The sequence below is a fragment of the Impatiens glandulifera genome, chromosome 9 (genome assembly GCF_907164915.1).
Source record: "Impatiens glandulifera chromosome 9, dImpGla2.1, whole genome shotgun sequence".
Lineage (NCBI taxonomy): Eukaryota > Viridiplantae > Streptophyta > Magnoliopsida > Ericales > Balsaminaceae > Impatiens > Impatiens glandulifera.
The window spans coordinates 31208667-31323041 of NC_061870.1; the positions used below are offsets into that span (position 1 = coordinate 31208667).

The 114375-nt window shown below is 33.1% G+C and overlaps 16 protein-coding genes, 1 non-coding gene and 1 pseudogene across 20 annotated transcripts; 16 read left to right on the top strand and 2 right to left on the bottom strand.

Moving 5' to 3' along the window:
• The first annotated feature begins 1200 nt into the window (after positions 1-1200).
• On the top strand, positions 1201-4863 carry LOC124916580 (cytokinin dehydrogenase 1-like). The gene is made up of 3 exons (XM_047457309.1): positions 1201-2068; positions 2242-2369; positions 4333-4863. Exons 1-3 carry the CDS (start codon positions 1300-1302, stop codon positions 4861-4863), a joined length of 1428 nt encoding a protein of 475 aa, XP_047313265.1. The 5' UTR covers positions 1201-1299.
• Positions 4864-8213: 3350 nt separating this feature from the next.
• On the top strand, positions 8214-11302 carry LOC124915008 (probable CDP-diacylglycerol--inositol 3-phosphatidyltransferase 2). The gene is made up of 9 exons (XM_047455647.1): positions 8214-8365; positions 8912-8996; positions 9078-9127; positions 9287-9500; positions 9587-9652; positions 9782-9896; positions 9983-10039; positions 10138-10236; positions 10985-11302. The coding sequence occupies exons 5-9, from the start codon at positions 9603-9605 to the stop codon at positions 11042-11044; spliced, it is 381 nt and encodes a 126-aa protein (XP_047311603.1). The 5' UTR covers positions 8214-8365; positions 8912-8996; positions 9078-9127; positions 9287-9500; positions 9587-9602; the 3' UTR covers positions 11045-11302.
• Positions 11303-12874: 1572 nt separating this feature from the next.
• On the top strand, positions 12875-19403 carry LOC124913690 (dnaJ homolog subfamily C member 7-like). 2 transcript variants are annotated; one of them, XM_047454103.1, is made up of 11 exons: positions 12875-13919; positions 13988-14227; positions 14863-14992; positions 16009-16161; positions 16601-16818; positions 16885-16954; positions 17792-17998; positions 18152-18390; positions 18650-18728; positions 18811-18951; positions 19094-19403. In XM_047454103.1, the coding sequence occupies exons 1-11, from the start codon at positions 13252-13254 to the stop codon at positions 19121-19123; spliced, it is 2175 nt and encodes a 724-aa protein (XP_047310059.1). In that variant the 5' UTR covers positions 12875-13251; the 3' UTR covers positions 19124-19403. The 2 variants fall into 2 exon arrangements, with proteins under 2 accessions (XP_047310059.1, XP_047310060.1); XM_047454104.1 differs by having other exon boundaries at positions 19097-19403.
• Positions 19404-22020: 2617 nt separating this feature from the next.
• LOC124914605 (calcium-binding protein CBP-like) lies at positions 22021-23487 on the bottom strand. The gene is made up of 4 exons (XM_047455193.1): positions 22943-23487; positions 22692-22738; positions 22392-22586; positions 22021-22307 (listed from the first exon to the last, which is right to left on the bottom strand). Exons 1-4 carry the CDS (start codon positions 23436-23438, stop codon positions 22203-22205), a joined length of 843 nt encoding a protein of 280 aa, XP_047311149.1. The 5' UTR covers positions 23439-23487; the 3' UTR covers positions 22021-22202.
• Positions 23488-27613: 4126 nt separating this feature from the next.
• On the top strand, positions 27614-39969 carry LOC124915450 (annotated as a pseudogene).
• LOC124916888 lies at positions 35972-36061 on the bottom strand. Its single transcript, XR_007096963.1, has one exon. It is a non-coding gene; the product is annotated as a small nucleolar RNA snoR109 (small nucleolar RNA).
• A 676-nt stretch (positions 39970-40645) lies between the features above and the next one.
• LOC124916232 (MADS-box transcription factor 23-like) lies at positions 40646-42037 on the top strand. The gene is made up of 8 exons (XM_047456962.1): positions 40646-40827; positions 40904-41009; positions 41080-41156; positions 41271-41370; positions 41455-41496; positions 41584-41625; positions 41699-41847; positions 41906-42037. The coding sequence occupies exons 1-8, from the start codon at positions 40646-40648 to the stop codon at positions 41946-41948; spliced, it is 741 nt and encodes a 246-aa protein (XP_047312918.1). The 3' UTR covers positions 41949-42037.
• A 5482-nt stretch (positions 42038-47519) lies between these two features.
• LOC124915438 (zeatin O-glucosyltransferase-like) lies at positions 47520-49094 on the top strand. Its single transcript, XM_047456150.1, has one exon. The coding sequence runs from the start codon at positions 47586-47588 to the stop codon at positions 49056-49058; it is 1473 nt and encodes a 490-aa protein (XP_047312106.1). The 5' UTR covers positions 47520-47585; the 3' UTR covers positions 49059-49094.
• Positions 49095-55972: 6878 nt separating this feature from the next.
• On the top strand, positions 55973-57440 carry LOC124916233 (zeatin O-xylosyltransferase-like). Its single transcript, XM_047456963.1, has one exon. It carries the CDS (start codon positions 55985-55987, stop codon positions 57413-57415), a length of 1431 nt encoding a protein of 476 aa, XP_047312919.1. The 5' UTR covers positions 55973-55984; the 3' UTR covers positions 57416-57440.
• Positions 57441-60629: 3189 nt separating this feature from the next.
• LOC124914857 (zeatin O-glucosyltransferase-like) lies at positions 60630-62291 on the top strand. Its single transcript, XM_047455474.1, has one exon. It carries the CDS (start codon positions 60733-60735, stop codon positions 62176-62178), a length of 1446 nt encoding a protein of 481 aa, XP_047311430.1. The 5' UTR covers positions 60630-60732; the 3' UTR covers positions 62179-62291.
• Positions 62292-81688: 19397 nt separating this feature from the next.
• On the top strand, positions 81689-83201 carry LOC124915284 (zeatin O-xylosyltransferase-like). The gene has a single exon (XM_047455975.1). It carries the CDS (start codon positions 81711-81713, stop codon positions 83157-83159), a length of 1449 nt encoding a protein of 482 aa, XP_047311931.1. The 5' UTR covers positions 81689-81710; the 3' UTR covers positions 83160-83201.
• A 4705-nt stretch (positions 83202-87906) lies between these two features.
• Positions 87907-89313, top strand: LOC124916234 (zeatin O-glucosyltransferase-like). Its single transcript, XM_047456964.1, has one exon. The coding sequence runs from the start codon at positions 87907-87909 to the stop codon at positions 89311-89313; it is 1407 nt and encodes a 468-aa protein (XP_047312920.1).
• An 851-nt stretch (positions 89314-90164) lies between these two features.
• LOC124914669 lies at positions 90165-91842 on the top strand. 2 transcript variants are annotated; one of them, XM_047455259.1, is made up of 2 exons: positions 90165-90622; positions 91562-91842. In XM_047455259.1, the coding sequence occupies exon 1, from the start codon at positions 90241-90243 to the stop codon at positions 90619-90621; it is 381 nt and encodes a 126-aa protein (XP_047311215.1). In that variant the 5' UTR covers positions 90165-90240; the 3' UTR covers position 90622; positions 91562-91842. The 2 variants fall into 2 exon arrangements, with proteins under 2 accessions (XP_047311215.1, XP_047311214.1); XM_047455258.1 differs by having other exon boundaries at positions 90166-90622; positions 91588-91842.
• Positions 91843-92674: 832 nt separating this feature from the next.
• On the top strand, positions 92675-94692 carry LOC124916616 (transcription initiation factor TFIID subunit 8). 2 transcript variants are annotated; one of them, XM_047457355.1, is made up of 2 exons: positions 92675-94188; positions 94418-94692. In XM_047457355.1, exon 1 carries the CDS (start codon positions 93066-93068, stop codon positions 94140-94142), a length of 1077 nt encoding a protein of 358 aa, XP_047313311.1. In that variant the 5' UTR covers positions 92675-93065; the 3' UTR covers positions 94143-94188; positions 94418-94692. The 2 variants fall into 2 exon arrangements, with proteins under 2 accessions (XP_047313311.1, XP_047313310.1); XM_047457354.1 differs by lacking the exon at positions 94418-94692 and having other exon boundaries at positions 92675-92880; positions 92961-94389.
• Positions 94693-96044: 1352 nt separating this feature from the next.
• Positions 96045-98866, top strand: LOC124915593 (eukaryotic translation initiation factor 3 subunit M-like). The gene is made up of 10 exons (XM_047456349.1): positions 96045-96244; positions 96363-96492; positions 96613-96751; positions 96834-97046; positions 97219-97363; positions 97747-97897; positions 97978-98087; positions 98169-98266; positions 98353-98422; positions 98515-98866. Exons 1-10 carry the CDS (start codon positions 96152-96154, stop codon positions 98608-98610), a joined length of 1245 nt encoding a protein of 414 aa, XP_047312305.1. The 5' UTR covers positions 96045-96151; the 3' UTR covers positions 98611-98866.
• Positions 98867-100093: 1227 nt separating this feature from the next.
• Positions 100094-101764, top strand: LOC124915240 (zeatin O-xylosyltransferase-like). The gene has a single exon (XM_047455921.1). The coding sequence runs from the start codon at positions 100190-100192 to the stop codon at positions 101621-101623; it is 1434 nt and encodes a 477-aa protein (XP_047311877.1). The 5' UTR covers positions 100094-100189; the 3' UTR covers positions 101624-101764.
• A 7132-nt stretch (positions 101765-108896) lies between these two features.
• LOC124914931 (zeatin O-xylosyltransferase-like) lies at positions 108897-110421 on the top strand. The gene has a single exon (XM_047455565.1). The coding sequence runs from the start codon at positions 108934-108936 to the stop codon at positions 110359-110361; it is 1428 nt and encodes a 475-aa protein (XP_047311521.1). The 5' UTR covers positions 108897-108933; the 3' UTR covers positions 110362-110421.
• A 2098-nt stretch (positions 110422-112519) lies between these two features.
• LOC124915456 (zeatin O-glucosyltransferase-like) lies at positions 112520-114075 on the top strand. The gene has a single exon (XM_047456170.1). It carries the CDS (start codon positions 112522-112524, stop codon positions 113965-113967), a length of 1446 nt encoding a protein of 481 aa, XP_047312126.1. The 5' UTR covers positions 112520-112521; the 3' UTR covers positions 113968-114075.
• Positions 114076-114375: the final 300 nt, after the last annotated feature.

Here is a 114375-nt window from a genome sequence, read left to right on the forward strand (position 1 = left end):
AGCTCTCGACCCGGAAATCTGGACACTTTAAAAATTAAACATCATTATATATATATAGATTAGTTAGTTAAAAAGTTGAACTTATATTGTTAAAATATCACGCATTTATCAAATTTTGGGTTGAATTTAAAATATAAAATGTTATTAGCCTAGTTGGTTAAAAAGTTGTACTTGTTTTGTTAAGTTGCAAGTTCGAACCATACCTATAGCATTTTTAATTTTATTTTTAACCGTTTTAAGTTTATGGGCGGGTCAACCCACAATCCGACCCAAGTATCCATTTACTCTCATATATATCTAAATTAACCACAGCTCTCGACCTGGCCATCCGGACACTTTAAAAATTAAGCATCATTATATATATAGATACGAAAGACATTCTAATTAATTGTTTATATATATATTTTTATTTTAAAAGATCACAATCTATAGAGACGTAATTAATTATGGGAAATATATTTTTTATCTTCATTAAGCTGGTTCGGTAATGAGTTTTTTTTTAAATAATCCTTATTTTATTTTTAAAAAACTTATTAGTAGTATGATTTTGAGTATGTGATTTTTTTTTAAATTTAAAATGTATTATTATATAAGAATGTTTTATAAAAATAAATGATGAATATTTGTTATGTTGGAATTATTTAATAATTTAAGCGTAATCAAATATTATTTCACTCTATATCACTTAACTAATTAATTAAAATATTTTTTATTTTATTATTATATATTATTACTTTTTAAATAATTTTATTAAAAAAATTATAATTTCTTAAAATCATCCCAAAACATTATTTTTAAATAATTGATTATTTTAAAAAACTCGAATTAAAACAAACAAAAATTTGGACTTAAATGATGTGATTGATGAAAAAGTGTATGAAATAATGTTTGGTTAAATTTAAAAAAACAATCAAAAGAAAATTTTAGTCAATATTTTAGTATAGTGATAATAAGAGGATATCTCCTAGCCTCTCTAAGGTTTTGGGTTTGAGTTGTCAAGCGATAAGTTATGCGTATGCACTTTACGGTGATTAGCCGCACTCTAGACTCTATAGGAGGAGTGGAACTCACCGTTCTTAAAAAAAAAAAAAAAAAAAAAAAAAAAAATTAACATTTTAAGTATTCCACTATAAATTAAGAATATTTTATTTATTTATTTGTTTATAATATATAATTATTTAAATTCGACCTCTCCTTTAATTCCCACTTTAAATTCTCCACAATCACCATCACTTTCCAACACTCCACATCCATAAAAAAAACATCTCTCTTTCAAGTTTCATCTATCTAGCTAGCTATATGATGTGTTTCTCTCATGAGTGTCGCTATTTCATCAAGAAAATAGTATCAGTACCAAATCATCATACCATGCTCAAACTCAACAACTTAACCCTTCTCAAGCTTCTCATACTCTTACTCTTAACCTGCGTCACTGATAAGAATCATCGCATGTGTTCTAATCATTATAATAATTTCCATCTTTCACATTATTATTATACAAGCACCACCACCACCACCACAAGATCAAGCTCTTCTTCGATTCTAAAACTAGGCTTAAACGGGTATATTAAAACCCAAAACATCGACTACGCAGCCAAAGATTTTGGCCACATAAAACATTTTCCTCCCTCAGCCGTTTTGCATCCAAGTTCGGTTTCGGATATTTCTTCGATTATAAAACATGTCTATGAAATGGGTACTAATTCAGAGCTAACGGTTGCAGTTAGAGGCCATGGACATTCACTTCATGGTCAGGCTCAAGCTTATAGAGGGATAGTTATATTTATGGAATCACTTGGGGGGAGGGAAAGAAAAGAGGAAATGCATTTCAACATTAGTTCTGATCATGATAAGATGATGATGATGATGTCTTACGTTGATGTTTCATCAGGAGAATTATGGATAGATGTACTACGTGAGAGTCTGAAACGTGGGTTTGCACCCAAATCTTGGACTGACTATCTTCATCTTACTGTCGGAGGAACCTTGTCTAATGCCGGAATAAGCGGTCAAGCGTTTCGTCATGGCCCGCAAATAAGTAATGTCTACCAGCTTGAGGTTGTCACAGGTACTTATACTATATAAAAATGTATATAATGGGCTAGCTAGCTAGCTATAATAATTATCTTGGTTACTTTTTTTATGAGTGAGAATTTTGGTGGCCCAATTGTTTGTTGTTACATTCTCTCTCATGATTTTGGCATAAAAAAGCATAATCATAATCTCAAATATTGTTTGAAGGAAAAGGAGAAGTGGTTATCTGTTCGGAAAACGAAAAGGCAGATCTCTTCTTTGGTGTACTTGGAGGACTTGGTCAATTTGGCATCATAACCCGAGCAAGAATCTCACTTGAACCAGCCCCAAACATGGTATTGATCAATTTCCTTATCATACTTACACTTCATTGTGGTAATATAATTCAAATACAACTTTTATTACATGTGTTTCGTAACCATTGAACTAGTTTAAGGGATAAAATCAAAGATTATGAATTTGATTCTCACTTAAAACACTTTAAGTTAAGTTAAAAATGAATGTTATAAGAAAAAAAATTATTTATAAGTTAATAATAAGCCCTCTCACTAATTAAGTACTTCAAGTGTTAAGCTAAAAAAAAAATAAAGTCTTATTAATTTAGATGGTTAAAGAATTGTATTTAACGATTCTCCATTTTAACTTAACGGCAAAAAAAAAACGGATATTAACCCTAAGTTCTTAGATTCGAGCCTACTTGCCGTCTGGTTAAATGGTTAAATATGTTAATGTTCTATATACTTAAAATCTGTTATCCCATTTTTTTTTTTTTTAAGTTTGGTTCAAATATAAACCTTATAAACCATGGGATTGGCTCCACCTCTTGCTGTCATACAATTTTTTTTTATCATTGACTTTCTATTTCCCTCATTCCAAATTATAGATGCTCGTGAATATATTTTGGATCAAGTTAATATGGTATATATATAAATTATATAGTATAAGCTCTCAACGTGTATAAATTGTTTGTTTGATTTGAAGAATAAGAAATATTATAAATTATATATGTTTTAGAGTTTTTGTATTTGATATAAAAGTATAGTAATCTTTTTAATTAAATATATATATATATAGATTTATTGTAAATCAAACAATCAAAATATTATTATTTTTGGATGAAAATTAATTAAAAATAATATATATATATATAACATTGTGATTGACATAGTTTAAATAATAAAAAAACATTATAAAATTTATGATAGCATTACAATATTTAATTTAAATATCATCAATAAAATATTAATTTATTGTTATTATTCACTACCACTCATTTTGTCCATGACTAACTTATCATTATCTTCAAATATATATTAATGTCTAGTATAAAACAAAACATAGATATTTAGTGTAGATTATAAAATGTTTAACTATTTGATCAGATAAGATGATTTGTTAAAATTGCAGTTAATATCCATATTTTAATTATCAATTACTCATACTCATTTAACACTCACATCATGATCATAATTAATAATTAAACATTATATATTATATATAATAGATAAAAATAAAAATATAAGTTTGAAAATTTTATATTATTAATTATATTTATTTTAAAATTTTGTTTATTATTATAAATTATTATTTAATAGTTTAATTATTGTATTTAATAATTAATATATAAAAATTGATTATAATAAAAACAATGATGTGAGTTATATTTATTTAGCTTAAATATTATTAATTAATTGTAATAAAATAAATAATATTATTTACAATTAAATTAAATTTTAGATCAATTTGATAATTACTAGTCATTTTTTTAAAATATATATTTTTAATAATTATAATATTATATTTAATTATAATATATATATATACATAATAATATTAATAAATAATATAATATGGTTTTCCTACCTTAAGTAGTTAATGTGTGATAGTTACAATTTTATATTGAAAATTACTTATATAATATAAAAGTATAAGTTAGTATTAACTATTAGGAGTATATATATAACTGTATGTAGATTTGTCTACATATATTTTAGAATAAGAAAGTCTAATGATTCTTAATTTTTTGATTTTTTTTCAATTTAATTTATTTAAAAAAATCTTATAATTATTCATTGGTTTCATTCATAATTTTTCTTTTATTTTTTAAAAGTCTACTTCAAATCTTTTTCAATTTCACTCTCAATTATAATTCTTTGATCATTTTCTTGCTCCAAGACATTATATATTGTTACATAGCTTGTAGACTTGGTATTATATCCTATATTGCAAACAGTCTCTTTTGTTATCAAGCAAAAAAAAATATAGTATTTATGATATTTATTAATTGGTTTTCAACAGGTAAAATGGATTAGAATTCTATATGAGGATTTTTCCATGTTTACAAATGACCAAGAACATCTGATATCTTCTGCAAAGACATTCGATTACATAGAAGGATTTGTAATTATCAACCGAACGGGTGTTCTTAATAGCTGGAAATCTTCCTCATTTAATCCTCATCATCCTCAAGAAGCAAGTGAATTCGTTTCAGAAGGAAAAACCCTTTTCTGCATAGAAGTAGCTAAATACATCTTCTTGAATGATGAAGAAGATCATGATTTGGTAATCAGATTGCTGTTGAAAGAACTGAATTACATTAAATCAACCCTTTTCTCATCACAAGTCTCATACATAGAGTTTCTAGATAGAGTTCATGTCTCAGAATTAAAGCTACAAGAGAAAGGTTTGTGGGAAATTCCACATCCATGGTTGAATCTTTTAATTCCAAAGAGAAGTATTCATGTCTTTGCAAAAGGTGTTTTTGGAAACACTGTCAAAAAGATGAACAATGGTCCAATACTCATCTACCCTGTCAACAGATCCAAGTAAGTAATCATAATTTTAATATTATTAATCAATGAAATGAACACACATTAATACAATCTGTGTATTTCGAATTCACAGGTGGATTAATATTAACAGGACATCTTTGGTGATACCAGAAGGAGATATTTTCTACTTAGTGGGATTCCTATCATCAGTAATACCATCTTCTAATGAAAAAGAAGAATTGGATTATATCCTAAAGCAGAACAGGAAGATTCTAGAGTTTTGTGAAAATGAAAACCTTGGTGTGAAACAATATCTATCCCATTACAGTACACAGAAGGAATGGAAGAATCATTTTGGGGATAAATGGGAACTTTTTTCCAAGAGGAAATCTACTTATGACCCTTTGGCAATACTTGCTCCTGGTCAAGGAATCTTCCAAAAAACAACAACTAGTCATGTGGTTTCATTATAACATTAATGTATGTATATATGTTGCTGTGTTAATTAGAGAGGTTGGGCCAAGAGGGCAGCTCAAACCCACTTAATTTGTAGATCCAACATGGTCTGATCGATCTTTATGATCTTACCTCTTGTGGGTCTTCCACAATCTTGATCATAACCACCAATTAAGATCGATCAAAAGAAAAAAGAAGCTTTTGGTTCTTCAAGATCACCTTTCTACTTCATTTTTTATGGGTTTGAACTTGAATCACCAATTCACCATTCATATCTATTGATCTCCTTGGTTATCCGGCCTTCCTTTTTGATTTCAGTCTAGCTAGTTTTGAAAAATTCATGTTTTAATTTTGATTCTTCTTTCAAATGTCTCTGTCTTGTCAATTAATTATATGAAAGTAAGTAATTCTAATATTCTCCCTTTGATCATGTTATATGTGCATTCTAATGTTTTTAAATCCTAAGGCTTTGTTGATATTCATTATATATATTACTAATCAAGATCATTACCATCCCACTAAAGAAAACTCAAATTCAAGTTATAATTTACAAATAAGGAGAGCACAATAATTTAAGTAAATGGCCATAGAGAAAAGTGGTATTTTATGAATCCTATCTCAGTTCTTGCATAATATATATTTCATAGTTGAAGGGTTTAAACAAAATTGAAAAAATTGAATCCGACAAAAAAATCGACCTAACCAATTTCTGTTTGGTTCATAATTTTCTATACCGACTTGTCCAGTTTGGTTGACGATTTAGATAATAAAAAACCAAAAATTTAATCGATTGACCATATATATATATATATATATTAATAATTGCCTTACTAGTTTAGTGGACAATGATTAAACCGATAAACTTACCCAACTGAATCGACGTTTAACTGTCAACCGACGAACAAAATTTTTGAAAAACCAACACAGTTGAGATTAAATTTTTTTAGTAAAAAATTGATCGAATTGAACCGTTTACCCTCCTAGTTAAAAGTCGTTTCTAAGTGACAAAAAATCATTAATTTGATCAATGTCAGTCATTTAAGTTGAAATTGGAGTTATCACTTTAATAGTTCATACTAATATTATAAATTTCAAAAAAACAAAATAAATATTTGTTTTAATGGTAGAATAAACTCATACTAGGTAATTTAATATGTATACATGTAGTTGTTTACTAATAAAATTTTAAATCAAATAACTCAAACTACAGTAAAATGAAATCCTTAGTTATGAAGCTAAATTGAAATTCCTAATTAACAACATTAAAATGACATAAGCACATATTTAATGGTTGATTTTTGTTATAAAATAACAAAATAAATTAGCAAATTGCATTGAAAAAAAAGTCAAATGTAATTGGTGATGACGATGGATAGAAGAAAAATTAGAGGAAAAATTATATAAATGTAAAAAGTAGTAGTTTAAATCAGATTAGTGAGTCAGCAAAAAAAAAAATCAGATTAGTGAGTCAGCAAAAAAAAAAGATTATACCACGTGAATTATGAAATAGTAGTTAGACATGAACATGAATATGATGTATCTCCAACTCATTTATAAAATATATATTTTAAATAAATTTATAATTATAGTTATTTAAGTGTATATATATATAATTTAATAATAAAATAATATTAGCTAACATCATAATTCATATGATAAATAAATTGGTAAGCTTAATTTTATTTTAGTCGTGGTTGATCACGTTCATATAACTTCCTAATAAATTAAATAAATAAATAAATAAAATTAGCGAAAAAGGGTACTGGGTCTAGTTGGACTAATCCTTGATGGCGACCCGATCCGGTGGCTCTCTGTAGTCTGAAGGGTCCCATGTCGGTCCGATGTTGAGCTTATTCCAAAATCCAAACCGAACGGGTGGGGACTGGAGCTAGTTAGCTAGCAACTAGAGAGAGGACAGAAGGTTTCTTTCGATCGATCTACATCTTCCAACGCGATCATTCATAGGCCATGCGAAGAACAAGGAACTAGAGATAGATTTCAGGTTTCACTCACTCGATCTCATTCTTGATTCTCTATCTGTTTTATGTTTTTTTTTATTAGGAACATGAAATGTTTCCCTCTGATTCTTAAACTTATCGATTATAACTTGTTTTTCACGACACTATATCTGGCTGGTTTATTGCTTTCCTTGGATGTGAGTGAGTTCTTAAAGGAGAACTTATATAATTTCATGCCAACTGAGGTCAGACAATAATAATATTAGACCCCTTTTCATCACATCTCATTGAAATAGGAATGCAAACTGAGGAAGAATCACAAGGAAATATTTTCCTGTGAATTTGGTTAGCAGTTCAAACGGAGCCTACAAGGAAATCAATACTGACATACTGTTTGTTTCATTTGAGAATTTGACATTGATTTCTTTAGGATTTGACAATCACTTCGAAAATGCTTAGAACTCTTTCAACCTTAGGCTTTCCAATTGACACATAGTGTATGCTCATACCTTGACCTTGCAAAGAACAAAAATTCCCCTAACTTTTGTAAATACATGATAGATATGATGCATGGAATTTAAATTATGTAGGCATGTAGGTTCGATATTCTGTGCACGAGGACGAAGAAACAAAGAAATCACAGTATATTTATTCTACGAGCTGAAAAATTGTTTAGGGTTAAGAGATGTAGGGAGATAAGAAATCAAAGAAACAGAAAAAGAAATGAACGAAACAGAGGAGTCCTGTTCATTAATATTCTATTGATACAAATATGATTATATGTATTATATATTTCACTGATCAATTTATTACATGTTTATAATTCACTATTATTGACCAATAAAACTTCTAACCTTCTCTATGCTTTGTAATTGCATATGTATACAAGTGATTGGCAAACATGTAATCACATTTGTATCAACATGCTGTTATTCTCTCGCTCATCTCCCTCTTATCCATCTATTCTCGCTTCTTAACCCTACAGATTTTCCTGTTTTGTAACAGAATGAGACTAAAGATTTGGAGACCTACTGTTTTGTTTTGATGCAGGTTTTGATTTGGGCCTTGAACCAAAGAATTAATTAATGGCAAAGAAATCTAAACCAGGATCTCTCTCTGTCTACCTTTACGTCCCCAACATAATTGGTATGTTCTATAGTATGTTAGTGACAACATTTTTTTTCTTCATATTGAGGCCATTATGAACTATCTTGTTATCTCATGAATACTGTTTGAGTGCAAGCTTTTCGTTTTTGCTAAATGCTCCTTAAAAGTGATTAGTTGATTGTATATGGATGAGATTGTGCAATAAATCTCAGCTATTGGATCTATCATGATGTTCCATTGGTTCATTGTATCCATAGTTTATAAATTCAGTAAATGGCACCTTTCATAAGCAGAAATCAATTTTATCAGTGTTCGAAGGTGGAATCATTTTGATGTTAATTCATTTAAACAAATGTAATGAAAGAGAAATGAATGGTATGAATGTTTGCAGCTTGTTAATTCTTCAGTTGCAGATCAAGAAGCAACATAGTTTATATTGATGGCTGCAAAGTTATATATGTTATATAGTTATTCAATGTTATCTTGTCATGCAGGCTATAAGTTCATACAAATTGCTACACCTTCTACATATCCCATTCAAGCAAAGTTATGTATGTTATTCAATATTTTGTTGTTGTTGTGCAGGGTATATCAGAGTTCTTATGAATTGCTATGCCTTCTACATATCCCATTCAAACAAAGAGCTTTTCTCAATTTTATATTTTGTTAGGTAAAGCTTTCTTTGTACGAACATCACTAACTCAAGATTTGATGATCCTATTGTAATTAAGCAAATCCGTTTCTTTTTCAGCTTCGTATGTGATGCATTGGATGGTTGGTTTGCCCGGAGACTCAATCAAGGTACAAATGCATCTAATATTGTCAGATGGCTAACTTACAATTTCCCAATTACGTGTTGTCCTATTTACAACTAAATACATTTTTAGAATCATAATAACCACATTTTGATTATGGGATCTTATTGGATGTGTTATTTTTGTTCTTTTCTACTGTATCCAGTTTCAACATTTGGAGCAGTTTTGGACATGGTGACTGATAGGTGATCTTACTATCCATATAATTAATCACCAATGATCAGCTGTTTGGCTTGTGGCTTTCAATGTTAAGCAGTGTCATTTTATTCCGTTCCAGCTAGCTAGCTATTCTGATTGTAGATTTTTTGCTTCAGGATTAGCACGGCTTGCTTGCTTGTAGTTCTCTCTCAAGTGTACAGGTAAGCTAGAAGCTTCAGCTTGGGTTTATTAATCCATCTTCTTCTTCAACTAATACATAACTGACATTTCATTTGTCATCTTACAGGCCTGGCTTGTTTTTCATGTCCTTGCTTGCATTAGATATTGCCAGCCACTGGTTACAGATGTACAGGTGCTTTTTACTTATGTTCATAGTTCTATTTTGAATGCCAAGGTTATGTATTCACACAAGTTTTTCATGATCTGAATTGTTACTCAGTCAAATAGGAGCTTTAATATTTAATTTAGATCTCTGTTGCAGTACTTTTCTTGCAGGTAAGGCCAGCCATAAAGATGTAAAAGACAGTAGCAGTTGGTTATTCAGATTATACTATGGTAATCGGATGTTTATGGGTTATTGTTGTGTTGCATGCGAGGTAAATGTTTCTTTGGATGTACCTTAAAGGTTAAATTTGTATTTACACATTCAGTTTTTGTTACATTAAGTAGCTTGTCTTTGCAGGTTATTTACATAACTCTGTTTCTTCTTGCAAAGAGTCAGAATGAGAATATGATTGATGTAAGCATTCCCCTTAAACTAAGGGATGTCCGTGTGTGAAATTTCTATCTGAATTTGGATAGGACTCATGTTGTTTGTTTCTCATGACCTTCATCCAGGTTTTGTTAAACGCTGCCAGAAAGAACACAATCCTTGCTTTTTTACTCGCTGTACTTTCTGTTGGATGGGGAATCAAGCAAATTGTGAACATTATACAGGTAAATAACTGGCGCTTCACTGGATCTACCTAAAAACAAATTATTTTATTGCTTAAGGGTTAAATATGATAGTTCAGGAATAAGACCAATTATGTTGGGTTGATTCATATTATTCCTTTCACTAGAAAAAAAAGATTATTCCTCTTGTTCCTCAAATTTAGTTTGTTATGCCAGCCTAACATCCAGCTTGTGATCCAACCAAAAATGTAGCTTGTCATCCAGCCTAAACTCTAACTACATTCTTATACCAAATTTCTAAATTTCTAATACAAATTTGTGGATCAAAATCCAACCAAGGGTTCATTTTCCAAATGAGTTGTGATGTGATAATGTGATCGAGCCACACTTCTTTTATGAAACAAATAATAATCTGTTTCTGAAAATGAATTGGTGAATTCTAAATCGGATATAAAAAACTCAGTCATCCAAGTATTGGAATATTAATGGTATTTGAATAATATCTCATATATAAGATAATATGTGATGATATATTATTAGGATACTATTATTACCTTTGATATCTTATATATAAGATATAATCTCTATCTCCCTTGAAAGGTGTATGGTTGAATATTAAAATCAAGTTGTCTCCCTTTCTTCTTCTATATGAAAAAACTTTGTTCTTCCATATTCAGTAAGAAAACAAATTTCCATATTCGCATGAAAAACGAAACATGATCATGTGGCTATTTCCTTTGACAGCATATTGCTTTTTGTGGTAATTTTGAGCTTTATTTCATGTTGACAGCTGAAGACAGCTGCAGATGCATGTGTGGAGTATGACATTAACAGAAAACAGAAGCGATGATGATGTTCATGGAAATCTTGACTGCTCGTAATTGACATCACGTTTAGTTAGATACTGAATTTCATTGAATTTCTTTTGTCGATTGAAAAAATAGACGGTATACTATACTACTGGTTTCGCAACACTTTTAAGGTTTATGCCTCCCTATATTTATTTTTCTTTCCTCCCTCTGATATCATTTTTTATTCCACACAGTTTGCAGGTATAGAACAAAGATAGATAATCTTGCTGTGAGTTTTATGTTTGGGTTTTGTACCATGTTGTCTTTTTCTTTGGTTGCATTTTAAAACAGTTACTTATTACTTATTTGGATAGTTTATAATATAGTAGTCAAATACTGTGACAATTTTCTAATGGGCTGCATAAGTCTGTTCTTTTTAATCTTTAGGCCTTTCCCTGAAATATAATTTTTCATATTATTTTATGTATCCATAAAATTAAATTAAATTATTATATTATTATGAAGAAAAATGAAAATTAATAGTTATAACTTATAAGAGAAGTATGGAATTATAATGATGACATTATAAATATATTTTATTACTGTTCAAGCTGGCTTGTAAATATGATTTTTGTTCATCTACTATATATATTTCATTTGAATGACATATTTGAAGAATACAAAAATGTATTTCTTTAAGAAATTTATAATCTTTTTTATCTTAAACAAGTTCAATTAAAAAATTATTTGAAAATGAGCTTCTGAGAAAGAAATTTGAGAAATAATTTACAAATGAGCCATGAGAGATAAAATAAACAATATTTTTTTTTAAAAACTAAAATTTGGACAACATAAGGTCATTGTCTATACTCTAATTTAAGTTCGTTTTTGTTTTATAGTATGACATTTGATTTTGGATTTTATTGAACTTTTTTTTTTAAATTATTTTTAATTGGAAAATGAGCTATTTAATATTCATTTAAGATAAATTATTAAAATATATTTTTATATTTTAAATTTAATAAAAATGAAATACAATTATTTTAATTAATAAATAAAATAATTTAATAATTAAAATAATAGTTATATGAAAAAAAATTAAAATAAAATTCAAACTAACTCTAGAAGTATTTAATTGTGATTTGTTGTAAGAATATATTTTTTTTTAGAGAAAGGTGATATGATGAGAGAAAATTTGAAAGAAGAAATACAAGTGACACAATTTGATGATGTAATATGATTGACTAAAAATATATAAAATTTATATTTTCTCTATTTTTTACTTTTTCCATGCTTATTTATTAATATTCATAATAATTTAAATTTGTCGTATCATTCAATTTATTAACGAAAATACTAAAATACACTATATTTTAAATTATTATTTCTTATTTATCATATTTATCAATATTTTTTTAAATTATTTTATCAAAAAAAAAAATTATATACTCAAAATCATAATCTATCATTATTTTTTTCAAATCCAAATTTAGTCAAAATCCAATTTAATTTTTTTTTTATAATTTTATATAAAATTTAAAATAAATTAAACCACTAAAATAGTTCAACTAACGACAATATCTACTTATAACCCCTTTAGTTGAAGTATATGTCATAACCGTGTGGGTCACGTTACCTCTAAAAAAATAATTAAAAATATATAAAATAAATAATAAAAATAATAATAAATGGATTACACTATTGAAAATAGGGTTTTGTTTTATAATGATTAATTTTAATAATATAAAAATTAATAAAAAAAATTAAATAGTTTTCTTGAAGAACAATTTAAAATCCATTTACACCAAAAAAAATAGATTTGAATAATGTTGACGTTTAAAATACCCAAGGCAAGAAAGAATTAAATTTTAGACAGAGCGTAGTAAATAAAGTCTCTCACCAGTCTCCTCTTCTCTGCGCCTTTGCCTTCCCAAAAAAGCCAAGCTTGTCTCTGTAGAATCATACTCCCGATAATCCGACTACTTTTCTTACTATCAATTTACGATCATCATCATCATCATCCGATATCCTTCCAGAGTAATCTCATTTCTGATTATAATCTTTCATATTCGATCATACAGATTGATAGATTGATAGATTGATAGATAGATACTCTCTATGCGTCAAATGAGAAAGCGAAAGCTCATCTGCTAGCTAACCTAGATTGTCAACTCAACGCATTTGCGGTCTGCTTGCTTGCCATCGGAAACCATCGGAGATCGCGATGTCGGTGGTGAGATAAGTGTTTATTTCCTTTATCGTTATAATGAATGGGAGAGCAAGTTATGTGCCGGCTTCTTCAGGTCGGTATGGACAGAAGATCACCAAGGTGTGGAGACCTGTTGTTTCGCAGCAGCAGCAGCAGCAGACGAAGTCGGAGGAAACAACACCTGCTCCAGAAGATACAAGCACGAAGACTTCTCCATCTCCCTCTCCCTCTCCCTCTCCCTCTCGTCAATTTAATGGTGAAGATTATTCCAGGAGAAGATATCCGAGACGGGGAAAACGATATGAAACGAAACCACAGAATAACGTTTCGGATACCAAAGGACAAACTGGCACTGGCACTGGCACTAGCAAGCAGCAATGGATAAGGAAGGGTTCGAAAAGCGAAGAGTCGGTATCCGGTAAAGAAGCTAACACCAATAGTGGTAATAACGACAGACGTTTCAGAAATCATTATGATCATAAATATACTGGTGTGAGTTCAAGCGAGAAGAAAGAAGAGAGCGGGTTTAAGGAGCGGGCTTCTTCTGCTTATAGTGCACAAGGTGTTGGAGAGAGGACTTTCATTTCTGCACGGTGTTGCATTTCGAAACCAGAACTTGAAACCCCTCAACAGGATAGTATAAACTGTACTATGAGAAAGGATGATCCTGTGCAGCAGAGAAAAAGTGATGTGATTTTAGAAGCTTGTGCTAAATGGAGAATCTGGTATTACATAATTAACATTTCTAGTTAGTTCTTTACGCCTGCATTTAACTTTTAAATGATGGTGACAGGGGTAACCAAGCTTATGCAGATAAAAAACTTTGTAAAGCTGAGGAATTCTATACAGAGGGTATTAACTCTATTCCTATTGATGAGAGGACAGGATGCTACCTGAAGCCTCTTGTTCTCTGCTACAGCAATCGTGCTGCAGTGAGGATGGCTAGTAACAGAATAAGGGAAGCTTTAGAAGACTGTAAGACTGCTGCTTCATTGGATCCTAGCTTTCTTAAAGTTCAAATTAGAGCTGCAAAGTAAGGTTCTTGCTGTAAATTATTTATCTAGAACTGACTGCCTTTGTTATTGTTTAGTGAAGAATTTATCTCTGCTACAATGTCTTTATTAATGTATTTACTACAAGATCGGGAGTACTCTTTTTCTTGTGGATAAAGCAACCCACCATGTATCTATTTTATGCATGTATGTATATTGAAAATTTTCAGGCAGTTTAATCAAGTAAATTTTAGTCTCAGTAGTATGATGTTAATTGTTTAACTTTTTAGTGATGAATCAGTTACATATTATCTAATATGATATTTTCACTACTAGTTTTTTATTTTTTAAATGGCCCAGGTTTGAAGACTCGAACCCATGACCTTATGAACATGAGTTATTGCGCTCTCCCACTAAGCTAAATTATATTCACTACTAGTTTAAAAGATGATAACAATTCTAAGAAGTATTTTTTTCTGACTGTCTTACTTTTTCTGCTGCACTAAACCTGTAATGCTATGTAACTAATTGAATATCTTGATTTTGTACATGTATATTATTAGTCTTGGCTAGATGACACACGTAAAACTTTGATATTTTGACATTCTTTGTTTTTCATCCTGTACTAATTTATTGTTAATGTTGCCATGATTTTATGTCCTTTCTCCTTGGACAGATGCCATCTTTCACTGGGTGAAGTTGAAGATGCTCTTTCAACATTCAGGACTTGTATGGAATCAGGTAATGCTGTGTACTTGGATCAAAAACTTTCAATGGAAGCTGCTAATGGTATAAAGAAGGCGGAGGTACGAGCATATTTTTTTCTTTACTGTGTGTTTACACTTTGATCATTTATTACATTAAAATGATTACCTAGTGGTATTTTCCTTGCAAAATCTAAAAGATACATGACCTGCTAATGCCTTCCAAATTATTTTCCTGTTGAGAATTTTGTGCAAAATGTAGTAACTTTGCATGAAAAATTCTGTACAATTTGAATTGGATGATTTTTCTGCCTCCATGGTGTCTTATAGAATGAAACATCACAAACTATAAACCTTTGAGTTGTTTAGCTAATTCAGTTGGCAACTTCCATATTTATGGTGCTAAGAGAAGAACTGTTAAAATCTATTGCCAGAAATATTGATTGGGCACACATTTAAAATTTGTCCACGAGGGAGGGTGCATGACTTGTTGAGATTTTAAACTACAATTTAATGTTTTCTGGGAACATCTTTCTGTATTATATGTTGCGGAGTGGTGGACAGTTCTGGGTACAAATACTAGTTCTTTATTTTTTGCAAAAATAAGTTTGAACCCTAGATCACTGTTTAAAGGTCACTGTAACCAACTTTTTTTAAATGGTCCGAGTATGAAGACTCGAACCCATGGCTTACGGACATGAGTTTTTGCACTCTACATTGAGGTAAACGAGTCTTCTTACTTTAACCAACTAGGTTGCAACAACTTCATAATTAAGATTGGGTGGTTTTCGAGTGTGCCCGAATTATCCTCTCCCATAGAGCTGAGGATGCTTTATTAATTAACTGTAGGTACTATTTGGCATAACTATGCTAGCTTGAGACCATGATTAATTATTTTATTAGCCTATATAGTATTTTAGTATGCTGTGTATATTTATTTTAACAAAATGACTAGTATTTGAAATAAAACTCACATAACCATTTAGAATCCACCTTTGTACATGAATTCAGATTTTGCATTGTTCATCCAACTTATTAAATTATCTATTCATAATCTTTATCTATTGGTATTTCAGTATGATACTTATATTCTTAACAGAATGAGGTTTTGACTGCAGAAAGTTGCCGAATATCTGGATTCATGTAATGGACTTTTTCAACAGATGTCTCCTAGTGCTGCAACAAGTGCTTTGTCAATAATTTCGGAGGCCTTATCAATTTGTTTTCATTCTGAGAGGTTGCTTGAAATGAAAGGGGAGGCTTTATTTATGGTGGGTGCTTTGTTAACTGATTTTATATACTCCCATTTTATGTGGCTTTTATGTTCTGCACTTAAGTAGGGAAGATGCTTTATGTATCAAATTGCTCTTCAGTATGATTCAAAAAATACATAAGTGGCACATCTTTCTTTTGGTGAAGGAAGAAAAGGTGCTTGGAGTTCATGGAAGTTATTTTTTTGTTTTATAAGGGATTTTGGTAAATTCTAAAATGGGTTGTAAAGTAACTACACGGTTAAAAATTGATGATGTTCACCTCAGTGCTTAGTCAAAACTGGGACAGCCTTTAAGATTGAAGTGCGAACATAATTGGGATGAAGAGTGTAGCATAACAAGCTTGAATTTTACAAAACACCGTACACGATTAAATATGATGTATATGATTGAAATGATGTCCTTCCAATTGCCTTTAATATTTGGTAACATGTACTAGCTGCGGAGGTATGAAGATGTGATCCAACTATGCGAGCAGACTCTTGATTTTGCTGTGGTGAATTTCCCCCTAAAAGGCAGCCAAGATGTGTCCAGAAACTTGTCCGTGGAATTTTGGAGGTCACTTCTAACTTTCAAGTGCCATTTCCATATGGGGAGGCTTGAATTGGCTATAGATGTGTTGGAGCAGCTGGAGAAAATGAGATCTGCAGGAGACATGTAATGCATGAAACACTCTTTTTTATATCAGTTTCACTCATTATTCTAAACTATGCTGTTTATCAGGTATAGAAGCAACAATATGAAGTTTTCAATTCCTTCAGTTCTCACTCTGCGAGGTGTCCTGGATAGTAAGGTACTGATGCAAGTTTACATTTTTAAATGTTATGCTAAGTTTACATTTTTCTTACTTGGAGGTTGGGACCAATTTTAGATATCTGTATTTGAAAATTTCCTCATGTATATGAATGATGGAAACTTAAAACAGCTTCTGAAGACTAGATAACTTGGTTGTTTGCATTACTATTGAGTATCATTATAGCTATTGACTTCAGGGTAAAAGTTTATTATCTCATTACTGATACCCATAGGATACAACATGGGCTAAAAAATCCAACCCTAATAATACAATCAATAATAATTAATACCAACAATAGCATCTATGAATATAACCAGTTGTATTGTGTCTGTTTGTTATCAAATTTTTAGCCAAAGGTTGAGATGATAATTAAAAATAAAAAATGTATATTCTTTTGGACGAGAAAAACTAGAAGTGTTGAATAAACTGGTAGGGAGAAATCATTTCCACAGAGTTTATTGAACATGTTTGTTTACTCACTGGATTAGCAAATCCAGTGTTTTAGTTTACAATATGGATCAGAAAGAGTAAATTTGGATATATATGTATGGATTTATTTTTTTGTTCAATACTGCTGTATTATTAAAACAACATCAATCGGTATAGATTACCAGCTAAAAAACAAAATAAACCAAATCAGACCTAGGATTAAAGGTATAACCTTATTTCTCGCTCAGTAAGATATATGAATTAAAAAGAGTTAATTATGTTCTCTCATTTTTCATGCTAATGAACATGAGAACTAGCTCATTGCATTTCTCTTGCCTTTAGATAGATGGTTTTGGTTGTATTGATGATGTTAATGCAGAATATATCCTAACTCGTCTTTTGCAGGAAGCTGGGAATGAAGCATTTAATTCAGGGAGATATGAAGATGCAGTAGAGCATTATACCAATTCCATAGTGAACGGCATACAGTCTCGTCCATTTGCAGCTATCTGTTTCTGCAACCGGTCTGCTGCATATAATGCGCTAAACCAAATTGCAGATGCTATTGCTGACTGCAGCTTAGCAATTGCCCTTGATGAAAATTACATAAAGGTTTTTATCTTTAAACCTAACTATTGAAACTCCATTAGGCTAGACAGATATATTGTCTTGGTATAGCTTACCAACATCACTGTAACATTTATTATGTGGAGGTTGGCCCTGTCTGTAATCTTTATATTTTTCCCTTTCGGTGATGTTACACAGCCACTTTCTAGAAGGGCCGCCTTGCATGAGAGGATTGGAGATTATGGTCAAGCCACTACTGACTTGCAGACACTTGTATCCATTCTGGAAAAGAAATTAAATGGCAATGTCCAAATATATAGTCTATTTGATCGGGCCATGGACCACGATCTAGGAGCACTAAGTGAAGTTCGTGGACGACTTTTTGTAGTGCAAGAAAAGGCTAAAAGAACACCCTCCTTGAAGCACCACCTCATTTTGTAAGTGTTTTTTTAATACTTGCAATTTCCGTATGGTCCCAAATTTTCAAGCTGAACTTGATTTTTGTATCTTTTTTTTTGTTAGACAATTGTTTATACCCTTTTTCTTCCGAAATGTTAAGGTTTGTATTAAAATGTTAAGAAAAGAAGCTCTTTAATTGATCAGGAATAAAATAAATAGTTATGATCTTTGTTCGACTTTCTAAATTATAGCAATTTATGTTTTTGAGGCTCGGGAGTTTGACTAAGTTCTTTGCAGGGGGCTTATGAATTCAACTGATAAAAGTGAAATAAGAAAAGCATACAGGAAATTGGCATTGAGACATCACCCAGACAAGGTTTTCGCTCTTGCATATATAACTTGTGAAGGAAGTACATTTAAATATCATTGGTGAATCATCCTTATATAAGTTCTTGCAGGCTGGTCAAATCTTAGCAAGAAATGAAAATGGAGAAGACATGCAAGATTGGAAGGAAATTGCTGATAAAGTATACAAAGATGCTGACAGACTTTTTAAGTTGATTGGAGAGGCAAATACAGTACTTACAGATCGATCTAAGGTTTTTCTTCTTCTTCTTCTTCATCATCTTACTCAATCTTTATTTAGTTCATGCCTAGATTGGATTAAAAGTGAATCTTTTTTAATTACTCGTTGCCAAACAGAGTAGCTAATGGCTGTCTATTTTGTTGATGTATTTGCAGCAGCATTCATTTTTTGAATTCTGGGATTGAGTGATTACAAATTGAGCTCACTCCAGCAGTTAAGGAATAGTAATAATAATATGTGAAGAATGTGACCGTGGATGTTTTGCCCAGAAGGTAAAGTGGTCTAATTCACAACACATTTCCAACTACCTTTCTATACTGTTGAATATATAATGTTTCTTACTGGATTTGAAAAAGAAGCTCTTAGGACTTATTAGTCTTTTTTTTTTCTTCTTCTTTTTGGCTCATAATGTTTTCTCTTGTATATATCCATGTTTTGTGAGCCGGAATGAGGAATGACTAATATAATGTCGACTTTTTGCGTTACCTTGAAACTGAAGAAATGTTAGCCTTTACCCGGTCTAGGTTTAATCTTTTTTTTTTCTATCCATTTCAATATAATGGAGTAGAATATATTGAAATCTTGAATTTGTAAAACATGTTAATAAATAAAAGTTGAATACAATACTTGACAAATGTGTTAGAACTTGTGAGTTCTTCCAATTTAGGATCTAGTATTAGTCTGAAATCCAAACAGAACCAAGTCCGATCCGAATTAGTTATTTGAGTAACCTATTTTGCTTGGATTAGGGTTATGATTAATTAAACAAATATATATTTTAGCTCTCAAATTTTTTAATTAAAATAATCTTTAAATTATTATAGGGGCCAATTATTATATGTAAGATTCATTTGAATGATAATGTATTAAAAAAGAAAAAAAAATACTTTATTAATTGTATTAACATATTGAAGTTGTTGCTTAACTTATAATAAGCAAAAAAAAAAAAAAAAAACTATGTTATTGACTATTTTATGTTGCATTAATTATCTTCATATATATTTTTTTTTAAAATAAAATGTTTTAGCATATAAAAAAGTCAGGTACAAAGGATTACTTGAATTACTAAATAAAACTGAATAATAAAAAGTAAACTTGCAGGTAAAAAAAAGTACATTTGAATATATTTCGTCAAGATAAAATGACTTTACTGGATATTAAGAATAAAGATAGGTATTGACTTTTGATTACTAATTATCAACATAGCTAAGAATAGTGTTAAAAAAATTATAATTAAAAATTTAGTTTATATTATTCAAATTAATGGATTGACTCGGTTTGCTCACAGTTCAATTAGGTCAAATAATTGTAAATTATTAATTGTCGTTTTAATGTAGACAAATCTTACTTATTAAGATTTGGAATTTGGCTACATTAATGTTTCTAACATGGAACTCCAAATCAGCAAATATTTTTTATTTTTCTTTATTTAATAATATGTTGTGATTTCGAGGCATTTGATTAGTTCTTACTTCTAATATTCCACTCCAATAGTTCAACTATTAAATTCTTATTCACACTCAATAAAATATAAATAAGTTCATACAATGTACAGTCCCCAATAATCAAAATATAATAAAACGACAAAAGAAATTGAAAGCGATGGAAATGCAATAATAATGCAGAATAATAATAACACTATAGCACCACCAATAATGCATATGTTTAATTTAATTGATTACCATTTTTTACATTTATTATATGCTTGATGAGCCGAATTAGGCCACGGGTTTCCCCCTTCCAAGAGCTAGCTACCCACAACACCTTAGAATTCTTTTTCTTTTTTTAATTTACTTATATGTTTTTTACTTTTTTTTATATATATTTTTAATGTTACAACATTATATATCTCAAAATTTTCTAAAAACACAATATTATATTAGAAGAAGATCTATTACATTTAATTAAGTTTGAAATATATCTTTATAATTTTGTTTTAAATTATTCCTTATATATTTTTTTTTGTTTAAAATTATTCATTATATATTTATTTTTACTTAAATTAATTTTTTTATACATTTAGTTTTGATTGAATTTACACCCTAAATATCTAAAATTATTTAAAATATTATAAAATCGTTAATTTGTATTGAAAACCGACACAAATTATTTGAATATGTGATATATTAATTTTTTATATTTTTTTAATTCCTATTACGGGCAAAACTTTCATATTCTTTTTTAGATGATTTTTTAAATCAATTCTTAAACGACGACGCATTTACTCTGTTTCATTTCCAGATAACGACGTCACAGACTAAAGTGGCGACGAGTTAGTTACTCATTTGTCTCCTCTATATTTATATACTATGTATTTGTATTGTGCCCTCAAAATCAACTATAAGCAATAAAGAATATTGACGTTGAATGAGAGGAAAATGTCTGATAGTCATGACTTCATGTAGTTAAAATATAAATAATATTATAAAATTTACGAAATATAAAATATGACATCGTAATACAAAGCTCATAATATACTTGAATCTTGAATCGACCGACTAGACCAGACTTATACGAAAATGGTGGTCATTCTCTTAGTGATATTCTCTTAGTGATAGTGAATTGTGAGTAAGAATGAATGTAATTTAACTTAAAACGAAATGAGTTTATTAGTCATAATTAAGTTCTAATCCAAATCTAATAAACACAACTTAGTTGAAATTTTAGGCGATAAATAATTTTAAATTAATTATCAAAAGGTTCAAATACTTGAAGTAAGATTATTAATTTTGCATTCCTTAAAAAGTAACTATTTTAAACAAAAATAAATAGAAAGACGCATTTAAAACTTAATTAAATGTATTGGACCCTAATACCCAAAATCAAAATATTTTTTCTCTAATACAATTATACCCAGGCCTATTAAGTTATAAATGGAAGACAAAATCCCATTTATTTGTTAAGATAAAAAATGTCAGTTTGATTCTTGTATCCTATCACATTCTTTAGAATATTTAACTTGTAAGTTATACGCAATATAAGAATATTCAACTAGCCTCAAAATAATGGATTCTTTGGAAAACCCAGATAGATGCCTTAGCCAACAATTAGCAATACTGGGTGGCAAATTGAATGCTCAAAATGGTGTTTTATCTCAACTTCATTAAGAAAACTAATAATACAACATATTGTAGTTATGAAACAATTCCACAGAATCAAAAAGAAAATACAACCAGTAAACCAAAAAAAAAACATACATAATGCAAATGCACCAAAGTTCAAAGTATTTTAACTGCTAATTCAAAGTTTCAAGGTTTCTTTCTTCTATGCAATGAGGAAGGGAAGAACAGTCAACATGAAGGCTTCATATGTGAAAGTAGCTGATCCTGAGTATGAAGTGTCCCTCTCCTTGAATTTCTCAGTCAATCCCTGTAATATAACATATTAATCAATCAATATGTTCAACAGATTATCAAGTTATCATCATATTCAACAAATCCAAAACAACAATACCTTAACAGTGAGGCAGCACTCGATGAAGTTATCATATTCAACAGCCTTGCTTTTCCCACCAGTCTTATCGAATTTTGAAACAAGCAAATCCAACACTGTTGGTGATACTGAGAATCCAAGGCTAAGTAGAGCATCTCTCAATTCTCTTGAGTCGATCTTCCCACTGCGATCAGCATCAAACCTCTCGAATATTGCCTAAACAAATCAATCATCACAAATGCAAACAAACAAACCAATCAATTAAATTACCCAAGAAAACCAATAATATGTGATTCTTGCTTGATACAACATAGTACATACCCTCCAATTCTGAAGGCTGTAGAACAATGATGTGAATTCCTTTGGCCCTGTTCAAAGAATCAACAAAATATTAGAACATCTATCCCAATTCCCACCCAAGGGTTTGTACACAAAAATATCAAGCCTTTACCCAACCCCAAATCAAACTAAAGAAATATATTAAAGGATGTAAATTTTCACTAAATTACTGTTTTTTTCACATAACCCTATTGATCATCTTCAAACAGAAGAAGAATTCACAAATAACTCACCAATCTTTCTGGTATTGGTATTAGTGAAATGATACATAAGAAGATGAACGGTGCGCAAGCTGAAGCTCTGATTATAAGAAGATAAAGCCCTCTGCAATTCATGATCGTCAATCAATCCACTTCCGTCCTGATCGGCGGCCTGAAAACACATGATTACGTTCGGATCCGTTCCTGGAGGGAAAGTGGACGGAACTAAGGAAGCGAAGGCGCTTCCGTATCCCTGCGGCTGAGGAGGATAGGTAGAAGATGGTGGTGGGGCGCCGTAGCCGTATGAATTGTCTTTTTGGGGCTTATTATAACCGGATTGGGGAGCGTAAGGTGCAGATGCTTGCTGATGAGCGCCATAAGAGGATTGAGGAGCGGCGCCATATTGAGCGTATGATTGTTGACCGCCGGAAGGAGGAGGATGACCGCCGTATGGAGATGAACCGTAAGGCTGAGCCGCCGGGGACTGTCCGTAACCGTAGCCCGGTTGATTGTGTGGGTATCCAGCCATTGTTGTTTTTTTAGAGAGAGAAATTAAATTGTTCAAATCCGTAGACAAATGACGACTGTCAACATTATTTCATCTATTATTATATATACAATGATGGATCAAACTTGGGGCTTCATCTTTACTTATATTACTAAAAAGCCATTCATTCATACTTTTACTTTTTTAATTAATATATATTAAAAAAATCATATTTTTAATACTTTGTTTGAAATCATTTTTAACATTATGTTTATTTAAAAATATTACATTTTTTTTAATTAACAAGAACTAGCACAGCACGACACACAATAAAATATATGTTTTATTTTCTTTATCATTTATCATATTACTTAATTTATTAATTAAATATTAAAATATTCTCTATGTAAAAAATAAATTTTATTTTTATTATTATATATTTTTTTTTATAAAAAATAATCTATTTCTTTAAAATTATCATCAATTATTAACTTTAAATAATAATCTGAATTCAAACTAGCTCTAAATGAATATTTCAAAAGAAAAAAAAGACATGATTACTCCACATTTTTAAATAATTACATTATCTACATTTCAACTGAATAAAATAATAAGATAATAATAATAAATACTATTTTTTTAATGCAAATGGAGCGGTGGCTTTTTCAACAAAATAGTTTTTGGTTCAATTTCTTTTTTTTTAATACTTGAATAATAAAAAATAAAAAAGTATTATATTTTGGTTTGTGATAAACATCCGCCAGCTGTACTCGAGAAGACGAGTCTGATAATGTAATCAAACAGATCGCGTTGAATTTGCGTACGCGTAGGGGGCGCACATATTTCCCACGTGCCCACCATCTGTCTCATCATGCTGACGTGTAATAAGTCATTTTATTTAGTCAAATTCCATGGATTTAAATATCATAATCAAAACTTTATTCACTTTTTCTTAAGTTTAATTTAAAAAATATATATATTATTAATACCTATAAGTTTTTTTACTTAAAAAAAAAAATCTACATCCTCAAAATCATTCGATTCATTAACATTTTTTAAATTTTACCCAAAACAATTATAAAAAAAAAAACTAAACTTAGGGCTGAAGACCATGGACTTGGATATGCACACAATATTATTAAATGTGAATGGGTACTACCTATTTGTTATAAATATTGACGAAAGATTAAATAATAAGTATCATAATACATAGAAGGGAGGAATGATATAAATAATGAAAGTCAAACATTTGAAGCATTTTTTTAATTTAGATGTTATTTTAAAAATAAGAGGAATATTAAGTGTTTCGTTCTTTATTTTATTATTATTAAATTGTTTATTATTTTAATTAAAAAATACATATTATAAACTGTTATTCTCTTTTTAACTTTTTTTTTAATTATTAAAAGATTTTAATTATATATATAATTAGATTAAAAAACATATTTAACTTTTTTAAATTCTTAAGATATTATATATTCAACAAATATATATATATATATATAAATATACTTAAATATAAATTTTTAGTTTTAAAAATATTTTAAAATTATATATATTAATATATTTTAAAATTATATATATATTTGTTATTGATATATAAAAAAAGAGAGATAAAAAATTAAATATAAAAATTATTAATTATTTTTTACTTTCACTCTTCGTTAATTTAATTAAAAAATAAATTCAGATTAAAATAAGGGAAGTTAATTATGTTGTTTTTGAATAAAAAAATTCACACATTAATTTATTAGGATTAGGTCAATAGATTATACAATATAATTAAAAAATAATAGAATTTCACACATCAATTTATTATGGTTAGGTGAACAGATTATACAATATAATTAAAAAATAAAACAAATTCAAAACCTTAGTAAATATAAAAGTGAATTATTTGTGATTCAATTACAAAGACAATATTTTATTCTTAGTATTTAAATTTAATAAAAATGAAACTGAAACAATTTTATAATTTTAATATGATTTAAATAGTTTTATTAATAAGAGAATTGATGGTTAAACAAAGAATTCTTGAATTTAATCCTATATATATTATTATCCTATACCCACAACCAAATAATATTGGATCAAACAAGTTATCATATTTTATTACAACTATCATAACAAATTCACAATCACAATCTTTAAAAAGAAATACTAAAAAAAAAAATTAATATAGTCTTAATTGGGCATAAGATTTCAAATTCACTAATTTAATTTTTACTAAAAATATCAATTAACTTGTTAAATTAAAAAAAACATATATAAATACTAGCATTTAGTCTGTGCATTTGCACGATTAATAATATAAAAAATCGTGAAAAAAAATTACGGATAATATTTTTAATTTATTTTTAACCGTTTTAAGTTTATGGGTGGGTCAACCCAAAATTCGACCCAAGTATCCATTTACTCAACATCATTATATATATATATATATTAGTTAGTTAAAAAGTTGAACTTATATTAATATTAAAATGTCCCACGTTTATCAAATTTGGTGTTGAATTTAAAATATAAAGTCTTTGTAGCCTAGTTGGTTAAAGAGTTGTACTTGTTTTTGTTAGGTTGCAAGTTCGAAACATACCTCTAGCATTTTTAATTTTATTTTTAACCGTTTTAGATTTAAAGGCGGGTCAACCCACAATCCGACCCAAGTATCCAAATTAACCACAAGTCTCGACCCGGCAATCCGGACACTTTAAAAATTAAGCATCATTATATATATATAGAGTTTAAAATATAAAGTCTTTGTAGCCTAGTTGGTTAAAGAGTTGTACTTGTTTTTGTTAAGTTGCAAGTTCGAAACATACCTCTAACATTTTTAATTTTATTTTTAACCGTTTTAGATTTAAAGGCGGGTCAACCCACAATCCGACCCAAGTATCCAAATTAACCACAACTCTCGACCCGGCAATCCGGACACTTTAAAAATTAAGCATCATTATATATATATAGATTAGTTAGTTAAAAAGTTGAACTTGTATTAATATTAAAACGTCCCGCGTTTATCAAATTTTGTGTTGAATTTAAAATATAAAGTCTTTGTAACCTAGTTGGTTAAAGAGTTATATTTGTTTTGTTAGGTTGCAAGTTCGAAACATACCTCTAACATTTTTAATTTTATTTTTAACCGTTTTAAATTTAAAGGCGGGTCAACCCATAATCCGACCCAAGTATCCAAATTAACCACAACTCTCGACCCGACAATCCAGACACTTTAAAAATTATGCATCATTATATTTATATAGATATGAGAATCTCCTTTCAAATTGTATAGCTATTACCATATAATCAAATAAATGCAATTCAACTGAAAATTGAAAAATAAAGACAGCAGTCAGTCACAGAAAAAAAAGAAACTGAAATCCATTTGCTGAATTTTGAAGGAGCATAATAAAATTCTATACGATCCGTGAAAATAATAAATCGCAAAATTTCAGATGAAGATTGAAAGAGTAGCTTTTGATGGAATAAATTTTTTTTTTTTTTTTGGTATGTTGCAGCTAAGATGGATCAATCCAATAGAATGTATCCAGGACGAACCTACGTAAAGTCTCGGGTAGTTCCAATTTTTTTTTTTTTTTTTACACTAAAAATATGACATTACTTTTAATTTCTTATAAAAAAATTAATATAATTCATTGTTTTTTTAATTTAATTATTAAAAAAATAATAAAATTTTACTTTTGTATACTTGTTTTTTCAAAAAATTTTATTATTATTTTAATCTCACCTTAAATTTTTTTCAAGTCTACCCCTTCCTGGTCCGTCCATGAATGTATCAGTTTTTACCAACACATTTAACCGGACAAGCATAACCTATAGCTTAATGGGTTTTAACTGAGAACATTAGAGACCGATAGTCGCTAGACTAGAAAAGAGAATTAACAATAAGTTTGATGTTTGTTTATATGTTTAAAAAAATTTAAATTAAAAAATAACATGAATATACGATTATTTTATTTTTATTTTGCATGTTACTTATTAGGACGCTAATATTTAATTATCTTTTTAAAAATAGATTAATTTACTAAATAACGCGAAGATGGGATTACTTTTGATCATACATAACTTTCAGGGGCCAATTACAATTTTATAAAGTTTAAGGATCTCTTTATAAACACGAGGTTCTTTCTCACCGTGTATTATATATAGCGTACGATATAACTCGAAGTCGGCGCATATTAGCACGCTATCACACTTTCTCTCCTTCCATAATCCATAGTTCGGTTTACTACTACTATCTATGTTCCTTCGTCGCTATATCCCTTTCCCTAATCCGCGCGGCAGCAGAACTCCCATTCGGTTTCCTCATCATCTTTCTCTTAGGTTTAGGCTATTTTCTTGTTGCATTTTTGCTGGATGCCCGCCTTAAGACTTCTTCTCGTTCTTCTATTATCGGAAGGAGATTATGGACTCCAAGAGGCGGTCGAAGAGCTCGTATTCGTTCCCAAATCTGTTCAATCTTGAGGTTTTTTCCTTTTCTCATTGTGTAATTGTGTTCCGCTTTCGTTGTTTCAAATAAGTTGATATGTCAAGTATTGATTTGTCATTGGCTTTTGGTTTGTATTGTAGCCTCTTATGAACTTTCAACTACCACAACGAGACGATGATTTGGAATACTACGGGAACAGAAGTCAGGATGAGAGCAGAGACAACTCAGGTAGTTCTTTTGCTAAATAGGTTTGAAATTATTTAAAAAGAAGTTTGAAGATACTAATAAATATGTGGAATAATGGTAAACAACACTAATGTAGTGGTATCTGATCAAATTCGTTCATCAAAGAAGAAGAGACGGATTGGACATGATAGTGAGGAGGATGTGAATGGTAGTTACAAAGAACATATTACAGAGGAGAATTATCGTGCTATGCTTGGTGAACACATCCTTAAGAGGAGACTCAATCATGCCTCAAGCCTTGCATCTGATCAAATTGGGATGTCAGCCTTGAGAACAAGTTCCAAAGCTCGGAATGGCCGGCACATTGAGCTTCCCGGTATTAAGCAATTGTCTGATTTTGTCAATGAAACTAGTCAACGTAGGCCGTCCAACTATGTAGGAGTTGATTTTACGATGAGGTATGGCTTTGACTGGTTATTGTTTTCCCTCAGAACCATTACGAATAGTATCTATTTCAAGCAGTTTTTACAGTTTTTTAGCTCTCTTTTTTCCCCCATCGGTTGTACGGACTAAGTTTCTGTATTCCTTTGTTTGATGCTAATGCTAGCTTGACATCCTTAATTCATTTCTTATTTTATCAGTAAGTAGTTTTCACAGTTTTTGATATTATCTTGCAGGAATTTTCTAGAACCTGCTTACTTGAATGTTAATGACGCCATCACTTATTTAATTTACCCAGCTTTTGATAGTATGGCAGCATCAAGCAACATGCCCAAAGTGACAGATATGCACATTGAAGAGGATTATTTGAAGAGCACCCTTGATCTGGGGTCCTTGGCTAAATTGATGGTAGATGAAATGAGTTATAAGTCTAGCAGGCATCATGGGATGGCAGATCCTAAACGACAATTTGAATCACTTTATTCGAGATTGAAAAACCAAGCTGCAAGTAATTCTGGTCAGGAATTCCAATTGAAAGTGACTGATAATGGATCAGATTCCTCCATTCCTGAGGGAGCAGCAGGAAGAATACGGAGGTTTATATTATCGGAAGGTGGGTTATTGCAGGTCTACTATGTTAAGGTGTTGGAGAAGGGAGACACATATGAGGTTGGTATTGTCATACATTATATTTGTGTTGATTTCAAATGATTTTCTTGTGCGATGTTGAATCATTTTGTTCATCTCTCCTAAATAGAAGAACCTTACTTTACAGATCATTGAACGCAGTCTACCATTGAAGCAAAAGTTGGGGAAAGATCCGTCTACAATTGAGAATGAAGAAATGGAGAAGACTGCAAGATGTTGGGTGAATATTGTGAGAAGAGACATACCGAAGCACCACAAGTTATTCACATCTTTCCACAGAAGGCAATTAGCTGATGCAAAAAAGTTCTCTGAAACCTGCCAACGAGAGGCATGTTTATTTGTGTTTCAGTAATTATATTTTATATAACCTGTATACTATGGTTATGTTTTGGCTAGTCTTTTACTTATCTCCTACCTGTAGATATGGAAACTTCTTTTGTATGTTCCTTTGCATTGTTTTGAGTAATTCTTTTTTTTGTCCCTAACCATATTATGTGAGCTCAGTAAATTCTCTACTTGTACAGGTGAAAATGAAGGTCAGTAGATCATTGAAAGTGATGAGGGGTGCTGGAATCAGAACCAGAAAATTGTCCAGAGACATGTTGGTGTTCTGGAAAAGAGTAGACAAAGAGATGGTACGGATCCTTCTGTCTGTTTAGCCAGTTAAAATGAGGTGTTAAGTAGTCTATATAACATCATGGTGCACATAGAATATCCTGTTCCAGATCTCTGAAATGGCTGCATAAATATTCTCAAAGTTCTCCCTTTTGTCCACCACATCCATAAAATGAAATAATCAATTAATATGTCACGCCACATGCAATTTCATTACATGTCCAGGCATATTCTCATGTCCCTGTGTTTTGATTATGTGAACATGCATCTGACTTGATTGCTAATTACTTTATGGCAAAGGGTAAGTATTTCTTTATGCACAGCAGACAGTATTCATCTGTCTTATTTTATGCAGTCATTTTGAAAGATTCTCGTAAATGTTTTGCACTACTCTGGTAAAAATATTGATTTTGACAGAAATCTGTAGACTACTATTTGAATGGCTATTAAATATGTTCTTTTAAGTTCTTTTATCCATTTCCAAAGTTTATCCAGAGTTGTTCTTCACTGTTTATATTCTGATGTCTGAAATATCTTTAATTAAGCACTTGGAAGAGGAATAGTTCATGGATATACTAAATGATTTATTTGTTGTTGGATTTCTTTTTGGAAAGAATCAGAAATGTAAAATACATCTTAAAGCTTTTTGCTTATTATAGCGTCGACACAAAGAATTCCTTTTCCAAGTGATCTCATGTCATTCTTATATCTAATATCATCGCAAGCTTATGCTATGCAATTCCTGATCACAGGCGGAAGTGAGAAAAAAAGAGGAAAAAGAAGCTGCAGAAGCTCTGAAGCGTGAACAGGAGCTCCGTGAGGCAAAAAGGCAGCAACAAAGACTGAATTTTCTTTTGTCACAGACGGAATTATACAGTCATTTTATGCAGAACAAGCCAACGGTTCAGCCTTCTGAAGCTTTGGCTAAGGTTGATGATAAATTGAATGAACAAGAAATGCTTTTAACTTCTTCAGAACCTACTACTGGAGAGGAAGACCCGGAGGAGGCTGAGCTTAAAATGGAAGCTCTAAGAGCTGCTCAAGATGCAGTCTCCAAGCAGAAAAAACTGACTAGTGTATTTGATAGTGAGTGTTTGAGACTGCGGCAAGCTGTTGCTGATCCAGACAACTGCCAGCAGGATATATCTATGGAGGGATCTAATAATATGGATCTGTTGCATCCGTAAGTGTTGCTTCCATAAGCAGATTATTTGAAGTGCTGGGATAATCAATCTTGTTAGACTCCGTCCCATTTTATAGTTATTTGATTTCTTGGTCAATTCATTCACTATTTTAACAACACAATCTCCACATTACTTCATTTACTTTTCATCTTTTTGATAAAAAGTTAGTCTCTTACATCAACCCCAATATTAACCTACATCAATTAATTTTCTCTCCTTACATTTTAAGAGTATTTAGGTCTCCAATAATTTCATACAATTCCTCCTTTACATACCCCAAAACCTTAAGGAGCCCAAAAAATGAGACGGAGGGAGAATCAAATCTTTGTTGGACTGTGAATTTACCATAGAAGTATCAACTTGTAAATATTTCATGTTATTCTGCTTTCAACTGATGTGACTTACAATGCTGACAGGTCAACCATGCCAGTGACTTCAACAGTGCAAACACCAGATCTGTTTAAAGGTACGCTGAAGGAATATCAGCTGAAAGGACTACAGTGGCTAGTAAATTGTTATGAGCAGGTGGAGATCGAGTTATTTCTTATCTGAAGATTCTACATAACAAATGTTTTTTCTTAATTTATTCCTGTTTCATTTCAAGGGTTTGAACGGCATTCTTGCTGATGAAATGGGTCTGGGAAAGACTATCCAAGCCATGGCTTTCTTAGCTCACTTGGCTGAAGTAAGTATTGTTTATTTGGCTAAACTAGGTTGGCCTTGTTTGGTTATATGGAGGCATCTGTTGTTTGTGTCACGCAGGAAAAGAATATATGGGGTCCTTTTCTGGTTGTTGCACCTGCTTCGGTATTGAACAATTGGTCCGATGAAATACGTCGTTTTTGCCCTGATCTGAGAACTCTTCCCTATTGGGGTGGACTACAGGAGAGGACTGTACTTAGGAAGAACATTAACCCGAAGCGTCTTTACCGAAGGTAAATACAACACTTCTGTAATTTATGTGTTATTGTGCTCTACCCAACTTAAAAAGTTACCACCAGTTAACAATATAAATATTATAGTTTCATTTGCTTGGTTATGATGACTCTTCCACCTGCTCAGCTTTATCAATGACTGCTAGAATCACGTAAGGTCCATGCTGAAGCTATAAAACTCAACAGTCAACCCGCAGACTTTGGTCGAGTTTGCGAGTTCACTCATGCTTGGCTACTCACCAGTACTTTGAACTTGTGAGTGGCTTAAACTTGAATTTAATTTGCAATTCAACAATTATAAAAATTTGTAAAAAGGTCCATTTTTCATTAATGTGGGGAAAAAGAAACGGGAGTTGCATTTGTGTTGCAGTTAAAACAATTCACTCATGTGTTTTCACGAGCTTTAACCCCAATTAATTTTTTGAACTCCCGTTTTTGGTCTCTTCAGACGAATAGGAAAACAATATAATTTTCCCTTTGGAAGTGGGTATGGTAAATTAACAAAAGCAGTCCTTGTAACTGTTACATACCAAGGAAGAAATTAAGGTAAGGGAGTGAAGGGAGATCAAAAAGAGTTCATTCTGTAGGGGTGCCATTACAAGTCTCACAACTCTTTTTGTATGCCTCGCACTTCACATCATGTACACCTTTGTTGTTTACTCATATTTACTATTTTGCTACTAGCTCTACTCCTATTTACTTCCTATGAGTAACTAATCTGGTAAAAGGTCAATGGTTGGACCAAGAAAACCTCCAGTCTCCATTCATTGCTTTCTTTGAGCATCACTATATGCTTGTAATAATAATTCACAAAACGGCTACTCAATTGGTTTGACTGCCTTTTGGGTCATGTAGTTTGGATTCTCAATAAAATATTCTTAGCAATTCCAGCCTCCCTTCTTAAATACTATGACAGCGATTTTTTTTTTTGAATTATGGAGAACTAGCATGACACCCCACTGCCATGGCCCTTCGCTTCCATTCAAAATAGCGATAGCGATTCCTTTTAACCATTTGATACTATTGTTTCCTGATTATCAGTTTTAAGATGAATGCACCTTGAGATTTGTTTGTACCGGACCATCATTTTAGAAATAGTCATCTACTGATAAATAAATAAATAATTCAACTGAGTTCTTTTCATTTCAGATCCAGTGAATGTTTCCTTTTTTATTATTAAAGGTAGTGACTTAGTTGTTCAGTTCTTGAATTATTAAGACGCTATTTGAACGCCCAACTTGGAGTTCTATATTATTACTCCCAATTGAATGGTACCTTTTGCTCTTGAATTAGCATACAATGCTGTTTATATATTCATCCCTTCAATTCTCTTTTCAGGGGGGCTGGGTTTCACATTCTCATTACTAGTTACCAGTTGTTAGTGTCTGACGAGAAGTACTTTCGGCGTGTGAAATGGCAATATATGGTATTGGATGAAGCACAAGCTATCAAAAGTGCAAACAGGTGCTGAATTTACATCTTGTTGTATTGTTATCCTGATCCCTGAAACAATAGCTATTGAACTAATGTTTTAGTTTCTTCTTCAAATTTTGATGTCAATTCTCTTTTTCTTGTAAAGTTTTTTATGTCGATACTTTAGTTAGCAATTCTTTTAAATTGAATTATTCTGATACAACTCCCTTTCAATGCCACAGGAATATTAGTTTCAATGGCTTGGTAAATAAATAACTTGGTCTAGTCTGTTCTTGAACCCACCATCCTCAATTTTTTAAACTTGTTCAGTAACCATTAGGGTTCTCATTTTGAATGTCACTATTTATTATGTTCAGCAACAAAACTTTTATTTTATCTTTCTTTGAACATAATTTGTTTCAACAGTATCTACCTTTTGCCCCCAAAACCATGTTTTTAATTGAATTGTCTGAAGTTAGTATTTATTGCCTTTACTAATCCTCTTTCTTCCATTTAACATTTATGATGCTACAGTATAAGATGGAAGACTCTTCTTAGTTTTCACTGTCGAAATCGCTTGCTTTTGACTGGCACACCAGTCCAGAATAACATGGCGGAGTTATGGGCCCTACTGCATTTCATCATGCCTACATTATTTGACAGCCATGAACAGTTCAATGAGTGGTTTTCAAAAGGGTATCTCTTATTCTTTCTTGGAAATCCTATTTAATCTTCAGGTAGATCATGTAAGAATCTTGTACATCTTATTTTTTCTGTTGTTTGATCAGAATAGAGAGCCATGCAGAGCACGGGGGTACTTTAAATGAGCACCAGCTTAACAGATTGGTAAGTCAGTTTAAAGTTGATATAATATCCTGATCTCATGTTAAGTGCTTGTTTAGACGCTAATTAAAGAAATTCATTTACTAGTTTATTTATTCTTGTACAAAAATATTTATTTCTTGACATGAAAAATCTTCGGAGTACTATACTTCACCTCAATTTCCTTCCGGCCATTCAAATCTTGTTCTGTAGTTTTATAACTTACTAACAAATAAGAGAGGGTTGCTAAATATTTTATATACTTTTGACAAGTTTAGGGATTCAAAAAGGGAAATCTAATCCAATTCATGTGGTTGCCCTGTTAACAATAAGAGTAACAAAAATGTTCCAGATGGAAGAAAAAGTAATGACCGCTAGATTTTCTGTTAAATTTGACCAGTTTTGGGACAATTTTACAAGTTTGATCTCTGTTTTGAGACATCTTATAGTAGAGAACATTACTTAGGCTTTAAAACAAATTTAGGGCCCAAATATGGCCTTTCATTGAAGAGTTAGATTTCTGATGTGTGGATGAGGGTAAATGTAGCTTGTGTCCAAAGTAGTAGAATTGTCTGATCTGAAATTTCTAAGTAGAATTCGTATTATCAATTATCTTGATATCTAAATTTGATATTTTGTTCCTTTGGAGTTACAAATAAGAAATTTCCAAATGCTGACCATTTATTGAAACATAATGGTTCTATATATTCCAACAAATAATAACTTGCCTCTAATCTATGACCTCAACTACTAAACCTTTTATTGCACACTCACTGTTTTAATATATCGATCCTTTTACACTAACCTAAGTGCTGCTATCACATAAAATCATCTTCCTGTGTAATTTGAAAACCCAATGTTAGATTATCTTTGTTGTTTCCATAAATCATAATTGTCTATTAGAAACTTTGGGTCATTTTTGTTTGAGCTCGGATGGTTATGAAGATTGATGCTCAATGATCATTTTGGCTGATTGGAATCTTGAAGGAACTGTTGTGCTAATCTCCCTTGGTCTTTCTATACTGACAGCATGCCATCTTAAAGCCTTTCATGCTTCGTCGAGTTAAAAAGGACGTGGTCTCTGAGTTAACTACCAAAAATGAAATCACTGTGCACTGCAAGTTGAGTTCTCGTCAGCAGGCTTTCTATCAAGCAATAAAGAACAAGATATCTCTTTCTGAGTTGTTTAACAGTAAACGTGGACATCTAAATGATGCAAAAATTATGAACCTAATGAATATTGTCATTCAACTGAGAAAGGTAACATTTTATAACGTTCCCTCATGTCTTGATATCTATAATTCGAAATGTATTATGCTTGATTATCTATGTTATGGTAGGTTTGTAATCATCCAGAGTTATTTGAAAGAAATGAAGGAACCACATACTTTCATTTTGGTGAAGTTGCAAATTCCCTTTTGCCCCCTCCATTTGGTGAATTGGAGGACATCTACTACTCTGGTGGCCGAAATCTTATTTCATACAAGGTATTTCTGTTTCTGTAAACTACAATTTTCCAGTTACTTTCTTTATCTCATACAAGGTATTTCTGTTTTTGTGAACTACAATTTTCCAGTTACTTTCCTCACTATTTTCTTTGGATATGTTATTTTCTGGTTGAATGACAAGTTGTCTTTCTCTTTTTATTGTTTACATTTACAGTTCTTGTGATCCTATTATGAAATATGGAAAAGATAATTCTACAGGATATAACTATCAATGACCAAACCTACCCTGTGGGTAGCTCAAATGAAAAAGTCTTAAGTTTGATTCTCACTAAGAACGTTTTAGTCCTGATTTAAGTGGGGGTCATGGTTGTGGGTTGTCGTGCTAGCTTCCTCCATGAGGAATTGCAAAAAATAAAATAAAACTTTTTTGTTGAAAAATTAAAATTGTGAGAAGCTCGGTAAGCAGATTAGTAGACGACAAAACAACCACCGAACAGTAAGACCTCTCAGTTATTGTTTCTTGTAACTTCCATTTATATGTTCTGTTGCTCTTACTATGTTACTGAGTTATGTTTATCCTTTCTAGCTTAATTTGAGCTGAATCCAAATTATTAAGTGATTTTAAATAACAATGATCAAATTAACTAAATTTGAATAAGTACATATTTTTTTAGATTGAGTGATAATTTGTATTCTCTAACACTGTTAAGTGACAAGCCTAACTATCAAACACATGCTCTTCAAATTGAATAATCTTAATATATAACTGACTTGCATATCCATTGATGAACTACCAGATACCCAAACTTGTATACAAAGAAGTCATCCAAGGTTCCCAATCGCACTCCTCTGAAATAGGAGATGGTACTAATAGAGGATCGTTTCAGAAGCTTTTCAACATTTTTTCCCCAGAAAATGTCTATCATTCTATGTTTCCATGGTGTTCAACCTTTGATGGATGGTTTGCTGAAAGTGGAACATTTGGATTTGCTCGTTTGTTAGATTTGTCACCTGCAGAAGTGGCATTTCTGGCAACTGGTTCATTCACGGAGAGGCTATTGTTTTCAATTGCGAGAGGAGATAGATCTTTTCTAGATGGCATAGTCAATTTTCTTGTGGAAGATGACTATGATGCTGCTCATGACATCCAACTTGAGAGAGAGAAAGTGAGAGTAGTCTCAAGGATGATGTTGATTCCATCAAGATCCCAAACTAATTTCCTTAGGCGGAGATTTGCAACAGGGCAAGGTGAACCTCCCTTTGAGGCTTTAGTCATGTCGGATCAGGATAGGATTCAAGCTAATGTCAGACTACTGAATTCGGTGTACAGTTTCATTCCAAAAGCCAGAGCACCTCCTGTGAGTTTTTTTTATAATTGACACTCTTTTAAATTTAGGTGTTCTAGAGGTTGTTGGTCTCATTATATCAAGTTTCGTCGCAAGATTTAAAATGATCTCTTTGCTTATAATATAGATATAGATGATAATGATCTAGGAGCTCTTATACTGATAACTTGAATAATTATTTCTCTGTTATTACCAGATTGATGCCAACTGCTCTGACAGAAACTTTTCCTATCATATGATTGAAGAACTACAGAACCCTTGGACTAAGAGACTTTTCACTGGGTTTGCCCGAACATCAGAATTTAATGGTCCCAGAAAACCAAATGGTCCTCACCATCTCATTGAAGAAATAGACTCTGCAGTAGTAGTTTCACAGCCTGCCCTTCACCTGACCTATAATGTCTTTGGTACAAGTCCACCTATTAGAAGCTTTGATCCAGCAAGGATGCTTATTGTATGACTTTATTATTCAATAATTTCTTTGAGGATTGATTGTTTGTATTTTGAAAACTAGAATCTGAAATTCCTTTTGTTTCTCCTAGGATTCTGGAAAGCTTCAAACATTGGATATATTGTTGAAACGCTTGAGAGCAGAAAATCACCGAGTTCTTCTATTTGCACAGATGACAAAAATGTTGAATATTATAGAGGTAAAATAATTCTCCCTACTGCCTCCTCCCATATTTGACAATTTGTCTTGTGCTTAGTGCTTCATAATAGAGATATAATTCATTTTGGAGATGTGTGCTATAAATTATAATAATAAATAAATAAATAATGCGCAACTTCTGGAGTCTATACTACTACTATATATATATATTTTAATTTAGAAAGTTAGCATGATCCCCACATTCATAAACTCCACTTCAACATAAGGCGTTCTAAATGGGAATCGAACTCGTGATTTTTGGTCTCTTGGACATTGATTCTTACTACTTGAGCTACCCTAGTAGGGGTGGATGATCTATGTAGGGGTTTATTGGGCTTAAGCCCAGCCAAAGAAAGGAATTTTTTTTTATTACCTACTAAACCTTTGTATCCAAAACTTTTAAACTTATAATAGTCTAGTGGTTTTTAAGATAAACAATGTATATTATGTCCTGGGTTCGATTCTCCTAAATTGCATTTTTTTTCTTACATGTTCAAGCCCTTACCTCTCACTCCATTGACCATAATCATCTCTCCAACAGAAACAAATAGACACAAATTCCAGCTGAGCCATTGGTTTCTTCCAAATGTACAAGCTTTTCAGTTTTTCAAAAAGAGTTATCTCATCTAATAGTGGATTTTTTTTTTTGTTTTGTTTCCCTGACTTCAAAATGTGTCTTCTGATTCAATTATTTACATTGTAAATTTATATGTTGAATTTAGTCTTATTTGATTGTTCTCTTACTTGAGCACTTTTCCATTGGGCAGGACTACATGAATTACCGGAAATATAAATATTTGAGACTTGACGGATCATCCACTATAATGGACCGTCGAGACATGGTCAGAGACTTCCAAGATAGGTGCGTGTCTATTCAAATGTCGGAATAATCAGCATCTAGTAGCTGTTAAGAAATCTGATTGGGCAAAATGTAATTGTACTTACAGGAATGATATCTTCGTCTTCTTGCTGAGTACTAGAGCTGGTGGTCTGGGTATCAATTTGACAGCTGCTGATACAGTCATTTTCTATGAAAGTGACTGGAACCCAACTCTTGATTTGCAGGCTATGGATAGAGCCCATCGTCTGGGTCAGACTAAAGATGTCAGTTATTTTCCTCTCTGATTTATGGTTTTCTCAGCAACTTTATGTTGGTTCTTATAATTATTTATTTTCGTTCTAGGTTACTGTGTATCGTTTGATATGCAAGGAGACTGTAGAAGAGAAGATTTTGCAAAGGGCAAGCCAAAAGAACACCGTACAGCAGCTTGTAATGACAGGAGGTCATGTTCAAGGGGAGCTGCTGGCTCCAGAGGATGTGGTTTCCTTGCTCATTGATGATCCCCAATTGGAGCAGAAATTAAAAGAGATCCCACTACAGGTTTTATGATTTTTTTTTCATTGACCAATATATGCTATTAAACATAATGTGTTCATCCACTCCTCATATGTATTGGCTTCTTGTTCCCTTCATCAGGCTAGGGATAGACAAATGAGAAATAGTGGAACAAAGGGCATTCTCATGAATGCTGATGACGATGATTCCCTGGAAGATCTTACAAATGGAGCACATATGATGAACGGTTCCGACCCACAATCCTTCGAACCTGAGAAAACCAAGACCAGTAAAAAGGTGTGTAAGCATTTCTCTAGCTTCCTTTTCCTTACTTGAGCTAACTTACTGTTCTCTATGGCTAGACTTTGAACAGCTGGATGCTAAAGAAACTTACCTCTACACTTCTTTTGTACCAGTTGAAAGAAGATCTTTCTTTTTTATGACTCATTGATCAAATATTAAAGCTGAATTTATAGCTGAGTCTATGGAAACTAGTATTTTGTCATTCACAATAAATTCGACAAAGTTAAAACTGATGGTGATTCTTTTTTGTTTGGCATAAGAGTTGTTATTGATGATGATCAGATTATTTGGTAAAAATCATTTTCTACATCATGATCTAAATTATACTGTATTATGCAGAGAAAAGCCTCAGGTAAAAAGCAGAGACCATCAAAGGTTCCAAAACATGACGACGATGATGACGTGAGAGCAGGCATAGGATCTCAGCAGGAGGCTGCTGCTGATTCCAGCCAACCCCGAAAAGCAAAAAAGTCAAAGAGGGCAACAAAGAGTGTTAATGAAACTATTGAACCTGCCTTTACTGGTAATTCCATTTAAGGTTCTCAGATAGTTGAAGATGCCTGCTAATCTGTAATTGCTTTAGTTCCCTAAGAACTTAAAAGAAGAGGAAAGTTGGTAGATAGATTATTAATAGCTTTTCAATTGTGTTTTTCTTGTACAAATAAATATATAACCACACAATTTTCTTTAAATACAGTAAATCGCTAAAATCGTTAACCGCTGTATTTCATGCAAATAAATGTAGTTGCCATCAACTTCATATATATTTTTATTCAAATTTTTGGAGTCATTAGGTTTATCAATGAGCTAATTGTGTAATCATATTGTTTTTAACTTTAACATATTTGGAATTTGAACAGTGGTTCCAATTTATACGAGGTAACACTTTTTAGGTTTAAGATATTGGATTTAGATGAAATAACAATTAAAATAATAATGTTTGATGATATTGATGAATTGGGAAAGTAAGTAATTAAGAGGAAGTTTATTAAAAATGATAAATATAGAAAGGCCAACTATTAATTACCAAAATAACAGAAATGAATCCCAAATCTCCACTCAGATAATATAATAATATATTTGGATGCTTATAATCCCCCATTTATTTACTTATTTAAGTTCTTCATTTCCAATAAATGGAACAAATTGAACCTTAAAGATTGAAATCCCAACAAAGTAACGAAGACAATAGGCATGTAAAATAAAACCTTTCGGTTATAGAATATAAGAGTTTCCATATTAAAAAAAACGAAAAAAGAAAGTATTACCATAAATAGGGTGAAGCCTCTTATAGTAAGCCAACTGTTGGCTTTCTGTAATACCTTCCTAATTTAGCAACGGTTGCCATCTTTAGTCCAAATGAAATCAAACCAAACCTAGAAAGCTGAATATTCATGCCACTACTTTGGCCTATTATAATATATACAGATCATCTTTAAACAACTAGTAGTAGTAGTAATAGTAATAGTAAGTAATTTAATTATGGGGAGAGGAAAGATTGAGATAAAGAGGATTGAGAATGTGAATAGCAGGCAAGTTACTTTCTCGAAACGAAGATCGGGACTTCTAAAGAAGGCGAAAGAGTTGTCCATACTTTGCGATGCTGAAATCGGGGTTATTATTTTCAACACCACTGGAAAACTCTATGAATTCGCTAGTTCTTGGTATTAATATCTCTTTTAATTCATACTTAGTGTTATAATTTGTGTATTAATTAATATTACATGAATAATGATGAAGCATGGAGCAAATCCTAGCCAGATATAACAGGCGTCCACTTCCTCATGATCATGATACTTCAAGATTGGTTTCAGTTGCAAATATTGCTGTTCATGATCATCATCAGGTAATTAATTATTAATGAAATGTTTTGTAACAAATATCAATTTTTTTTTCTGATATATATGAATTATTAGATAGAAGCAGCACATGACTATGAGGCAGAAGTGGATGCTCTAAGAGCTGATGTTGCAAGGTTGCGAAGGATTAACAAGTCAGTAATAAGTTTTGTTTAAGAGAACAAATGTTCGAATCCCGTTAAGGGTAGATTAGGAAATTAAAAAGACTTATCTACCCTAATTCTTCATCTCTGTAAATTAATTTTCAGAAGAATGATGGGGAAAGAATTGGATGGCATGACCTTTAAGGAACTGCAAAGCTTAGAACATCAACTTAACAATGGCATTTTGTCTGTTAAGGAGAGGAAGGTATATATACTGATATATGTATATTCATTTCATTTCTTTTAAAAGAATGATATTTTTTCAATCTTTATTTATTCTTGGTTGAAGGAACAAATGTTGATGGAGCAGCTTGAAAGATCTAGATTACAGGTGATTAACAAATTAGATTAATAATTTGTCTCCAATTCCACATCTAGTTAGTTAATTATTAATAATATTGTTCATGGATGATCCCAGGAGCAGAAGGCAATGTTAGAGAATCAAACTCTACGCGAACAGGTTATTACAATTCGATCGAATCCAGTAGCCTTGTTTACAATTATATTTGAAATTATGGACAATTGTTGTGTAGATTAAAGAGCTTCAGCAGGATAGGAAGAGATCATCATGTGCATTGATGATGAGTAGCAGCCCAAAAACTCCTCCATCAATGGTCATATGCAGTTCGAGCCATAATTCTGATCACAAAGGAGGAGATTCCGACACTTTATTGCGCCTCGGGTACGAAATCACATACATTTTTAATTACATATTCTCATTTTAACACTCTTTTCTTTAGTGGTGTGTGCAGTATGGCGTCTTATGATCAGAATAATATGTAACGTTTATAATGACAAATCACAACTATTATATTACAGATCCATGTCATTTCTTCATGGCTAGCTAGTTAGATCGATTATTAATTTTAAGCTATATATATATCAATCCTTTTATTATGTATTAATTCTTATCTTTCAGCTTTTACACCTCTTTTCTTCATATCAGTTCTCAAAATATAGAGGGTTTGGGTGAATATGTTTCTTGATTGTTGGTTTGATGTGTTTAAGATGAAATGAGTTTAGAATAAAACCTTAATTTCTAGCTATATATGGATTTTTAGGTAACATTAAAATGCGAAAATAATAATAGAAACAACAAAACAAATTATTGGTTTGGTTTACAATAACATATACCGACGCTTATATTCGTCGCTGAATGTACCGACGCTAATCTTGTATCTAAAAAATTTAGCGACGTGAAAAATACCGACGCAAACAATAGACCCGGAAATTTGGTTTTCGGCCTATTCATTTTTACTCTGGTTAGTGATATTAAAAAATAAGGACCAGATTAATTAAGATTCATATCAAGAATTAGAACAATGAAAATGTAAATAAACAATATTAAAAAAAAAAAAGGGTTTCACTTTTTCAATATCAAATAAAGTAGTGTGGTATGAAAAGGTAGAAAGATGCTCTTGTGGGAGACACCTATAAGATAATTATGGACGGTGAAGAAAGAGTCAGAATAATTTTTTAAAGAAATAATAAATTTATTTTATAAATATTAAACACATGTATGTTTAGAAAAATATCTTTTATGTTGGCATACTTATTTTTTATTTTTTTTATTTTTTTTTGTTAATCTTAAAAGAAAATCATTTTCTAGAATAAATTGACCATCTAAAGAAAAGTAAACAAATATATGTTTGATTATTATTTCATGACTTAAAACTTTTTATTTTATTTATTTTATAAGTACTTACTCGTCCAAAAATTTAAATTTGAATTTGAACAATGATTTGTATGATAAGGTGATAGTGGTAGGTGTCACAAAGGCAATTATGCAGCGGAATTTTTCTAACTTTCTGCCCTTGTGCGGCCTGTTTTGCGCACCAAAACAGTCAGCCCAACTCCAACACCGAGGTTAGTTTTTCGCACAGAAACTAACCAGCAAGTTCACAACACAATCAAGAAGTATGCAGAAACTTAAAGACACAAAATTTACGGGCAAACGCCCAACTTTGAAATATATTCACTCACAAATATGATTACAAAGATGGCTATAAATCTCAAGGCTGCACACAAAAAGACGCTCACTAGTTGTGGGTAATTCTCTCTACCAAAACTTAACTATTTCGTCTTGTGCAGCTCATGATACATTTATAGCCCTTAAGAATAACATAAAGAAACTTGGAGACGGAGAAAGCCCTTGGCTAGGTCTTGGCTGACAAAGTCATCCAAGACTTGGCCTTCCGAGATTTTAGGTTCTTGACCGGGCCCTCCCGAAATGCTCGGTCGTGGCTGAGACTAATTCCTTCTTTGACCTGGCGCGGCGCTTCTCTTCGGTCGCCCAGTGGGTCGGGGCGAGTACCGGTTCAAACCCGGCCCACGGTCCGACCCATGGTCGAGGCCTGACCCATGCACAATGATCCGGCCCCCTGTCTGGAATGTTCGGTCCTCAGTCATCGGTCCTCGGTCTGATGCTTACGCTTAGTCAGCTTTCCCCCTCGGTCAGATGCTTCCGCAAGGCTAACCTTTTCTCGGTCTGATGCTTCCTTCTCCACACTTTTCCCACCTTCTGCGCGCACACTCAATGCGCCGGCTGTTGTTACTCTTTCGGCCCTAGGTCGCACGCACACGACCCCCTTCGGCCCGGTCTCGACACTCCTCATCGTGCCGAGACAAACCCGCATGCTAGTATCCATCTCTCGGTCCTTGTCTTTTAAAACTCGCTCCCCGACAGAATCTTTCGACACTTCGCATTTCGCCACCCCGGTGCCCATGCCGCACACCCGCGACATTCTTTTTAGGCACCACTCGGTCCTGGCCTTCCGCAATCAAGCCAAGACCGAGGCCAGCAAGTTACGCTTGTAACACACCACCCCCACCAGACGAAGCCAACGTCCTCGTTGGGGCCTGCACTAACCCTGCCTTGCTCAAACACACAAAAATAATTTTCTCGGTCTTGCTAGCCGAACGCACCTTCAGCTTTCTCATCAGGACCGTGTACTTGTATAATCGGTCCCCTCCTAGGACCGAGGTCTTCCTGCTCGCCTTCAGGAATTTCCCCGCACCCAAGTATCTGGAAAAACACTCCTCGGTCCCCTCTGCTGGAAATACCTTTAGCACCCCCTTTGAGACCGTATACTTGGCTGCTCTACCCACACACGGAGTAGAGATCTTCCCACTTGCACTTGGGAATTCGAGAACGAAGCCCTTTGAGAGATACCTGCCCATTCTCCCCGGAATATGTGATGGTCGCTGCAGCAGACCCACTTCCATCTTCTTCTCGGTCTTGCCCAGTTTGCATACTGAACAAGCCATCGCCTTCACCCGCGGCTGATGTCTAGGGCCCTTCTTGGTTACCTTTTTCGCAAATTTAGAAAATCTGGACCCCGCAAGCGTCGGGACCTTAGAACAGGCCGACCCTTGACCCTTTCTGGCTTTCTTCTCCAACCCAGTCGACGCTTCTGCCTCCTCTTCTCCAACACAACTTTCAACTAGCTGCATGGCTGCAAGGCATCCCGACTTACTTTTTTTTAGAGATTCATAAGTTCCTTTTATAAATGAGGGGTTCTTGGGATCACCAATGAACATTCCTCCCAAATGAGGCATCACCACCACCATCGCTTGGATCAAAAACTCAAGTCCTAAAATGACTTCATAATCATCTAAAGGGACAGCCATAAACTCGACCTGCCCCTGCCAACTTCCCACCTGGAGATCAGCTTTGGCCATGCCTTTATTTGGCGTGGCTTCAGAATTCACGGCCTTCAGTCGGCCCTTGTGTGGGGACATCACCAATCCCAGCTTCTGAATTACTCGGTCTGCAACAAAGTTATGTGTGGCCCCTGAATCAACCAGCGCCATTACCTCCCTTCCATTGATACAAACTTTCACAAACATCAGTCCCATCCCTGGAACAGATTTCTCCGCATGCAAGGCACTCAATAGTTGAATCGGATTTACCCTGGCTGGAACTTCTTCACTAAGTTCCTCATCTTCCTCGGCCAAGAGTGCTGCTACTCTTGCACGCTTTGGACAGTCCTTCATACGGTGGTCGCCATCACAAAGGAAGCACCCCTGGTTGGCCCTGTCCTTGAAAACAAAACTTCCTTTCGTCTCTTTCTTGCTGTAGGATCCCTCAGACTTGGCTGCCTCTTTTTCAAAAGATTTGGCCTTTCCCTTGTCTCTTTGCATGTGCTTCTTGGCATCAGGGTTCGCACCCCCGATTGCTTTAAAGTCCACTAGGCGATCAGCTGCAGCAACAGCCGAAGGCAAGTTCTTCACATCCTGCCTTCTTAGCTCGGTTTGCGCCCACGGTTGCAAACCGGATAAGAAGTTAAACAACTTATCCTCTTCAGACATGTCTTTTACATCCAGCATTAAAGAAGTAAAATCCCTAACATACTCCCTGGTCGAGGCACCATGTTTTAAGTTTCGAAGTGCCTCTCTCGCCCTCCAAGATGAGTTTCGAGGCAGAAATTGTTCCTTCAGCTCACCCTTGATGCTTTCCCACGAGTCAATCTTAGCACGATTTGCACTCGTATCATCTGCTAAGCGAGCTCTCCACCACAACTTTGCATCCCCCGCAAGGTACATGCTTGTGATGGAAACTTTCTCCTCTTCCGGGATCTTCGCTGCTGCGAAGTAAGTTTCCATGTCCCATAAAAAGTTCTCCAACTCTTTGGCGCTTCTCACACCACCAAATGGCTTTGGCTCCGGCACTTTAAATCTAGATGCAGAAACAGGGGCTGTGGCATGGCTGCTGCCAACAGCTTTCTTCAAGAGCCTGATTTCCATGTCGAAGTACTCCAATCTGGACACAAAGTCAGCTTCGGTTACCATCGCTCCCTGGCCAGCCGATTGTGAAGCATCAACCACTCTCTTCAAGAGCTTTATCTCATTCTCGAAATGTTTCAATCTCGAATCTAGATCTTCTTGAGTTACTAGCTGTTCCACTCTGGAATCTAGTTCCTCATCCGTCACCAATTCTTCTAGTCGGGCCTCTAGATCCTCTTCAGTCACTAGAGCCTTCTGACCAACAAACTCTGAAACAGCAGCAATGGAATTCCGCGTGGACAGCCATTCTGTATTCAGGTCGCTGATCTGTGTAAATATGGAGGCCTCCTCTCCATTATTAGGGACTCCGACCAGCGCTTCCAAGCGCCTTAGCCTTGGCTCCATCTCTAAGGTCAGGCCTCGGGTTTCCCTCCTCTCTGTCATGCTTGATAGAACTCGGAAACAGAGCTCTGATACCACCTGTCACAAAGGCAATTATGCAGCGGAATTTTTCTAACTTTCTGCCCTTGTGCGGCCTGTTTTGCGCACCAAAACAGTCAGCCCAACTCCAACACCGAGGTTAGTTTTTCGCACAGAAACTAACCAGCAAGTTCACAACACAATCAAGAAGTATGCAGAAACTTAAAGACACAAAATTTACGGGCAAACGCCCAACTTTGAAATATATTCACTCACAAATATGATTACAAAGATGGCTATAAATCTCAAGGCTGCACACAAAAAGACGCTCACTAGTTGTGGGTAATTCTCTCTACCAAAACTTAACTATTTCGTCTTGTGCAGCTCATGATACATTTATAGCCCTTAAGAATAACATAAAGAAACTTGGAGACGGAGAAAGCCCTTGGCTAGGTCTTGGCTGACAAAGTCATCCAAGACTTGGCCTTCCGAGATTTTAGGTTCTTGACCGGGCCCTCCCGAAATGCTCGGTCGTGGCTGAGACTAATTCCTTCTTTGACCTGGCGCGGCGCTTCTCTTCGGTCGCCCAGTGGGTCTGGGCGAGTACCGGTTCAAACCCGGCCCACGGTCCGACCCATGGTCGAGGCCTGACCCATGCACAATGATCCGGCCCCCTGTCTGGAATGTTCGGTCCTCAGTCATCGGTCCTCGGTCTGATGCTTACGCTTAGTCAGCTTTCCCCCTCGGTCAGATGCTTCCGCAAGGCTAACCTTTTCTCGGTCTGATGCTTCCTTCTCCACACTTTTCCCACCTTCTGCGCGCACACTCAATGCGCCGGCTGTTGTTACTCTTTCGGCCCTAGGTCGCACGCACACGACCCCCTTCGGCCCGGTCTCGACACTCCTCATCGTGCCGAGACAAACCCGCATGCTAGTATCCATCTCTCGGTCCTTGTCTTTTAAAACTCGCGCCCCGACAGAATCTTTCGACACTTCGCATTTCGCCACCCCGGTGCCCATGCCGCACACCCGCGACATTCTTTTTAGGCACCACTCGGTCCTGGCCTTCCGCAATCAAGCCAAGACCGAGGCCAGCAAGTTACGCTTGTAACAGTAGGAGTGGTGCAGCTTTGAATAATTGAAAGGTAAATATCTCTATTACAAATATAAATATGGACAAAATACAAGTATTGAAATTATAAATGTGCAAACCATAAAGCCAAAGGAGATTGAGTAAAGAAACAACATCAACTCATCATCCATCCATTATTCATCAATGGCTAATAATATTACTAGAATCCCAAATGAATCCAAGCTTGCTGCAGATTCTGATGATGTAGTGTTCTTAATGGTGCCATTTCCAGCCCAAAGTCACTTAAACCAGCTCCTTCGTCTTTCTCACCTCATCCGCTCTCGGGGCTTCCCCGTTCACTACGCTGCCTCCGCCATCCATTGCCGCCAGGTCAAGCTCCGGCATGACACTCTCCTCCTCAATACTTCGGGAATCATATTCCACGAATTGCTCACACCCCCTTTTAACTCCCCCCCTCCTAATCCATACTCCTCTGTCAAATATCCCCAACATATTTGGCCCTCCTTTGAAGCCTCTTTGAATTTGCGAGAACCTGTAGCCGCCTTGCTACGGGAACTTTCCTCCTCCTCCTCCTCGGTGGCTAAAACTACAACTAGAACTAGAACTAGAACTAGAAGACTGGTCATCATCCACGACTACCTAATGAATTATGTGGTCCAGGATGCTGCCTCTGTTCCGAATGCAGAGTCCTATTCTTTCAGTAGTGGCTCCACCTTTTGCACCTTCTGTATAACGCGCCAGCTCTCCGGGAAACCTTTCCCGGTGGTTGAGCTGGAGCCAGAGGCGATCCCGAATCTAGACAATTGCTTCATCCCAGAAGTTGTCAAGTTTTTATCCATTCAGAATCAATATGAACATCTCAAACATGGCACTCTATTCAGCACATGTCGAGCAGTCGAGGGCCCTTACCTCGACCTTCTAGCCCAAACAACACATGCCGACGCATCCGTTGACAAGAAGACCAAGCAATGGGCGATTGCCCCGTTGTTCCCAGTTACAGCAAACAACGACGACGACAAAGCTCATCCAACCTTGGAATGGCTAGATAAACAACCACCAAAATCGGTGATATACGTATCATTTGGATCATTAACAACCATGAGCCAAGAACAGATCAATGAGCTGGCTCTAGGGTTGGAAGAAAGTAAACAGAGGTTCATATGGGTCTTGAGAGATGCCGATAGAGGAAACATTTTCAACGCTGAATCCACAATCCTTCCGCTCCCAGAAGGGTTCGAGGAGCGGGTGAAAGGGGTGGGAAAGGTGACCAGAGATTGGGCACCTCAGCTCGGGATTCTCCGGCACCCATCGGTTGGAGGTTTTATGAGCCACTGCGGCTGGAACTCATGTCTCGAGAGCCTTACCATGGGAGTGCCATTGGCTACATGGCCAATGCACTCAGACCAGCCACATAACGCCTTACTCATGACCCACATACTCAAAGTGGGAGTTCAGGTCATGGGTTGGGGAGAACGGGATCAACTGATAACCTCATCCGTCATTCAGAAAAGCATTGAAAATTTGATGGCATCTAGTGAAGGACATGCGGTTAGAACAAGAGCAGAAGAGCTGGGAAAAATTATCAAGCAGTCCGTAGACGACGATCACTGGGAGTTGAATTCTTTCCTAACTTACGCAACTCGATCAATTAATTAATTAATTAATACTATTAAATAGTTTTTAGTTAAGATCATCATCATCGGCATCGCCCATTGCCAAATCTCTAAAAAAAAGTACTATTATTAATGGTTTCTAGAGTCATCTTTTAAATTTGCCTTCATGCTTCAATTTCCAGATCTATTTATTTATGCAGTATGATTCTCACTCTAATTTAAATAGTTTTTAATAAAAATCAAACTTAGGCTTTGTTTAGTAAAGATTTTAAAAAAGAAAATATTTGGAAAATAATGATCCTATAAGTAAGTGAAAAAAAGAAAAGAAAAAATAAGTAATCGGACTCAAAGAAACCTTTTCCGGGAGAATGTTGCAGATGTCCGGGACAGACACGATTGATTCTAAGACTAGAAGACCTAGAAGACACTTTTTTTTTTTTTTTTTTTTATTTAAGTCAAATGTCTAAGCTTAAAAAAAAAAATAAATAAATAAAAATATTCTTTCCAAGTCGCTTATAATAAACAATATTTTAATTAATAAATTAAGTAATATAATTAAAAAATAATAATAAAATTTGAATTATTAAAATAACTCAAAACTTGCCTTAACATATTTCCTAATAACATATTTCCTAATAATATTTTGAGTGCTTAATGCTGCTGACTCTAAAAAGGATAGGAATTGTAAAGAAAACAATATAAACTAAATCATAATTTTTTTTACTTATTTTATCATCTCACCTCTAATCATATACCAAACACACTCTAAACCCTATCTCAAACCTGGTAACCTCAAATAGTAAATTCCCTCATCGTTACACTCATTTTAATTCAACTAGCATATATTTACTTCAAAATTCCGTGCATTTGTATGAGAAATAATATAAAAAATTATGAAAAAAATATTACAGTAAAAATGTGATAGTATTTTTAATTTTATTTTTAACCGTTTTAAGTTTATGGGCAAATCAACCCACAATCCGACTCAAATATTCATTTACTCTCACATATATATCTAAATGAACCATAACTCTCGACCCGAGAATCCGAATATTTTAAAAATTAAGCATCGTTATATATATATATAGATTTAAAACATTATTGGTGTGATTTGAACATTTGATGTTTATCCCATTCTATTTATTTTTAATCACTCCATTTATCAATTAAATACATTTATTTTATATATAATATATATTATAATAATTTAAACAATTAAAACTTAAATAATTTATTTTTCAATTAAATTATTTTTAATTATATATATATATAATAAAAAATAGAAAGTTTTAAAAGGAACTCTTCAAATATTGTGTTGTTGGCCTGGTTTGTCATTTTCAATCGTGATTCGACATGATTCGGTCTGTTTGGTGCGGATTTGATTTGAGAACAAAAGGATGATGATATTTGCTCTATTCATTGATTGAGGACAAAATGATGATGATATTTACATGAGCTTTGTCCGCACAATAATATTATGTCAACACATATTTACAATAGTACCATCCATATTATATTTATTTTTGTATTTTATTTTATTACTTAAGAATATTTTTATTATAAAAATAACAAGAATGGAATATAAACAGTCCTAATGAAATAAGCTTGTTATCATGACTAATTTCGTGTAATGGGACACTTACCCTCGTTTGAGAAATATATTTTTTTTACTTTATTTTTTTTTTTTTTTTTTTTTTTTTTTTTTTTTGTAATAAAGGAGAACTAGCATAACACCTCACAACTATAACTTATCGATTAAACTTAAAAAAAAATTCTGGTTTGAATAAAATTAAAAAAATATATATTTTTATTTTTTTTATCAAATAACTCTTTCTCTCTGTATTTTTATTTCATAATTAATTTATATTAAAAGAATAAAGAATAATTTTGTATTTTAATAAATAAAGAGATTAATTAGATAGTTGAAGTGATATATTGTGTTTAAGATAAAATCAGATAAAATTAAAAAAAACTACCACTTCAAAGTAGCCCTTAAGTAATCAATGTTTGTCCATCCATCATATTTTAGTACAGAGAAATAATTTTTTTCCAATTAAAAAAAACTAATTGTAGGAGAAAATGAGTTTGTCTAAGTGTCCATATATAGTCTTATAGTAATTTCCAAATGCTAGAACTAATTCACTCTGCAAATCATAAAAATATATTAAAGTTGTAAAAATGACCGGCCTCCAAAAAAGACAAAGCAACCATATTGGCTAGGAGAATTACTTTTATAATTGCGTATAACTTTAAATGAAATTGAGAAGAAGCTTAACAATTTGGCTAGAGAAAAGAATCAACTGAAATTTCAATTTAAATAAATAGCTGTTTTATTAGTGTAAAGAGTAGGAAGTTGTTAGATTTACATTTGCCTTCAGAACGGGTTATTAAAAGACGTTAATATTGCCGACATTACTCTTATATATTTTATTTTGAGTTAGTCTTATTGGTATTTTGATTATGAAAACTAGAGTAGAGAGGAGGGAAAGTAAATTATATGATTATGTTTATACAAAAATAAAATAAATAAGATTGTGTTTGTAATTTAAAAAGTAATAATTATAATGGTGCATAAGCATGTCATCTAGCCTTACAAATGTTAACAGTGTCAATAGTGAAGAATAAAATCCAATAAAAATAAATGTACAAAACTTTTTATCCAATAAAATAAAATGTGTAACCTCACACAAAACTATTTTAATTTAAAGAAATAGTGTAAAATATGAGAGAAATTTGATTGGTGTTTTGATTTTGAAAAATATAAATGAAGAAAAAAAAATTAAGAGTAAGAGAAAATAATATTTTATTATTTAATTAAAATAAAAAAATTGTAATGACACGTAAGTACATCCCTAATCTCACACCAAAACTAACCATGGAATAATTAAATTTTACTACAAATATTATTGACTACTTAAAGTATCTTAATAATAATTTTTTTCTTCTATTTGAACACTTTAATTGAATACAAAATGTTATTTTTTCTAAATTTAATATAGTTAATTCGATTTGATTTAAAACGTCTTAAACAAAGACATTATGATTTTAAAATAACAAAAAAAACTTATTACCTTCCAAACAAAATAAAAAATAATTTAATTTTTCTAAACTTTATTTTCAACATATTCATGTGATGTGATGGACGAAGCTTTCTTCCTTAATTCTCTAATGTGTTAATTATAAGTGGACAATGAATCAAATTAAAGTTCTGAGCAATTTGTATTTTTTATTTAAAATAAATTATATTTAAAATATATTATTTGATTTTTTATCCATTATTAATTAAGTCTAAAATATACCATTCACTCATTTTAAAATTATCAAATTTTTCTAAATATATTTTTAATATTTTATCTTTCAGTTTTTTAGATTTTTTAATAAATTTTTTATTTCAGTTTTATTTATTTAATATTAAATTCAATAATATTTTTTAAAACACGATATAAACACTTTTTTATAATATAATAATATTTTGAAATAAATTATTATTTAAAAAATAAACATAATATAATAAAATAATTTTAAAAAAAAAATCATGATATTTTGACATGTTTTAAATAGTTTATAAATATTTATTATTTTAATTTATAATATTATTATATAACAAAAAAGTTTATATTATTAAATTAAATATTGAATAAATAAATTATATTAAAGAATAAAAAAAATACTAAAAAAATTAAAATTAATAAAAAATTTATTACTTATTTAATAATAAATAAAACATAATTAGATACAATGAGTAATTTAAGAATGTTAGAATAAAGAAAAATATCAATTATTCCTTTAAAAATTATAAATATCTTAATATTTAATAGATGCGTGACAAATATTATATGATATCCTAGTGCATAGAACAAATATAGATCCAAATTCGGGATATTCTAACTGGAAAAAACTTATTGGTTTTTTAAGTTTTAGTTAATTTCATATAGTTTAAATTACATTAAAAAATATAAAAATTAATAAAATATCTTATATAATTAGTTAAATATAATATTAATGTGAATTATAGCTGTATTATTATTATTTTTAGGACGCTGGCAGATAGGCTCAGACTTAGTTTGTGGCACTCACGGCTCACCTCTTGGGAATAATTTCGGTTTGACATCTCTCCCCATAGTACACATAATAATGGTTTATATTTTATAATGTACTTAATTTCTTTTTATTAAATAGGATATATATATCAATAAAAATTGAACTTAAAATCTTACTATGTACATCGAGGTGTATACCATTTCCGTTCCATTTTACTTCATAAATTTACTTTTACTGTCATTTTGTCCCATTTGATTTTGGAGAATCCCCGGACACCATTATATCATATTCTTTAAAACAAAAAAAATAAAAAAATTATATAAACATAATTTTAAATTATATATATATATATTATAATATATTAATTATTTATATTATAAAAAATGATAGGGTAACGAAAGAAATGCCATGAATCCGACGTGGCCACGCGTCGAACATTTTAAAAAAAGAATATTATATATTTTTTATATTTTGTTTCTATTCCCCCTATTCTTTCACTCTCTTTTCTTTATCTCCCTCTTCGCCATCTCTACAATTCTTTATTTGTCTTCGGCGATTGATTTTTTCCTTTAGACTATTTATCCGGCAAAATCTCTTATTCGGCGTCTTCTTCTTTCTTCTTCAGTCAACGACTCCGACTATATTTTCGGTGTTTTCTTCCTTCTTCTTCATCTTAAAAGTTCAAAATAGTAAGACTTCAAGTCCCTTACGTTTGCTCTTCATTTTCATTTCTCTTCGTTTCTAAACTTATATCTCTTCGTCTTTGTTTCAAGAGAAGTTTATTCCTGCATCCATGTCTTTCGAAAAGACTACAATGTAAAATTCTGAATATTTCTACATGCATGAACTTTCGGGACGTTTTGTTTAGCAATTGATTATGGTTTAGCGATTAGTGTTTTTCGATTAATTTTTTAATAGATTTTTGGTTGGAGCTGGTAAAAATGGGCATTTTCAGGATTACTTCGGAACGTTTTTTTTTCGAAAGTTTCATTTTCGGGATGTTTACTCTCGAAAATGAAATCTTTTGGGATATTTTTTTCCCGAAAGTTTCCCAAATATTCATTTTTGGGATGTCTTCTCTCAAAAATAAAATCTTTTGGGACAATTATTTCCCGAAAGTTTCTGAAAGATTTATTTTTCGGGATGTTTTCTCTCGAAAATGAAATCTTTAAGGATGATTTTTTCCCAAAAGTTCTCGAAAGATTGAATTTTTGGGACGTTTTTTCCAAAAAAAATCATTTTTTCCCGAATTTTATCTATTATTTATTTATTTATCTGTTCAGAGAGTTTAATGATTCATTTATTTATTTATTTATTTTAGTATATAAAAGGAAGGCACAAGTATAGCTAGAACTACAGCTAAACCATAAAAAAAATTAAAAGTTGCCTACAACATATTTTTACTAGGACCTCGTCTTATTACATTTACACTCTTATTCAACGACTATCTGATCAACGATTGCGATCTTGTCTTTGTTGGTTTCCTGAACATTAAACATGAATAAATTTGTTATTATTCAAATAAAAAATAAATTAAATATTTGGTATAACTAGATATGAAAAACATACCATTGAGTTAAGATTTTGAGTTGAGAAAATATTTTTGCAGGAGAGTTGAAAGAAAGAAATAATTTGAGTATTATTAGTATTTGGGATTGAAATTATATCAAATATTTTTTTTTTCCTCTCCTGCGCATGTGACCGGTCATTTTTCTTTTATTATTATAATCAAAATAGTCTTATTTTTTTCTCTCTATAAAATATGAAGAATAAATAAATATATTTGTGATGTTATATATTTAATTATATTTATAAAGTTTGGGATATAATCAATGTGAAATCGGAATAGTGGACACAAATACTATCCCAGCCAATTCGGGAAAATTGTTCGATTTTCATAAGATCTTCTTAAGTGTTATTCAAAAGATCCAATAATGTATATATATGGGATCTTTTGAGACGATTATAGATCTTGGGAAGGCAATTTTAATGGGTCATTACTGAATAAGATAAGTATACTAGTAAATAGATATTAATCTTATCCAGATAGGGCGAGGGGCATCTGCTATTTATTTTTTCCTCTATCTCTAAAATCTCTTTGCTTCAGAAAAAACCAAAAATACTTTATTTCAGACAGAAATAGGAAATCTCAATGTCTTCCCGGGTCTAAAACCGCATGATTGTTTATAATTGTGATTCCTAATTTTTTTTTTAAAAAAGTAACTAGTTTCAATCTAGGGAAATTTGAATGGATGACCTTAAATATGTCCTTATTTAATTTTTTTGACTGGCGTATAAAATTAAATACACCGGTGACACTTTTTTTTAAATGAAATGCTTCCGTTGCGAAAAGTCTATAATCGCGAGACGCAATCGACAATCGTGAGACGCAACCGATAATCACGAGACGCAATTTTTTTATTATTTATTTTTTTTTTAAAAAAAAACTGCGTCTCGCGAATGTCAGTTGCGAGACGCAATTATAGACTTTTCGCAAGTCATTGTCAACTTTTCACCTGACATCCGGTTGCGTCTTGCAACAGGGACAATTTCGTCAAAAAAAATATAAAGGTGTCACCCGCGCATTTAATTATATGTGCGGGTCAAAATATCAAATAAGGCAATTTCGTCAAATTTTTCCCTGAATCTATTATATCAACTAAATTTTGTTTAATTACAAATGTTCTTATATCCTATTCTATTCTAGTATGTTCTCTTTAATTCGGTTATATTGCCGGCAAAAGTATATCTAATATTTATCATATTCCATACCAATGCAAAATATTCGCTATCTGCATAAAGCCAAATCTTGGCCTGACTCTTCTAGAATATTAATCTATTTACATTATAAAGAGATTGAATGATGGAGTATAGAATTAATTAAGAACTTCAACTCATCATCCATATCCATCCATCCATCAATCATCAATGGCTACTATTAGCTTCCCAAATGATTCCAAGCTTGGTGAGCAGGATGTAGTGTTTTTAATGGTGCCATTTCCAGCCCAAAGCCACTTAAACCAGATCCTTCGTCTTTCTCACCTCATCCGCTCCCGTGGCTTCCCCGTTCACTACGCTGCCTCCGCCATCCACTGCCGCCAGGCCAAACTCCGGCACGAGCACGACACTCTCCTCCTGAATACTTCCGGAATCATATTCCACGAATTGCCCACGCCCCCTTTTAACTCTCCCCCTCCTGAACCATACTCCTCTGTCAAATTCCCCCAACATCTTTGGCCTTCTTTTGAAGCCTCCTTGAATCTGCGCGAACCTGTGGGTGCGTTGCTACGGGAACTTTCCTCTTCGGTGGATACAACTAGAACTAGAACTAGAAGACTCGTGGTCATCCACGACAACCTAATGAGTTACGTGGTTCAGGATGTTGCCTCTGTTCCGAATGCAGAGTCCTATTCTTTCAATTGTGGCTCCAGATTTTGCAACTTCTGTTTAACGTGCCAGTTCTCCGGAAAACCTTTCCCGGTGGTTGAGGTGGATCCCGAGGAAATCCCGACTCTAGACAATTGCTTCATTCCAGTAGTTTTCAATTTTTTTTCCATTCAGAATCAGTTTGATCATCTCAGTCATGGAAAATTATTCAGCACATGTCGACCAATCGAGGGCCCTTACCTCGACCTTCTAGCCCAAACAACAGATGCAGACGCCGTTGACAAGACGACCAAGCAATGGGCCATTGCCCCGTTGTTCCCAGTTACAGCAAACGAGGACGACAAAACTCACCCAACCTTGGAATGGCTAGATAAACACCCACCCAAATCGGTGATATACGTATCCTTTGGATCAACAACAACCATGAGCCGTGAACAGATCAATGAGCTGGCTCTAGGATTGGAAGAAAGTAAACAGAGGTTCCTATGGGTGTTGAGAGATGCGGATAGAGGAGACATTTTCGACGCTGAATCCACAATCCTTCCGCTGCCGGAAGGGTTCGAGGAGAGGGTGGAAGGGGTGGGAAAGGTGACGAGAGATTGGGCACCTCAGCTCGGGATTCTCCGGCACCCATCGGTTGGGGGATTTATGAGCCACTGCGGATGGAACTCATGCCTAGAGAGCCTAACCATGGGCGTGCCATTGGCTACATGGCCAATGCACTCCGACCAGCCGCATAACGCCTTACTCATGACCCACATACTCAAAGTGGGAGTTCAGGTCATAGGTTGGGGAGAACGCGATGAACTAGTGACCTCATCCGCCATTAAGAAAAGCATTGAAAGGTTGATGGCATCGAGTGAAGGACATGCAGTTAGAACAAGAGCGGAAGAGCTGGGCAAAATGATCAAGCAGTCCGTAGACGACGGTCACCGGGAGTTGAATGCTTTCCTAACTTACGCAACTAGATGAATTAATTAATTAATACTATTTTTAAATAAGAGAAATCATTTGGAGAGAAAATTATGTCAATTTAAAAATATAATAAAATTTTTCTTTTTCTCTTTTTACCGTTTATCATTTTTTTTTTTTTTTTTTTTATTTATTTTTTTATTTTGTTTTTTTGCTAATAACATCTTATTTTCTTCTCATTCTCTCTTTTTATCGCACCTCTAAAACTATTTTTTTCCCTTCAATTTTAGATATAAATGTCATCTTAAAAAAAGAATGTATTTAATATTTTTCTCTACAATTTATTATTATTAAAAAATAATAAATTAATATCTTTAAAAAAAAATTATTATTAAATTATTATAAATAAGTACAAAATAAGTTATTTTTCAAACACATCTACCGAATGAGAGATAAATGGATAACTAATAGAAAAATAACTTCAAGAAACAAAATATAAAATGTTGTTAATTAATTTGGATGTCCTTTGAGAGATCAACGAGTTCTTGTACTGTCTTTACTGATTTTTCCTACGAGATTTCCTTTTCAACAATAATAATATTAATAGAGGCAAATTCTTAAACTAGTAACATATTCAACTTAAACCACAAATTACTAAGATTGATACAACTCAAATCAACAACTATTAATATTTAATCTATATAAAAACCACTAATAGAGAATAGATGTGTTAGTTGAATGTTGTTGATTGATATTTTTGTAGTTAATTGATATTTTTGTAGTTAATTAATCCTTATTACGCAGTTAATTGAGCTTCAATATCTAAAATATTCCAAAAGATGAACAAATATTTAAAGAAAGAGACTTTTAATGAGAGAAAAGAGATTGAAATAATATTTTCCATTGAGTAAAATAATTATTAATATATTAATAATTTTATTTTTTTTATTATTAATATATTACTTTTTATTAACTTATTATATATTTAATTAAATTAATAAATGAGAGAAATAATTAATTGAATTAAAAAAAATTATTGAGAGAGATAAATAATTTATCGATTATATTAAGTTGTTTGTTTGATTTTATAAAAGTAGATGTTATGATATATTTTTTGGACAATTAATTTTTTTAAGTTTATTTCATTTAATTAGATGGTGCAATTTATTAATATAAAATATTATTATTATTTATTTTAATTTGACTCATTTTTATATTGAATTTTTTTTTAATTTTTTAAATAAATAAAAGAGAATAAATTAAATAGGACGAATGAGGACATGGTTTATAGTACACTAAAAAATTTATTTGATTGGTTGAATAATGTTTATCCTTTGTTAATTAATTATGATGAGACATTAAAAATAAGAGAAATGATACATATCTCTGCTCTGAAATCGCGACTCGCATAGCGAAGGGACCTCGCCCTTATACAAAAGGGACCTTACAGTTATACAAAAGGGACTTTGCCGACTTAGGGTCCCCCTTGTATAACAATCAGGTCCGTTTTGTATAACAGTCAGGTCCGTTTTATATAACAGTGAATTCTCTTTCGCTGTGCTAGTCGCGTTTTCAGAATAGAGATATGCATCATTTATTTAAAAATAATAAATATATATATATATTAACTATAGATATTAGTAGAGTAATAATATTTTACCTTTTATTTCTTCTTTTAGAATATTAATCTTATTCGATTAAATAACACTTTTGAATGATCCTTACAATAATAATCAAATATTTCATTTTTTAATAAATCATATAATTTAAATATTTATATATTTTTTGAAGGAATTAAATGAGAACTAACACTATACCCCACTGTTTATCATCTACTTAAACTCAAAACGTTTTAAGATTAAATCGAACTCGTAATGAATTAAAAAAAAATATGATGGACAAACTATGATGATGTACCACACTATAGTTATAATGTACTATGGTAATATATAATTTAAAATACGATTTTTCAATAAATTTAACATTAATTGACATTTGAACTAATTTTAAGACTAATAATAAATTTACAAAGATAACTAATTAGTTTGTAATGTACAAATTAATATTACACATTATCAAATAAAATAATTTACACCTTGATGTGTAAATTTAACATTAATTGACATTTTATTTGTTAGACGAATTAAATCATACAGTCTTATGAATAATATGTGAAGTTAATAATCACAAACCACATCCATTATATTACAGATCCATGTCATTTCTTCATGGCTAGCTAGTTGGATCGATTATTAATTGTAAGCTAAACTCTAGAACTTTTACTATATATCATTCCTTTTATTATGTATTAATTCTTATCTCTCAGCTTTTACTTATATACCTCTTTTTTCATATCAGTTTTGGGTGAAAAAGTTTCTTCATTGTTGGTTTGATGTGCTAATTAAGCTGAAATGAGTTTAGAACAAAAAGCTTAATTTAAGCTCAATATGGCAAAAATAATAATAATAGAAACAAGAACAACAAATGACTGGTTCGGTTTAAAACCACATTTTCCGACACTTATACTTGTTGCTGCATTTACCGACGCTAATCTTGTATCTCAAAATGTTAGCGTCGTGAAATATATCAACGCAAACAATAAATCCGGTAAGGTACATTTATGCGCCAGTTGGTTTTCGGCCACCTTAGCGACGTTCATTATTACTCTCCTTAGTGATATTCAAAAATAACCAACAGAATCTCATATCAAGAATTGAATAAATTTGTTTTTTTAAATATTATTTTTTATTAAAAAGAATGCAAAATGCATATTTAAACGTAAAAATTTAGTAAATTAAAAAAAAAAAATAAACAAGATTAAATAAAAAGAAGGTTTTCACTTCTCAATATGGAACTAAGTAGAATAGGCGTGAGAAGGGAGAAAGATGCATTCGTGGACAGAGAGTGATAGGGTGAGAGAGACCTATAACTATGGAAGGCGAAGAAAGAATAGGAATAATTTATTTTATAAATATTAAACAAATATATGTTTAGGAGATTATTACGATGGTATACTTAGATTTGTTAATAATAAATGAGAATCATTTCTAGAAAAAAATGACCGTTTTTATAAAGAAAAGTAAACAAATCTATGTTTGATTATTATTGCTTGGACTAATGTATATTATTAATTTGGAAACTTTTTTATTTTATAAGTAATGGTCCAAAAATTTGAATTTGAAATCGGTGATGGTGGTGATGCGATGAATAATTGAAGGTAGTTATTATCTTGCCGGCAGAAATATCTTAGCTGGTACAAATATGGACAAAATAATATTCTTGAAATAATCGTGCAACCATAAATCCAAATCCAAAGCCAAAGGAGATTGAGTAAGGAAACAACTTCAACTCAATAATATCCATCCATCCATCCATCCATGGCTAATAATATTACTAGCTTCCCAAATGAATCAAAGCTTCGTGAGCAGGATGTAGTGTTCTTAATGGTTCCTTTTCCAGCCCAAAGCCATTTAAACCAGCTCCTCCGTCTTTCTCACCTCATCCGCTCTCGGGGCTTCCCCGTTCACTACGCCGCCTCCGCCATCCACTGCCGCCAGGTCAAGCTCCGGCACGACACTCTCCTCCTCAATACTTCCGGAATCATATTCCACGAATTGCTCACACCCCCTTTTAACTCTCCCCCTCCCGAACCATACTCCTCTGTTAAATTCCCCCAACATCTTTGGCCCTCCTTTGAAGCCTCTTTGAAGTTGCGAGAACCTGTAGCCACCTTGCTACGGGAACTTTCCTCCTCGGGGGATACAACTATAACTACAACTAGAACTAGAAGACTCGTGGTTATCCACGACAACCTAATGAATTACGTGGTCCAGGATGCTGCCTCTGTTCCGAATGCAGAGTCCTATTCTTTCAATTGTAGCTCCACCTTTTGCACCTTCTGTATAACGTGCCAGTTCTCCGGGAAACCTTTCCCCGTGGTCGAGGTGGAGCCCGAGGCCATCCCGACTCTAGACAATTGCTTCACCCCAGACCTTGCCAACTTTTTCTCCATTCAGACTCAATTTGATCATCTCAAACATGGCAATCTATTCAGCACATGTCGAGCAATCGAGGGCCCTTACCTCGACCTTCTAGCCCAAACAACACATGCCGACGCAGCCGTTGACAACAACAAGAAGAAGAAGCAATGGGCGATTGCGCCTTTGTTCCCAGTCACAGCAATCGACGACAAAGCTCACCCAACCTTGGAATGGCTGGATAAACAACCACCAAGATCTGTGATATACGTATCATTTGGATCATTAACAACCATGAGCCAAGAACAGGTCAATGAGCTGGCTCTAGGGTTGGAAGAAAGTAAACAGAGGTTCTTATGGGTGTTGAGAGATGCCGACAGAGGAGACATATTCAACGGTGAATCCACAATCCTTCAGCTGCCGGAAGGGTTCGAGGAGCGGGTGAAAGGGGTGGGAAAGGTGACCAGAGATTGGGCTCCTCAGCTCGAGATACTCCGGCACCTGTCGGTTGGGGGATTTATGAGCCACTGCGGCTGGAACTCATGCCTAGAGAGCCTAACCATGGGCGTGCCATTGGCTACATGGCCAATGCACTCCGACCAGCCGCATAACGCCTTACTCATGACCCACGTACTCAAAGTCGGAGTTCCGGTCATAGGTTGGGGAGAACGCGATCAACTAGTGACCGCATCCGTCATTAAGAAAAGCATTGAAAATTTGATGGCATCGAGTGAAGGACATGAGGTTAGAACAAGAGCGGAAGAACTGGGAAAAGCTATCAAGCATTCGGTAGAGGACGACCATCTCTGGGAATTGAATTCTTTCCTAAGTTACGCAACTAGATGAATCATGGAGTAATAAGATCATCATCGCCCATTGCGAAATCTTTAATAAAGTCTATAATTATTAATGGTTATATGTAGTCATCTTTTAATTAGCCATCGTGTTTAAGGATAAAAATGGGTAACCGCTACCCTGCCCGCGAGAGTGGGAGTGAAGTATCCATTTTGAATCTGCTTTAATGTTTTTTTTTTTGTTTTTTTTAATAGAGGTGAATTATCTTTAAGATAAAGTTCAACTCATAACATTTACTATCTTAAACCGACTCCTACCAATAAACTACCTTGGTGGGTTTTTTTTAAAAAAAGGTTCAGATATATTAAAAATGGAAATAAAAAACCGTTTAAGCAAATGAAAAAAGATGACATGAAAATAACAAATAATTGAAAGTATCATCATAATAATAGTATTATGAATGATACGGATCGGACGACTACGATCATTAAAAATCAACGACTTCTCTCCAACCAGATAGTTCACCAAAGAATAATTGGATGGTAACCCAAATATGTAAGCTTACCATATCAGCCGCATCAATCTAAATTTTCCAGCAACTACCTAAAGACTCGGACATCACCCAATGAATCCTAGTAATACTCCACAAAAGGCTCCAAATACTAGTCACCTATCAACAATGCAAAGAAAGTGAGTTGCCGATTCAACCTTTTTGACACATACGACAACGACTAACCATAATACAACATTTTTTCATGCATATATCATCTGTTAAAATTCCACCATAAATAACGCTCCATCCAAAAAACGAAATCTTGAATGAAATCTTTGACTCCCAATAAAAATTATATGAATCATCTTAGCAAACAACTTGTAGCAATGCCCCATATGGAAACTATCCATATCTTGTCAATGCATAATGTCTTGTTCAGACGGTGACATTTGTTTGCGTCCTACCTAAAATAAAACTCTATTATGGGACGAAGTCTCCATAATGTTTAATCTTCTTTTATATCTAATTCGGCTAGCGAAACTACTAAACCGAAAATTAAACATGTCCTTAACTGTGGCATTTCTACATTTAGTAATGGAAACAAACTCAAGATACGTCGTAGCTAGACTTTTGACATTACACCAAATGTCGTCCCAAAATTTAATCGAAGAACCTTCCCCCACAATGAATATAGACGGTTCACGAAAACTTTTCATATGATAAATTCTCCTCCAAATGTTACACCCCGCTAGATAATTAAATATTTTGGTGAATCAACCAGACCAATCATTACCATATTTACATCTTATTATCGATGCCCAAAAACTATTCGACTCCATTGTAAATCTACTGCACCATTTTGATAGAAGAACTTTATTAAAATAAATAAGATCTCGAATATCTAGACCTCCTTGATCTTTAAAACATTTAACTTTATCCCAATTAACTAGATGACAAAATGATGAGTTAGAAGATCCCCATAAAAATTTACACATTATTCTCTCCATTTTCACCGCCACATTATTGGAGAGAATGAATAACGACATCATATATGTGGCATAGATGACAACACACTCTTAACAAGGATTAGTCGGCCCCTTTTGAGATTATTTTACTTTTCCATCTATACAATTTACATTTCATTTTACCTTGGTGGGTTTTAAATAACAAATATTAAAAATATATAGAAGTTGAAAATTTTAATAACTTTGTTGTTGTTACATATTTGGAGTTAAAAAAACTAAAGAGAGGTAGAAGAAAATTAAAGTAATGTTTAATATAAGACAAAAAATTAATAGCAAATTAAATTAAGAAAATATTTTGTTATTAAAGAAATTGAAGAATTAAAATGAAGTTGGCGTGGAAGGTGGATATGTGTAAAATAAATAATATATTTATTGTAAAATTGTAATGCAATGATATATAATTTGAAAAATCATTTTAAACTTTAACAAATATATATATATATATATATATTAATATTTCAGGGATCGAGTTTCGAGTTTGTGTTTCGCACACTTCTCATTTTTTACTCCGAATCCGCGGGTCAGATAATCCTTTTCACTCTCCATCCCAAACTCGGACCCAATTTAAAATACTCGAATTCAACCATTTGGTAACCACAAATACCAGGTATACAGATATTATTACCATTTCTAACCGTGTTTCAATCTCCTGAGTTTTTTTTTTTTTTTTTAATTTATAAAATTAGTATAATCACAATTTTTAATGCAATATTACATTGTGTTTATTACGTTCCCTCCATTAAGTAAATTTGTTATGTGTTAGTTTGTAGTTTTTTTCAAACCTTAAAGAGTAGATCACACCGTTTAACTTCTCAAAGGTCTTTCAATAGCCAAAAAAAATTAACATTGAATTTTTATTTTTAGTTTAGAGAGTTATCATGATTACTCTTATCTTATCAGGACACTTATTTCAACTTAAACATTGTAATATGAATCCAACAAGTTTGTCTCTTCTAATTTATTTACAAACATTCAATCAATCCATTTATCAATAAAATACATTTAATTTTATATTTAGAAAATATATATTAGAATAATTTAAACAATTAAAATTTAAATAACTTATTTTTCAATTGAACTAATTTTATTTTTAAATATACAACAAAGTCCCAAGTAATAAATATATATAATAATAAAATATTTTTTTAAAAAAGTACTCTTCAGTTATTGTGTGGTTAGTCTGGTTTGTCATTTTCAATTGTACTAATATGATTGGTCTTTTTGGTGCCGATTTGATCAACGCCAAAAGGATAATGTCAACTTATATTTACAATACTGCCATCAATATTGTATTTTAATGTTTGTACTACATCATTGTATCTTAGTATATTTGGAAGTTCCATATTAATTTGTCGCTTTTTTTATTTATTTATCCATTTATGTATAAAATATTAAAGACTATTATATAAGATTAATTAATTGGATGCTTATAAAAAATAAATTAATAAATTGAATGAAATTTTTAAAAAAATAAAAATTGGATCATAATAAATATAGACCATTTTAAAAAAGAAGGTAACATGTATTTTGTTTCATATACATCATATTTATTTTGAGATATCTCATTGTATATAATTTATTTTGATCAAATCTATTATATATTTATTTTATATGATTTTACTACTTTATCACTAAGACATGACAAGGTCCAACATTTTTTTACAACTAAACAAAATGTATGCTTATATTTTATTACAATTACTTTTTAATTAAAAAAAATTATTACAAAATTTATTTTGATTTCTTTTTAAATTTAAACAACCTTCATCTTTCTCTTTTTCCATATTATTTTTCATAATCAAACACCAACAAGATTCACATCTATACATTGTTTCTTCAAAATCAAAATTTTATTTCATTGATTCCTCGAGCCAAAGAAGAGGTAGCTTGAAAATTCTCTCACCGGTCAATTAATTTATTTTCGAGTTTTTGCATAATTTGGTATGAATAGTCCAATATTTTTTATTACATTATTTTAGTACAAAATAAAATAATAATAATTTTTAAGTACAATAACACATAATTAATAAACTCCGAAAATTAATTTCAAAAAATACTAAAATAACAATGATTCTTTCAAGTTACATAATACATAATTGTCTAGAAAAAAAGTAGAGTTTGTCCAATTGTCCATAGTTTTTGGAATAATTCATTATATTTGCTAGGGGAATCAATTTAAGAAGGGAAATTTGATAATATGACCCTAAAAACTTAACTATTTTGAAATTTAACCTCACTAAATTTGTTTTTGTTTTTTAACCTTTTTTTATAATTTTTTCCAATTATACCCCTGAATAACCTTTTCAATATTTTTTTTTTCTTTTTTCTTTTCTTTTTCTTTCTTTTCTTTTCTTTTCTTTTCTTCTTTTCCCCCGCTTTCCTCTTTCTCCCTTTCCTTTCCCCCCCGACCGTTGCACTCCCCTTCTCCCCGCTTTCCTCTTCATCTTCTTCTTCTCCGTCACCTCCCTCCCCAGCCTTCTTCCGTTTCCGTTTCTCCGCCGACGCCAAGCTCCGCCGACGTTCGCCAAGAAGCCCAACCATTCGTCGATCGCCAAGCCGAACTTCTAGCCAACGGACGATTTGAGGTTAGTTTAGGTTTATAGTTTAGGTTTATTGTTTGTTGTTTGTCATATTTTCGTGCCCTAAGGAGCTTTGTTCGGTTTGTAATAGTTAGGTTTATAGTTTAGGTATTCGGATATTCGATTTGTTCTTGGCCGTTTTACTATCTTTACTCTAAGTATCTTTGTTGATATGTCAGTGCATTGATATAGATTGTGCTTAGATTGTTGAATAGTTAGATATACTTGAGATTGGTGAAAATGCTAAGATTGATATAGTTTGAAATGCTGAGAATGTTTGTGAATATTTGCTTTGCATGTTTTGCTTATTATGAATATGAATGTTTGTGAATGTTTTGCTTAGCTGGTATAGGGTTTTAGGGTGGTGAACATTAGGGTTTTAGGGTTTTAGTTTAGGTTTAGGGCTTGGCGTGGGGGTTGGGCGTGGGGCGTAGGGATTAGGCGTGGGGGTTGGGCGTTAGGCGTGGAAGTTGGGCGTGGGGAATGGGTTTGGGCGTGGGTCTTGGGCGTGGGGCGTAGGGCTTAGGCGTGGGGAGTGGGCGTGGGGGCGTTGGGCGTTGGGCGTGGGGAGTGGGCGTGGGGGCTTGGGCGTTGGGCGTGGGGGTTAGGCGTGGGGGCTTGGGCGTTGGGCGTGGGGGTTGGGCGTTGGGCGTGGGGGTTGGGCGTGGGGGTTGGGCGTGGGGGTTGGGCGTTGGGCGTGGGGGTTGGGCGTTGGGCGTGGGGGTGGACGTTGGGGGTTGGGCGTTGGGCGTGGGGGTTGGGCGTGGGGGTTGGGCGTGGGGGTTGGGCGTTGGGCGTTGGGCGTGGGCGTTGGGCGTGGGGGTTAGGCGTGGGGCGTGGGGTTTGGGCGTGGGCGTTGGGCGTAGGGCGTGGGGGTTGGGCGTTGGGCGTGGGGGTTGGGCGTTGGGCGTAGGGATTAGGCGTTGGGCGTGGGTAGTGGGCGTGAGGCGTGGGGGTTAGGCGTGGGGCGTGGGGCTTCAATTATTAATATGATTTTATTGTTTTTGATCAACCAAACTGTGTTTATGATTTTAATGATTGTTTTTGCAGATGGCACCAAAGGAAACCATTCTCAATGATTTTAATGGCCGTGTTTCATGGAAATCCACCGGTCCTAGCTTGGTAAAGATAAAGGAGAGGTTTACTCACCATGATCTTTTGGATAGGGCTTTGCAGACCCAATTCAAGTCTATATTCCAAGCCCTGACATTATTATTTTCAGGAACCATACTCCATCAGATGCTTATCAGAAAAGTCAGTTCAAATTCGAAGGAGATAAGGTTCATGGTCAAAGGTAAGGAGGTCTGCTGGGGCATGAAGGATTATGCATTGGTGACAGGCCTCAACTTTGGCAGATTTCCGTTGGTGGAGGAGGTTGAAGAATGTCCACCCCTTGTCCTCAAATATTTTAAGGGTAAAAAGGATGTTAAACTGAAAGAGCTTGAAGACCTTTTCGTCGGATGCTCTGATAAGGAGGATTCATGGAAGATGGGGCTCATATTTCTCATTTACCAGTATCTGTTCGCATCTGATAACAGGAGGAAGATAAGTTTAAGAATCTTTCACATGGTGGAAGACATGGAGATGTTCCTCCAATTTCCATGGGGAAAGGTGTCCTTCAGAGCTACCCTGCAGGGTATTGACAAAGATATCAAATACCTCCGTGGATTATATCTTTTGAAGAAGAAAAACTGGAACAAGAAAGGCGTATGTGATGTCGCTTATACTATACATGGGTTCGCACTAGCATTCCAAGTGTGGACCTATGAGCTTATCGATACATTCGTCCCCAATTTTGCTGAAAAGACACCGGAAGATGATCTTACAAGCCCAAGGATAGTGCTCTATAAATCTTTTAGGAGTTATACCGGACCTGAGGTATCTACAGCCATCCAGGAGTGCACTGTTCGAAGAAGAATTCATGAGTCTGCGGAGGAGAAGCGGATGTACTCTGGGGACGACTTTGAAGATATGACAAACAACATTTATGATGAATTCTTTGGATGTGATACGAGGAAGAGAAAGATTGAGGTTTTTGAAGAAGAAGAAAAACTTGAAAGGACTCCCAAACCGCCGACCAAGAAGAGTAGACATATTAGTCCCAAGGTCCCTGAAGTTAGTGGTGAAACTAGCCAAGAAAGCTCCTCTCATTCAATCCCTTCTGCGACGACTCCTATTCCAACTGTGTCTACATCTTGTGCACCAAATCGAGTGTCTCAAGACTTAACTGCCAAACTTGATGTGCTGACAAATGTTGTGAATGAGATTAAAAAGGATGTCAATGACATTAAAAGTGAAATCAAGCTCATGAAGGACAATCAACAACTTATAATCACATTATTGGGGCAAAGAAATGAACAAAAGAATGGTGGAGGAGAAGAAAAAGAAGAGGCAGGTACAGCTGCAATTGATACTCAGAAGAGGACGACAAAGAGAAAGAATAATAATCTTACACTTGTTGAGAATAGAACGAAGAGGAAGAATGATGATGTTGATAATGAGAATAGGACGAAGAGGAAGAATGATGAGTTGATGAACTCTAAGAGGAAGAAGAATGACGATAAGATGAAGAAGACTGAGGATGATGATGAGATTACAAGAAAGAGGAATGAGAGGAAGGAGAGGCGAGAGAGGCTGGCGATTTTGTCAAAGAAGAAGATTGATGATGAGTTGGCCAAGAAGAGGAATGCTGAGAAGTTGGCCAAGAAGAGGAAGGCTGAGAAGAGGAAATCGAAAAAGGTACACACCCTAAACCCACACGCCTAAGTCTCACGCCCCACGCCCACTACCCACGCCCCACGCCCACTACCCACGCCCCACGCCTAATCCCTACGCCCAACGCCCAACCCCCACTCCCAACGCCCAACCCCCACGCCCAACGCCCAACCCCCACTCCCAACGCCCAACCCCCACGCCCCACGCCCAACCCCCACGCCCCACGCCTAACCCCCACGCCCAACGCCTAACCCCCACGCCCAATGCCCAACCCCACGCCCAACCCCACGCCCAACGCCCAACCCCCACGCCCCACGCCTAACCCCCACGCCCAACGCCCAACCCCACGCCCAACTCCCACGCCCACGCCCAACCCCACGCCCAACCCCATGCCCAACTCCCACGCCCACGCCCAAGCCCCACGCCCAACGCCCAATCCCCACGCCCAACACCCAATCCCCCACGCCTAACCCCCACGCCCAACGCCCAACCCCCACGCCCCACGCCCAACGCCCACACCCAAGACCTCAAAATGTATATTAATCTCATTTCATTTTTGATTTTGCAGAACGATGAGGAGGAGGAGGACGAGTACGAGGACGAGGAGACTGAGGAGGAGGAGACTTTGGAGAAGGACGAGGAGACTGAGGAGGAGGACGAGGAGACTGAGGAGGAGGACGAGAATGACGAGAAGACTGAGGAGAATGACAAGGTATGGTATAGAATGTGCGAATCCCCACGTTCTACAATGTATATATATTAATCTGATTTTTCATTGTGCAGAATGATGATTCGCCCCCCACGCCAAAAACCTCTCGCAAATTGGTTTTTGATGGCTCAGAGGAGAAGAATGATGATGTGCATGAGAACAAGGAGAACAAGGAGAATAAGGAGGTGGAGGAGAACAAGGAGGAGGGGGAGAATAAGGAGGTAGAGGAGAATAAGGAGGAGGAGGTGGAGGTAGAGGGGAATAAGGAGGTGGAGGAGAACAAGGAGGAGGGGGAGAATAAGGAGGTAGAGAAGAATAAGGAGGTGAAGGAGAACAAAGACAAGGAAAAGGAGGTGGAGGTGGAGGTGGAGGAGAACAAAGACAAGGAGGTGGAGAAGGAGAAGGAGGTTGAGAAGGAAGCTGAGAAGAATGACAAGGTATTGCACCACGCCCTACATGGGAATTCCCCCCTACATTCCAATTCCACAATGTATATTAATCTAATTTTTTGATTGTGCAGGAAGAAGATTTGCCCCATGTTCCAAAGGAGAAGAAAGAGGAGGTGGAAAAAGAGGTGAAACAATTGACTCCCTCACAATTTGTTGGTAAAAGTTTTCGGAGAAAGAAGAAGTCGAAACAATTGGGGGAATACACCGACCCTGGTGGGAAAGGGTTTAAACTAAATGATCCGGTTAAGGTTAATCCTTTGTTACGAATTGACGAGAAAAAGATGAAGGAGTTGAAGAAATGGTTAAAGAGTGATGCAAAGGATTTCAAGGAGTTGACGACTTGCTCTGCGGATCGTTCTTTATTCAACAGATTGCTCAAGCCTCAACAATGGTTACACAATACGTTAAGTATTTCTGTTCTCTATTTTTTAAACCCCACGCCCCACGCCCTACCCCCACGCCCCACGCCCTACTCCCACGCCCAACGCCCTACCCCCACGCCCAACGCCCAACCCCCACGCCCAAGCCTCTCACCCCACGCCCAACGCCCAACCCCCACGCCTAACCCCCACGCCCAACGCCTAACCCCCACGCCCAACGCCTAACCCCCACGCCCAACGCCCAACCCCCACGCCCAACGCCCAACCCCCACGCCCAACGCCTAACCCCCACGCCCAACGCCTAACCCCCACGCCCAACGCCCAACCCCACGCCCAACGCCCAACCCCCACGCCCAATGCCCAACCCCCACGCCCCACGCCCAACCCCCACGCCCCACGCCCAACGCCCAAGCCCCACCCCCACGCCTAACCTCCACGCCCAGCCCCCACGCCCAACCTCCACGCCCCACGCCCAACCTCCACGCCCCACGCCCAACCCCCACGCCTCACGCCCAACGCCCACTACCCACGCCCAACCCCCACGCCCAGCGCCCAAGCCCCACCTTTTGTTCTACACCTAATAATTTTGCTTAATCTATAATTTTTTTCGCAGGAGATAGATGAAATCTGTCATCTACTGAAACGAAGGGTTGAGGAGTTCCCTAAGACATATCCAAGAAATTTCTCAATTGCTGACTCCAATTTATCTCAGAAGATGAATAATCGCTATGAAGTGTTCACCCCGAATCCTGTAGGCTACAAATTCGACGATCTCATGGAATACGTAATTGGTGAAGGAAGTAATCCTTGGAATATTGTTGATATGATATATGTACTCTTGAACATAAAGCAGAAGCACTGGGTCCTGTGCAAGATTCATCTACAAGATTGGTGCATATATGTATATGACTGCGAACAGAATATGTTCTCAAAGGATGAATATGACACATTCTTGGAACCAATGTGTGTAATGGTTCCGTACTTGCTTGAACAGGGGTTCAGCACGAGCGATAAACAAAGGTTTCCACAGATCAAATTGGATGCGATGCCATATTCCATAATACCACACCCAATAGTCCCAAAGACAACCAAAAGTGGGGACTGTGGGGTTTTTACTATTATGCATTTGGAATACCTTACTGCCTCATTGGATATATCAAATGTGGTCACTGAAAATATGAATTTTTAGAGAAACAAATGGGCAGTAAGGTTATTCCATCAAATTGTAGACCCTTGATCTAAATTCAATATAAATAGTTATTTTGTTTGCTTCAAATTTCATTCTAAAATTAGTTAATTATTGTTGTCTTTGTTAGATTCAAATGAATGAGATTTTCCAGTAATATGTATAACAAAACCTTAAATTAATTCAAGTAAATGATATGTAAAGCTCCAACGCCCAAGCCCCACTACCCACGCCCAACCCCACGCCCAACGCCCAACGCCACGCCCAACTCCCACGCCCCACGCCCAACCCCACGCCCCACGCCCAACCCCCACGCCCAACCCCCACGCCCCATGCCCAACGCCCAACCCCACGCCCAACGCCCAACGCCACGCCCTACGCCCACACCCCACGCCCCACGCCCAAAGGCCCACGCCCAAAGTCCCACGCCCCACGCCCAAAGTCCCACGCCCCACGCCCAAAGTCCCACGCCCCACGCCCAAAGGCCCACGCCCCACGCCCAATGGCCCACGCCCCACGCCCAAAGGCCCACGCCCCACGCCCAAAGGCCCAAGCCCCACTTATTGCCTTTGGGAACCTGTACATCAGATCTGTTACAACAGAAAAAAAGTCACCTGCACATATACCACCTAGACAAAACTACCACCTACATATATATATAAAACATCATATGGAATAGTAACTAATTCAGTTGGTGCAAAAACTTACAATTTAACAAAAAGATACAATTTAACCAAAAGAAATATTGTCTAGAGAATGTGGCAAAGATGAAGATTGTGAAGGTTGTGCCAATTGTGACGGTTGTGAAGGTTGTGAAGGTTGTGAAGGTTGTGCCACTTGTTGTCTTGAAGTAGATGGTGCAGGCATCACTGCTTTGCATGTTGCCCTGTTATGGCCTCGACCGCCACATGAGTTGCACCGTCTCTGTTCCTTACGAGGCTCACCTTGTGATGGCCTACGCTTTGTTGTTGGCCTACCCTTCTTAACCTTGATGGGGGGTTTTAGACAAACTCGTTCCTTGATATTTTCTGGAATATCCCAAGAACCTTCATCGCAAACTGGATAACATGTATCTACATATGCCATACACCATGCTTCAGTTGTGAAAAACCTGAAAAAAAACATTTAAGTTATATAAATTCAATCTTAGAATTAAACAATGCAATAATTCTCTAACCTTGAACAGTACTCATAAGGAATAGTTTTCCGAGAACGGGCAACAGCAAGGGCATGTTTACAAGGAAGACCAGATAGATCAAATACCCTACAAGTACAAGTTCGAGTTTGGAGATCAACTTGAAAATCATGTTGACCGTCATTCACATGAAACTCGAATCTGTTAAGCGGATTAACGGTGTAGAATCTGGCCTTCTCGGCTTGTTCACGTAAGTACTTTTCATAATATTGAGATAAATGTTCTGTGTGGTTAGAAGCTTTTTCTCTTCTATCATGAAACCATTCTTGTAGTGTGATTCGTAAATACTCAGCCAATGTTGATATGGGATATTTCCTAGCATTTCTGCACTGACTATTAAAGCTCTCAGCGTAATTGCTTGTCATTTGATTGTATCGAAAACTAGTAAAAAATGCACGACTCCATCTCTCCACTCCTATCTCTTCCAGATAGACAGCAATACGAGGGTCCTTGGTCTTTGGTACCTGGGTTACTCTTCGCCAACATGAACAAATATGATGGCAATTTTCCATATGATTCCTCCACTGTTCCTCGCACTGCCATTAATGCTTGTTCCCTAGACCTCCAAGCCTTATTATATTTCAGCTTAAACCTATAATTTGTCTGCATGTCTTCCATTATTTTCTTAGGCATGGGGTCATGGTGATGGTCCATATACTTACGTTTGATGCACTCCGCAATTACCCATGATGGTGCTTGCCTCACATTCTCTTGCCTCGTCAAAATTGAGCATGTGTGTACATTTAGTAATTTTCGAATCTCAAACATCTCTTGAAATTTCCCTTTCACAGCATGCAACCTCCACTTGCAATTCTCATTCACACATTTCACAAACCAAAGAACTTTTGTTGACTTTTCGATTTTGAATTCAAAATGATTAGCCATCGCATATCTATGCACCCTCAATTGAAGTTCTTTTTTGTTCTCATAAAACGTACCCACTTCCAATCCGTTTTCAAGGGTTAATTGAGCATGTGTTTCAACCGGGATTGGTTCCTCAACATTAATGGATGTTTTCCTCATAGGGGAAGTGGCTGGCCTGGGTTCAAAAGGGGGGGTACTAGCAACCAATTCACTCGGATGAAGAAATGGGACTTGTTGTTCTTCATTTACTGCATTGTGTATGTCATTTTGGGGGAGTGGATCTTCATGCTCAAATTCAGAAACCTCCTCTCTTTGGATTTCATCCGTTGGGTGTGAAGGTTGTGACTTCTCTAGTAAAGATACACAAAGAGGAGTGTTTTGCTCTTGGTGTGAAGTCGAAATATGTTGCACATAGAACATCACATCTTTATCACATCGGATAACAGCAGGAGGAGCTCTTTTAAAAAGACAATTATACTTCACTTTCAACACTAAATCATATCTCACTTTGTCCACGCGAATAGCATCATAGACGATTTCAGTTAATTCTTCATATGTAGTATTTCGGGATAGATGCACACCTACTAAAGAATTTGCTTCAAAAGAACTAACACCTTCATCATCTTTCAGCCACTCACCATCATATAGGACAAAACAGCTAACATATAAATTGGAATCTGCAATTGATAGAAATTTAAATGTTAGTGTACAAAAGAAAACCTACCATAAATGGATCGTTGGGCTTGGGCGTGGGGCGTGGGGGTTGAGCGTGGGGCCTGGGGCGTGGTGCGTGGGTCTTAGGCGAGGGGTGTGAGACTTGGGCGTGGGGTGTGGGCGTGGGGGTGGGGCGTGGGGCGTGAGACTTGGGCGTGGGGGTGGGGCGTGGGGCGTGAGACTTGGGCGTGGGGCGTGAGACTTGGGCGTGGGGCGTGGGGGTTGGGCGTGGGGCGTGGGTCTTTGGCGTGGGGCGTGGGGAGTGGGCGTGGGGCGTGGGGCTTGGGCGTGGGGCGTGGGGGTTGGGCGTTGGGCGTGGGGCGTGGGCGTGGGGGTTGGGGCTTGGGCGTGGGGCGTGAGGGTAGGGCGTGGGGCGTGGGAGTAGGGCGTGGGGCGTGAGGGTAGGGCGTGGGGCGTGGGGGTAGGGCGTGGGCGTGGGGTGTGGAGGTGGGAGATTATGCGTGGGGCGTGGGGCTTGGGCGTGGGGCGTGGACCGATTTTGACAGCATTTCGTTTACGTAGCATTTCCCAGCATTTCAACCATAACATAGACAGACATTCAACCATAACTTGAATGAAATGAGATTGATAGAAATGAACGTACCCATTTAGATGGTCTCGTCGTCGCGGGGTCTTAGTTGGGTCTCAGGCGTCGCAGAGCTGTGTCGTTGGCGTGGCGGCAGTTGACTACGGTGGTGGCTGGCAGTTGGGAGAAGGGAGGGTGGTGGGGTCGCGGTGGAAAGGAAGAAGAAAGGTGATTGGGGGAAGAAGGGAATGTTTGGGAAATGGGGGACATGTGGGGGATGGGGGGTGGTGGGGGACCAACGGGAGGGGAGTGAATGAGAGGAGAGAGGGAAAAGAAAAGAAAGAAAAAGAAAAAAAAAAAGAAAGAAAAAAAAATTAAAAATATTGAAAAGGTTATTCAGGGGTATAATTGGAAAAAATTATAAAAAAAGGTTAAAAAACAAAAACAAATTTAGTGAGGTTAAATTTCAAAATAGTTATTTTTTTAGGGTCATATTATCAAATTTCCCTTTAAGAATTGTGTATAACTTTAAATGTGAGTGAAAATAAGCTTAATAATTTAACTATAGAAGAAAAATCGACTAAATTTAATTTACATAAATAATGTAAATATGATAGAGAAGATGAAAGAGAAATTATAGGATTATGTTTAAATTAATTAATAAAAGTTAAAATAAAAATTTGTTTATATTAAAAATTATAATTTTAATGACACATAAACATGTAGTCTTCAAGCTGTAAAAAAAATAAAATAAGTATAAATAATGAAATGAAAGAGTGCAAATAAAAATAAATGTATAAAAGAGTTTTATCAAATAAAATGTGTAACTTCGCACCAAAACTATTTTAATTTGAAGAAATGGTGTAAAATATGACCTAGATAAAAAAAAAATTTTGTTTTTACTAAAAAATAAAATAAAATAATAAAAATAAAAATATAATGACACATAAATGTAAGACCATCTCCAACCAAAAAATCAATTTTCAAACTCATTTTGGTGTAAATGTCACGTCAAATAATAAATCCTCTCTAACCGAAAAATTCATTCTCAAACCCAAAATAATATTCTTATAATATTTTTCCTTACATGAACTTTTATAACTTTTTAATATCACCCCATATATTTTAGAATGTTATAAATTAAATTAAAATATTTTAATATCACTCTAAATTTTTAAATTTAGTTATAAATTATTTATAAAAATTTATTAAAAATTAAAATACACAAACTAAAAAATATTTTTTTAAAATTATTATAATTTTTTCTGAACATTATTATAATTTTTTATATTATTATCAATTTTGAATATTATTATAAATTTATGTTATATAAAAAATATTATATAAATAACCTAAATAAATAAATTAAAATAATAAATTATATAAATAAATTTAATGTATAAAATATATCTAAATTAAGTTTAAAGTTTAAATTAGAATTAAAAAAAATATGTTGAGTTTATGAACCGTACACTGCATATATGCATTTGGAAAAGAGAGAAAAGGATGAAAAACCTATTTTGGATTTGCGTTTAGGTATCGATTGAAGAAAAATATAGTTTAGATTTGAGTTTAGGTACGAGTATAGTTGGAGATGGTTTAAGAACACCAAAACTAACTAAGGAATAATTAACTCTACAAATATTATTGTTTGACTCTAGGTTTCTTGGAAATGATTTTTTTAATTTAAGATGTCTTAATGGATTATTAATTTTTCTAAACTTAAGATTAATGGTTAGATCCCATTTAAAACGTGTTAATATAATTAAAAATAACGATTTTGGGATGTAATTCTAGCTTTCTACTTATACCAATCAACCAAAATTTTAAAATTTGCGATTAAAGATGACAATTTATAACCGTCTCGCGGTAATCGAACTGAATTTCTTCGTTTTGAACGGGTTTTTTCCGGTTTGATCGGTAGTTGACCGGGAATGAAACGAAGATGATATTTGTGTCCCCGTTCCGACCCGCACCAATCTTATCCCGATTCTGTCCCGGATACTATAAACAAAATTAAATATATAAAATCACAAATATATTTATTTATTATATTTTATACAAATTTTAAGTTTATTTTTTTATAATAATATAAATTTTTAATATATTATAATATTTATTATATTAAAAAAATTTGTTTTTATAATTTTATTATATAAAAAATTATTCTTTTTAAAAAAATATGGTATAAAGATCCCGCAGAAATTTTCTGAAATTGAAGAGACAAAAATAATAATAAAAAATCATCGAATAAAACTTATTCGGACGGATGAAAAATGCATTTCCCACACCAAAACTTTCTACTTACCGTCCCTAATTGTGATGAAGAGGTTTTCTTCCTTATTTGTGTAATGCGTTAATTATAAGTTGACAAGGGATCAAATTAAAATTTAGAGGAATTTGTAAATTTTATTTAAATTAAATTATTTTAAAATATATATTATTTAGTTTTGTTTTGTCCATTATTAAATAAGTCTAAAATATATCATTCAATAACTTTAAAATTAACAAATTTAAATAAATAATTTTTTTTATATTTTAGTCTTTTAATATATTCTTATTAAACTTTTTATTTCAGTTATTTTATTTAATATTTATAGACACAAGTTTTAAATCTTATTTATAATTAGAATTTGGACTCATTTTAAGAAAATAAAACTATTATAAATAAACAAAACAAATTAAAATGGACTTTAAATAAAAAAAATCTATTGTTAAAATGGACTTTAAATGAATTTTTTTTATTGTAATTGTTTTGTTGGTTTTGTTTTGTTTTGAAAAAAAAGGGGAGAATGGCTTTGCGATTTAGAGAGAGGATGCTTAGATTACTTTCAGACAAATATTTTAGGATTCGATAAATAAAAAAATGTATAGAATAATATTTTTTAAAATTGTCAAAAGTTTAAAATAGAAATTGTGATGTGACAGAGAAATAGCGCGAGAACCATTTCTCACATTTAACCAAACACTGTATCAAGAACAAGAACAGAATCTCCAAAATGCGTTTTACACGAAAAAATTTGTTCTTTTCTAAATTAGATGATGACTCTAAAAAAAAGTTAAATTTAGTCTAATTTAATGTTTTTAAATTCACTTTAGTCAAGCCTACCATATTAGTTTCTTGTCTCACTCGAGACTCGAGAGGAAAGTTAGTTATGAATACAACTATCGAGTGACAAAAACTTTTTCTCTGAAAAAGATTTCGATTTTTGGCGTTACAATATTGAATTTAATATTTTAAAACATTTATATAAACAGTTTTTATAATATAATAATATTATAAATATTTATAAATTATTTAAAATATAATTTTAAAAAGAAATAATTATTTTTGTTTTGATGTTTTTGATAAAGATATATATTACTTATTTATTAATTTATTTGTATATATGTGTAATTCATAATTTTAAAATATCAATAAAAAGACAAAAAAAAATTTTGTTAAAAAAGCAATACTTTATTTTAAAATATGTAATAAATAATTAGTTTAAAATATCAATTATTCTTTACAAATTTATAAATCTCTTAATATTTAATAGATGGGTGGGAAATGTCATGCCTTAGTAGCTAGTGCATCATAGAACCAATGCTGAGGATATATCAATTATTTTTATTTTTTAGAATGCTGAGGTAAATTCAGGCTTAGTTTGTGACATTGTATAATTTTTAGTAGAAAAATTGGGAGAGTAAATGAAAAAGAAAATAACTTAACATTAATTTATTAGTTTGAAGAAGAAAATGTGAAGGGAGAGAAGATAAAAATTGTTTTATTTTTTCAGTCACGATTATTTCATTTTTCATTCCTTCTTTTAATTTTCCTTTTCTTATCAAATAAAGAAGGAATGGAATATCTAAGACTCGTACTAAACAAGAAGGAAAATAAAATTTCCTAATAATCGGAGTAGGGTAATCTCAATTTTTTAAATAATTTATTTTTCAATCAATTTTGTTCGGTCTCATTTATTAGGTTTGACATCTCTCCCCCACTGTCCACGTAATAATTGTTTTGTTTCTTTATTTTTATAATGTACTTAATTTCTTTTTATTATTATTTAATAAATGAGTAAATATGGTATATATATTAATAAAAACGAAATTAAATCTATTGTAAATAAAAAGTGATGAATTGTGAATCTATTATACCAAGTAAATTTTGTTTACAAATGGTATCTATTATTGGCAGAAATATATCTAATCGACACAATAAGATTCTAGAAATAATTGCAAACCATACTAACCCACTTAGTACAAAATATTCGCTGTCAAATCTTGGGCCTAGAATATTAATCTATTTACATTATAAGGAGATTGAATGATGGAGAGAATCAATTAAGAAATTAGCTCATCATTCATCAATCATTACGTCCCGAACTAAAACAAAAGAGGCGTGCAATCTTAGGTCGCATGTCATTTTCGATAAATAACATGCTAGGTTGACAAATTTTCTTTAATATTTCAAAGAAAGGAACATTAATCATATATCACAATCTTTCGAACTTTACAAACTATTATTGTCAATTCATCTTTAGTTCAAAATATATAATGACATATAATATTCTTATCAAAATTATTTTATCTTATTTACACACTTTTATACATCTATACTAATACAAAATAGAGAGTTAACATTCCTTATTGACTAATCTAAATATATATCTTCTTTTTAATTGTCCTTCTGACTAATCTTTATTTTATCTAAAAGAAATCTATTTAAATGAATGAGCTAAATACAAGATCACATATTTTTATAATTGGATCAAAATCATATATAATTTGATAGAAAACTAATTTTAAATAGATGTAAACATTCTTTATTACAAAATTGTATATATACTTATAATAGCTCTAGAATCAAAATAATGTCTGTAATATGATAAGTCATTTATCAATACATGAAAGTCTTGTATAGACTCAAAAGCCAGCAATTAAGACTAGAGTCTTGTATTGACACAATAGTCATCAACTAAGATATAAAGGTTTTGCGTTGACACAATAGCCATCAACCAAGACATAAAGGTATTGCGTTGACGCGTTAATTGGTATAAACGACACTCGATGCACAAATAGTCCATTATTAGATAAACAAGTACAAGATAATTAAAATCAAGAATAATAAAATAGCTCAATCGTCATAATTATTTAAAGCCTAATTTTCAAGTCCAAATATACCATATTCCATTTGAACGTCTAAATAAGAAGTCATAGCAAACTACTTTAAAACCATTTATCACAGATCATCATTTTATCATAACCATTTCAAAATCATCTAACATAAACCATCATTTTTATTAAAAGTTATTTCAAAATCTTCTATCATAAATCATTATTTTATCAAAAGTCATTTGAAAACAACTATCATAAACCATTATTTTATCAAAAACCATATCAAAATCATCTATCATTAACATCATTTTATTCAAAGTCATTTTCAAAATAAACTATCATAAACCATCATTTTATCAAAATAAACCTAAATTCTTGATCTATATATTTATAAATTGGCATTTCAGTATTTTAAAATTTATCTCCAAAATAATCATATATATATATATATATATATATATATATATATATATATATATATATATATATATATAAAACTAAACCTGTAAAAGAATAGATCTTCTTACATTAACTCCAATAAAGATCTTCCCTCCAACTAAACCAACCTATAGTTTAAGAAGATAATACTATTAAGTTATTTTGTTATTCCTTTTTGCATTAAAGGTTACTAATCTAATGATAATTTGTTGAAAAAAATATATTAAAAAGTTTTATTTTTTTATGCTTAGTATTTTTAAAATAATATTAATAATTTTAGAATGGATGTAATAACCTAAGAGATATGAGTGAAAAACCTATTTAATTCAGTATAATTTATTTGGGCATTTGAAGAGGTAAATATTTTATCTATAAACACTTGTAACAATCCATTTAATATAAATAAATAAAAAGATAGTAAGATTAAAAGAGAATAAAGTATTGTCAACTTTTATATTTTTTTCCTTCTTGTCACCAACAAATTATGTGGGTTAGGTGTACGTGAAACCAAGAGAGAAAGAGGAGCAACCGAGAGCTTTGTGAGATGTAGCTAATGTATATCAAATTGTACAAATGCCTCCCATGGAAATTATCAATGTATTGTTAATGTATAACATCTTATTCAGATAGGGACACTCGTCTGCGTCCTACCAAAAATAAATTATATTATGGGATAAATTCTCTAATGTTTAATCTATTTTTATATCAAATTGGACTAGTGAAATTACTATATCGATAATTAAAGATGTTCTTAAATAGCAAGCTCATGATGAGTGTCGGTTAGACTTTTGACATTATACCAAATGTCGTTCCAAAATTGAGGTTTTGTTTTATTATTTTTTATAATGTATTTAATTGAATTTAAAGAAATTAATTTTATTTAAAAAAAAATTAATAAAGAGTAAATATGGTATATATAAAATCAAACTTAGACAATGTTTGAAATTAAATCATATCTATTGTGAATCTATTATATCAAATAAATTTTGCTTACAAATGTTATCCTATTTCTCTTGAATTCTATCAAAATATCTCTAATACACATATGGACAAAATAAAATTATATAAATAATTGCAAAGGATACCACACTTTAGTGCAAAATATTGGCAGGTTAGCATAGAGCCAAATCTTCGGCCTCACTCTTCTAGATTATTCATCTATTTAAGAACTTCAACTCATCATCCATATCCATCCATCCATCCATCAATGGCTAATATTACTAGCTTCCCAGATGAATCCCTTGGTCTTGCTGCAGATTCTGATGTAGTGTTCTTAATGGTGCCATTTCCAGCCCAAAGCCACCTCAACCAGCTCCTTAGTCTTTCTCACCTCATCCGCTCCCGTGGCTTCCCCGTTCACTACGCCGCCTCCGCCATCCACTGCCGCCAGGCCAAACTACGACACGACACTCTCCTCCTGAATACATCGGGAATCATATTCCACGAATTGCCCACACCCCCTTTTAACTCTCCTCCTCCCGAACCATACTCCTCTGTCAAATTCCCTCAACATCTTTGGCCCTCGTTCGAATCCTCCTTGAATCTGCGCCAACCTGTCGCTGCATTGCTACGGGAACTTTCCTCCTCCTCGGTGGATACAACTACATCTAGAACTAGGGCTAGAAGACTCGTCGTCATCCACGACGACCTAATGAATTACGTGGTCCAGGATGCTGCCTCTGTTCCGAATGCAGAGTCCTATTCTTTCAGTTGTGGCTCCACCCTTTGCACCTTCTGTTTAACGTGCCAGTTCTCCGGGAAACCTTTCCCGGTGGTCGAGCTGGATCCCGACGCAATCCCGACACTAGACAATTGCTTCACCCCAGACATTGCCAGCTTTTTATCCATTCAGAGTCAATATGATCATCTCAAACATGGCACTCTATTCAGCACATGTCGAGCAATCGAGGGCCCTTACCTCGACCTTCTAGCCCAAACAACACATGCCGACGCAGCCGTTGGCAAGACCAAGCAATGGGCGGTTGCCCCTTTGTTCCCTGTCACACCAAACCACGACAAAGCTCACCCAACCTTGGAATGGCTCGACAAACAACCACCAAATTCGGTGATATACGTGTCCTTTGGGTCATCCACAACCATGAGCCATGAACAGATCAATGAGCTGGCTATAGGATTGGAAGAAAGTAAACAGAGGTTCCTATGGGTGTTGAGAGATGCCGACAGAGTAGACATATTCAACGCTGAAACCAAAATCCTTCAGCTGCCGGAAGGGTTCGAGGAGCGGGTGAAAGGGGTGGGAAAGGTGACCAGAGATTGGGCACCTCAGCTCGGGATTCTCCGGCACCCATCGGTTGGAGGATTTATGAGCCACTGCGGCTGGAACTCATGCCTAGAGAGCCTAACCATGGGCGTGCCATTGGCTACATGGCCAATGCACTCCGACCAGCCGCATAACGCCTTACTCATGACCCACATACTCAAAGTCGGAGTTCAGGTCATGGGTTGGGGAGAACGCGATGAACTAGTGACCTCATCCGCCATTAAGAAAAGCATTGAAAATTTGATGGCATCGAATGAAGGACATGCGGTTAGAACAAGAGCGGAAGAGCTCAGCAAAGTTATCAAGCAGTCCGTCGACGACGATAACTGGGAGTTGAATTCTTTCCTAACTTACGCAACTCGATCAATTAATTAATTAATTAATACTGTTTAATTTTCAAATAAGATCATCATGGCCTTTTCAAATAACTTGGACATTGCCAATTAAGTCTCTAAACTATAGAGTAAGTGAGTAACGAGGCAATGTATTTATTGTTTTTGTTTATTTCCTTCCATTTGTAACGTTCGAACGGAACGGCATTTAGCGTTTTTTTAATAAAAGTTAACATTACAAATAAAACTATTAATTTATTTTTCTTCAATTTTAGATGATGCATTTAATATTTTTCTCTACAATTTTATATTATTAGAAGATGATATATTTAGTATTTTTTACATTAATTTTTTAATATTTAATTATTATATATAACGACAAAATGAGTGACCAAAATTGTCATCAAACACATTCAAAATACAGCCTGGAATAACTAAGAAAAACTACGTCAAGAAACAAAATAAAAAATTGTCCTTAGGTCCTCTAAAATATCAATGAGTTCTTTCACCGACTTTACTGATTTTCCCGACGAGACTTTCCCATCGTCATAATAATAGTAGTGTAAAGTAAACGTATCGATGAACACGATCATTGATCGTTTTACGGTTCCTCTCGAACCAAATTATTCACTTTCATCATCTCAAACCAAGTGAGGAGTCATTAATATTAATTAGATTACTAATTCTTATAACTCTAAAAAACTACAATTAAAGAGGTGTGAAAATAATATAAAAAATTTATTAAAAATCTCTTTCTTTTTTTTTTCCGAAAAACTATTGATGGAGGAGTTTTGATATCAAAAAAACTGAATTTTTTATTTGTATGAAGAATGACTTCTTCATTACAACATTACCAAGATCATGTGTGCTCTCCTGCAGAACTTTCTTCATTTTCAATGTGATACACAAACAAATGTCGTCAACTTCTTGGTCAAATGAATTAAATAGAGTTCTAGCAACAACATCAGGACGACTGAAAAAAAATTTCACTCATCATGTAGTGAACGATCTCGAAAAATATAAATAGAAGAGTTTTTGGGAAAAAAAATTGTGAATACGATTGTCTCAAAGGATTAATGTTGCACACGTTTGTTTCAATCCGAAAAAAGGACCTTTCCGGGTGAAAATGTTTTCGATCTTATTGATATTTAATTTTTTTACGCTGTTTTCTTGTTTTTTTTTTGTTTTTTTTTTCTTTTATTACGTTTACACACATGGTTAACTTGTCAAACACTTCTTCAAACAAAAACAACAGATATTAAAAATCATTAATTATAGCTGGGTAATCTTAATCAAAACCCATAATTAATTTTATTTTATCTTGTTAGACTATTATGAGGATTGAGCACTAGAATAGCTTAGAGGACCACTAAAAAAGGAGCTCTTCAAAGATTATGGTTGGGTATATATATGTCATTTTAAATAGTGATTACTAATTTTAATAACTAATAATTTCTCAAAACAATAATATTAGAATCAAATCAGTCGTTTAACTTGTCAAGAATTCTTCAAACAAAAACAAAAAAGACCATTAATTATATACATATATTCTTAATAAAAAAAATTCATAATTAATTTTCTGTCCAATTAGACAATTATGAGGATTGAGCACTGAAATAGCTTAGAGGACCACCAAAAAGGAGCTCTTCAAATATATTCTGGTTGGGTATGTATATTAATTATGTCATTTTCAAATGATGATATGTTACATTATTGTCATCAATATTTATATTTATTTATTTTTGTATGTTCTTTTATAATATTTGAAAAGGATAAAAACATATACAAGACCATTATATATAAAATTAATTAGTAAGTTTTATAAAATTATTTGATGTTGTAAAAATATTTTATTACTTTTTCTCTAAACGTAATTATTTTTCAATATGTTTATGTGCAATGATTAACTAGGCTTTGATGGGTTGATCTTGGTGCTCACACATCTAAGTCACATGTTAATTATACGTTGATAAGTGATTAATCATATTAAACTTTTTATAAATATCTTAATATTGAATAGATGAGTACTGGACAATATTATATTAATTATTGGAACTATCTTTAATTTATTCTTTTGAACTTTAACTACCATTTTTTTTAGATGGTGTTTGACATCTCCTCTTTGGATGACCGATAGAGGGAGACAGTGTTCTTCGTGATCGATTCACTTTTGTACCTATCACAGATGGGTAAAATTGTAATTTTTTAATCATTACATTTGAGAGGTAAAGAGGATATGAAGTTCTTTTATTTACATTTTGTTTGTTTTTTTCTTTTTGTACTTAATTTTCTTTTTATGATTTTAAAAAATGTATTTTGTTTTAAAATAATAATAAATGAGTGAATATGGTATATATAATGAAAATAAAACTTAAGAAAAGGTTTGAAATTCACTACTCTCTTGTTACATAATAAATTAAATCCAAATCCGGTGGATTGTAAATAAAAAGTAATTAGTTTCATTATAGGAAACTTTGTAACATGAACAAAAATGTTTGAACATGTTTAATTTATTTCATAAGTTCATGCACAACTTAACTTAATTACTCTTTTTTAACTCAATTTTTTTTCAGGGTGATTAAACCGGACACTTCCAGGCCGGCTCCAAAATTTGAAAATAAAAATACTATTTTTTTTATTTAACTTACTACTATAAGTCTATAAGTACAGTTTAATTAGTTAAATGTTTAAATATCACTTTTTATTCCCGGTTCAAATTTTTTGCAGAGCATTTTAATTAATTTTTTTTAGGCGGCTGACTAGCTCGCGACCTAAGTCCGGCCCATGATACTCATAAACCCATTTAAATCATAAACTTACTAAATCAATTAATTTAAACCCATTTAAATCATAAACTTACTAAATCAATTAATTTAACTTTTCAAATTTATAAAAACCAATTTTATTTTTTTTAAGACACAAAGACTTGTCAGACCGTGGTACTAATTTGTTTCTCAAAATTATTATTTATAAACGTGTCAATTTGTCTTGATATTTAACTATATATATTATATACAACAAGAACAAGAATACGAGTCTATTGTCTTATAGTGATTTCTTGATTTTTTTTATCAATTTATTTAAAATATTGATAATATTAAATTTTGTTTAATTAATTCTTAAATATATTATTTTTTAAACCATAAAACTAAATATTAATTGTCACGCCCTGAACTAAATCATGAGCCTACAATTGTATGTCATTATTCATGCCTAACATTCTAAGGCTATAAGCTAGTTAAACAAACTTATCTTTTAAAATATTTTCATAATAAATAAACATTATCATTTATCACAATCCAACCTTTACAAATTAGCATTATCACTCCATTTTAGATCAAAATAAAAGATAATGACATATTATTCTTGAGTTAACTTTCCTTATCGACAATTTATATATATATATTCTTCTATCCTTTAGTCTTTCTAAGTCGTAACTAGTCTTACGTTTTTATCGGAAAGAGATCCATTTAAATGGATGAGTTAAACCAGTCCAATAAGAAAATCACATCTTTCTACAATTGGATTAAAAATCGTATATATTGAAAAAAAAAATCAACTTTTAACTAAATGTAAACCATCTTTATCACAAAATTATATATATCTATATATATATATAATATATATATATATATATAATTTATAATAGTTTTGTAATCAAGATAATGACGGTAATAACTTAATAATAAGTATATATAAAAAGATAACGACGGTAATAACTTAATACTAAGTCATCTTAAAGTTTGTATAGAGCCATAAGTCACCAACCAAGACATAATAGTCTTGTGTTGAAACATTAATTATCAATCAAGACGGAGGTATTGTGTTAATGCATTAACATTAACATGTATAAGCAACACTCAATGTACAAATAATCCATTATTAAAAAACAAATACATAATTTAAGCCCATAGTAATAAAAATAGACCAATCGTCATATTTATTTAAACCCTCATTTTTTAATCTAAATCTATCACATTTCATTTCAATGTTAAAATAAGAAGTTTATCAAAAAGGTCTCATAATCATATATGATCCTAAGTCATTATTATCATACTATTTCAAAATCATTATCATAAGCCATCCTCTTGTAAAAATTTCATAAAATTATCATCAATATATATATATATATATATTCTTAATCAATATTTTTATAAACCAATTTTGAATAAACTTGTTTAATTTACCTTTAAATGAATATGATGCTTTGTTATCACTATGCATGAAAGGTAAGAAGTCAATTATGATTTCGATACCTATTTTACTTATCTTTATTGGAAATAGGTCACTTGTCCTTTATCATGAATTTCACTTGTCTCCTTTAAAATAAAGTACGTGTCACCTAGAAATGAAGTGATATATATAATTTATATATGAAGTTATTTATTTTTAAATTCAGATATTATATTAATAATAACCTAATTTTAATCAAACAAATAATAACACAAATACACAATAGTTGCATCTAGCAAACTGTTGAAGTCATGACGCATGCGCATGCGTTTGATTTATACAAAATAAGTAATAAATTAACATGTTTTAGTGGAAAAGTAAATTATTTTGGCATTTCAATCTGTTCGATAGAATAATAATAATAATATCTCTAGTAGAAAAGTCTAGGCTAACAATGACAGCCATGCACACCCATTTTGTGCAATATTATCTATATCACTTTCTCTACAGTAATAAATATATTATTTACATTATTAATAAATAATATATATTAGGTAATTGATTGAATTAATTTGAAGAGAGAAAAGAAGTACAACAACTGATCATCAATAATATCGATGGATTCTAGGCTTGCCGCTGAGGATGTAGTGTTCTTAATAGTGCCGTTTCCACTCCAAAGCCACCTAAACCAGCTCCTTCGCCTCTCAACCCTCATCAGCTCCCGTGGCTTCTCCGTTCACTATGCCACCACCGTTCTCCATTGCCGTCAGGTCGAGCTCCGGCACGATACGCCCATCAACACTACTTGTCCAATAATATTCCATCAACTCCTTACACCCCCTTTTCTTTCTCCTCCACCCGAACCATCCATCTCTTCTGTTAAGTTTCTCGACCATCTTAAGCCGACCTTTGAAGCCTCACAAACCTTGCGCGAACCTGTCGCTGCGTTGCTAAGGGAACTTTCCTCAACTACAACTAGAACTGGAACTGGAACTAGAAGACTGGTCATCGTCCACGACAGCCTAATGAATTATGCCGTCCAGGATGCTGCTTCTCTTCCGAATGCGGAGTCCTATTCTTTCAATTGTGGCTCAGTCTTCTGCACATTCTGTTTTACCTGTCAGTTCACGGGGAGACCTTTCCCTGTCGAGTTGGAACCGGAGTCCATTCCAACTTTAGACAATTGCTTCAACATTGAGATCCTGAAACTTTTCGGCAATGAAGATGAATTTGATCTTAACAGACATGGTAAGCTATTCAACACCTGCCGAGCAATGGAGGGCACTTACCTAGACTTACTAGTCGAAACAATGTCCGCTGAGAAGGTCCAGAAGGAGAAGCTATGGGCAATCGCGCCCTTGTTTCCAGTAATTACAGAAAACGACTACGACAAACCTCACCCAACCTTGGAGTGGCTCGATAAACAACCACCAAATTCGGTGATATACGTATCATTTGGGTCAACAACACTCATGAGCCGTGAACAGATCAATGAGCTGGCTATAGGATTGGAAGAAAGTAAACAGAGGTTCCTATGGGTGTTGAGAGATGCCGACCGAGTAGACATATTCAACGCTGAATCCACAATCCTTCAGCTGCCTGAAGGGTTCGAGGAGCGGGTGAAAGGGGTGGGAAAAGTGACGAGAGATTGGGCTCCTCAGCTTGGGATTCTCCGGCACCCATCGGTTGGAGGTTTTATGAGCCACTGCGGCTGGAACTCATGTCTCGAGAGCCTTACCATGGGAGTGCCATTGGCTACATGGCCAATGCACTCCGACCAGCCGCATAACGCCTTACTCATCACCCACATACTCAAAGTGGGAGTTCAGGTCATGGGTTGGGGAGAACGTGATCAACTAGTGACCTCATCTGCCATTAAGAAAAGCATTGAAAATTTGATGGCATCGAGTGAAGGACATGAGATTAGAACAAGAGCGGAAGAATTGGGAAGAGCTATCAGGCAATCAGTAGAGGGCGACCACCACGGAGAATTGAATTCTTTCCTAGCCTACGCAACTAGATGAATCAATCAATTAACTAATAATGTCAATTTTCAATTATGATGATGATCATCATCTTCTTCAAATGCGGACATTGAAAAATCTCTAATTTAAGTCATATATAGCTTAGAGGACCACCAAAAGGAACTCTTAAAATTTAGCAGTGGCAGTATGAGGTTGACGGATACTAACATGAACCTTGACATGTTTATTTGTGATTAATCCGAACATGATCCGTTTGACTCGATTTACCTAACTCAACTATAACCAAACCTGATGTAATTAATTCACATATCTGTTTTAAATTAAAATAACACTGTCACAAAACAAAAATTAAGTTAAGTCACAAATTCGCTTATAAAATATTTTACAAAAAAAATGATTGACTATATAGAAAAGAATAACACAAAATTCAAACAAGAAAACTTATACAAAAGTAATCGGATCTAATTTGAGTAATTTCAGGTCGATCCGATTTTGACCTTATTATTAATCAGGTTAAACAGGTCAAACTAATTTTGGCGAATAAAAAAATATGTGACCCTAACTTGATTTTTTTCGTGTTCAATTAGGCTCGTATTTTTGTGTCGGCTCCAAAATTGTCCGCCCTACTTCAATTATACTTCAATTATTGTGGGATGATATGAAATGAGTTAATAAATAAATGATAATCTTGTTATTGCACTCTTATAAAAGTTGATTATAGATATTCTTATGCTCTTTTTAATATACATAAATCATGAGTTTTATTCATTATAATTGTTTTATGTTATCATAGATGTGATTCAATAATAAGATTAATTAATTGATACATTAAAAACTAAAAATATTTAAATTTAATGGTAAAAAAAAAACATAACATAAACATCTGAAATCTTCTTCTCTAATAAGTCCGTCTTCTCACCGGTCGAAAACCTAGCGTGGATCCATATCGCCTTCCCAATTACCGCCATGGCTTCAGCAGCAAAATCTGTCCTTCAGACACTCAGGCGTTACATCAAAAAGCCATGGGAAATCACTGGTCCTTGCGCCTCTCCCGAGTACAAATTGGCTGTTCCCAAGGCTACGGAATACCGTTTGTTCTGTCCCGCCACCATTCCTGAGAAGGCCATTATCCCATCTTCCGACCCCGAGACCGTCTACGACATCAAGTACTTCTCCCGCGACCAGCGTCGCAACCGACCGCCGATTCGCCGTACTATTCTCAAGAAGGCCGATGTCGAAAAAATGATGAAGGAGACTACTTTCGATGTCAGCGATTTTCCCATCCCTTACCTCACCGCTAAAGTCGTCGAGGACATGGATGCCATTGGCGGAGGTTATCAGAAATGAGGTCAGTTATAGCTCAATTTCTAATGATTATTCTCGATTTCGCTTGATCTAGGGTTTCCTTTATGCGTGTTAGGCGTTTTGTTTCTTCTCGGGCTCATCGTTCATTGGGATCTGTATTTGATCATGGTTAGGGTTCCATGTGTTTCTCTTTATTGGACACCTGAAAGGGTTAAAACAATTCAGGCTGAGAGGGAATTTTACTCTGCAGCATTAGTGAATGACCATATAAGCCATATCATTTAGGTTGCATTTCTAGTGTTTCTATATTGTTCCTTTTTCTATGAAATATCATCCATAGAGTATTACACCTGAGAGATCATTGGAACTCCATCAAGTAATCAATCTATTTCAAATGGTGGAGTTATTTGGTGCTTAAATGGAACTTGTATTGTTTGCTGATAAAAAAACAGCAAGTTTGAAAGTCTGGCTTGCAATTACAGGGAATAACAATCACGACAATGATCTGTACTTACTATTTGATCATGCTAATCATAGATCTATTCATTTAGTTGTTTTCCATTGTGCATAAAGGAAACCATATGCCATTTTAATACTCTTGGGGAGGTTGGTGGACATCATCAAGAACAATATTCATATGAAAACTTGATGTACTTGTGTGAAAATTGGTAATAATGAATTGATTAAATCATTTTCTACTCTAGAATCTAGTTCCTAATGAATTGGTAAGTAGCTTATGTAAGTTAAGAATTCAGAAACTCAACCCTATATGTAAAAACAAAATATGTTTTTCCAACAAATATAATCTGTATGTAGATAATTGTTGAAAGTTGTCTCTATTGAAGTCGGAATTCACATGAAGTTACTTGTCTCGTGGACTTGTAACATCAAAATGGACATTTGAACATTATTTGGAACTATTATATTATTTTGGTGTCTTATAACATTGTCATAACTGCGTTTTTTTATCATGCTCTTACAGGTTTCTTTCTATTCTATATTCTGTAGGTCAAGGTTCAAATGGACAACAACTGGAGGCCTGAAATGCTGTAAAGGCAATTATCAAAACATTTTTATTTTTATTTTTATTTTCCATATCTCCTATTGAAATACACAGAAAACTGTGGTTATGAATAGACTCCCCCAATAAAATTTATTTGAATCTCTAACCTCAATTATGGTTTGTTTGTGTTACACTGTTGTGGAATGACAATTGTTTGTTTTTTCTCTGAATTTTATTAGAAGAGATGTGAATTATGCCCATATAGTATACATACAGATTTAGCAGCAGACACACACACAATGAAATGTTGTTGAATCTCATGACAGACAGAACAATCTATGAGGCTTGTTCTTTGTGAGATTGGAGAAAATATGAATAGGGTGAAAGGTCATTCACCAAATTGCACTTTAGAAAAACAACATGATGTTCATGTTTGTTTTTGTATTTTAATTTGAGTGTTTGTTTGTTTTTGCGAAAGATAATGCAACAAACTTAACCCCTTAAAAATATAAAAATAATGATAAAAAAACGGAAATTTGGTGTTATGAATGCTGTCGGGAATAATGATGTGACAACACGTGATTAGATTTAAATCTAATAAAAGAGAAAAAATCAATTTTTCAAATTCAAGTATTGTCACAGTATTTATGACACTAAATTACCGATTTATATATTTTTTTCTACTTCAATTTTAAGTCTGATTCATTTGAGTGAAAAAATTAAAAAACAGTGTTTATGTTTGTTTTTGTATTTGAGTTTTTGTTTGTTATTGCCTAACATAATGCAATAAACTTAACTCCATGATGATATAATGTACCTGTTTAGAAACACCTAAAAGTGAGTCGAAGAACATTATTTTATCTAAATTAATATGGTAAACTCAAAACTTAGATGACTTCGATCAAGTTCGTTTCCAAATAAGCTGAATATTTGTTTCGCAAATATATATATTTTTTTATTTTACTTGAATTTGAAGTTTTGTTTTTTTAGTGAAAAAATTAGAAACCGTTGAGTTAATGATAAGAATAGATTAATAATAATAATATTAACAAAAGTTTGGGTCTTTGATTTCTTTAAATTTGGCCTGCACCCTCGGCCCCGCCGTTCGCGACCGCTCCCCTCTCTCTCTTTCTCGCCCGCACACTCTTCACTCTCAGTCAGCTTTCCCTCTTTACTACTGATCCAGGGTTTACAAGCCCTTAAACCCATTTCAGCAGTCAATCGGTTCCTATTTCGTTCAATCGCATTCATATTTGGCATCCAACATCCTTTAAACCCTAGAAACTTTACACAATCTGGTAAGCTTCGATTACTCCTAATTCACTATTCCAATTTTGCGCTATATTTATTCTCTGCCGGTCCCAATGCACCGGTCTAGGGTTTTTTGTGGATAGTACTACTTCTTCTTCTTCACGAACTAGGAGTTAGTTGTAAGGAAACGGAACTCGGGAGCATTTTTCTACGTGATGAGAAAGCTTTGAATATGAGCGATGGAGCTGCGGAGGGTGGAAGAGACAATTCACGTAATCCTACCAACAAGAGATCAGGAGCTGACGACTTTGTTCAAGCATTAGCGAAGATAGCTGTTGCGCAGGTATTCGATTCTATAGGATTTCAGGGTTTCCAACAATCAGCCCTCAATGTAATGTCTGATGTAGCTGTTAGGTATACTCGTGAGATTGGGAAAATCTCTAATCAGTATGCAAATTTAGCCGATCGGAATTACTGTGAAGTGTTGGATGTAATTCAAGCATTGAAAGAGTTAGGATCAGCAGAAGGGTTTTCAGGTGCTTCAGATGTTAATCATTGTCTTGCTAATTCTGGTATAATTAGGGAACTGATTCAATATGTTGAGGATGCTGGAGAGATTCCATTTGCATATTCAATCCCTCCTTTTCCTGTTTCAAGGGACCAAAAAGTTGAACCGAGTTTTATCCAACTAGGACAAACTCCACCTGACCAACACATACCCGCTTGGCTGCCAGCATTTCCCGATACTCAAGCTTGTATCGCACATGAATCGCCATTGGTTAATGAGAGATCGGTAACTGACCCAAAGGTGGAAGTTGTGAGAAAGCAGAAGAATCCAGAGTCATCTTTCTTAAGTCTTCAACAAATGTTGGCCAACAATGGGTCTGAATTTCCTAAAGCTGTTGATGGCGCTAAAGAAAAAAGAGTTGCCCAGGGAAATCCTTTCATTGCTGCTCCTCTTCCATTTGGAGAGAAGGAAGAAGTATGTCCAGTTGTTCCTCAACCTAGAATGATGGAAGAAAATACCGGTAATAATCATTATTCTGTATTCGACGACACATTCCTTCAAGTTACTGGAGCAGAGAAGAAGACCGAAACACATGAATCTGAAGAGCAGGAAACCGGGAAAGAAGTTGTTCCTGAGAGCCCGAAAAGACCTCTTATAAGATTTAAGCTTGGGGTAAACAAGAAGAAGCCCATCGTTGCATTAAAGAATGTATACTGTGAGAGTAATGGCAATATGAGTTCCTGTTCTGAGAACGATGAAAAGAAAAAGAAGAGCCGAATAGATACACATGAGAGTGGATAGAAAAGAAGAAGAAAATCTTCCGGAATTGCCACAATTGTAAAACTAGGTCAGTTTGATTAGAGATTGTAGTTGTATAATTTTCATTTGAAACCAACCAGATACTGATTGATTCTAGATTAGTTTGACCTTGGGACAGATTAGCCCAGTTAAACTAGATCCCAAATATGACATTTCTTTTCCAGTGGCTGGCTACAAAAAAAACATTGTTATTCTTTCTGATTGAAATTCTTGTGTATTTTTAATCTGATGAACTAGTCTCTAGCTGCATTTGACAGTTGGGAGTAGTTTATGCGAGAACTCGTTATAAGGATCCCTCCTTTTGGGGAGATTCATTTGTTTACAAACACCAATCCTTCAAAGCAAAAGCTACTGCCCACCAGTAACAGGTAACCCCAATTGCTCTGTCTTGGAAGAACTCTGCATTTTTCAGTTGCTATGGTTGTTCAGATAGTTTATTTGAAAGTTTAGTTGTTTTTAATATAACTATTTCCTTCCATTATTATTGTGAATTGCAGTTTCTTTTTGCTTTCAGTAAATGGAGATATATTTATGAATTGTTGTTATCTGGTGGTGTTGTTCTTAAGGTTTTATATATATAGTTAATGTAGGAGTTATAGCAGTAAAAGAGGCAAGCTGAATATACTTACTATTACTGATTCTCATAATCAATTTGATTTTTTCTTTTAAATGTTTCCTATAATGATATTATGAAATGTTTAGTAGTTTAATCTTTACTACAAAAATATGAAGAAAAAAAATATTAAACCTGAAAAGAAGGCTTGTCTAATTTGTCAGTTTCTTAGATGGAACTCTAAGAACCTTAGATTATGTGTCATGATGATTTATTGTGCCAAAGAGACTCCAATTGTCTGGCTTCAATATACATTTACCTCCCAATGGATTCCGCTCCAATTGTATAGCCTCAATCTACGTTTACCTCCCATTCGATTCCACTTCAATTCTATCGCCTCAATTTACGTTTACCTTCCACTTTCGATTCCACTCTAATCCAATTCTATAGCCTCAATCTACGTTTACCTTCCATTTCCGATTCCGCTCCAACATGATGATATTGTTCCAAAGGGACTTGTCTGGCCTCAATCTACGTTTGCCTGCCATTCTATTCCGCCTCAATCAAGTTTATCTTCCACTCGATTCCGCTCCAATAGTATCGCCTCAACCTAGGTTTACCTCCCATTCAATTCCGTTCCAATTGTATCGCCTCAGTCTACGTTTACCTCTCGATTCCACTCCAATTGTATCGCCTCAACTTAGGTTTACCTCCCATGCGATTCCGCTCCAATTATATCGCCTCAATCTACGTTTACCCCCTCAATCTACGTTTACCCCGATTTCGCTCCAATTGTATTGCCTCAATCTACTATTATCTCCCATCATCAATATAAGTCATATTTGATAAATATTATTTTCCTGTTTTGATGGCAAGTCTCAAATTATTGGATCTATTGAGTTCTTAGACCTAAGGTTTTGACCCAACAAGTTATATTTGTTTTTTAAACACATTTTAAATATATAATATAATTTAAATAAAGGTTAAGCTAATAAAGTTTTAAAATATATTAAAGGTTAAGATATAATTGATCTAATTGTTACACACATTTTATTCTATCAAATTTGATTTGAATATTTAAAACTAGCAATAATCTCTCCACCCACATAAATAACAAATTTTCTTAATTAAGACATTACAAATTACATATATAAGATTTTAAGGTAAGCTATTTTGCAATTAGAGATAATAAATTGATAAATAAATAAATAAATATATACTTAATTCCCGTTTGTAAATATCGGGTAAGGCCCGTTTAGTTATTTTTAAATAACCCGGGTTATAAAAATAATCCATTTTCAACAAGGCCGCGACTAGGGTTTATAACATTATCTCTCTCACAGTTTCTTTCCCTTTGCCGTCTCGCTCTTCTTCTTCTCCCAACTGCGACTTATCATCAGCGATTAGGTTAGGTTTCTTCACAGATTCAAAACCAGCGATGATGACAGTTGTGCCCACATCGGAGGATGACCCTGTTCTCACCGCCGTCCGATTCACATCGGAACTTTCCTGGTCCGACGCCGGTCCCGAGGTTTCTCTTCCCTCTTTACTTTGAACAAACGTTGCGAACAATTTACCAATTTCATGTTTTGTTTTTCTAAATTTGTGAATCTCCCTATTTATTACAATTGCCCATGTACTTGTACTAGATGGTTGAGTCGCAAGTGCAGAGGCTATGTCTAGAGGCTCAAGAATGCATTGTGATGGGTAGATGGTTGGATTTAGCTTCTCTCATGCTTACTTCCGCCGACTTGATATTTTCCAAAGTTTCTGATAAAGGTATATGTGCTTACCAATACAATCTCTGGTTGCTGGCTTCTGGACTTGATAATGTAATTTTATAACCATATGTTTATACTTTCATTGACTGTCTGGTGTGTTTTTTGCTTTTCATTCCAGATGTGGAATGCATTTACACTGTTATTTGCTCTCTTGTCACGAAGCCTGAGAGCCCTGACGAGTCATTGGAGATGGCCAAACTTATCGCCAATAAAGTAACTCAACAAGCAAATGACAAGCCAGCGTTGCGTTTGAAGATGTAAGTTCTTATCTGTACCTAGATTACTGATTCAACTTTAATTGTGTTAAGTGATCATTTGATTTGTTTTTATCTTGATCAGATTGTTCAATTTGTACAATTTGCTGGAGAACCCATATAGTCGGTTCTATGTATTCATGAAGGCCCTTGATCTGGCTATCAATGGGAAGACGACTGAACTCATTATTCCCACCTTTAAAAAGATGGATACCTTCTTGCGAGAGTGGAACATTGGGCTGGAGGATCAAAGGAAACTTTTTCTTACCATTGCTAACATTCTGAAAGAGAGCAAAAGGTTCTAACAAATTATGCTTTATTAGGCTGTACCTTTTCTTTGTTTTTATCTTTATGAGGAAACCCTAGGGTACTGTTGCATAAGTGTAACTGATTATCCTTTTTTCCTGGTGTTTAGTTGTTATATTTGTCTACCTATAAACAATTCTGATGCTTAGCATATTCCATTTCAGTCGCAGCTCAGGAAAGGATTCCTTCAAGTTCCTTACAAGGTATCTTGCTACTCTTTCAAATGAAGATGCACATGCTATTAGTGAAGCCAAGGGGGAAGCTGTCAATGCTGTGATTGAATTTGTTAAGGCACCTGACATGTTCCAGGTATTGTAATAGTAAATGTTGATTGTAGGTATCACTGAAAAGAATTAATGTTTTACGTCAACAATTGAAGCTGGAAATCTTTACAATGCTGTATTTTTTTTTTCATTCTAATCCTTGTTTACCCGGTTCTTTTTTCACTGCTTTCTCTGTAATCTTTTCAGTTTCTTACCTCTCAATGTATTTTTGTTGATATATGCTTTTTTGCTGTTGATTTGAGTTACTTTCTTAATGCTGCTACTCAATTTTGTGTACTATCAATTTTGTTACCTAATTGGTCTTTATGAGTCATAGATCAGATGATCAAAACCCATCAAATTTGTTGTCGTTTCTTGAATTTTATTATGTACTGTCTTTAGCAGCGCTGAATGGTTCTTATTTTGCAGTGTGATCTGTTGGATATGCCTGCTGTTGCACAGTTGGAGAAAGATGGAAACCTTGCTTTGGTATATGAGCTTTTGAAGATATTCCTTACTCAGAAGTTGGATGCTTATTTGGAATTTCATGCAGCAAATTCAACTTTCTTGGAAGGCCATGGTAACTATTGCCTACCTCCACAATAATTTATTTTCTGAATTTGTAGTTTTTAATGAAATATTATTGTTGGATTGGTATAGGTCTTGTACATGAAGACTGTATTACAAAGATGAGGTTGATATCATTGATAGATCTGGCCGCTGTCGAATCTGGTCAAATTCCCTTCACATTAATCAAGGACACACTCAAGGTAAATATCGTTGTTACCGTGGTGCATTTTCCTTTGTTTTATCCTGTTCCATAATCGTATTGAGGAATGATGTGTTGGCAGATAAATGAAGACGAGGTGGAAATGTGGGTTGTCAAGGCCATCACAGCCAAGTTAATTGACTGTAGAATGGATCAGATGAATCAGACTGTCATTGTTAGGTGTGTTCTATATTCCTTCACCATCCACTAGAAAAACCACTAATATCACGAGTAATTATTTGATAAACTATGCCACTTTTATGTAGCCGATCTGTTGAGCGAATGTTTGGACAGCAGCAATGGCTAGCTCTTAGAACAAAGCTGGGAACATGGAGGGTTAGGAATCTCTTTCCTTTTTTTCTTATTTTTTGAAGGAATGTGTTTGATTTGTTAGATGTTTTGCTTACTTCTGGATATTTTGCTTGCAGGGTAATATAGCTAATGTCATTAACACAATTCAAGCGAACAAGGTCACTGAAGAAGGTAATACACAAGCGATGCAAGGATTGGCGATACGTTCATGAGAGATTGAGTCAAGTTGTTGGTACTGATCAGAATTTTTTTTAAAAAGAAAAGATTTGAATGGAAAGAGAGCTTAAACTGATTTTTGTAGCTGCTGCATTCTTCTTCTGTTTAAGTTGGACCAATAATCTTGGGAAATTTTGTCCGAGGTTAACGTTAGAGCTGTTTTTATTTATTTCAAGATTGGTGTTTTTGTTTGATTGTTATATACTACTTGAACTCAAATCTTTATGGTCTAAACTTTTATTTTCTTTATTCTCTATTAGGTTTATGAGGTTTGAACATCTTTCTTTGCTTATGTATACATAATTTTTTTTTATCTTTTAACTTAGTTTAAGTTTAACTTGTAAATGATCGAAATCTTACAAAGCTCTGGTTAGTTGAACATTGTGATCAATTCTCTGGTTATATAGATTTTTATAAATATTTTATTATTACTTAATCCTCTCTAAACTTAATTTTTTAATATTTATTCAATCCTATATAACTGTGCTTTATATATAATCTAATTAATTTTAATTTTTTATAGTTATTGAATTGTTTTATTAATCTTAATAATAATAATAAAAGAAATATTTAAAAAATAAGATATATAATATTTTTGTATTTTTGTTAGAAAGATTGAGTAAGGTAACAGATAAGAAGGGAAAAAAAATATTGAATTATGTTATAATTATTTATGGAATTACAATCAAACAAGTCTGACTTTACAAAAAGACATTTTTCCTAAGAAACAAAAAAAAGAAAGAAAAAAAGAAAAAGACTGATGAGGATTCAGATCATTAAATGAATCATTGCATTAACAGTTTTCAGTATTTTGAGCATTTAATATTTTAAATTCAAACGCTGCCCATCCAGTACTCATTGGTCCATAGCTATTTTTTTATTTGAATAAATCTATATTTATTTAATAAATTTTGATTGGGGTTAGATTTTGAATTATTTTCTTTTTATAAATTATCTTTAAATTTATATTATGATTATTTTAAATAATCAATATTTTAGTATTTTAATAAATTAAATAGGATCAAATTATGTAAAAACATAGTTTAAAAAGTTATATCTAGCCCGATCTAATTCTTCCAACTGAAATAGCAAAAGAGTAATGATTGAGAGCTGTAATTTTGTGTCTATGAAGTCGAGATAATATGATAGCACATAATTGACTTGAAAAATTGAAATTTTCTCTCTTATTAGATTTAAGTTTCATTACGGTTATCACATCACTTCTGACAACATTTATAACAACAAATTTCATTCTCTATCATTATTTTTCTTAATTTTTAAGGTTTACAAAATGAAGAACAATGGTATTATAATGTGATAATTTTTAAATGAGTATTGTATAAGTTATTATTTAGTTAAATTTATAATTAATTAATTGTAAGAATGCATTTTCATTTTTTTACTTATTTTGATAATTTTATTTTGTAAGATATATATATAATTACCTAACCAAATATTTAATATATAGAATAACTTAAGTTTTGAAGTGAGGGTGATGAATCACAACCACCAATAATAAGCTCCAAACTGATTGACTAGAGAGCTAGAACTCCATCTCCATCTCCATCATCATCAATGGCTACTCCCATGGAATCCCTTGCTCTTGCTACAGATTCTGATGATGTAGTGTTCTTAATGGTGCCATTTCCAGCCCAAAGCCACCTCAACCAGCTCCTCCGTCTTTCTCACCTCATCCGCTCCCGTGGCTTCCCCGTTCACTACGCCGCCACCGCCGTCCACTGCCGCCAGGCCAAACTCCGGCACGAGAACGACACTCTCCTCCTGAATACTTCCGGAATCACATTCCACGAATTACCCACACCCCCTTTTAACTCTCCTCCTCCTTCCGAACCATACTCCTTTGTCAAATTCCCTCAACATCTCTGGCCCTCTTTCGAAGCCTCCTTGAATCTGCGCCAACCTGTCGCTGCATTGCTACGGGAACTTTCCTCCTCCTCCTCGGTGGATACAACTACAACTAGAACTAGAAGACTCGTGGTCATCCACGACTACATGATGAGTTACGTCGTCCAGGATGTTGCCTCTGTTCCGAATGCAGAGTCCTATTCTTTCGATTGTGGCTCCACATTCTGCAACTTCTCTTTAACCTGCCAGTTCTCCGGGAAACCTTTCCCGGTGGCCCAGCTGGAGCCCGAGGCCATCCCGACTCTAGACAATTGCACCATCCCAGAGTTCACAAAGCTTTTTGTTATTCAGACTCAATTTAATCATCTAAGTCATGGCAAACTATTCAACACATGTCGACCAATCGAGGTCCCTTACCTCGACCTTCTAGCCGACGCAGCCGTTGACAACAACAACAACAACAAGCAATGGGCGATTGCGCCGACACCATTGCTCCCAGCAGTTACAGCAAACCATCACCCAACCTTGGAATGGCTAGATAAACAACCACCAAGATCTGTGATATACGTATCATTTGGATCATTAACAACCATGAGCCAACAACAGGTCAATGAGCTGGCTCTAGGGTTGGAAGAAAGTAAACAGAGGTTCCTATGGGTGTTGAGAGATGCCGACAGAGTAGACATATTCAACGCTGAATCCACAATCCTTCAGCTGCCGGAAGGGTTCGAGGAGCGGGTGAAAGGGTTGGGAAAGGTGACCAGAGATTGGGCTCCTCAGCTAGGGATTCTCCGGCACCCGTCGGTTGGGGGATTTATGAGCCACTGCGGCTGGAACTCATGCCTAGAGAGCCTTACCATGGGCGTGCCATTGGCTACATGGCCAATGCACTCCGACCAGCCGTATAACGCCTTACTCATCACCCACATACTCAAAGTTGGAGTTCCGGTCATAGGCTGGGGAGAACGCGATGAACTAGTGACCTCATCCGCCATTAAGAAAAGCATTGAAAGTTTGATGGCATCTAGTGATGAAGGACATGCGGTTAGAACAAGAGCTGAAGAACTGAGCAAAGTTATCAAGCAATCCGCAGAGGACAACGACAATGAGTTGGATTCTTTCCTAGCTTACGCGGCCAGATGATGGATAATAATAATTAATAATCTTGGAAGTTTCTCCCCAAAACTTGATTAGATGTACCTTAACATGTCATTTATGATTATGTGAAGTTCATTGCAACAAATCTAAATTATTTTTAGATTGAACTTAAAAGACCTTTTTACACGCGTTCTTACCTCACCAAAATAGTTCAGGGGTAAGAGTCGATTTAAGAGATAAAAAATTACGAGTTCGATTCAATCTAGAAACATTTTAAATTTAAGCAGGGGTTATGACTGTTGGTGTGACAGTTGGTAATACTAGTTCTCCTTTAATTTAAAATATAAACTTTAGTTTTACAAAAATGAGAAATCATTGATATCATTATACATTCTTCTAGTATCATATAGATATTATTCACAATCTTAAATCAGGAGCAGAAGGAAACAAGTTTACTCAAAACAATTAACATGTTTGAGATATTGTATTCAATTTGATTTTAGAATAAGGTTTATTTTGTGTTTATAAATGTTTTTTTTTAGTGATTAGACATTATTTAAATCACAAGTTTGTGGCTGTCTTTCAATAAATGAAAATTTTTGTATTGTTTCCTATTGATAGATTAATTTTAGTACACAAATTAAATTTAAAAATTGATCTTATGCAACTCAAAGCTTTTCACATTGTAGAGTTTCCTTTGTGCACATAACTATGTAAGTTTTATGAGTAATGATAGGGGAAGCTTAAAATTTGTAACGAATGTGCAGCGAATTGACGTAGAAAGCTGACTAGACATGATAACTCAACATTTCAAATTTTATTTATTTCTACATTAATAATTTCTCTCTCTTCTCTTTATTAATAATTTTTTTTTAATCTTTTCTTCAATCTTTATTAATAATTTATTTTTATAGTTAATTTATAAATATATATTTATATATTTTATTATTTAACTTATTTATTTATAAGAAATTTAGAATAATAATAATAGGGACAATAACAAATTAAATAAAAAAATATATATTATATTTGATAAATTAAGATAATAAAAAATTAAATATAAAAATTCTTAATTTTTTAAAATTAATTATTTCTCCTCCCTCGCTGTATATAATTTATATATTTATTTGATTTTAAAATGAGTTATAATAAGGAAAATAAATAAATTAAATATATAAATATATAATTTTTAAAATTATATATATTCTTTTACTCAAACTCTTTAGTAATTGTTTTTCCTTTTTTTCTCTCCTTAATATTTTTAAATTTCATTTTCATGTGAATTATATTATAAATTAATTAATTAACTCAAAATGTTATATATTCTCTCTCCTTATATTGTCATATTTAGTTAACTCTTATAAAAAAAATTATTTACAATTGAATATTAATATATCATAATTTGAGTTATATTTATTTTGAATATTAGTATGATTTGATTTAGTTTATCTTGACAAATTTTTATTTTCTATTATAACTTATTTTAAAAACTAATAAATTAATTATTGATATATATATATAGAGAGGAGAGAAATAATTAATTAAAAAATTAAGAATTTTTATATTTAATTTTTTATTCTCTTAAATATATATTTATCAAATATAATATATATTTGAAAATATATATTTTATTATTTTTTTATTTAATTTATTATTGTATCTATTATTATTTTAAATTTTATAAATAAGTTAAATAATAAAATATATAAATATATATTTACAAATTTACTATAAAATTAAATGATTAATAAAGAGAAAGAGAGAAATTATTAATAAACAAATAAATAAAATTTGAAATGTTGAGTCAAAATGTCTAGTCAGCCTTCCACATCAGTTCCCTGCCCACTGCAAATTTTTCGTTTTCCCTATATTAAAAGTTTTATTTTGTGTTCTCATAATATTATCTTTCAGAATTTTAGACAAGGTTTTAATTAAGCTATATTAAAGTTGTTTGTTCCATTTTTTTATATATATATATATATATATATATTTTCTAGCATATAACTTTTAAAAAAAAAATAGTATATACAACAAAATCTATATATAGGTGTCCACTATACGAAATAAAACTTGGTATAGGGAGGTAGATGAAAAGAGTTTCACTAGCTATTTGAATCTCAATTTAGTAATAAGCTTGTTCAAACTAGTTCATCAGTCTTCAAATCTCGACTCATTAAAAATTTCTTTCGAGTTAGTTCGTTAGTCTTCGAATCTCAGCTTAGTAAAAAGCTCATTCGAGCTAATTTTTTAGTATTAACAAGCCGATATCGTTTCAAAGTTTGGAATTTAAACGAGTCAAGTTAGAGCTTTTAGATATTATTGTGAACATGTTCGTTTAGGGTCTCGTTTGTGGTTCGCGAACATGTTGGTTTAAATGTTCATTTATGGGCTCGTGAACATGTTTGTTCAAATATTGATTTAAAACATCGTTTAATATTTATTAATATATTGTTGGGTAAACTTGAATATTAGAACTTTTTTGTAATAAGCAAACTTAATTTTATATCTATTAAAATTTTATATTTATTAGCATTCGATATATGTTGGGCTTATTAAAAAGTGTAACTATTCACTTTAGAAAGTTTAAATATTTGCAATGAGAGTATCCTTTCAGTCCAATTCTATATTTATTAGAGTTTCGGAAAACCGAGTATTATATAAATTTCTATTATAATTTTAGACTATGATGCAATCTCTATTATAATCTCATAATTGGTTTAAAATAAAATAGAATATTCTTTGGTTGAATTAGCTAAAAAAAAATTAAGGGAAAGACATTAGCTAATAGTAAAATATTATTATTTTTAAAATATTGGTATATGTTTTTTAAGGGGATATACATGATGTTAATTATTTTTTTTAAATTAGTTATTTATTATAAATATTATTTAAATATAAAACAAATAAATACAGTTTGAGAGATAAAAATCTATTTAAAAAATACTATCATCTAAATAACTATAATAAAAAAAACTTTAATATATATATACTAATAATAATAAAAACATATCAAAGTTTATTTTTTATTTAAATTTTATCCAAAATTTAATATTTTTCACATTTCACTTTATTTATCTCATTATTTCTTTTATCCATAAAAGAGTAAGATACTATTTATTTAATATCTTTTAATTTATCTTTATATTTCATATATTTAAAAAATAATTTTGATCTTTTTATCTTATGCATTTAAAAATTAAAATAATTAATAATTTTTTAAAAACAATTAAAATTAAATAATATTTTTATACAAAACTCAACTAAAACAAAAATTAAACAAACTTTCCCTCAAATAATTATACATACAGATTCAACTAATAGTATGTTATTATATTTGATGCTTTATATATGAGAAATGATTAGGTGAGGGAATTTGGTGAGGGAATTTGGTGAGGGAATGATGTGGCATAATCTTATTCGCTGAAAAAATCAAATAATTTCTCTCTTTTCTTTCTTTCCTCCTACTTTTACATTTTCCAACCAATGAAGGTAATGCCACGTCATTCCCTCACCAAATTCCCTCACTAAATTCCCTCACTCTATCACTCCTCTTTATATATATATATAAAATATATGTGGGTGGGTTAGGCCCATCTAAGCCCAAGTATTCGTCGGTCCCTGTCTCTTGGTGACATCATAACCAAGTTTTATCCCGTGAAACACGTTAAATTGATGTTATTTTTTTTGTTTTCGTCGTCTTGTTTCTAACCTAAATTAATATTTAATAATTCAAAAAAATGTGAAACTCTTCATAAAAGAAGGGTTCTTTTAGGATGTAAACAATTTCTAAACGAGTCGTGAGTCCAATTAAATACATATGAGCCAAGTTTGAACTATAATATATATTAAATGAGCCGAATTCAAGCCCGAATATATGTTAAACAAGTCGAACTCGAGCCAATAATTGTTTGGCGATCACGAATGACCCTATCCCGGTCACACCAAAAATCTAGAAGTTATAAAAGGAATTATTTTTAGATGTGTCTAAATAATCTTACTATGAATTTGTTTATTCCTTAAGGTATGTGAGATGGTCCATATATCCTACAATATTGGCCCAGGGAGATGTGATGAGATTTTAGAAAGAAAATATATATATATATATATATATATATATATATATATATATATATATATATATATATATATATAATTTACATTAATGTTCGTTAACAACAATTTGCTTTGAATTTTTGTAGAGTTTATTTTTGCATTTTTAAATGTTTGAATATTCATGGTTAATTTGTTTGCCTCAATAGTCTTTTTTTCCTAGCTAAGTAACATTGAAAATATATATATTGGTAGTTTTGTTTTAGAGCATGTAATAAAAATGAGAATGTTTGAATATTGTTACAATAATTGAAGTTATACCTACTAGCTTATTTGAAAAAAAAAAAAAAGGTTATTTTAGTTTTTATTTGATTGAATTATTATAATATTTTTTATATTTAAATTTATAATAATAAATAAATAATATTTTAGTATTTTTAATAAATTAAATAAATAATTAAAAAAACTAAGATATAGCATAACTTTTAGTAATAAAAATCCAAAACATCTCACATGTGAGAGAGACTCCACCCAAGATGGGTTTTGTCTACATCATTGTGGCTCATATTGTTATTGAGACTGAACAATTATAATTATAATGTATAAGAATTTAATAAATAAATAAAATTACTCATAAAAATTAATGGAGAAGAATAAAACTCATATATATTCGAGTGTAAGTCTTTCCAATAAGCCATCAACAAAAGCTAGGGTCAAGGTAGAAGAGGAACAACTTTTGCTTATGCCACTTGTTTTGTTGTTCATGCATATGATGTTTAGGCATCTTACTTTATTATCAAATGCTATGTGAATAATATTTATTCTGAGCTAACACTAAAAATGTCCAGTCAAAAATCGACCATCAACCTTTACCTTTACGACTAAGATAGTAAAAAATTTACAAAAATTATCACCAACACAATTTAGAAATAACAATCTATACACCTGGACGAATCAGGAGGGTGTGCTTAAATAAATAACGAGAAATTTTTGAACAAAATGAGTAAACAAATGTAAATTTTAATTTTTTTTAATAATTAAATAAACAAAATAGTGAATTCTATTGATTTTTTTTAAAAAAAAATTAAGGATTAATGTAATATGTTAATCGTAAAAAAAAAAAAAATCGAGTAGGCCTACATAATTCTGTCCTTGCCTATACATAATGATAATGATGATGGTAAGTATTATTCAAATTAAAAGTTTTATTGTGTCAAATTTGATCCGATTAAAAATTGTGCTTAAGAAGAAGACGCAAAATTAATTTATTAAATCTAAGGAATAAATAGAGAAACGATAATTTAAAACACCAAGAAAAAAGAATATTTTTTTTAATAAAAAAAGAGAAGTTTTTATGAAAGAATAATTGGTACTCTATACGCAACAAATAAGTATTTTAAATCTAACTAAAAATTATTTTAGCTTCAATTATTTCCAGACAGTGGTGGGTTGGATTTTGAATGATTTTACCATGGTGGGGATAAATGATGTGGGATTTTCATTCTTTTGATTGTTTTGTTTTTTTACTTTCTGAAATATTATTATTTTTAAATGGAAATAACTTACTGTTATTATTATTATTATTATTATAAATACCAATATTTATTATCAATTTATTAATATAATTTTTAATAGATATTTTATTACTTTCTCTCTTAAGATCTTGTTTGATTTTAAGTTATTAGATTTATTTTTAAATAATTCTTTATTATATAACATTAAATATTCAAATCACACTATTTACTAATTAAAATATTAAAATAATATATTTGTTTATTTATAAAAATTAAATTAAAATATTAAATAAAATATTAATAATTTAACCCCAATTTATATAATTCATATTTTAATCAAATAAAAATTTTAAATTCATTATTCAAATTTCCTACAAATAACCCAATATAAGATTCAAGCTCTAAACTTGTCTTATTTTATAAGAATTATTTTAAAAAATTTAATCATTCCTTTTGAGTTATCTCTCATTCAATCAAATAAATTAATTTATTAATAAAAATACACTCTATTTCTTATATATATATATTTTAAAATATTAATACTTTAAACTTTTATTATTTTATAAGAATTATTTTAAATAATTTTTAAATTTTAATCATTCTTTTTTAATTATCAAATTAATTAATTTATTAATAAAAACACACTCTATTTCTTTTATTTATATATATATATATATTAAATATTAATACTTTTTCACTTAATAAGTCAACTTTTTATAACTCAAGTCAAATAAAATCTATATATATATATAATGATGCTTAATTTTAATTTGGATATATATGTGAGAGTAAATTGATACTTGGGTTTGATTCTAGGTTGACCCGTCCATAAATTTAAAACGGTTAAAAATAAAATTAAAAATACTATAGATATGTTTCGAACTCGCAACCTAACAAAACAAGTACAACTCTTTAACCAACTAGGCTAATAACACATTCTATTTTAAATTCAACACCAAATTTGATGAACGCGGTACATTTTTAACTAACTAATCTGTCTATATGTAGTGATGCTTAATTTTGAAAGTGTCCGGATTATCGGGTCAAGAGCTGTGGTTAATTTGGATATATATATATGTGAGAATAAATTGATACTTGGTTGAATTCTGGGTTGATCCGCCCATAAACCTAAAATGGTTAAAAAAAAATTAAAAATGTTACAGGTATGTTGCGAACTCGCAACCTAACAAAACAAATATAACTTTTTAACCAACTAAGCTAATAACACTTTATATTTTAAATTCAATACAAAATTTGATAAACAAGAGACGTTGTAAGAATATACTTTTATGTATGCATCGCACGAAAATCTTCTTAGTTATATATTATACTTTGGTAAGTTTTATTTGAATTAAATTTGTTATTCGACCTCCTCACTAAATAAAACTATTTACCTTCTAATAAATAAATAAATATAGTCCCACATCACATTGTACACATTAATTATTTATATTATTATATATATATATTTTTTTTTTGATAAAGATAGCCGATTTGAAAAGCAATAATATGTGGTGAAAGGCAAAACACGTTTTTGTGCAGTTAAAAAGCTTGTTTGATTTTGTTTTTATAATTATTTTAAAATATTCGATTTTTTAATCTATAAAAATATATTGATTTTACTATTTTATAAAATTTAAACGAAATAATATATATTTTTTTCTTTTTACTGTGTAAATAACCCTAGCTCAATCAATTATATATATACACATGAAAGCATACATTCATTTATATAACTTACTTAGGCAGATTGAGGAGATAAAAGAAGTCGAATTCATCATCTATCCATCAATGGATAGTAGCTTCCCAAATATTAATGTAGTGTTCTTAATAGTGCCATTTCCATTGCAAAGCCACCTAAACCAGCTCCTTCGTCTCTCAAACCTCATAAGCTCCCGTGGCTTCCCCGTTCACTATGCTGCCTCAGTTGTCCACTGTCGTCAGGCCAAGCTCCGGCATGAGTACACCCAGGTGAATACTTCCAAAATCATATTTCACGAATTGGTGATACCCCCTTTTCTATCCCCTGACCCCTCTTCCACGGCCAAGTTCCCCCAACATCTTTGGCCGGCGACTCAAGCCTCCATGAACTTGCGCGAACCTGTGGCTGCGTTGCTAAGTCAACTTACTAAGGAGTTGGCAGTAGTTGATACAACTAGAACTAGAAGTAGAAGACTGGTCATCATCCACGACCCCCTATTGGCTTACGTGGTCCAGGATGCTGCTTCTCTTCCAAATGTCGAGTCTTATTCTTTCAATTGTGGCTCCGCCTTCTGCAGCTTCTGTTTTACCTGCCAATTCTCTGGAAAACCTTTCCCACTTGAACTGAAACCGGATGCCATCCCAACTATGGACAATTGTATCTCCCCAGAGATCGTCAAGTTTTTTGGCCTTCAGAGTCAATTTGATCATCTGGGACATGGCAAATTATTCAACACCTGTCGAGAAATTGAGGGTCCTTACCTCGACCTTCTAGCCCAAACAACAACACATGCCGAAGAAGAAGAAGACGTTCACAAGAAGAAGAAGAAGAAGCAATGGGCCATTTCGCCGTTGTTTCCAATTATAGCTAACGACGACGAAGACAAAGCTCACCCAACCTTGGAATGGCTGGATAAACAACCACCAAAATCTGTTATATACGTATCATTTGGATCAATAACAACCATGAGCCATGAACAGATCAATGAGCTGGCTCTAGGATTGGAAGAAAGTAAACAGAGGTTCCTATGGGTGTTGAGAGATGCAGACAGAGGAGACATATTCAACGGTGAAACCAGAATCCTTCCGCTCCCGATAGGGTTCGAGGAGCGGGTGAAAGGGGTGGGGAAAGTGACGAGAGATTGGGTTCCTCAGCTCGGGATTCTCCGGCACCCATCGGTTGGCGGGTTTTTGTGCCACTGCGGCTGGAATTCATGCCTAGAGAGCCTTACCATGGGCGTGCCCTTGGCTACATGGCCAATGCACTCTGACCAGCCGCATAACGCGTTACTCATTACCCATATACTCAAAGTCGGAATTCCGGTCATAGGTTGGGGAGAACGCGATCAACTAGTGACCTCGTCCGTCATTAAGAAAAGCGTGGAAGGTTTGATGGCATCGAGTGAAGGACATGAGGTTAGAACAAGAGCGGAAGAATTGGGGAAAGTTATCAGGCAGCAGTCAGTCCAAGGCGATTTTCCGGAATTGAATTCTTTCTTAGCTTACGCTGCTAGATGAATGGACCGTCACCTTTTCTCTTTTTTACTAGGGAATAAAATCCTTCACTTGTTTATTGGTTTTGTAATATAAATAGTTTTTAATTGCTTATTTCAAATGCTTGTTTCTTGATTTTGTAAAATAAAAATAATTATATTATTTGAGTTTTTAATTAATTTAATTATTAAAATGTCACCTTATATAGTAAAAGTGTTTTAAGAATTAAATAAATAATTTAATAACTAAAATGATAGGATTATAATTAAAGTGACAATTTAATAATAACCATTAGATTCCTTTTCGACCCTAAATCATAAGGTGGAACTATGTTAACCTTAACATATAAGGTATCGTCAAAAATTCTAACTTTAACTTGATTTATTTATTTATAATTGATTATACTTAATAATTAAATTATATTGACCTGAAAGTAACTTGATTTATTAGAGTGATATCAACACAAAAGAATTATAAAACAAAATCACATCTATTTTATTTTAAATTAGTAGGAAAGGATAATAAACACAAAATTCTATAAAAAAAAAATTATAAACCAGTTGACTAGTCTAATTTGAATTATTTAAGGTAAACCCAATTTTGATCCTATTTATTAAATAGGTCAACCTAATTTTTTTTTTGTTCGTGTCATATTTCTTATGTCGGATTAGAAATTGTTAGCTATAGATGCGCAAACCCAAAAATACATGCGCAAATTCTTTATTTTAAATTATTATTATTATATATATATATATATATCTTTTAAATCTTTTTTTTATAAAAATTAATCGGGACTTTTTCAAAATCATTAACCATCCTTTTTTTTCCTCGTTCTAGGTATTTAAAATAAAAACTCCAATCCTAACTAGGCTTAAGACTGATAATCGATAATCAAAGACCAGCTGATCCAATAGTTTTGAGTAATTATTAATTTTAGTATATTTAATGCATCTAATAAATATTTTAATAATATAATAAATTGATAAAATAATTAGAGACAAGATCAGATCTATAAAAAAAACTTATAAACTAGTTTGTTAGTCTACTTTGAATTATTTGACATAAGATGCAATTTTGAACATATTTATTAATTAAGTTAAACAGATTATTCTCATTTCGATCCAAACCAAAAAATACAAGCTCAAACCTGATTTTATTCATATTCGTGTCATATTTTTTTGTCGGGTAAGAAATTGTGGGCTATAAATGTAATAGAAATAAATTTATATAACCTATTAAAAATAAAATAAAAATTCAAAATAAACCTAAATCAAACAAGACCCAAGTGCGTCTAAACAAGAAACCAATTAACCTTAAATTTAAGCATATATTTAACATTAAATTTAATTATTTTGTTTTAAAATAATAAATAATTAAAATATTTTAAAATCATAATGTCATTTTAATTATTAATTAAAACATTTTTATTTTATTTTACTAAATTTAAATTTTAAACATAAAAAAATATTTTAATAATTTATCTTAAACAAATCTTAAATAAATCATTTTTTTTTAATACAACAAAATATTTTTTTTTTACAAAATTCATACAAATTCTTAAAAAACAAGATCAAATCTCTAATAATTATCTCTAACATATATTAATGTCTCATGTTCATCGGGACAATACACTTTTAAAGACATTTAAATTTATAATTAAGTAATAATTTATTATGTATAAATTTGTATTCCTATTAAAAAATTAAAGATTGTTTTTAAATGTATTAAATCTGTATCTCAATATTAAAATTATGTTTCAATTAAAGTATATTTTTTTGTATGAAATTTAATAAAATTTTAATTCATTAATTAATTGTTTGTTTGCTATCATTCTTTGTATTTTAAATTTAGCATCAAAATTCTTGTGATCCAAAAATAATTTTTTGAAATTTAATTGAATGACATTTTTTTATACAAAATGTAAATAATATGATTTTACTTTTTACTTCATTTTCACATTTTAGTTTATATGATAAAATAATTGTTTCCAAAAAATGTAAAAAAAAAAATGATTTAATATAATTCAAATAAGTGAAGAGAGAAGGTCCAAGACCTCCCTCTTACTTTTGAGTATATTGTAGTTTATATACTGACATTTTCTTTTTCTGCAATAAAACTCGATCAACCAGATCATAGATTGAGGAGATAGAGAATTCCAACTTCTCCATCCATTATAATTCATCAATGGCCAATAATATTACTAGCAAGATTGCTGCAGATTCTGATGATGTAGTGTTCTTAATGGTGCCATTTCCAGCCCAAAGCCACCTCAACCAGCTCCTCCGTCTTTCTCGCCTCATCCGCTCCCGTGGCTTCCCCGTCCACTACGCCGCCTCCGCCGTCCACTGCCGCCAGGCCAAACTCCGGCACGAGCACGACACTCTCCTCCTGAATACTTCCGGAATCACATTCCACGAATTGCCCACACCCCCTTTTAACTCTCCCCCTCCTGAACCATACTCCTCGGTCAAATTCCTCCAGCATCTTTGGCCCTCCTTTGAAGCCTCTTTGAAGTTGCGAGAACCTGTAGCCGCCTTGCTACGGGAACTTTCCTCCTCCCCGGTGGATACAGCTACAACTAGAACTAGAACTAGAAGACTCGTGGTTATCCACGACAACCTAATGAATTACGTGGTCCAGGATGCTGCCTCTGTTCCGAATGCAGAGTCTTATTCTTTCAATTGTAGCTCCACCTTTTGCACCTTCTGTATAACGTGCCAGTTCACCGGGAAACCTTTCCCGGTGGTCGAGCTGGAGCCCCAGGCGATCCCGACTCTAGACAATTGCTTCATCCCAGAAGTTGCCAACTTTTTTTTTATGCAGAGTCAATTTGATCATCTCAAACACGGCACTCTATTCAGCACATGTCGAGCAGTCGAGGGCCCTTACCTCGACCTTCTCGCCCAAACAACACATGCCGACGCATCCGTTGACAAGAAGACCAAGCAATGGGCGATTGCCCCGTTGTTCCCAGTTACAGCAAACGACGAGGAAGACAAAGCTCACCCAACCTTGGAATGGCTCGACAAACAACCACCAAATTCGGTGATATACGTGTCCTTTGGATCCACAACAACCATGAGCCATGAACAGATCCATGAGCTGGCTCTAGGATTGGAAGAAAGTAAACAGAGGTTCCTATGGGGGTTGAGAGATGCAGACAGAGCAGACATATTCAACGCTGAATCCACAATCCTTCAGCTGCCGGAAGGGTTTGAGGAGAGGATGAAAGGGGTGGGAAAGGTGACGAGAGATTGGGCTCCTCAGCTTGGGATACTCCGGCACCCATCGGTCGGCGGATTTATGAGCCACTGCGGATGGAACTCATGCCTAGAGAGCCTAACCATGGGCGTGCCATTGGCTACATGGCCAATGCACTCCGACCAGCCGCATAACGCTTTACTCATGACCCATATACTCAAAGTGGGAGTTCAGGTCATAGGCTGGGGAGAACGCGATGAACTAGTGACCTCACACGCCATTAAGAAAAGCATTGAAAGTTTGATGGCATCGAGTGAAGGACATGAGGTTAGAACAAGAGCGGAAGAACTGGGAAAAGCTATCAAGCAATCCGTAGAGGACGACCATACCTGGGAGTTGAATTCTTTCATAGCTTATGCTGCTAGATAGATAGATAGATAACAAATTAATTATTAATGTTTCTTTTTAATTTAAGTCGATTCCATAATAAGGCCATTGTTCATGTTTGATTGTATTTGATCAGTTTTATTTTATTAATTGGTTATTTCTGTCTTTAATTATTTAGTTTTCTATGTGACATTATGCAGATTAATGTTATTATTTGTTAGATCAATACTCTCCATCTCTTTCCATGTTTGGACTAATTTATTTTTATATATAATCATTTCAAGAGTTAAAATTATTGATAATTTTTAATAATATATATATAGAGAGAATATTAGAATCTACCATAACTCACACTTTTAACATTGGACATATTTGAGTAATTACTTTGCTGAGTTTCTCAATAAAAATTTATAAACAATAATTTTATTTAAATCTTTTAATAAGATTAAA

What these genes read in the sequence shown, in the direction of transcription:
- LOC124916580 (XM_047457309.1), top strand. Translation starts at nt 1,300, where the DNA reads ATGATGTGTTTCTCTCATGAGTGTCGCTATTTCATCAAGAAAATAGTA. An exon ending in CCAGCTTGAGGTTGTCACAG is followed by an intron (nt 2,069 to 2,241) that starts GTACTTATACTA and finishes TATTGTTTGAAG; the next exon opens with GAAAAGGAGAAGTGGTTATC. An exon ending in TTGAACCAGCCCCAAACATG is followed by an intron (nt 2,370 to 4,332) that starts GTATTGATCAAT and finishes GGTTTTCAACAG; the next exon opens with GTAAAATGGATTAGAATTCT.
- LOC124915008 (XM_047455647.1), top strand. Translation starts at nt 9,603, where the DNA reads ATGTCCTTGCTTGCATTAGATATTGCCAGCCACTGGTTACAGATGTAC. An exon ending in CACTGGTTACAGATGTACAG is followed by an intron (nt 9,653 to 9,781) that starts GTGCTTTTTACT and finishes TCTCTGTTGCAG; the next exon opens with TACTTTTCTTGCAGGTAAGG. An exon ending in AAATTGTGAACATTATACAG is followed by an intron (nt 10,237 to 10,984) that starts GTAAATAACTGG and finishes TCATGTTGACAG; the next exon opens with CTGAAGACAGCTGCAGATGC.
- LOC124913690 (XM_047454103.1), top strand. Translation starts at nt 13,252, where the DNA reads ATGAATGGGAGAGCAAGTTATGTGCCGGCTTCTTCAGGTCGGTATGGA. An exon ending in GTTCAAATTAGAGCTGCAAA is followed by an intron (nt 14,228 to 14,862) that starts GTAAGGTTCTTG and finishes CTCCTTGGACAG; the next exon opens with ATGCCATCTTTCACTGGGTG. An exon ending in TACTTACAGATCGATCTAAG is followed by an intron (nt 18,952 to 19,093) that starts GTTTTTCTTCTT and finishes ATGTATTTGCAG; the next exon opens with CAGCATTCATTTTTTGAATT.
- LOC124914605 (XM_047455193.1), bottom strand. Translation starts at nt 23,438, where the DNA reads ATGGCTGGATACCCACACAATCAACCGGGCTACGGTTACGGACAGTCC. An exon ending in ACAGCCTTCAGAATTGGAGG is followed by an intron (nt 22,587 to 22,691) that starts GTATGTACTATG and finishes TGATTTGTTTAG; the next exon opens with GCAATATTCGAGAGGTTTGA. An exon ending in AGTGCTGCCTCACTGTTAAG is followed by an intron (nt 22,308 to 22,391) that starts GTATTGTTGTTT and finishes GTTATATTACAG; the next exon opens with GGATTGACTGAGAAATTCAA.
- LOC124916232 (XM_047456962.1), top strand. Translation starts at nt 40,646, where the DNA reads ATGGGGAGAGGAAAGATTGAGATAAAGAGGATTGAGAATGTGAATAGC. An exon ending in TATGAATTCGCTAGTTCTTG is followed by an intron (nt 40,828 to 40,903) that starts GTATTAATATCT and finishes ATAATGATGAAG; the next exon opens with CATGGAGCAAATCCTAGCCA. An exon ending in AGGTTGCGAAGGATTAACAA is followed by an intron (nt 41,157 to 41,270) that starts GTCAGTAATAAG and finishes ATTAATTTTCAG; the next exon opens with AAGAATGATGGGGAAAGAAT.
- LOC124915438 (XM_047456150.1), top strand. Translation starts at nt 47,586, where the DNA reads ATGGCTAATAATATTACTAGAATCCCAAATGAATCCAAGCTTGCTGCA.
- LOC124916233 (XM_047456963.1), top strand. Translation starts at nt 55,985, where the DNA reads ATGGCTACTATTAGCTTCCCAAATGATTCCAAGCTTGGTGAGCAGGAT.
- LOC124914857 (XM_047455474.1), top strand. Translation starts at nt 60,733, where the DNA reads ATGGCTAATAATATTACTAGCTTCCCAAATGAATCAAAGCTTCGTGAG.
- LOC124915284 (XM_047455975.1), top strand. Translation starts at nt 81,711, where the DNA reads ATGGCTAATATTACTAGCTTCCCAGATGAATCCCTTGGTCTTGCTGCA.
- LOC124916234 (XM_047456964.1), top strand. Translation starts at nt 87,907, where the DNA reads ATGGATTCTAGGCTTGCCGCTGAGGATGTAGTGTTCTTAATAGTGCCG.
- LOC124914669 (XM_047455259.1), top strand. Translation starts at nt 90,241, where the DNA reads ATGGCTTCAGCAGCAAAATCTGTCCTTCAGACACTCAGGCGTTACATC.
- LOC124916616 (XM_047457355.1), top strand. Translation starts at nt 93,066, where the DNA reads ATGAGCGATGGAGCTGCGGAGGGTGGAAGAGACAATTCACGTAATCCT.
- LOC124915593 (XM_047456349.1), top strand. Translation starts at nt 96,152, where the DNA reads ATGATGACAGTTGTGCCCACATCGGAGGATGACCCTGTTCTCACCGCC. An exon ending in CCAGCGTTGCGTTTGAAGAT is followed by an intron (nt 96,752 to 96,833) that starts GTAAGTTCTTAT and finishes TATCTTGATCAG; the next exon opens with ATTGTTCAATTTGTACAATT. An exon ending in AACTTTCTTGGAAGGCCATG is followed by an intron (nt 97,898 to 97,977) that starts GTAACTATTGCC and finishes GGATTGGTATAG; the next exon opens with GTCTTGTACATGAAGACTGT.
- LOC124915240 (XM_047455921.1), top strand. Translation starts at nt 100,190, where the DNA reads ATGGCTACTCCCATGGAATCCCTTGCTCTTGCTACAGATTCTGATGAT.
- LOC124914931 (XM_047455565.1), top strand. Translation starts at nt 108,934, where the DNA reads ATGGATAGTAGCTTCCCAAATATTAATGTAGTGTTCTTAATAGTGCCA.
- LOC124915456 (XM_047456170.1), top strand. Translation starts at nt 112,522, where the DNA reads ATGGCCAATAATATTACTAGCAAGATTGCTGCAGATTCTGATGATGTA.